The sequence below is a fragment of the Rhinoderma darwinii genome, chromosome 5 (genome assembly GCF_050947455.1).
Source record: "Rhinoderma darwinii isolate aRhiDar2 chromosome 5, aRhiDar2.hap1, whole genome shotgun sequence".
Lineage (NCBI taxonomy): Eukaryota > Metazoa > Chordata > Amphibia > Anura > Rhinodermatidae > Rhinoderma > Rhinoderma darwinii.
The window spans coordinates 269383835-269528013 of NC_134691.1; the positions used below are offsets into that span (position 1 = coordinate 269383835).

General features: G+C 39.8%; 1 protein-coding gene across 1 annotated transcript; it reads right to left on the reverse strand.

Annotated features, from left to right (window-relative positions):
- Positions 1-9913: 9913 nt before the first annotated feature.
- On the reverse strand, positions 9914-111438 carry LOC142652589 (collagen alpha-6(VI) chain-like). The gene is made up of 37 exons (XM_075828244.1): positions 111372-111438; positions 110696-111283; positions 108203-108265; positions 104519-105139; positions 103335-103895; positions 99781-100338; positions 95079-95648; positions 84615-85187; positions 83655-83995; positions 83491-83569; positions 81125-81270; positions 80837-80929; positions 78777-78830; positions 76657-76728; positions 73214-73240; positions 65127-65171; positions 64984-65037; positions 63581-63643; positions 63047-63112; positions 60871-60924; positions 60511-60546; positions 59789-59851; positions 45896-45958; positions 45729-45791; positions 42320-42382; positions 41935-41985; positions 39414-39449; positions 38026-38088; positions 37462-37521; positions 36670-36705; positions 30380-30416; positions 29273-29284; positions 23261-23754; positions 20737-20833; positions 19298-19948; positions 16973-17051; positions 9914-10076 (listed from the first exon to the last, which is right to left on the reverse strand). Exons 1-37 carry the CDS (start codon positions 111436-111438, stop codon positions 9914-9916), a joined length of 6762 nt encoding a protein of 2253 aa, XP_075684359.1.
- Between the last annotated feature and the right edge of the window lie 32741 nt (positions 111439-144179).

Here is a 144179-nt window from a genome sequence, read left to right on the forward strand (position 1 = left end):
TGCACTGATAGAGAGAAGGGAAGTACTCTTCACCTGAATACGCAACGGCTGGTCCGCATCAATTTACTGCACATTTTCGGCAAAGCCGCAACAGAATCTGCAACCCAGATTATGTGCGGCATTAATGCGGACAGTGTCTGCAGAACTACGCCACGTCTGGTCATACCCTAACTGTGAGAACCTCAAATTCAATTTAATAGCCTTAATATTTTAGAAATATTTACTACAAATATTAGTTTAAATCATACCTTCAGTTATAGAAAACATTTGCTATATCAGAGACTTGTCAGAAGTTGATAGTGGTGGCTCTGAGAGCCCCACTGCTTGCTGGAGTGAAGCAGCCAAAGCTCTGGTTAGAGCACATATCAGCTTCTGCTCTTTCAGCTTTTTCTTGCTTTACTCAGAATAGCTAAAGACTCATTATGGTCTATGAACTGTTTCCCCTTTTGACAAATGAATGGTCTCAGAGCCACGATTAATGAAAACTTCAGATACTGTACACCTCTATGGCATACTCCTACTGTTTGCAGATTAGCAAGACGGTCAGGTGACAAGTAACACTTAATTGGTGGATCAAACAATGCGGGTTTGTTTCTCGTCTATAACCATGTACACACACAGTTCTACTGTACTGTTTAAGAATGATAGGAGAGCCATGCTGGGGACTAGGAATGAGAGGGGAGCCATACTGTAGACCAAGAATGAGAGGGGGGAGCAATCCTGAGGACCAAGAATTAAAAGGGAACTATGCTGTGGACTAGGAATGATGAGGGGCCATGCTGGGGACCAGGAATAGAACGGGACCATGCTGGGGTCTAGGAATAAGAGGGGAGCCATGCTGGGAACTAGAAATGAGACGGGAGCTATGCTGGCACCAGGAATGGGAAGAACACCATGCTGGGAAGCAGAAAGGAAATAGGAGCCATGCTGGGCACCAGTAATGAGAGGGGAGCCATGCTGTGGACCTGTAATGAGAAGGGTGTCATGCTGGGGAACAGGAATGAGAGGGTTGCCATGCTGGAGACCAATAATTATGTAGCCATCTTGAACTGGGAAATGTAGGTGTCACAAATGGGGACTAAAGAAGAGTGGGGGCCACCTGAGGTGATGCCAAGCACTGCTGCTATCAAAACCCTCAACACCTACACTTGTCCACAACAGGTTGCGATGTAGGAGAACTTGAGTGCTCTACAACCAGATAACTTGTCTTTAAAGATAGAAAACATCATTTGGGTCTGTTTCGTAATTATTTGTTATGTCGAATAGTTCCATCCATTGATTATCAGTATAGGGGTACCACATTTAATCCCCATTTTTCACGTATTACCAAAGGATAATGCTGCAGAAATGCTGACAAGTGCTCAAAAATATAGAAAATAGCTCTATTTGTTGTCCTTGAGACAGAGACAAAATCTAAAAGTCAGTGTGATGAAATCAGTAAGGAAGTAATTAAACTTTTTGTCAAAAACTGGTAAAAGCATCCTTGTGACATATCATAATCTTTTTTTAATTTGGTCAAAAGTTTTAAATTGCCCACTGGAGGGGACCTGATCCAAATACACTATTGCTTTTCTCTCCCAGGGTGAGAAACTCTCCAGTCTAAAGACTGATGTCAATTTAGGATCACGCCATAAAGGTGTGTAAGATGTAAAACCAGAGATCTTCAGCAGCTCCTTTGTTTTATAATTTTTTGCATCAGGAACTATAACCTTCATTCTGTGTACTTTTTCTTTGAGAGGAACACCCCATAAAAGACCATCTTTACTTTCAATTTTGGGCAATCAGCTCAAAGGGGTTTCACTATATATATATATATATATATATATATATATATATATATATATATATATATACACACACAGTGGGTATAAAAAGTCTACACACCCCTATTAAAATGCCAGCTTTTGTCATGTTACAAAATCAGTGCAAGATGAATAATTTCAGAACTTTTTCCACCTTTATTGTGACCCATAATCTGTACAATTCCATTGAAAAACAAACTGAAATCTTTTAGGGTGTAAAAATAAAAATCTAAAATAATGTAGTTGCATAAATACTATATAAAATAATACTTTGTTGAATTACCCTTTAACTTTATGCCATTATTCAGTCTTTTTGGGTAAAAGTCTATCAGCATGGCACATCTTAACTTGGCAATTGTTGCCCACTCTTCCTTGTAAAAGCACTCCAAATCGGTCAGATTGCGAGGGCATCTACTGTGTACAGCCCTCTTCAGGTCACCCAACAGATTTTCAATGGGATTAAGGTCTGGGCTCTGTTTGGGCCATTCCAAAACGTTAATCTTCTTCTGATGAAGCCATTCTTTTGTTGATTTGGTGGTATGCTTTGGGTCATTGTCGTGCTGAAAATCTTCAGCTTTTTAGCAGAGGCCTGCAGGTTTTGTGTAAATATTGACTGATATTTGGAACTGTTCATATTTCCCTTTACCTTGACTAAAGCCCCAGTTCCAGCTACAGAAAAACCGCCCCAAAGCATAATGCTGCCTCCACCATGCTTCACTGTGGGTATGGTGTTCTTTTGGTCATGTGCAGTGTTGGCTTTCCGACAAACATACCTTTTGGAATTATGGCCAAAAAATTCAACCTTGGTCTTATCAGACCATAACACATTTTCCCACACGCTTTAGGCAGACTTGATGTAGGTCTTTGCAAAACATAGCCGGGCTTGGATGTTTTTCTTTGTTAGAAAAGGCTTCCGTCTTGCCACCCTACCCCACAGCCCAGACATATGAAGAAAACGTTTTGCGATTGTTATCACATGCACTACACAACCAGTACTTGCCAGAAAGTCCTACAGCTCCTTTACTATTGCTGTAGGTCTCTTGGTAGCCTCCAAGACCAATTTTCGTCTTGTCTTTTCATCAAGTTTTGAGGGACGTCCAGTTCTTGGTAATGTCACTGTTGTGCCAAATGTAAGCCACTTCTTGATAACTGTCTTCACTGTGTTCCATGGTATATCTAACGCCTTGGAAATTCTTTGGTACCCTTCTCCTGACTGATGCCTTTCAACAATCAGATCCCTTTGATGTGTTGCAAGCTATTTACGGACCATGGCTTTTGCTGTCACATGCAACAAACAAAATATCTGGAAAATCCTAATAGAACAGCTGAACTTTATATGGGGTTAGTGAGAATCACTTTAAATAATGGCAGCTGTGTTCTATCTACTATTTAACATGAGTTTAAATGTGATTGGCTAATTCTGAACACAACCACATCCCCAATTAAAAGAGGGTGTTCACACTTATGCAACCACATTATTTTTGTTGTTGGGTTTTTTTCCCACTCTAAATGCTTTCAGTTTGTTTTTCAATGGAATTGTACAGATTATGGGTCACATTAAAGGTGGAAAAAGTTCTGAAATGATTCATTTTCTACTGATTTTGTAACATGACAAAAACTGTTTTTTTAACAGGGGCGTGTAGACTTTTTATATCCACTGTATGTATATATATATATATATATATATATATATATACATATATATATATATATATATATATATATATATATATATAAAATGTATATGTTGATTTCTTACTTTCAAATTCAAGTAAGATGAACACAATGATGTCATGATATTTTATTTAAAATTGCACATTCACATTACGAAGTATTGCAAAGCTTTTTTCAAAACAAATATTTTTGTCAATTTAAATCCTAAAAATTTCAAGCATTCCATACATTCTACTGATAATTCTCATAGAAGTCAACTTCAATACATATTTTTCTTGTAATATGTGTAATCTTTAATTAGCAAGATTTTATTCAGAAATTACAGATAAAACAGATATGAGTTTTTAAGGTTTTTTATACAATTGAAATGTTTTTTGAAACTATTCTAACATAAGAGTAGCACACATAGTAAATCAGGTAAAAAAGGGTGAGTTCAGTAATTACCAGCACATTTAGAGTTGTCCACATATATGTGTGCACCCCATGCATACGTAATTGCACAGGAGAAAATTCCTGATACTAATGATTGTATACATACAAACAGTTGCTGTTTTCAGACACTTTATTAATTGTACTATTGTGTTATCAAAACATTGTTACATATTGTCCTAGTACCACATGTCATGTAAACCGAGTCTGGATGCTGTTAAACACTTTTAATCAGTAATGATGAACTCTGGCTACATACCACCACCTTTAATATTTTATTTCATTAATGCATCAGTCTGTTAACCAATATTTGAGATAAAGGGGCTATCTGAGAACCCATTTTCAAATACCCAATTATGGAATTCTAAGTTAATGCAGGTGGGTCCCTAATTTAGGGCCCTCTTCTTATAGCCAGAGCAGGGAGGGTTTACAAAAAGTATTTCTCACTCTAGAGGACCCAGCCTGCCTGTGGATAACATGGACAGCCATATTATTTCAAAAGGACATGTGCAAAGCTTCATTTTCCCGTGTCGGGCACTGCAGCGAATTTCAACCTTTACTGCAGCGTTCTTCCACAGATGATATCTGCTCACTCGGGGTTCCAGTCGCAGGTACCCTGTTATCAGCTTAACTTTGCAGAAATCTTTTAAGAAAAAAGCATTGTCGAAAGCGGCAATCCTTTAAAGGGGGTTTATGTAAAACCCACAATCTAAAACACGTTCCATCAATTTACTAGTAGGCTGTTTATTTGTTCTTTGGCTCAAAACAAAGGTACTTTGAAATTAGGGGAATTATTCCAGGTTTCTTTTATAAAAATTAAAGAACACTCACTTGGTTGTCCCTGCAGTAAGCCCTTAAAATGAAAAATATATTTGGATTTTCAGTGAAAAATGGGGCAATCCATGTTCTTATATTACAGCAAACTAGTAAATACAATATAACATTAACAATATTAAAATGCCTAAAGCCTTATAAGAATATAGTAAAACAATATGCTTTACCAGAAACAACTGATTAGATATTAGCTTTCATCAGTCTGGTGCAAATTCTGTTAATATAAACCATCGTCTGGTTGTTACTGGTTATTTCATGTAGCTAAGAACACATAGCATGTTGTCAAGTGTTTATATATATATTATTATTATTATTATTATTATTTATTTATATATATTTAACAATTTACTCAACTAAAAGCATGTACAGATGTAACAGAACTGAGTTTGTCATTTAATACAACTTGTCGTGAACCAGAGATATCTCACCTTAGTTAGTCATCAATTCTGTGACAAATTCAGCTGTTACATCTCCACCAAATAATGTTAGTATGCTTTCAAACTGTATTGCTTGTTTTTGGTTTTCTTTAGAATAGATAATGGACTTGAATAAAAAAGTCAATACCAATAAAACAAAAATAGGTTGATTGATTCTAAAATGGTCAGGTTGTGGATAATATAGTGCTGGTTGGATAATAGTGCTTTAAGTAATTTATCTGTAGTACGCTTCACATCTTACATCTAATAAAGTCCCTTTTACATCTATGGTAGCTTGATACTGTGGGTTAAACACAAAATCTATAATTTTGTCATAGATATCTATGCAACAACTAATGATACTATTTAGAAATATACAATCCCAATTTTCAGAGTTGCTGTCTATGAATATGGCTATTGCACCTATTTGTCACAGATGATAAATGAGTAAAAACTATGTAAAAGATGACAAGTTGCTATGTGTTTTTCCATCTGTTGTTACATAAATTGTAATGGAAAGTGAAATGTAAATTTCTTTCACTATTGAAGTCATTAGGTTAACATCAGTTTTAACATCCAGAAACTTTTAACACTGAAATGTTTAAAAAAATAGTTGGGGGGGGGGGGATTCAATTGATCAATAGCAAGGATGATGGTGCATTACATTTTTCAGATGTGAAACGGCATAGTGTGTTGAAATCAAATAATTATTTTGTTTACTGCAAGACTTGCAAATGTACAAGTCACAACTGCAGACTGGTATAAACTAGCAAACTTTGCATATGTTTATGAATCATCTAAAAACTTGGCGATTCACAGGTCCAAAGTTCTGAAGAACTGGGGAAAATTATTTATTTACATTTATTTATTTATTTTTTCCTCTCTCTCACCTTTTTTCTTTTTGATCGGGGGATATTGGGATGGGGGTATTGGTTTAATATTAATGTATTTTATATACTGCTTTATGGTGAATTGTTAGTTGGAAATTTAATAATAAAGACAAAAGTATAATAAATAAAGGAGGGCGTTCCATGAAATGTTTGCCTATGTTTTATAAATGATGTCAGGGACGCACAAGGAAAAGTTCCCACTTGTTCGTTCATGAGTTAAATGATAAAATTATTTCTGCGACTAGTAAAATCTCAATGCATATTAAGTTATTATAGAGTTCAGTGTGTAAATCCCTGTGCAGTGAACTCCCCCAAGTGGTAGCTGCAGGCATACAGAATTTTATCAAGTCTATGGCTGTATAAAGGAAAGCAGTGGAAAACAGAGTCCTGAAGCCTATATAGATTATTTTACCTACTTAGATTAAATATAATTAAATTATAGATATATTTACCTGCTGTAAGCCACGTAAATGAACCACATACACCATTCCCAAACTACCTGGAATATCAGATTATAACCAGCGTTACCAATCATCTGTAAATTCATGGATTGTCTATATAACAGGCACCAATTCCATTGGAAACCCCCCTTTAAAATCATGTGTTTGCCCATTAATGTCTATTGCAAAGGAAGACGATAACTGAAATATTTTTGATTAAAACAGAATCCCACGAAAAGGGATTAATGGTCCCTTTTTTTTATTTCCATTTGGTATGAACAAACAAGGAAATTATTTTTAAGGGAATCTATAATGAACACACTCAGGTACACTTGCATTCACACATTAATAAATCATTCTTCAATATCATGTTGCATATTGTAGTACTAAAGAACATTAAACACAACTGAATTTAAAAATTTTGCTTAGGATTTTACAATGTAATGAAGGATGTAGTATTAAATCCGGACATGATTATGAAACAATTGGTTGATATTGGGTGAGAAGAAGATCTTACAGAAGATTGCATATTCAGCATTTTCAGGTCAGAACATTCATTATTATTTTAGAAATACAGGTAATTCAGCCTTTTCCTCTGTTACCTGGAAAGAAAATAAAGTTTGTTAATCAACAAATGTTAAAAATATGTTTTCTGTTGTGGCTGTGATTATGTAAAATTCCAAGGAATACAGGAGATTTTGTAAATGTGCAGGGTACTATGACCTCAGGGTACCTGAGTTATCAAATGACCACCTTATGCCCTATTCAGACGAGCATTGTTCACGTCCGTGTGCTGTTTGTTTCAATGTAGAACGGACAGCACAGTGACTGAACACTGGTACATTAAAGTCAATGGGCCAATTCACTTGATTTTCTGCAGACAGTTGGTAGTGCAGAGAAAATCGCAGCATACACTGGTTTGGTCCAATTTTCATGCTAGACTCACCATTCAAGTCAATGTCTGGAAAACTGGTGATAACTGATGCTTTATAGACCTAAAATACTGACAAATGGAATGCACTCGGACACGAAACTTATTAGACTCGGATGGAAAATTGTTGGTTTTTTCCTGATGAAATACCGAGGAGTATTACAACGCTTGTCTGAAAGGGGCCTTAGTGTGTGTGCTTATTTGTTCTGTGAAGTAGTAATTGGTAATTGCGTGAATGTATTATAATTTCTTACCAGCAAGAGTGGATCGATCATCTTCATTGTAGAGCTTCACAGAGTCTGTTGGCATTGTAACATTCTTAGGAGTATCAGCTAGCTTCTGCGTAATGATGCTGCTTCTATGTTTTGGCTTCACATTTGATTCCTTAGGAGAAAGCGGCTTGATATTCATTTTCTCTTGCTTTAATCTAAATTGCAGAAAAATTCAAAAACGTGAGGAATCTTGCATATTAGTTATATAAGACAAAACTTATGTGTCTTAAAGGAATAGTGTCGCCCCAAAAAATGTTTTTATATCAGTTTGAGGTTAGTGTATTATAAAAAACTTTTGTATTTATTTGTGTGTTTGTGTGTTACTTTTTTTTATTTTTTCACTTTTTCTTCCCTATGGGGGCTGCCATTTTTTACTCCATTTCTGTATGTGTCGATTAACGACACATACAGACATGGAGTACGGCAGCCCCAGTCCCATAGTGAATGCGAACGGGGCCTGTTCCATCCACTATGGTGTACGCCGTCTGTGTGGGAACGGCGCATGCGCCGCTCCCACACAGTGCAAGTTGAACTGAGCGCCGTCCGGCGCCATTTTCCTGTAGACCGGAAGTCGCGACCGGACAGTAAGATTACTACTTCCGGTCACGGCTTCCGGACTTGTGCACTTGGAGCAGCGGCAGCAGATGGAGCGGACGGGCCGGAGGGAGCGGCGGCGACAGGAGCAGGTAAGTGATTTCTATGTATGTTCGTGTTTCAGTGTGTTTACTACTGTATGTTAACCTTCTACACTGTGTGTTAGCTCAAAAAATGGCGACACACAGTGTAGGAGGTTAGACCATTCAATCCCCTCGTTTCTCCCGGCACTAGCCAGGATAAAGGAGGGGGGGGGGATTCTGAGAGCTCACTAGAGCGAGGGATTTTTTCCCAATTTTGCAGCATAAAGCAATGTGGTTGCTTTACCACATGCAATGCTGCAATTTTGGGAATTGCTCCATCTAGTGACCAGTGCTGGGAAATATTATAAATTAGAATCTAATTTATAATATTTCCTGACTCGTGAAAAAAATAAAAAAAATTAGAACAATGTTTAATCACCTACAGACTAATTGTTTAACTAAAAAAAAAAATACATTTTTTGCTAACAACACATTCCCTTTAAGCTTGTTCTATAGGAAACATAAATTAGCAGCATGACCTATTTTAAGCCATTCTTAAACTACTATTTAAAAATAATGTAAGGCTAGGTTTACACTTTTTACTCCCTAGATATCTGCACACAAGTAAAAATATTTGTTGAACTGGTATCTAGTGATATTAATAAACTGGGTGATGTACCTTCTATTCAAAATATCCCGGTTGATGAGCACGTTGCCCTAGAAGAATTTAAGACCTGGACTGATGTAGTCCTTAAGCAGTCAGACAAAGGGGGCAACGTGGTCGTCTGGCCTAAAGACATGTATATAAAAGAGGCTAGAAAACAACTCAACAATAGGGACTGTTATAAGACCCTGTGGGGTGATCCCACAGTACAGTTCCTAAAAGAATATGAAACCCTAATTGATTTTGGTCCTAATGAAAAGGCAATTACACAGACTGAAGCTAAGTATCTCTCAGTCAGACACCCCAAGGTTGCAACATTCTATATGCTGCCAAAGGTACACAAAAACCTTGAGCAACCTCCAAGCAGACCTATTGTGTCTGGCTTTTGGTGTCTGACTAAGAGCTGCAGCCAGTGGCTGGACCATGACCTAAGTAAACTAGTGTATAGACTCCCATCTTATGTTCGTGATACCATACAGATTCTGAAAGAGCTAGACAGTGTGAACCTAGATATGGAAGAACTCTTGGTCACATGTGACTTCGAAAGCCTGTACACATGGATTGGGCATGTTCTGGGATGTAAAGCATTCAACTTCTTCTTACAGCGAGAGCCAAATTACAACCCTATGAGGAGAGAATTTGTAATATGGGCACTCAACTTTATATTAACTAGAAATTATTCGGTAAATTCTATTTGCTGGTCGCTTTTTCCTACAGACACAGGGAACAGCGATGAGCGCAGCTTGTGTGCCCACCTTTGCCAACCTGTTCCTTGGGTGGTGGGAGGAAGAATTCAACTTTTGTGATCAGTTATCACAATATATACGAAAAGCATCACAATATGGCGTCGTTATATTGACGACATCATATTCATTTGGCACGGATCAGAAAGAGAATTAATTGAGTTCATGAATCTTATCAATGATAATAGACTGAATATCAAATTAACACTTAATTACAGTAAGATCGAAATTCCCTTTCTGGATATCAAAATCGGTAATAACCACAAACGTTAGATTGAGACTGATCTTTACAGCAAGGAGACTGCTACAAATAGCTTGCTTGAGGCAAGAAGTGCCCACTTGCGGAGAACAATTAAGAGAATTCCTAAGGGTGAGTTTTTAAGGTTGAGAAGAAACTGCTTAAGATTTAAAAAAACCGCTTGAGAGAAAGAAACTACTCAGGACGCCATATTAACTATGCTTACAACCAAGCCCTCCGTACAGATCGGAACATACTATTGGAAATTAAAATTGAAAAAAAAAAGAGGGCAACAATGACAAGAAGGTGAGATTTATCCCAACATTACATGCAAAATGGAATGAGATGAATGATATCATCAATAGCCATTGGAAGATACTACTCTTAGACCCAGATTTACAAAAGCATCTGGGCCCCAGAGCCTCAATAGGCTACAGGAAGAACAACATGATTGGTTCCGCACATAGTCAAAAAACACTTTTCAGGGGAATGTATCTGCAAGAGAATCCAAAAATTCCCAGGGTTCTTCCAATGTGGAACGTGTACAGCTTGTCAAATCCTTGTCAAAATAGAGGTATTTGCAGATGATTTAGGGAAAGTGTACAACCTCAAAGAACATATTTCCTGTTCCACAAAAGGTGTAATCTACATATTACACTGTAAATGCAATCTATACTATGTGGGAAAAACCAAGATAGAGCTAAAAATAAGGATACGTGAACACATCAATAGCATCAAAAATTTATAAGTTGGCAAAAGAAGCAGAAATAAGAAACAAGCCCTTCCAACCTACCCCAGTAGCGCGCCATATTAAACTTAAACATAATTTGAATCTCAAGGACTTAACCGGTCGGGCTATATGCCATCTGTCCATGGAGATTAGAGGAGGAGATGTAGACAATCTCTTATTAAGAGAAGAGAGCAAATGTATCTACAAAATGAGCTCTGTGAGTCCAAATGGACTCAACAAATCATTTAATTTTGGCATAGGCAATGAGAGGAATATTATAGAAACGTCAACTCACTATGTCAGACATTTTGCACATCCCCTGACATCGTTATAGTCATAAGGACATATTTGGAATAGTTATCAGTCACACTGTTATTATGTATATTTTACTCCGAATATAAATTATACTCATAATAAAATTCAAACAAAATAAAAATATTAATAATAATAAGCTGTCCAAAGGGCACATACTATTTGGATACATTATCAAAATAAATATGACAGATATCCAATACACAATATAATACAACTTAGAATATCAGTCTTCGATATAGGGCTTAAAATTTCAATTAAAAGTAATTGAAGAATTATAACAAATAGGAACTCAGTTCGAGAATAGGAGGACAACAAAATAGTAATAGACATTGATAAATACTAAAATAAAAACGAATTACAATAAAAATAATAGAACCGAAATAAAAACAAATAAAATATTAAATCTATGATACCTGTAAAAGAATAGGAACTGAAAAATAGGCAAATATAAAAATAAAAACTAAAAGAAGTATACTGTATATAGAAACAATTCTTAAAAATGATAACAGGGCACATAAGTCATCTATAAGTGATGTAATTTCATCACTTTTAATTTCATTGATTGACCTAACTACTATATAAACAAATAGGTAATAAGTTAAAATGCCCTTATTTTTATAAACAAATCAATAATCTTCTACATTAAGTCCCTATATTCTGTAACGTCTATGGCCGTGGACCGTCGTCCTGACTTACCCTCTGACGGCTGCGGCCATGGACGTGTGAGTTCTCTGCGGCATTTCCCTCGTTAGAGACGCCGGCACTTACTTCCTGGTCCGGACACTGTCTCCCGCAGAGCGTGCGCACGGCCTTAAAGGGTCAGTGCGCTCACAGTTGCAGAAAATCTGTAATTAGCCCAGAATGCTGCTGGACTATAAAAAGGGCTCTGCCCTCTTGATCATTGCCTGAGCGTTATTGTGTTACCTAAAGTTTGTCATTGCAAATGGTCTCCTAGTGTTTTCCAGTTCAACGTGTTACCCGTTCCTGCTGCCTGTATCCCGTGCCTCCGTGCCGTCAAGAGTTGGAGTCGTGTTGTGTCTTCTGCTGCTTCTATTGTGTCGCACCCCGCCGGGTGTCTATCTGCTGTCAGAGCCTCATTTTAGACTGAATTGACCGCTACTGTCTGCATTGCCTCAGGTACCCTTTCTGGACTATAGTCATTGTATTGTACCTGATTGGCCAGCTGCTATCCCGCTCCGCGGTATTGACTAGTGGGTCACACCCCGCGCCGTGACATATTCATTCTCATGAACAATATAACAACACTTCCCACAGTGCTTTTACTCTCAGAGCAATGCCCTGTATTTATAACAATATATCCACTATGTTTGTGCAATTGAAGAAGTATATTTTATAAAGAAAGCTTGTTACAATGTTCACTGATTTGTGATTGGCCACAATGACTGTCAATCACAATCAGCCTTTAAAGAGGCTCTGTCACTACATTATAAATGCCCTATCTTGTACATAATGTGATTGGCGCTGTAATGTAGATTACAGCAGTGTTTTTTATTTAGAAAAACGATCATTTTTGACGGAGTTATGACCTATTTTAGCTTTATGCTAATGAGTTTCTTAATGGACAACTGGGCGTGTTTTACTTTTTAACCAAGTGGGTGTTGTGGAGAGAAGTGTATGATGCTGACCAATCAGTGACCAATCAGCGTCATACACTTCTCCCCATTCATTTACACAGTATATGGTGATCTTATTACATCACTATGTGCAGCCACATAAACATACTATAACATTATTCAAATGTCCTGACAGTGAATATACATTACCTCCAGCCAGGACGTGATGTCTATTTAGAATCCTGACACTCCTGTAGCGTTTGTTTGAGATTTACAGCAAGGCAAGCGTAATCTCGCGAAAATTACTATGCACCTGGCATTTAAAACGAGATTACGTTTGCCTTGCTGTAAATCTCAAGCAAACGCTACAGGAGGCGATGTCTGTTGACTCTTCCATGGCTCTGGTGAAGGACCTGTGGGAGGAAGTCCCATCACAGCGTGATCTCGCGAGATCACGCTGTGCAGTAAAACAAGCTGGGCTGGAATGAAGAGAAGTGTTTGACACTGATTGGTCAGGGCAATTATCGGCAATGAGCGTTATACGAATGCTTGTCTGCACGATAATCTGCCAGTGTAAAACCCCCTTTACTTGTACAGTGACAGCATTACATTATGTAGTACAGACGTAGCCATCTGTTGTAATGTCCGTGGTTGCGGGTCGTCAGCTCCAACCTCCTCCTGACAGCCGCAGCCACGAGTCGGCATGCACTAGCCCAAGTCTCCTCCTCAGGAGACGCCAGCGCTCGCGTCCACTTACCTCAGCCGGATCCCGTAGGGTGCGCGTGCACACACGCTTGTGCCCGCTCTTAAAGGGGCAGCGCGTGCACCGGACTTCTGATGACTTGAACCCGTGAGTACCCTGGACTATAAGAGGGGTCCAGCCCCCTGCTTCTATGCCTGAGCGTTGTTGATGTTTCCTACGTTTGTCTATGTGATGGCCTCCTAGTGTGTTCCTGTTTCCTGTTCCTTTTCCTGTTCCTGGACCTGTTCCTGGACCTGTTCCTGGACCTGTTCCAGTTTCTGTTCCTTCCATTCCATACCATCCTGGTCTAGTACTGTGCTGTGCCAAAGTCGTGTCGTGCTGTATCCCACGTCTGACCTGCTTCACCTCGCCTGACGTCTACCTGCTGCCTAGTCCCAGCCGAGCCTGCCTTACTGCTGTCCGAGCTGCCACAGGTACCTATACAAACTATAGACATTGTCCTGCGCCCTGTTGGCCAGCTGCCATACCGCCAAGGCGGTACGTCCCAGTGGGTCCACAGACCATTTGTGACATCTGTAGCTTAACTTTTAACGCAATAAATACACACTGGGAATAAACTTTAACTTGACATTTTCAATGGCTTTTCAGCTGCTTTTGTTGTGTGATATCACGCTGCAGCAAGTTATCAGAGACCATATAAACTTGGCTACATCTGTATGTAAGGCCATATAGTTTGGGCTGTTTGGCCAGTAAACCAAGTACAACTTGTTCACTAGGTCACAGTACCTTCAAGCTAAACCTTTTCTTTAAATGCATGAAAGAGATAAACTGACCTAAATAACCAAGATATATCATAGGTGACTTCAACATCCCCATTGATAACCCAATCTCTCCATCTGCCTCCCAGTTTCTATCTTTAACCTCCTCCCTAGGTCTGTCACAACTTACTAACTCTCCTACACATGAAGGCGGGCATTCGCTTGACCTGGTCTTCTTCCGTCTATGCTCAGTTTCTGACTTTATTAACTCTCCTCTCCCGCTCTCTGACCACAACCGTCTCTCCTTTACTATCAAATATTCTCTGCCTCCTCAGGTAATGACTACCTGTCAGACATAAAGAAACTTACATGCCATTAACACTCAGCAACTCATAGACAGTCTACAGTCCTCATTGTCCCCTATCTCTTCCCTCTCCTGTCCTAATCTGGCTGCCAAACTTTCCAATAACACTCTCAAAAATGCATTGGATGAAGCAGCCCCCCCCTACACTCCGAACCACCCGACAAAGACGAGGACAACCCTGGCACACGCCTCAATCCCGCTTTCTTCAGCGGTGCTTGAGATGTGCCGAACGACTGTGGAGAAAATCGCATTTGGCTGCAGACTTCCTCCATTACAAATTTATGCTCAAAACTTACAACTCTGCCCTTAACCGCGCCAAACAAGTTTATTTCACTTCTCTCATCTCCACACTATCCAATAATGCAAAACGCCTCTTTGATCGTTTTCATTCCCTAAAGTTCAGACGCCAATCACAGATCTCAGTGCTAAAGACCTGGCCACTTCTTTTTAAGTTAAAATTAACAACATCTGGCATGATATTATCTCCCAGTCCCGTAGTAACATTGACCCCCTTCCCTCCCGCACTCCCTCTTCTTCACTTTCAGCATTTGACCCAATAACAGAAGAAGTCTCCAGGCTCCTCTCTTCTTCTCATCCTACTACCTGCCGCAGTGACCCTATCCCCTCACACCTCCTTCAGGCCCTCTCCCCGGCTCTCACTAGTCACCTGACTAAAATATTTAACCTCTCTCGTTCCTCTGGTATCTTTCCCTCCTCTTTTAATCATGCCATTATAAACCCATTACTGAAAAAAACAACTCTTGACCCATCGAGCGCTACTAACTACCGACCAGTCTTTAATCTCCCCTTCATCTCCAAACTCCTGGAACGCTTGGTCTACTCTCGCCTTTTTCACTATTTCTCTGCCAACTCCATTCTAGACCCCTTACAATCTGGTTTCCGCACTCTACACTCCACAGAAACTGCCCTTAGTAAAGTCTCAACTGATCTCTTGGCGGCTAAATCGAATGGTAAATACTCCCTCCTGATTCTTCTGGATCTCTCTTGCAGCCTTTGACACTATAGACCACAAACTCCTACTTAACATACTCCACTCTATTGGCCTCAAGGATGCTGCTCTCTCTTGGTTTTCCTCCTATCTCTCTGACCGCTCGTTCAGTGTGTCATTTGCTGGTTCTACTTCTTCTCCTTATCCACTTGCTATCGGGGTTCCTCAGGGATCAGTCCTAGGTCTACTCCTTTTTTCTCTCTACACAGCCCCTATTGGACAAACCATCAGCAGATTTGGCTTCCAGTACCCTCTCTACTCGGATGACACCCAATTATATGCCTCTTCCCATAACATCACCCCTGCTCTAATACAAAATACCAGTGATTGTCTGTCCGCTGTCTCTAACATCATGTCCTCTCTCTATCTGAAACTGAATCTTTCTAAAACTGAGCTCCTTGTGTTCCCACCATCTACTAACCTCCCTAAACCTGATGTCTCCATCTCAGTATGTGGCACTATCATAACTCCTAAGCAGCACGCCCGCTGTCTCGGGGTTATTTTTGACTCAGATCTTTCCTTTAGTCCTCACATACAATCACTTTCACGCTCCTGTCATTTTCACCTCAAAAACATCTCCAGAATCCGCCCTTTTCTTACTGAGGAAACAGCCAAAACTCTCATTGTCACTCTGATTCACTCTCGTCTTGACTACTGTAACTCATTACTAGTCGGTCTTCCCCTCACTAAACTCTCACCTCTCCAATCTATCCTTAATTCAGCAGCCAGGCTCATCTTTATGACCAACAGCTACACCAATGCCTCTACCCTGTGCCACTCACTGCACTGGTTGCCCATCCCCTTCAGAATTAAAATTCAAACTTATTACTCTTACCCACAAAGCTCTCCACAGTGCTGCACCTCCTTACATCTCCTCCCTCATCTCTGTCTACCACCCTACTCGGGCTCTACGTTCTGCCAATGACCTTAGATTAAAATCCTCCATAATCCGAACCTCCCACTCCCGTCTCCAAGATTTTTCTCGTGCTGCACCAGTCTTCTGGAATGTGCTACGCCGGACAATCAGATTAATTCCCAATGTCCACAGTTTTAAACGTGCCCTGAAAACACATCTTTTTAGACACACCTATAACATTCCCAAATCTGACTCCTTCCCAGGGCCCCCCTTTTAGATTAGCCATCAGAATAAGATTCCCTCACACTCCTTCTCTTCATGCCCGTCATACACGGATACTGGCTGGTGACCAGCTCATGCAGCTTTATGTGTACCACCTCATGTGTATATGAAAAAAAATAAAAAAAAAATTGCTTGACCATTGTACAGAATAAAGACTGTTACACTTTGTGTTTCCCTTATTTCCTCATAGATTGTAAGCTCTTGCGAGCAGGGTCCCCACTCTTCTGTTTGAATTGTAAATTAGCTTTATCACTATGTAGTGTCTGACATTGTTTGTTTCATGTTCCATCTAAGTTGAAAAGTGCTGCGTAATATGTTGGCGCTATATAAAGACTATTATTATTATTATATCAAAATCATATTTTCATGTTGCTATTCACTATTTAGACATATTTTTTCAAAGTAGTAAAGAAGTTGTAAAAACTACTCACGTCAGTCTTTTTTTTCTGCCACTGTTCACAGCTGGACAATTTGCCTTAAACTCTGGTGGTGGATATTTATTTATTGACACTGTTGAGAAACCAACATTTATACATGTAAGAATTGTGGGGGGGGGGGGGGGAAGCAGATAATAAGGCTTGCAATAAATAGGCAATGACATTCCCAAAAATGCTTCATTGTGCAATTGCTTTTATTCTGAGAGCCACCAAAAAAAGTTTCTGTCAACTGAGCGTTGTGAGGGCTTGTTTGTTTTTGGGGTGTAATCTGTAGTTTATTGGTACCATTTTGGAGTACATAACACTTTTTGATCACTTTTTATCAAAATTCTGGCATTTCAATTTTTTTTTTACTACATCTACCGTAATGGTTAAATAATGTTATATTGTAATAGTTCTGACTTTTACAGATGCGGCGATACTAGTTTTGCTATAGCCATATTCGAGTCAAATAAATTTGTTGCGAATCGAAAGTGCCCCAGTTGCCCTAAAAAGTCATGCATGGCACTGAACCAATATTATTGAAAAAAATTGTGAATGATGTTGTGAAGATTAATGATTCACAAATTCATGTAAGAATTGTATAGACGCAGCAGCACTCACTCACAGCAATGGCTGCCAGTGTCTGCCTAACTAACACTGACTGATTTCTATCTGTCTCTAAAATATATCTCTCTATCAAATTATTGTAACTATCTAATCTTCTCACTATAAAAACACACTCACTGACACTAATCCACTATTTATCTGCAGCCTTTCCTGGTTGGGCTGTTTATAGTGGCTATGACTTATATGATTGTCTTCCATCGAGTCATTAATGACTCATACCTACAGATGTAGCCATCTTTGTCTTGACTTTTAATGCATTAAATGCACAGTGTCAAGAGACTTTAATTGACTTTTTTAACGGCTTTTCAATGGCTTTTGTTGTGTCAACGCTGCAACAAGTTATCAGAGCAGGGGCACAGACATCTGAGGGCCCCTGTGCAAGAACAGTATATGGGCCCCTTGCTCTCCAATATCTCATCATAAATTACCCCTAATGTCTCTCTAATAATCAACCTGTAAGTGTGAGCCATAAAATTCATCATCTCAGTCATTTACATGCAATATAACAGATAGAAGAAGGTTGCTGTAAGGTGACTGTGGGCCCTTTTACCTACTGGGCCCCTGTGCAGCAGCACAGGGTGCACCAATGGTATGTCCACCTCTGTATCAGAGTCAAGATAAAGATGGCTACATGTATCCCTCATGATTGGCTGTACTAGAGGGAGGGCTGCCTGCAAGGCATTATTAGCAAGTCTGCTGGGCCACTGTGATCCTTTTAATCTTCTTGTCTTCTTCTTGCGGGACAAAATCCCAAAAGTTTCCGATTGCTAAAATCCAAGATCTTTTTGGAAATTCATAACAAATTTGATTTATGTAGAATTGATTCGCTCATCTCTATTAAGAATATTTTCTAGCAAAAAAAATAATAATTTAATCAATGTAATAAGAAAATAAGGTTAAAAGAGGGCAAAACATTCTTGGTTAATAGAAATTTTATAGAGTATAATGAGCAGGTCAACACTCTATAGTTGTTGATTTCTGTCTGTTTGCAAACCGGAAACAAAAATTAGATATGTTAAAGAAATACTAGATTTTGCATGGCTCAGTATAAGTTTAACTAACTGAAACAAATGTTATTTCATTTTTTTTGGTCTTCCATTTTAAAAATATGTTTAAGTTAAAAAGATTGACCTCTTTGGACAAACACTTTTTGGTATAAGGGTCCCCTGGCGATAAACTGATCACATGTTGGCCACTTCTGGGACCCCCAGAGATAATCTATAATCTTTAGGGGAAACTAGCAGCAAGTAATTTGTTTCCCTGCAGCACCACCAGAGGGGAAATAAAGAATTACACAGTTCCCATACTGTAGATAATAATGGTCTGTCTGTGTTATGAACTGATGTTTCAGGTCCTCCACAGTGGAAGATTCTCTGTTTAGCCGCTTTCCATAGATGTGAGTCCTATACGAGAAAACTTCAAAAAAATTTGTTAACTCAGACTTCCCTAATAGGGTAGTTGGAAATGAGCTGGAAATGTCTAGCCCAGACAACCCCATTAATGAAAGGGAAAATGTTATACAGAAATTTCAGGTCATCACTACACAATATATTTTTACTTTAGCTGTCTGTCTTAAAGTTATAGCTTAAAATCTAGAGTCAACTAATAAAAATATTGTATCTAGAATTATAGTTGCCCATAAACTTTTTGTCTTAAAAAGCAATTGAGGAAACAATAGTATTATACCCATAATTTTTTCTTAACACTTACATTTCACAGAGTTCAGAAATGTCCGAATAAATCTGGTGGCATAACCAAAATTTGGTTTGTGAACCTGACCAAGCTGTAGCAGGTGATGTTCTGTGGGAAAGCTTGGAAGTTCCATCAGTTCAGTATTATTATACTTTCTACCAATGAAAAGTAAAAATAAAGCAAAACCTTTACACTTGGCTTCCAAAGAAACTTCTTTCAGAGTTTGTTTGTCCCACTGGCTTGTCTCTCCTGACAATATCATGATGATGGCCTTATTTTTCTTTAGGTCTGATGTTTTAGACATGATATTTTCAAGCATCCATTTCAATGAAAGCCCGAAGGTAGGTGGATCTCTTAGTCGATGGGTGTTTTCCTGGAGGTGTCTCTTCATAAGCTCTGTACTGCTATATGTTGAGAAATCAAACTCAAGATAAGGCTTCCCTTCATTACCTGGACTAAAGCCAGGGGGCGCACTACTAACCACAGCCACTCGGGCACCAGTGTTCGGAATATCAAGTCCATCAATCACTGTACTGATGAAGTTTCTTGCTGCTTCATATTCATCACGTTTCATGTGATAGGAGCTATCCAGAAGAAACCCTACATCCATAGGTGCCTTTTTTAGTGCAGAATTACTTTCCACACAGAATACGTCTGGTTTACATGTATCTGAAAGCAGAAGAAAACAGAACACATAACAATTTAGGATGGGTAGATAAAACAACAATTGCAATTGCATATGAGCAAATAGGGCAAACTCATTAAAATCAATAAGCAATTCTGGGGGTCCAAAAATGAGATTTTGTGGAAGGCCCGGGAGGAATTCTTGGCCGTCTCTTAAAATGTATCTGTTATTTTCAAGGATGGTACAGACTTTTAAACTATGTAGAACATTATTTTAGTACACAAACTGACAACTACTATGAATGTTCTTTTGAATCTGCTTGACCTTTCAAAGAAAATTAAAATTGCTTCAATATTTTGGCCAAATATTGTTGAATATTATTGCAATTTATGTTGTCATCTGAGCAGGGTTTTAGACCCATTGTGAAAATGGATTGTGCACAAAGCCTGTACGGTAGCACACAGTGTCCTTACAGCTCTGTACTACGGAGGTCCAGGTACTTTGTGTCTCCTCATTTGTTGGACAGGTGGGGATGATAAAGTGTTATCAAAGCATTGCCTGTTGCTGATGCAACAAAAACCTTCACTAAGACCACATGTGCACAGAACCTGTAAGGAGCCACAAAGCCGTAGGCACTCCATGTTTCTCTGCATGGTGCCTTGATGGTACACCGTATTACAGAGATATTCTGTCCTAGAAGCCATACTTCCAGGTGAGAGTATCTCCATAATAAAAAAAAAAAAAGTATCACTTCAATCTAGGAGTTGATGCAATGTTTCATTGCCAAAATTCTGTTCTGAAGAATCAATTCTGACTTTTTATCATTTCTTACCATAACAGAGGGTACACTTCAGTAAGTTTTGTACTTGAGATTTATAATCCCCATTTGCAGAAATCTCAATCAACCGAAATTGCCCTGAGTCATCAATCTGTTAAATAACCAAAAAACTGTTAAAAAACAAAACAAAAAAAAAACATTTTATATTTATTTTATATTTAAACAAAAATGGATCCAAACTGGTTGGGTCAGTTTTTCAATTTGCTTTTTTGGACCAGGTTGTATTTATATGACCTAAGGATATAATGTGGCTCTTTCCACACTGGTGTTTATGTTTTGTGTTTTAAGTTAGCTGGGATTTCATTTTATTTAGCCCTCTTATTTATGAAGAATAAGAAGGATTTTCAATAACTTGCTTTAAACAAAACTCCCTCCAGCATCTGGTGACCCGAGCACCACTGCATGTAAAACATTGCAGCAGCATTCAGGTCAAAACACGTCCCCTCTCTCTCACTGTCTGTTCAATGCTTGGGACACCCATACATTGTGCATCAAGGGTGTCCCCACTGCGGAAGTTTTACATACTGACAGTTTGTGACATTGCCAAAGCAGGGACACACTCCATGTGCAATGTCCCTGTGTCCAATACAGGGCACAGGCAGTGAGAGAGTGGGGGGCATGTACGGACCTGAATGCCGATGGAATGTTTTAATGCAGCAGCAAACAGGTCAGCAGCAATGTATGGAGAGGGTAAGTTAGGTTAGTTGAGTCCACTAGTCTCCGCCTGGAATCTGCAGACAGTGGCCGCCTCACTAGGCGACATGGGGGTTGTATCAATATAGGGGGGTCCCAGAGCTGGGACCCACATCATTCTGACTTTTATCGCATATCCTGTGGATGTGCTATAAATGTCTAAGTTGGGGAAAATCCCTTTAAGGATTAAGGGTAGCATTACATTTATATTATTTGTATTTGTTTTTAAATGGTTGAATGCATACAAATGCAATTCCGCTATTGTTTTTTTAGGGGTGGGTCGGTGTTCACCATCAATATCAATGTAGAGCATAATTTTATTTTGTGGGTCAAGACAAGTGGGAATATCTAACGTGTATATGCTTAAACTGTTTTTGTAACTATTTTTAAGATAAAACTGATTTATTTTTTTAAAAATTGCGTTTATTATATTTTTTCTTGTTGTGGTGTAAGTATTTTAAATTGTGTATTTTATTTCATTATTTTTTTTAATCACTATGTAGTGTCATATACAGTATTTATATGATAGTACATTACTGCCTGTAAATGTAAAAATGCACAGGCATTAGTTAGGGCATACTAATGACCTAATAGAGACTAATATTCGAAAGCCCTGGGTGCCTTTATTAGGCCCAGGGCTGTCAGTATTCCTCAGTCAGCCCCGACGACCGCTATTCCGGGACTTACAGGGACAGGACAAAGGGTTAACTGGACGAGATCAATGTTTTTCCGATCTTGGCCATTACTGTGGCTCTTGACCAACAGCTGTGCCTGCGTGTTCAACAATGACATACATGTACACTAAATTTTCAGTTTAAGGGTTAATGGGGTTGTCCCACAGAAAACAATTATCCCCTATCCCCAGGATAGTGTACAAAAAAGAAGATTGGACAGATTCTGAAACCAAGATGATGGTATGCGGGGTGCAAACCTAAAAAGGCCTCCATCCATTGGGCCTTATATAGCAATAAAAAAAAGTTCTGGACAGCACGTCTTAATGCACAAAAGTTTACTTTTTAATTCGGTCATGCCCTATCTGCGGGATAGGTGATAAATGTTTGATCGTTGGGGGTCCTACCTCTGGGAACCCCACCAATTACGAGAATGAGTGTCCCATGTCCCCCGTTTGAATGGCGCTTAATTCAATGTCCATGGGACTGACATAGATTGCCGAATACAGCTCGGCCCTGGACATTGGGTCAAGCTTTCTCATAGATATTGAATGATAAATTGAAAATCTGGGAACATTATTACATCTGTTGTGAAGGCAGTCAACGAGACATGTTTTCTTTTTGAACAAAATGCTACATTTAAAACTAATTTGTGTGAAAAACGAAATTTTTGCAGTTGAAAGAAAAAATGTATATAGAAAAAACATTCAGATCATTTAATGTTGCATGTTTGGCAGATTTGAAAAACGGATTCTCCTGCTCCCACTGCTCAAGAATGTCTCTGCACAAGACGACATTGATGGGAGAGGGATTGGGCTTTCACTGTGATTTAGTGCCAGGGAGAACCGAGAGAGGGAGGAAGGAATTGTAGACAGAAAGTCAAGAGAACATCACAAAAACTGAGCTTAGTAGAGACAAACTGCACAAAATTAGTTTACAAAATGCTATGCCGCAACACAACTAATATATAATTCAGGCCACTACTAAACATTATATATATAGATATATAGATATATATATAGCTATATATACATATATATATATATATATATATGTATATATAGCTATATATATATTTATATACTGTATATATATATATATATACATATTTCAGTTTTCACAAAATTGCTGATAATTCTCAAATATATTCTTACTGAAAAGGCCCGTTTCAATGCAGGTGCAGGAGTGAATGTAATAACCGCAGGTATAATCCCAAGAGCGTTGTATTCCATGACGGCTGTGCTGATTGAAGCAGGGTCTTCAGTACGACCATTACTGAAGTACAATGCAATTTTTCTTACAGTGGCTCCTTGTAGAGATCTTTTGAAGACATTTCTGGCTACAAATCTCATGCTGCTTCCAATATTGTGACCTTTATTTGAATTTTCCAGAGATATGTTCTTCACTGCATTTATCAATTTCTCTTTGCTTTGGAAGTCCGAAAATCTGACTAGATACCTGGGATATTCGTTATAGGACATCACAGCTACTCTTGCCCCAACAGGACAGTTGTTTCCTCTAATAGTAACATTATTCATTATATATGTAACAATTTCTATCATTTTATTGTAGATATTTGGTTTCACATCACTTGACATATCCAATGCAAACACCAGTTCTGTTGGATACACAGGGCAGGTGGTTTGTCCTAAGAAGGCAAAAAGGCAAAGGGTTATGCAAGTTAATGATACGAAATGGATGTTTGCCTTAATTTGTTCCTAATTTATATAGTTAAATTCCAACAATCTAATAATCCAGGACCACTGAGATGCCAGATAATTCAACTATTTGAGTGTAAGCTACCTACTGCATGATTGGGCACCCGGGAAGGAGGAGGTCTTATAATAAAATGTTGTCAAATTTATTTAACTGTATTTAATCCTCAAGCATGGGCCTCACATAAACTACAATGAGCCTCTGATGGGGCACGGAAGAAAAAATAAACATATTGTCAGAGTATAAAAACAAGAAAGCGCTCCTTGGTGCAATAAATAGCATTAAAACCAATAAGGTTATGCTTCTGCGGAGGTGGTTGAGCAACGGCCAAGCACAACACTGTGAAGCATATGAAAATGAAGTAGAATGGATCCAGATGGTGAAATAGCTGCTCCAGCCTGCGGGCCCCTGGTCTCAGGGCCACCAAACAAATGATTCAGGAAGAGAGAAAAAAAAGCAGGAATACAACGGGCTGCCACTATCATATGGAAGAATAAAAAGGCTAACATTTATTGGATATATAACGATTTTCGAGACCACTCCGGTCTCTTCATCAAGTGCATACGAGTTTAGCAGTGTGCCATGGTATTTAAAGCATATGTTAGTCATTCAAAACGGAAATCACATATTCTCATTTTCACCAATTACACATACATCAATATTCACTGTGTGCAACAATATATAAAAATGCATATAAAAACTTCCCAGCAATTTAAAAACAATCTTACCAATAATAATAATAATAATAATAATAATAATAATAATAATAATAATAAATTGAAGACGTTATACTGTATACTCTGACTGATTTAACACCAGACGATATTACAGCTCTACGCACTACATTAGAACTGATGCACCGCTGAACTCAGATGCAAAGAATAATACGTATCACTCTATCTTTTCACAAATTCTACAAGTAGCATATATAAAATAAAGAACAACTAGATTTAAAATAGAGATAAATCATTGACCAGATAAGAACTACTAACCCTCTCAGTTGTATAGTATTATCTAATATTATCTAATATTTTCAATACTACCGTTTAAGGCTTCATGGTAAAATGCGATCTATTCGTTTAACTGCTTGACCATTGTTGTATAGTATTATATAATATTTTTAATTATCTCGTTTTTTTCTATAGTTTCGTTTAACACTTCTGGGGGCAATGTGCATAACTTGAAAATCCAAAACGATTCTCTCTTGATGAGTCGTTGGTGACGATTTCAAATATGGTCTAAGATATGTTCCAATATGGATAACCTGAGGTCAGAACGGTCTTTATTATGCATAAGAAAGAAGTGCCTCGATAAACTATGGTCCATCACAGCATTTCTAACATTGCAACAATGTGTTTTTCATCCTAGCTAGCACAGATTGTACTGTGCGACCTACGTATTGCAGATTAAAGCAAATAAACTACAAATCAGGTAGAACAGTTGAAAAATCCCTTAGGCATCATGCACACGACAATTTCCATTTTGTGGACCACAAAACACGGATCCTAGTTGCTTGTGTGTGCTGTTCCTTTTTTTTTTGCAGGCCCATACATTAGAATGGGTGAGACAAACCGTAAACAAGGACAAGAATAGGACATGTTCTATAATTTTGCGGAACGGACACATGGATTCACAAAGAAATAACCCGATGTCTTCATGGCCCCATCAAAATTAATTGTTCAGTATGCTATCTGAAAAAAAAAACGCTTAGTGAAGAAAACAACAGTCATGTGCATGATCCCCTAGGCCTGCTTCAGACGACCGTGTATGGTCATAGCCTCCAGGTGGGACTACTGTCCCGTACTGAAAACATCATTACAGTATGGGACAGTATTCCCGCAGGGTGGCAGGGACCCCTAGCATTGTTCATAACTATGACGCTAGGAGCCCGGCTCTGTGAACTGTGTTCAGTCCGGGATATACGGCCGACCTGTGGTCCTTATCTCACGGACCAAAAATTACAATGCTAGAAATACTGTGATGAACCATAGTTTAGATAATTTATTACATAATAGTTTAATCGATAATACTATACTATAATGGTAAAACAATTAATTGAATAGATTGCGTTTTATCCTGAAGAGTTAAAAAGAAGTATAGAAAATATTGGGTAACACTATATAATAATATGCAAAGAAATGGGTTGGTACTTCTAATCTGGTCAATGATTTATACTTATCTCTATTTTTAATGTAGTTATTTTTATTTTACTTTAGTTATGCTACTTGTAGAATTAGTGTAAACAGAGATCGATACGTTATATCCTTTGTATCTGGGCTCAGCGCTTCATTAGTACCGATGTAGTGGGTAGAGCTGTAATATCTTCAGGTGTTAAATAAGTCAAAGTATAAACGTACTTAATTTCCTATTATTAATATAAGATTGTTTTTTAATTTTGTAGAAGTTTTTATATGAATTTTTATACATTGTTGCACACAGTGATTACTGAAAATAAGAATATGTAATTTCCAATTTGAATGCCAAACATATGCTTTAAATAAAATGCCACACTGATAAAACTCTTATGTACATGATGAAGAGGCCGGAGTGGTCTCGAAAATCATTGTATGTCCAATAAATGTTCACCTTTTTATTCTTTCATATGATGGTGGCCGTGCCTATTGTATTCCTGCTTTTTTCTTTCCCCAGGATGTTATATACTCAGTGGCGTAGCTATAGGGGTCGCAGCGGTCACACTTGCGACTGGGCCCCTAAGCCTGGGGGGCCCACGGGCCCCCGTTGACATACAGCATGCTTCCTAAAGAAATCTTCTGTGCCAAGCCGGCACTTCCTGGTTACGGTCACATGGTACACTTAGTGTACCATGTGACCGTGTTGTCACGTGACACGACTTCCAGACAGTGGAATGGAAGAGTCGGTGCGGAGGACTCCAGGTAAGCTGCAGTCTGTAATGTATTGTATTGTGATGTAATGTCTTGTGTTGTAATGTAATGTCATGTGTTGTATTGGGCTGTTTGCCGTGGAGAGGGGGGGGGGCGTTAAATCACAGCCCCCCTCCTCTCTCCACCGCAAACTGCACAATCCAACACAATACAGTATAGTACACATGAGTGTATGAGAGCGGGGCTGCGGCTGTGTTATACAGTCACTGCCCCACTCCTGAGTCCTGTCATGTGCGCACCGTCAGGATGATGCGATGCGGCCGGCGCTGCACTAATGATCTGCGGCACTGAAGACAGAACATGGCGGGCACGCTACAAAACACCCCCATGTTCTGTCTTCAGTGCCTGAACCACCGCTCATTAGTGCAGCGCCGGCCGCATCTCCTCAGGCTGACCGTGCGCGAACTTCCTGTCAGGAGCGGGGCAATGGCTGTATTACACACCCACAGCCCCACTCTATAACGGCGGAGATCAGAGAAACCTCTCATCTCCGCCGCTATTCCCCTGAATGCTGCGATCACAGTGGACTGCAGCATTCAGGAGAAAATGAGAAGGGGAGATGCCCCTAGATCGTGTCACAAGGAATTCCTGTGACGCGATTGAGGGACATACCATATATGGGCAGACAGCCCAGGGTCCATTGAAGGACCCCAGGGCTGTCTTACCATATTTCCTGTTGTTAGGGCATACTTAGGTATGTCCTAACAACTGCCTGTGTGCTATCCGTCCACAGGCTAATGTACTGGCATATATCGGATATATGTTAGTACATTAAAGTTTAAAAATAAAGTAAAAACAAAGTAATGTTAAATAAAAAAAATGCACATTCACCTTTTTTACAATAAACATTAAAATAAGTCTCAATACATAAAACATACACATAATCCGTATTGGCGCGGCCGTAATAACCTGCACAACTTTTGTTTTGCATCATTTATGATGTGTGCGCTGTAAAAAAAATAAAATAAAAACTGCTTTCTATCACTTATTGTGGGGCACGAAGTGCGATGATAAATTTAACCTCCATGTTCCTCACATTCAGGGCTCATTTACACGAGCGTGTTATACGTCCGTGCGACGCGGGTGATTTTCACGTGCGTCACAGGGACCTATATTAGTCTATGGGGCCGTGCAGAGAGGTGCGTGATTTTCACGCAGCGTATGTCCGCTGCGTGAAACGCACGACATGTCCTATATTTGTGCGCTGTTCGCGCATCACGCACCCATTGAAGTCAATGGGTGCGTGAAAACCACGCATTTCACACGGAAGCACTTCCGTGGGACAAGCGTGATTCGCGCTACAGCACTGTAAAGGATGAATGAAAACAGAAAAGCACCACGTGCTTTTCTGTTTACAAACATCCAAACAGAGTGTCATAATGGCGGCTGCGCGGAAATCTCGCAGCCACGCATCATACGCTGATAACACACAGAGCTGTTAAGTGCCTTTTGCGCACGCAAAACGCACACACTCGTGTAAACCCGGCCTAATAGTGATTAACCCCATCATGTACCTCACACATTAACCCATTATGACTGAGAAAAATGATGGGGTTAATTACTATTAATGTGAGGCACATTCAAAATTCAGCATCACACCTCGCGCCTCACATTAGAAAACTAAAGAACTTTTTTTTTTTATTACTGTTCACAAAGTAAACGAAGTATCGGTATCGAAGTCCAAATTTTGGTATCGTGACATCCCTACACTGTGAGTCGCGTCCCCCTGGGGGTTCGTGTGAAGACCTCCGGGAGGTTGCGAGTCACTCACCGAGGTCCCGGTTCCATTCAATCCTGGAGAAAAGAGCTGACATCTCCTTGATCCAGCATTCCCTGTGCCCTGAGCGGCTCGACGTAGGCTGGCGGCATGTAGCGACATCATCGCGCCTGTCTGCGCCGAGTCACTCATAGTACACACCGGAGGAGGCGAAGGATCCTCCACCCGACGTGGGAACGGGGATAGGTAAGTAATTATGCTATTTTTCTATTATGCACATATTGGGGCATTATACTATATGGGGGCTAATAAGATGGGGGGCATTATACTGTATGGGGAGCATTATACGTTATGGGGCTGTTATGGGGGGGCATTATACGTTATGGGGCATTATACTGTGTGGGGGCATTATACGGTATGGGGCTGTTATGGGGGCATTATACTGTATGGGGTAGTTATGGGGCATTATACTGTGTGGGGGCATTATACTATGGGGGCTGTTGGGCAAGGCGTCTGGGCATAGGTGCGCGCAGGGGTCTGATGATGATGGTGGTGGTGTTGGGGAGGGGGGGCCCAAGCTGAATTCTTGCACCTGGGCCCATGAGCCTTTAGCTACGCCCCTGTATATACTAGTATAGTACAGGTATCTGACAAAGATGCTGGAGATCAGAAGTCAGCTATATTGCTCTATTTGTTCCAGTCAGTGCTTTGCTGAGTACTGCATGGTGGAAATTGGAAGTTGACATTATACAGCAATCTATATACATGCTGCATCTGTATAATACACATCAGTTTACTTGCTGAAGAGTGTGCTAAAAAAATCTTCTTACCTTGACAACAAGCTGTAAGAGAAGACATAAATAGTATCAATGTCACAGAAAAAAATATAAACATGTTCAAATACTAGAAATATTGGACTGGGTACACAATGGACTACAAAATCATATCACATAAACAAGTATAATATACATAGAATCGTCCTGATTTCATGCAGTTGGATGGAAAATGGTTTCCACTGAAGGATGCTATTTTATAATAATAAAAAAAAGAAATACAGCGTTTCATTTGTGTTATTAGTTAACAGAATTCTATGTTCTATATTCGCGTAAATCAATTGCATCCACCCTGTCCCTCACTGAAGATCTGTCAGCAGACATAGTGGGAGCGATTCTGATAAAGGCAAAATATTAAGGCATTTCTATTTATAAAATGCTCTTACCAAGGATTTAAAGTGGCTCCTCAATTGAGCTTCCATTTAAAGAGATTCTACAACTAAATTTATTTCTACTAAAATATGGTTAATTTTAGTCTGAGATCCAAAAAGTTGTAAAGGGATTTCTAATAATGGGAAACAGCGCGGCTCTTATCCATGGGTTGTGTCAAGTATGGGCTCGAGAAAGGCCATTGTATGGCCAAAACGTCACCTCGACTGTATTTGCGAATTGTAATGGAATAAAGGATAAAGTGGTTTGATCTACTGGTGCAGTGGCAATATATTCTGTTGGACTTTGATTTCTGGGAGTTGGTGGAGTCATTTGATGCACAGTTAAGTCCACAAGTGGTGTTAAGGACTATCCTTACTTTTTCCTTCTTTTCCAGCTCAGCCACATTCAAATAAGGCTGATCTTCAATACAAGACACAGCCCATAGATAAGAGTGGCGCTGTTTCTGGAAAAACACAGACCTTTTTTTCTCCCTTGAAGTCCTACCAGAAACAGACAAGTTGCTATGCACATGCCGCCTGACGATCTATTGGACAGATTGTGTTTGTTTTTTAGAGTGTCCCAAGCAACTAGACTGTCAGACATGAGACCCGGCTGATCAGTTCAATGCTGATCTGGCACGGTGCGGACAGTAGAGGAAAAGCGTTTAGCAGCTCAACCACATTTGGAATTTAGAAGCAATTTGATATACATAATAAATAGGATCATACTTACGACAGGTCTTACGGATATAGTCAATTAGCTCACATGGCTGTACAGAAAATAAAAGAAGAAGTATTTATTGACGGGTCAAGTTTTCAGTCCACAGATTTTGCAGAATTGAACCTTACAATTACACGTTATAGGCCTAGAATCTGAAGTTGCATTACTATGGGCTACAGATGATATGTGTGGATTCAAATCACCATCCACATCAATATTTACTTCCTGGCTTGAATACTTGAAATTTGTGTGTGTGTATATATATATATATATATATATATATATATATATATATATATATATATATATATATATATATATATATATATATATATATATATATATATATATATGTCTGTGTGTCCAACCTTTCTTTCTCTCTAAATTCAACACAACCTGAGATGTATGGAGCAAGATGTTAAATAACCTTATAAAAATAAACATATACAGATCGAGTAATTCTTATCTTGACTAATAACTTGAGCCATTGAAAACCATTGAAAAAGTCAAATAAGTTAAACGAATAAATTTTTTTGTAAATGGGAGTCTATAGAACACAAATGTCATCCATCAGAGCCATCTGCCAGTCATCCAATGTCCAATGTCCATAGACCCTATAATTCCTATTCCATATGATAACGTCCTTCTGAAGGTCTGATTTAGTATTGAAGTGTGCCACCAGCTATGGACATTATTATATTTTCAGAACTGCTGAATTATTTTATAATATATGTTTCTAGGGGTTAGAGCTCCATTTTTCTATTACAGAGTTCCAAATATATAAATGGACAATTTTCCATTGAGCAAGACTTTGCTTTGTTCCAAAATCACACTATTAGAAAGCCCTATACCACAGTTTAGTTTCTCTTTTTTCTGGACATTGGCATAGCACATACCACCCCCCCCCCCAAATATAGAATAAAAAGTGACCAAAAAGTTGCATGCACCCCAAAATAGTACCAATAAAAACGACAACACGTCCCGCAAAAAACAAGCCCTTACACCGCTGTTTTGACTAAAAAATAAAAAGTTATGGCTCTCAGAATATGGTGACACAAAAAAATAATTATTTTAATAAAAAAGTGGTGCAAACGCTGCAAAACATCAAAAAAGCTATATACATCTGGCATCGCCGTAATCGTATCGACCCGCAGAATAAAGTAAAATTGTCATTTATAGCCCAGGGTGAACAACGTAAAAAAAAAAGAATAAAAATCATTGTCAGAAATTATGGTTTTTGGTCACCTTGCTTGCCAAAAAATGGAACAAAAATTGATAAAAAAATCAAATTTACCCCAAAATGGTATCAATAATGAACTACAGATTTTCCCGCAACAAATAAGCCCTAACACAGCTACGTTGGAGAAAAAATAGAAAACAGAACTATTACCAAGCAAAATCTACGCTCCAAAAGCAAAATGACACTCCCTTTCTTCTGAGCCCTGCAGGGTGCCCAAACAGCAGTTTACGTCCACATATATGGCACAACATATTGTGCACTAAAATGACATATCAGTGGAAAATTGTAATTTTTACTCTGCACCATCTTCTGCGCATTAACCCCTTCGTGCACTACTACTTAACAGCATGTCGTGGTGCGTGGGTGATGTATGGAGCAGGCTCACGCGCTGAGCCCGCGCCATATTCAGCGGGTGTCAGCTGTGTATTACAGCTGACACAGACAGGAACAGCGATCGCGCTGTTACAGGATCCTATAAAAATGAAAATATATATATATATAATGATCGCTGGTTCAAGTCCCATAGGGGGACTAATAAAATGTGTAGAAAAAAAAAGAGAAAATAAAGCTAATATTAGTGAAAAAAAATTAATAAATATTTAAAGTCCAAAAAAACACCTTTCCCCATTTTTTTCTCTAAAGTAATTTAAAAAATAAAAAAAATACACAAAATTGTTATTGCTGCGTCCGTAAAAGTCTGAACTAGAACAATATACTATTATTTAACATGAACGCCGTAAAAAATAATGAATTTAAAATGCTAAAAATTGCTGTTTTTCGGTCACCTTAGCTCATGACATTTTTTTTACAAAAACTGCTCAAAAAGTAGTGTGTACCAAACAATGGTACCAATAAAAACTACAGCTCATCCTGCAAAAAATAAGCCCTCACACCTCTCAATCGACCAAAAAATAAAAAAGTTATGCCTCTCGGAGGCATGGTCAAACAAAATATTTTTTTTAACTGCTATTTTTCACTTTGTAAAAGTAGTCAAATATAAAGAAAAACTATATCAATTTGGTATCACCGTAATCATATTGAGTTGCAGAAAAAATTTAAGTTACTGCATGGTGAAAGCCGTAAAAACGAAATCCAAAAAACAATGGAGGAATTGCAGTTTTTTCCAATTTCAGCCTGCAAAGAATTTTATTTTCAGTATATTAAATGGTACTTTAAATGATGTCAATAGAAACTACAACTCCTCCCGCAAGAAATAAGCCCCCACACCACTCTACTAACGGAAAAATAAAAAAGTTATGGCTCTTGGAAAGTGGGGAAGGAAAAACGAAAAAAAAATAAAAAAAAATGGATCAGTCCGGAAAGGGTTAATTAATTTCTAATAAAAAACATTTATGGGGGGTACTGCCGTACTCGGGAGAAATTGCTTTACAAACGTTGGGGTGCTTTTTATCCTTTGTGAAAATGAAAAAATGCAACATTTTAGAGGAAATAATGTTGATATTCATTTTTGCGGCCTAATTCTAATAAATTCTGCCAAAGACCTGTGGGGTCTAAATGCTCACTATACCCCTAGATAGATTACATAAGTGGTGTAGTTTCCCAAATGGGGTCATTTTTGGGGTGTTTCCACTGTTTTGGTCTCAGGGACTTTGCAAATGCGACATGACACGCAAAAACCATTCCAGCTAAATTTGAGCTCCAAAAACCAAATAGCGCTCCGTCCCTTCTGAGTCCTACTGTGGGTCCAAACAGAAGTTTATTACCACATATGGCATATTGCCGTAATTGGGAGAAATTGCTTTACAAATGTTGGGGTATTTTTCTCCTTTATTTCTTGTAAAAATGAAAAATGTCTACGTTTTTTTCAGAAAAAAAGTAGATTTTCAACTTCACAAAGTAATTCCAATTGGTTTCCACGGTTTTGGTCCCTCCAGTACATTGCAAATGCAACATGGCACTGAAAACTATTCCAGCAAAATAAACGCACCAAAATCCAAATAGTGCTACTTCCCTTCTGAGCCCTGTAGTTCATTACCACATATGGGGTATTTCCGTAATCGGGAGAAATTGTTTTACAAAGGTTGCATTGTTTTTTATCATTTATTCCTAGTAAAAATGTAAAATGTCTTTGTTTTTTCCCCCCCAAAAAAGTAGATTTTCATCTTCACAGACTAATTCCAATGAATCAAATCAAAATGCTAACTATACCCCTAGATAAACTCCTTGAGGGGTGAAGTTTCCAAAATGGGCTCACTTTTGGGGGGTTTCCACTGTTTTGGCCCCACAAGTCATGGTGCCTAAAATATATTCTAATAAAAAGGAGGCCCCAAAATCCACAAGGTGCTCCTTTGATTCTGAGGCCTGTGCTTCAGTCTATTAGCACACTAGGGCCAGATGTGGGATATTTCTAAAAACTGTAGAGTCTGGACAATAAAAATTGAGTTGCATTTCTCAGGTAAAACCTTTCGTGTTACAGAAAAAAAAATGTATTACAAATTAATTTTGGCAAAAATAAATAAAACAAAAAATTAAATTTGTACATTTTACCACTACTTTGTTTTAATTCCTGTGAAACGCATAAAGGGTTACAACACTTTCTGAATGCTGTTTTAAATACTTTGAGCAGTGCAGTTTTCAAAATTTGGTGATTTATGGGGACTTTCTAATGTATAAGGCCCTCAAAGCCACTTCAGAACTGAACTGGTCCCTGAAAAAATAGCCTTTGGAAATTCTCTTGAAAATGTGAGAAATTGCTGCTAAAGTTTTAAGCCTTGTAAAGTCCTAGAAAAATAAAAGGACGTTGAAAAAAACAAGCAGATACATTTAAATTTCGAAAAATGCTAGTTTTTGCAAATTTTCTCTAAATTTTTGTCTTTCACAAATAAATATTGAATTTATCCACCAAATTTTTTCTCTAACATAAAGTACAATATGTCATGAGAAAACAATGTCAGAATCACTTGGATAGGTAAAAGCATTCCAAAGTTATTACCACATAAAGTGACACGTCAGATTTGAAAAAATCAGCTTCGTCCTCCAGGCCAGAACAGTCTCAGTCCTGAAGTGGTTAAACCAGCACATAGTAAAGAGTACTTTATTTTACTTCGTCATTTAACCCCTTAGTGACCACTAATACGCCTTTTCACGTGAGTCACTAATGGGCTTTAGGCTAGGCTGACGCCTTTTCACGTCAGCCTAGTCTAAGTCCTGCACGGGTCTCCCGTGCAGGCAGGAGCCGGGCCTCTGCTGTCTAATGACAGCTGAGCTCCTGCTCCAACGCCCGCGATCGAAGTTTACTTCGATCGCGGCCGTTTAACCCGTTAAATGCCGCCGTCAATAGTGACCGCGGAATTTAACTTTGTTTACAAAGGGAGTGAGCTCCCTCTGTCACCCATCGGCGGCCCGCGAATGCAATCGCGGGTCTCCGATGGGGTGTCATGGCAGCCGGGGGCCTGATAAAAGCCCCCAGGTCTGCCCTTGACATATGCCTGTTAGGACGCGCCGGAGGCACGTCCTAACAGATTGCCTGTCAGATTTACACTGACAGGCAATAATGCTCTGGTATACGAAGTATACCAAAGCATTATAGCAGCGATCGGAATATCGCACAGTAAAGTCCCCTAGTGGGACTAATAAAATAAGTCATCAAAGTGAAATAAAGATTATTAATAAAAAGTACAGTAAAAAAATAAATAAAACCATTTTTTTCCATAAAAAGTGGTTTTATTTAGTAAAAGTGTAAAAAAAAAAAAAAAAGTACACATATGTGGTATCGCCGCGACCGTAATGACTCGATTAATAAAGTTAATATGTAATTTAAACCGCAAAGTGAACACCGTAAAAAAAAAACGCAAAAAACCATGGCGAAATTGCAATTTTTTTCCATTGCCCCCCAAAAAAGTCATAATAAAAATGAATCAATAAGTCCCATGCACCCCAAAACAGTACCATTCAAAACTACGCCTTGTCTCACAGAAAACAAGCCCAAAAAATCACTACATTGATGGAAAAATAAAAAAATTACAGCTCTTGGAAAGCGACGATGCAAAAGCAAATAATTTTAGATCAAAAGTGTTTTTATTGTGCAAAAGTCGTAAAACATAAAAAAACCTCTACATATGTGGTATCGCCGTAATCGTACCGACCCATAGAATAAAGGTAACATGTTATTTACGTCGTACAGTGAACGGCGTCAATTTAAAAACGCATAGAACAATGGCGGAATTTCAGTTTTTTTAATAATCCCCCCCAAAAAGGTTAATAAAAGTTAATATAAAAATTATATGTACCCAAAAATGGTGCTATTAAAAAGCACAACTAATCCCGCAAAAAACAAGTCCTCATACAGCTATGTAGACGAAAAAATAAAAAGGTTATAGCTCTTTGAATGCGACTATAGAAAAACGAATAAAATAGCTTGGTCATTAGGGCCTAAAATGGGCTGGTCACTAAGGGGTTAAAGGAGTTGTGCAGGATTAAATAACAAAAATACTGCATTCTTCCAAAAACAGTACCACACCTGTCAACAGGTTGTGTGTGGTATTGCAGCACAGCTCTACTTATGTCAATGGAGCTGAGCTGCAATACCAAATGCAACCCATGGACAGATGTTGTACTGTATTTGAAAGAAAGCAGCCATATTTTTTCTAGACCTGTAAAATTCCTTTTAGTTTAAAATACCATTTCTTAATAGGGGTTTCCACAGAATATGGTATACATTTTTGATGGGTGGTGGCCCCACCAATGACCCCTATTCTGCAAGCCAAGGTGACCAGTGGCGTTCGCATCCAGGTGAAGGCTGAATTAAGAGGTTGCCACACATACGTGCATCTCTCCATTGAAGTCTATGGGATTTGTGAAACTGGCACTGGTGCTTAACTACAGTACAATAGCAGTACACTTGTTTTTGCTCCACTGTTCATCAATTAAGTACAGAAGATCCTCTGTTCTTGGCTGCATCCTCAAACACATCTAGAATAATCTGCACATTCTTATTTTATATATATATATATATATATATATATATATATATATATATATATATATATATATATATATATATCTTTATATAAAAAACATGATTAAATTAAATAGTACATACAGACTGATCACTTTGGCCTTTAATTCCTTTTCGTCCCTGGAAGTGAAAGAAAAAACTTTGAGGTATATGATTAGCTGAAGGTTATACAAAGTACAAAAAACTATTCAGTGTTCCTTCCTCATTCTGGACCTTGTTAAAAATGTATGATATAGTCAGATTCAGTTGACTTGTCCTTATCTTAAAGGGTAACTAAACTTTCAAAAAACTGATATGTCTTAGTGACATGTTGGAAGTTTTGATTGGTGGAGGTCTGAGCACTGAGACCCCCACCGATCGTTAATATGAAGCAGCAGAAGCGCTCGGGTAAGCACTGAGCCGCTTCATTTCTGATCGTTTTTTCTCGGAAAGCCGATCAGTTGGTGTACGGGCCCATAGTCTTTCTATTGAGACTGCACACCAATTACTCTGCTTTCCTAGAAAAGCTGATCAGAAACAATGAAGCTCAGTGCTCACCCGAGTGCTTCGGTCGATTTGTTTTAGCGATCGGTGGAGGTCTCATTGCTCAGACCCCCACCGATCAAAACATCTGACATGTCACTAATGCATGTCAGAAATTTTTTAAAAGTTGACTTACCCTGTAATAGGCGGCTACCGTAGATATGGGACCTGTACACATTAACGTATGGTTTTGGTGGTACTCCACTCTATACAGTAATGTACCAATCATTTATACAGCTTTGCACTGTGTTAGATAATAATATATAGTCGAGGTAATGTCTGTCTGCCCCATTGAAACATGTTTGATAATGGTTGCCACAAAGACAGACATACGTAATATAATGTTAGTCTCACCCTCCTGCCGGGACCCCCTGGTGAACCTGGATCTCCTGCATCACCTGGTTCAGCAAACATCTATAGCAAAAATATGTTACAAAATGTTTACATTTTGATCATTGGAAACCGTTTATAGACAAGCTTTAAATTGTAACATTTTTATGGATAGATAGAAACCACACCACTGTTGTCCATGGGATATGATTGGAAATGTGACTCTGCCTCATTCATTTGAATGTAATTAAGCTGCAATACCATATACAGCCCAAAAAAAAAAAGTGCCACCATTTCTGGAAAAAAGCAGACCCTAATCTCAGTCAACCCCCTAAATTTAACAAGCATGGTAATTGGCATCATTTACAAAATGACATCACTTGCAACAACATTCTAGTCAATTCCAATGTAAACCTGAATACATGATAGCAAATATACTGTACGATATTCAAACAGCTATTACTTACAAGAAGAACAAAAGGGATTTATTACATACACATGCCGAGAATAATTTTTTGCAATATATTATTTTATTGCCACATTTATTCCAGTCATCTATAAATGGAGCAATAAATTCTTGATACTTACGGTTTTTCCTGATACTCCTTTTTGTCCATGTCCTCCTTCTACACCGAAGTCTCCTTGCTCTCCCTGGAAAGATGATCCAAAAATAAAATATACTTCCTTTTCGTTTCATTTCAAGGTAAATATGTAAATGAAAGGAAACTCCGCTTTTTACTCAATATATTTACAATATTCCACAGTTTAACGTGCCACTGTCATGGCACAGCCTCTCTAATATGACTATAATGAGTTTACCAAACCTGGGTACGAGGTGCAGTGCTAGTGAAAAATAAGATCTGCGGATGGACCTTGAGAATAACAGCCCTGTCAGTCATTGGCTCTCCAGTCAGTGGTGAACAACGTTCTGGTGGCACTGATTGGAGGAGAGCTGCTGACTGACAAGGCTCTCCTCTTCTTCAAGGCTACCTGCAGGTCCTCCTAAAAAGGACTGGTGGATGAGCAAGCCGTAACACTTAATACCCCTGAAAAACGAATTTTTAAAAAAAGCCAGCCTGTCTTTTTGAGCATTTCTCCGCTCTGGATTATGGAGAAAGGTAACCAAGCCCCCTCTATTATGAACATATGGCCTAAGAGGGCATTTGAAAAAGGGTTGTCTTCATGGGATAACCCCTTTTAAGCACCACTGTCTTTAAATCTACAAAAAATGATTAATATTGTACTGTTAAGCCACATGCACATGACCGTAAAAATCGTCCGTAATTGCGGATCGTAATTACGGTCCACAATTACGGACCTATTCACTTCTATTGACCACGGACACCTTCCCGTTTATAGAAGTGTACCGCAAAAGATAGGACATGTCCGTTCATTTGCTTTTTACAGGCCGTGCTGCCATACTTTGTATGGGAGTACGACCCACAAATGTGGGTGGCCGTCCGCGGCCATCAGTGGCCGGCCGTGCCCACAATCGCGGGCCGTGATTACGGGCATGGCCTTATGCATGAGGCCTTATATTGTAATATTGTATTGTACTACACAAAAAGGTTTAATATGTTGTAATGCTTATTAATCATAATTATTATATATTAAATATGCAAATAAATCTTATAGTCTGGAACCTAGTGTGACCTGAGTTTGAATTTGAGCGACCCCCATATTGCTAAACACCATCTGTATAAAGAATATTTATGGAGATGACTAAGCTTCAAATAAAACACTGCTTATATGTTTAAGGCTTCGTTCACATCTGGGGAGATCTCAGACGGAGCGCCAGAACGGAGCCCTGACGCAGATGTGAACGAAGCCTAATATAGGCAAATTAATTATGTCAAATTTCTACACCATATATTAAACTATGTATTTAATCTCTAGAATATTATTTGGCTGAAAGACTGTGTATGATATGAAATTATCTAGTGTCATTAGAAAGACAATAAACGTGTATCAAGTACCTTTATACCAATGTGTCCATGACATCCTTGCTGCCCCTATGGATAAAGCATAACAGTTTTATATAGTAACATTTACCTGTTAGGGCATGACCACACGTGGCGGATTTCCTCCGCAACTGTCCGCATCAATGCCGCACAGAATCTGCGTTGCAGATTCTGCTGCGGATCTGCACAAAATGTGCAGTAAATTGATGCGGACTAGCTGCTGCGGACTGCGGTAAAAGTACTTCCCTTCTCCCTATCAGTGCAGGATAGAGAGAAGGGACAGAACTTTCCCTTGTGAAAGTCAAAGAAATTCATACTTACCGCCCGTTGTCTTGGTGACGCGTCCCTCCTTCGGCATCCAGCCCGACCTCCCTGGATGACGCGGCAGTCCATGTGACCGCTGCAGCCTGTTATTAGCCTGTGATTGGCTGCAGCCGTCACTTAGACTGAAACGTCATCCTGGGAGGCCGGACTGGAGACAGAAGCAGGGAGTTCTCGGTAAGTATGAACTTCATTTTTTTTTACAGATAGATGTATATTGGGATCGGTAGTCACTGTCCCGGGTGCAGAAACAGTTACTGCCGATCGCTTAACTCTTTCAGCACCCTGGACAGTGACTATTTACTGACGTCTCCTAGCAACGCTCCCGTCATTACGGGAGCCCCATTGACTTCCTCAGTCTGGCTGTAGACCTAGAAATACATAGGTCCAGCCAGAATGAAGAAATGTCAAGTTAAAAAAGCAAGACGGATCCGCAGCACACATAACATGTGCATGACAGCTGCGGACTTCATTGCGGAAATTAGAATCTCCATTGAAGTCAATGGAGAAATTCCGCCATGAGTCCGCCACTGCTCCGCAACAGACAGAGCATGCTGCGGACACCAAATTCCGCTCCGCAGCCTATGCTCCGCAGTGGAATTTTACGCCTCGTCTAAACGAACACTGCTAAATTAAAGTGTAAGTCAATGGACAAACGGCTCTGCTGCGGATTAACGCTGCGGAGTGTCCGCAGCGGAATTTAAGTGAAATTCCGCCACGTGTGAACCCAGCCTTACACTTTACAAGTCATTTTTATTACAGTTTTGAGTGCACGTTTGGCAAAACCGTGGTGGTTTTTACAAAAATGGCACAGTTTTAGGACGATTATTAAAAACACTGCAAAAACAATGACTAAAATAACTCATGTTTTATTTGTTTTTAAAATCAGAATACAGGATAAAGATCATAAACAGATTCAGTGCATAATAACTGATTAGAATGGATGAAAACTTATGACAATTGATATAAACAAATGCAAATTCATCATGTTATCATTCACTTCAATCAGTTTATTTTAGTGTTATTAAATTTAGGTATGTAGAAGAAAAATAAAGTTTACATTTTTAAATGTTGAAGTTATATAATTTTTTTAAATATACATTTTTAAAAGTGTCCCTGGAGGCTTCCATATTAAAGTCATACACATCCCTTCGGTATTGTTTGCATAGACCATGCAGCAAGGTGTGTATGCTTTATGGCAACGGTAATGAATGGAAGTTAATTGTTAAAAAGTATCAAAAGATTATTACAGTCTCCAGAAAGTGATAAAGTACAGCCCTTCCAGTCTTATTTGTGTGTATGTGGTGCTGTTATCCTGCATTATCTAGGCTTCCAGTACAATAGGGCTGTTAACTGTCATAAAATCTTCTACGCTCTAATGATAAGGAAATGACTCACGGACTCTATCCCAGCCTACACAGCAAAGCTGTAAAGTAAGCTGCAGAAAACAGGAACAATAGCAAGTTTTTTGGGATAGATCAATTAAAGGTTGCTGGAATCAAAGTGTAGCTGCAAAGCCACTAAGCAGTTTAAACATTTGCAGGAAAACCAACACCCTCCACTGACAAGAACTGATGTTGGTTTTAGCATTAACTACACATTCTATACAAAATGCACAAGTCACAAATGCAATATAATAAATGTAAACATTAAAAAAATACTAAAAACGTTTAAAATAGAGTCCCAGATAAAAATCGTGCTCCAAATACTGTTTTTACACAGGCTTTAGATAGACTCATAGTCAAACACATCAGTTATTGGAACTTCTAAGCAACCGTTAACCTCCTCTTAGAGTTCAGCTACCCCAGAGTACTATCCATGACTCTTTGTTGGATCCATCACCTATTGGTTCCAAACAGTCACCCACCCCATTGACTTTAATTGCGAACATCACGGTTTTGTCAATTTTGACGGCAAGAATAGAACTGTATGCTAATCAGTTTTTAACAAAAAATAAACAGCAAAAATGCTCTCTGTAATAAATATATATGCTGTCAAGATATATGACAAGTCTTCTATGTATTAAATTCTGTTGTACTGTAAGGTAGGTTAAAAAACAATAAACAATTGTGCCTAAGCATGGCTACAGATCACACAACCATGGCAGAAACTAACCCAATTAATCTAGGAAAAGTTGCTGGAAGACAAATCCCTTGGGTTAAATCTCATATATTACAGGTATAGGTATATTTTTTTGTATTTCATATAAACTTACCTTCTTTCCTTCTATGCCTGGTGCTCCATAGTCATCCAGACCTTTTTCACCCTAATGAAATATAGTTAAATAAATTAAGAATAAAGTAGTAGTCCACTGTCAGAAATCCATAAAAATAGTCCCTCTTCCACGGAGATAATTATGATTGCTTGTCTGGGGGTGGTCGTCCAAATGAATGCATTTCTTTATAAAAGTTTATTATATATTTGAAACTGAAAATGTAGACAGCATAACAAACAGGAAAGTACTCATGTTAGAACTAATATATATATATATATATATATATATATATATATATATATATATATACATATATATATATATATATATATATATATATATATATATATATTTTAATAGTTGTATTCTATATCAACTGTTTTACCTCGAGCCCTCTCAGTCCTTCTTCCCCAATGTCTCCTTTTTCTCCAGTATCTCCAGGCTCCCCCTGCCAAAGAACAGTACAAAATGTTTCCTTATTTACAGGTTACGCACATTGCGATCATTCACGTGGCAATATTAGTTGTTGATGAGGCTTACAATGTGACACAACATACAAGACTAATAACATTTCTATAAAAATAAGAAAATCGGGGTATATAATGATTTTGGATATTAATATGTAATATAAAAGACACTAGCTTTTTTACCAAAAATTTCCTTTTAACCTTTAGTTTAAATGTTTTTTGTGGTACCTCTTCTAATTTAACTTTTTTTATTCTATTTTTTTTTGCTGAAAGGGAGGAGCATTTGTCTGCATGTTTGTGTTTTACATATCTTTTGTTAAAAAAAATATTTTCTTGGGATGCAAACTGATCCAAAACTAGGAAACAGGGAAAAAAGAGACAGGATCCAGCGCTGAGATGCGTTTAAAATGGAACTCGAGGTTTCCAAGTTTAATGTCTTTGTTTAAAAGGAAGTCCAGTGGTTGGGTCCAGGGTATGCATGAAGTGGGAAGAGGGTATCCTCTGTGGCCTACGCGTTTCGGACGTCGCTGCGTCCTTAGACTTGGCTGTTCAATTACAGCCAAGTCTAAGGACGCAGCGACGTCCGAAACGCGTAGGCCACAGAGGATACCCTCTTCCCACTTCATGCATACCCTGGACCCAACCACTGGACTTCCTTTTAAACAAAGACATTAAACTTGGAAACCTCGAGTTCCATTTTAAACGCATCTCAGCGCTGGATCCTGTCTCTTTTTTCCCTGTTTCCTATTTGCAACCCGTGTGCCGACACGAGGAACCGGGCGCTTTCAACGACACACAGGAGTGTGTCAGGTGAGCTGGAGGATTCCTCCACATCCTTTTCTTTGAATATGATCCAAAACTACTTATCATTGACCCCTTAACCACCCTAGACAACAAGGATTGTTAGCATTAACCCTAGACCAAACTGGTTGATGGCAGTAACTCCCTCACTATCCTAAAACACTTGCGATATTATCATTAAAGGGGCTTTCCCCTCTTGGACATTTATGGTATATCCACTGGATATGCCATAAATGTCAGATAGATGCGGGACCTATGCTGTTTTCGAAACTTGGGAACTACGGAAATAGTGTAGGTCGCCGTGCTGAATTGTATCCATAACTCCACTTCTATGGGTGTTGTTTCCATAACTCCCGAGCACCTCATCAAGAAATGGACGGGAAGCAACAGGAGTCGAGCAGGGTAGAATGGGGTTGAGAGGACCTAGTTCTAAAGATAGGTATGGGGCCCAGAGGTGGGACCCGCATCTATCAGACATTTATGGCATATCCTATGGATATGCCATAAATGTCCAAGATGGGAATACCCTTTAACCTCTTGACTATCTTAGCCCTCCAAAGATGTTACCATTAACCCATTTCCTACTCTATTTCACCAGAGTTGTAACCATTAATCACTTCAGCATCGTAGACCACCAGACTTGTTTGGCTACTCTAGACCACATTGAATATTTCCGATAACCACTTGACCAGCCTAGACAACCGGGAATTTTAGATATTAACCCTTAATCAATCCTAGACCATCGGGATATTACAAACTAACCATTACACAACCCTTCACCAGAGACATATTTGGGATTAAACCCTAATAAACACCAGGCCACCACAGAAAATATTATTAATCTCTAAATCACAATAGATCATCACGGATATTAGACACCCACCTCTTTTACCCAGAGCAGAAAACCACTGCAAATAGTGGATCTTCCTCTGATAGGACCAGTTTGTCTGTGCATTATTTAGGACACTTATTGATTTCAATGGATTTGTGCATTGCTTGAGCAATCTATTGATTTCAGTACTTTATTTCTCCTGCAGTGTAGCTTCAGGGAAAATGAGGGCTCACCAGACACTTTCTCTGGCATACCAACAGCATTGAATATTATATTGAAGGTCCGGAAATGCAATGCTTGTCCTGCTGTATGATATTAGGACATTTCTTCTATTATTATTATTATTATTATTGTTATTATTAACCCCTTAATGACCGCCGATACGCCTTTTCATGGCGGTCATTAATGGGCTTTATTCTAGGTCACCGCTCTTTCACGGCGCCCTAATCAACATCCTGCACGTTTAACCCCTCAAACGCCACGGTCATTAGCGAACGCTGCATTTGAGCTGTTTACAGAGGGAGTGAGCTCCCTCTGTCACCCATCGGCGGCCCGCAAATGCAATTGCGAGCATCTGATGGGATGCCATGGCAGCCGGGGGCCTAACAAAGGCCCCAGGTCTGCCCTGGCTATATACCTATTAGGAACGTGCCAGAGGCATGTCCTAATAGATGCCTGTCCGTTCTATACTGACAGGCAATAATGCTCTGGTATACGAAGTATACCAAAGCATTATATCTGCGATGTAAAGATCGCATAGTGAAGTCTCCTAGTGAGACTGAAAAAATAATTTATGTGAAATAAAAATTTATAAGGTACACATTAAAAAAAATAAAACCATTCTTTTCCCATAAAAAAATGGTTTTATTTAGTAAAAGTGTAAAAAATAAAATAATAACTACACATATATGGTATCCCCACAATCGTAATGACCCAACAAATAAAGTTATTATATTATTTAAACTTCAAGATGAACCCCGTAAAAAAACGCAAAAAACCACGGCAAAATTGCTATTTTTTTCCCATTCCCCCCCAAAAAAATAATAATAAAAGGTTAATCAATAAGTCCCATGTACCTCAAAATGGTAGCAATGAAGTTCCGCCAAAAACAAGCCCTCATATGGCGACATTGATGGAAAAATAAAAAAGTTATGGCTCTTGGAAAGCGGTGATGCAAATTAAAATTATTTTAGTTCGAAAGTGCTTTTATTCTGCAAAAGTAGTAAAACATAAAAAAAACTATGCATATTTGGTATCGTCGTAATGGTACCAACACATAGAATAAAGGCAACATGTTATTTACGCTGCACAGTAATCGGCGTAAATGTAAAACACATAGAACAATGGCTAAATTGCTGGGGGGGGGGGTTTTATATCCCCCCAAAAAATGTAATAAAAGTTAATAAAAAAAATTCTACATACCCCAAAATGGTGCCATTGAAAAATACAACTCATCCCGCAAAAAACAAATCCTTATACAGCTATGTCCACGTAAAAATTAAAAAGTTATAGCTCTTCGAATGTGATGATGGAAAAACTAAAAAAATTGCTTGGTCATTAGGGCTCAGAATGCAAGCAGGGGGAAGGGGTTAATATTATTATTATTATTATTATTATTATTATTATTATTATTGTGATACACTATTTGCCCATTAGTTATATTCAGTGTTTTCCTAAAATGATATTCAACAAACCTTTTTCCCTTTTTGTCCAGCATTGCCTGTGTCTCCTTCGCTGCCTGTAATACCAAAGGGACCCTGTGTGAAAGAGGATATATGCAAATTATTAAGTATATATATCTATGCACATTTTTTTCTGAAAGTAAAAGAAATTACTTAATGTGCATTATATCTGACTATACCGGAAAGCCATCTGGTCCATCTCTTCCTTTTTCTCCATTAATTCCTGGGATCCCTTTATCTCCCTGTAAGAACAGTGGACTAAGTTTACTAGAATACGTAAGTACATCAATCTATACACACACAGACGCACGCACGCACAGATCTTGTAAGTATCTTTTGAACTGGGAAATTTGCTGCATAATCAGGCAATGCGGATGTAAAAATATCATTAATTATATATATATATATATATATATATATATATATATATATATATATATAAAAGAATATATATATATATATATATATATATATATACTTTTTTCTTTTAATGCACAAATATTAAAATGCATATACAATATTAGAAAAAGCGCCACTCTTGTCCATAGGTTGTATGTGGTAATGCAGCTCAGCTACATTTGAATGGAGATAAACTTCAATACCAAACACACAACTAATAGACGTGGGGCTCTGTTTCTGGAGAAAAAAAAAAAAAACCAGCTATATTCCTCTAATACTGGACAACCCCTTTAAATGTCACATATTAGTTACGACTAAATATTTTGTGTAAATACATGGCAGAAATGGAAATGCATTGTGGCCAAAATGATCAAATTATTATATTTGGCAGACATAAAGCATTTTCTGAGCACTAATTAAAAATAAAGAATACGGGTCCTGGCTGGCCTTCACCAAGCTAGAATTTAGGCTAATTATAATTCTATAAATTTGATGAGCTAATTTACAAAGTTACAAGCTGGACAAAAAAAACTGTTACTGTATCAAGCTAAGGCTCGCTTATAAAGGTAATCTCATTATTCTATTTATTTTCATTATTTTCCTGTTGTCGAGATAACTACTCTTGAATATTTACCAAACTGTTAGGCTAAGTTCACACCTTGTACTTGTGCTATATATGGCGGGAATGCTTCTGCTGTATATGTTGAACGCATACAAAGTCTATAATAGCTCAAGAGTATCCCTTTGGCGATTGTTCAGACAGTAAACGTCAATATATACCTTTTTTTTCCTCAGGCCTTTCTTATAGCATTAAAATGGATCTACAGGGTGGGCCATTTATATGGATACACCTAAATAAAATGGGAATGGTTGGTGATATTAACTTCCTGTTTGTGGCACATTAGTATATGGGAGGGGGGAAACTTTTCAAGCTGGGTGTTGACCATGGCGGCCATTTTGAAGTCGGCCATTTTGTATCCAACTTTACTTTTTTCAATGGGAAGAGGGTCATGTGACACATCAAACTTATCGAGAATTTCACAAGAAAAACAATGGTGTGCTTGGTTTTAACGTTACTTTATTCTTTCATGAGTTATTTACAAGTTTCTGACCACTTATAAAATGTGTTCAAAGTGCTGCCCATTGTGTTGGATTGTCAATGCAACCCTCTTCTCCCACTCTTCACACACTGATAGCAACACCGCAGAAGAAATGCCTCCCGATCTGACCCCCTTAGACTTTTATCTTTGGGGTCATCTGAAGGCAATTGTCTATGCTGTGAAGATACGAGATGTGCAGCAACTGAAACTACGGATACTGGAAGCCTGTGCTAGCATTTCTTCTGCGGTGTTGATATCAGTGTGTGAAGAGTGGGAGAAGAGGGTTGCATTGACCAGCAGATGGTGAATAAAGATTATATATTATATCGGCACAGTAAGGCATGGAACCCTGGCATTCTATAAAGGGCATATATTTTATCCAGGATGCATGATGAAAGTGTGCCTGGACTGGATAGTGAAGAAGCTTTTGATATTTTATGATTTTTATAGGAAGTAGAAACATGTTTACTTTTACAGATTGTATACAAGTTATAGACTTAAAGGGGGTAAAAATATTAAAACTGTGGGAAAAATGGCAAAATACATTAATGAAAATGTAAAAAATTAAATTACCTCATGCTGTATGATTTTTTTTTTTACTTTTATTTGTGAAGTATATGATCCTAGTATGAATAATATTCAGATTAAATAAACCCCGTTTTTGTATTACAATAACGCCATTAGATGGTTGCCAACAATTTTGTTCTGTCATCAGACCTTTTCACAAACTTTACCCGGACACCACTTTTGCTAATGACCTAATGCTGTAGAGAGTGCAATTATGTTTGCAGTGGTGTGCTGCTACGGTAATATGAGGATTATGGATATTAAAAAGTTAAATAAGTTAATAAAGAAGGCAAGTAGCGTAATTGGACACAAACTGGATCCTGTAGATGTGGTGGCAGATAAACGGATTTTGAAAAAGTTTAAGTGTCCGAAACATCTTCTGTTTGACTACGTGAATGCTCAGCGGAGTACATTCAGTAAAAGATACATTCAATTGAAATGTACTAAAGACAGATATAGAAAGTCTTTCTTGCCAACTGCTATATTTTCTTTTAATGGTTTGGAATAAGTGGTTGGGTCAGTGATGTGAAATTAATTGTATTTTTAGGGATCTTAAATGTACTGTAATTTATGTGTTATTTGTATAGGATATGTTTTAATGTTATTGTTTTTAATGTTACCTTGGAGCAATGAAATGACTGTTATTAATTTCCCTCCGGGGATCAATAAAGTCTTATCTTATCTTATCAGTTGCCAACTAATGCGTAATTCAGCCAAAAAAAAACACCAACATATTTGCACTGTTTTGTGAAGAGCATACTAATCTGTAATGATGTAAGTTTATTTTAAAAGTTTATTTAAATGATGATTTTTAAGTTTGTGTTTTATTTTTTTAATTTATTGCCGATTTAGGGTGAGGCCACATGTAGCAGCCACAATTTGACTGTGCGTGCAAATTCTGTAACAGGGCCCTGAAACCTACTATTTGCCATTTATAATACTTGTGTGTTCTGTGGCAGAATGCTCTTTGGACCACCTTAGGCAGTGGGGAATTTGTGTGACTGTTACCTCTGCACCCCCTATAGCAATGCCTCTGGTTTAGGAAAAAGAGACTGTATTATCTAAGTAAACAAGATTGTACTCATTTTACGACCAATAATTTTAGAAGTAATGACAAAACCACGCTGTCAAATTTTGATTGAAATCATTATGAAACAAAAATTTTTATTTTAAAGCCATTGAAATTAGGATGAAACCGAGTGGATGAAACAATACTTATAGAGTAGAACAAAAAACACTAAAAGAACAGCCCAAAACGAGACAAGCTGAATCCTGCACTCAGCTATGATACAATCTCAAATAAACATGTAGTATATATATATATATATATATATATATATATATACTGGCAGTCTCTGATCTAGACTGTTCACTTTAAATGTGCTTCTAGCTCAGAGACTGCCAGTATATATATATACTACACGTTTATTTTAGGGTGAACCCGAAACAATGATTATTTCTGCCAAGCTACTTTGAAATGGCATTATGAGATGTTTTCTGCACAAGAAGTACAAATCAAAGTACAAATCAAAGTTCCAGCACAGGCGTATTGTTCTAAACGGAAAACGAATTCTTGAACTTGGATCTGAGACTTCGTTATAATCCAAGGGTAACATCATAGATGTAACCGTATTTCATTTTAAAGACTTGCTGAGATGGAATAAATAGCATTCTTATGACCCCCAGGGGCATTTAAATTTGTATGTTTCATCCCAGTAGAAATGTTTTAGCAAAATAGTATCATTGATAATTTATTTTAATTTAGAAAAACTGTTATTGGCTTTTTATGTACTTAAGTGCAATATATGGAAAGAAACCACTTTGATCATTAGTCTGGGAAAGGCAGTTGCGCTATACAAATTTCCCTTTCTCTAGGGGTCGCACATCAAGCTCATAAGGGCCGCACTGTTCTGTTCAGACAAATAAAATGCTAAGCAGATTTTTATCTTTTCTGCTTAATAATATTCTATAATTCTATTATTTGTCTTTCAATACTCTCAGTTTCATCCCTGCTAAAGATGTTTTTGTCTTTTAGTTCTTTTTATATTCTGCATAGATTGCACTTTGGATTCATTGGTGAAACTACATCTTATCAGTCGAAGTAGTTTAATTTGACAGACCACAAGAAATGAATCAACACACATTCTTCTGAAACATTTGCCTGTGGATAATGCTCATGGGAAATTCTTAAATAGAAATGTGATCGACAGATAAACATTGGTCTTCTTTTCTTGCTGAAGTTACAACTGAATAAAACACAATAAATTCAAATATCTCTACAGGAAATGTGTGTATATTAGATAAAATGAAATCTCCTATATGAGTAATGCAGACACGTCGCCAGAAAATTATTAATTGGAGAGGAGGGTTGGTTAGTTGAAAAGTTCAAACTTTTCAGCGATTCAATTCAGCAGAGAGCCAAATGAAGATGTAGTAATAATTCAGCTGTTGCGGGGGTCACCGTCCTCTTTTCTTACATTCTTTGGCAGTAAACATTTGAATGAATATCTGATTATATTCAATGAGGGGGTTAAAGGGTCAAACCTCGTGTTAAAATGTCGATATATAATCCCTATGTGGTTGTAGAGTGTCCTATCTACATATTATTTAGAAGCTCTTTATATGATGTAATAACCATCTGTATATATTTCATGCACTTTTTATAATCCATTACATAAAGACTCATGTATTAAATGTATCATCTATAAGTGTTAGCAACAGGGGCGTTGCTAGGGTCTTAAAAGATCAGGGGCACAAGCCCAGAGACATATATTTATATATATATTTTTTTACATATACATCGGAGATAGCATATCTATAAGACTAAGGCTCCTATAGCTACACCGCTGGATAGTATTGGATGCATTGCCTCAGGAAACAGTATCACACATGATAGGCTTAGATACAGGGCCCCAACAGACAGTATCACGCATGATAGACTTAGGGCTCATTCAGACGAGCGTGAATCTCGTCCGTGTGCTGTGCGTTGAAATAACGCACAGCACACGGACCCGTTGATTTCAATGGGGCTATTCACACATGCGTGAATTTTCACACGGCGAGTGTCTGTTGCGTGAAACTCACTGCTTGCCCTATATAGGTACATTATAATTTAATGTATATAAATAATAATTTAGATTAAAATGCAGGAAAAAAAAGCAGTTCTGCTGCAGTTTTCTTCTTTTTTATTTTTTTACAGCACACACTGATCATAATAAATGACAGTTGTTTTTAATTTAACTTTACTTTTTTTGTAATTTTCCTTTTTTTTTTTTTTTTTAATTATTATTATTATTTTTTTTTAAATCCTATAGGGGATTTTTAATTTTGATTTTAACTTTAACTTTAATGTACTGGCATATATCTCTGATAGTACACAGGCAGTTGTTAGGGCATACCTAAATATGCCCTAACAGGAAATATGGTCAGAACCTTGGGGTCCTTCAATGGACTCTGAACTGTCTCCCATAAAATTCCCACGATCACGTCACAGGGATTTCCCGTGATGCATTCAAAAGGGGTCCCCATTTCTCATTTTCTTTTTGAAAACCGCGATCGGCATTGATCATTGCATTTAAGGAGTTAACGGGGAAGATCAGAGGTTTTTCTGATCTCTGCTGTTAGAGCAGGTCTGTAGCTGTATATTACAAACATTGCAACCTGATCGCACGGGCACACTTGCTGCAAGGATAATAGAAAGGAGGTTGGAGCAAACATGCATTAATTCCCCCTGTCTAACGTTGTTAGGGGTGTGGCAGTGTTGACTAGCACCAGAAGGGGGCAGCATTTTAATGTTTTCTATAAGGCACCTCTATACATGCATTGGAAACTGCACAACATTGCCCTGTGTGGGCCTGGTCTTGAAGCCTCAACATATTGAATAGAGACACATAAGGCTGGGGCTACACATCGTTTTTTTGGGGTGTTGTTTTTTTTTAACAGATTTGGAAAGTATGAAGGAATTAGTCATAGAAGATTTTCAGTTTTAGCAATTCTATCTATTTAGTTATTACTATGTTTATGCCCAGTAATGTCTTTTGGCATTTTGTACTTTGTATAATCATTTAAGGATTATGTTTATTTACAGTAAAGTAATTTATTCCTCATTACATGGTTATTCTGTCCAGTATTGCCAATAAATCTCTAGATGTTTTTCATCTTTTTGTTTAATTCTCTTAGATTATTAATGTACTTTCAATGATAAATTTCAGCTTTAATGCTCCTCATTATACATACTTACGTTCTCAGAAAATATCGCTAACAAATAACTATTAATTGATGTTAAAAAACATGTGACACAAATTGTTGTCCAAAATGTTTTGGGGGAGGGGGTGTGGACTTAATCCATACGTTATAAGATATGGCTTCTGTCAATAATTCCCACTAATTGCCTATGGAAACCGCAAGTAGACGAATTAAGAAATAATTTCATCTATTATTGTTTTAATATTTTTCATTTTATTTTTCTTTGCTCCACTCCTTCTCTCCCTAGCTCCATGGTAGGGGTTGAGTGGGGATAGGGTGGCGGTTTGGGTGGGGTTTATTAATTGTACATGATTGTATTTAATTACTATCTACAAATAAATTCTTTAAAAAAACAACATGTTCCTCTTTGTCAAAACTGCTGTATATACTAAAATAAGAAATACCTATTTGGAGCTATTCCTGGATTTTGCTTAAGAAAAAAACATCCTGTAACTGCTTTGTGTGAACCCAACCAGTAAGTTTAATTCCAACTAAAACAATGTATCACTAAATTGTAAAAAATAAACAAAAAAAAACTAACAGTGACCATAACATCCTCTTCTTTTTTGATCATGTCCCATATCACAGTCAAAAAGAAGAGAGAAAAAATGACGTCTTCTACATGTGTCCCAAGAGGAATCCAATTTATCTCCCTCTTCTTCTCACTGACCACATTTCTGGCAGGAGCAAAAACTCCTCCACTTCAATGGGATACAAGTCAACAAACCACATCCTTTGGCCTCTTGGTCTCCTATACTATTTATAGCCAAGTAGCGGGGTTTCGAATAATATGGATGCCTGTTTTCTTTGTTAAATTTGAAGAACTTGGGGAAAGTCTTGGAGATTGTCAAATACCAAACATTAAAAGTGTTGGTGGGAAGAAAGAGGGTACTATGTTGTATGTTTCTTTCTCTTTGCTATGTTAAAATCTAATGTTGTATTATCTTTACATTAAATACTAAAAGAGAGTTATTTTATTATGTTAATTCCATTAGGTTGTACATATCTTCTTCCCACTGACCGAAAATGTAGATAAGAAAGCTACTTCAGAGGCTAAGCAAATTGTTGAACTTTACTTTAATCTTGAATTTTGTGATTAATTATAGTACTTAGATAATATGCATTCCCGAAACAAATCACATATACATTGTGTCTCCGACATCATTAGAATTTACTTGCCAAGGTCAAACAACCAACCAATCTACTTTAATATACTTTCAGGATATTGTGTTAAATCAACTCACTACAAAAAAGTTTAAGTCAGCAGCCTCGAAAAGAAGCTAGCCTACGCATCTCTTTTTTCTAACCTCATAGCATCTAAGAGGAATTAGTATATTTATTGAAATCCCTGCTTTGTTTCTTTGCTGCCATTGACCTCTAACCAGTATTTTCTGAATATCAGTCCTCTTGGAAAGGTCCACCCACTTGTCTCCATTTGGTCCTGGTACACCTAGTCTGCGGGACACACAAAGCTCTTTGCTGCTATGAGCGCTCCATCTGGAGTTAGCTCACAATGTATGGTCAGAGGCCTTTTTCAACCCTGTCTTTTGGATACACTCCAGCTCTATATACTGCAGCTTAACAATATCACACCAAATATTGAATTGTATTTACTGGAATTGTTTATTTTCACAAATATACTATAACGAACTATGAATAAATGACCCTTCTATGCTATGCTATAAGCATCAACAATGAACGTGCAGAAGCTAATGTTCATTAAGAATGCCTACATTCACAACCTGCATAGTCACTGTAGATTGTGTACTTTGGCACATGGAGTCCTTACAAGTCCGTATTATGCGTGCCGCTAGTGTATTAACCATTAAATATATGTAGAAATATATGTATTACGCTTGCCTCCATCACCGTATATCGAATTTTTTTATTCTATATTTCTGAGTGTGAGGAAGATAACTCATACTCGAGTACAAATTAAAAATATGTAGGCTAGAATGTGCCAAGTTACATAATAGTGTGTTACCTATTATAACCAAGCTTAACAATAGTGCTATCACTAGACAAGACATTACTTTCATTGTAAACCTCTCAGAGAGACTGTAAAGTTCTAGAACGTTAATTTAATAATAGGTCACCTGAATGGCTTTATTTTATTTTATTTTTTTGGTTAAATGCACACAGGTTTTGGGAGTGGTGTAGCTAAAAGTAGGGGACCTGCTACACTTCTCTTATTATTCATTAGCAGAGGCCTCTGTTTGACAGCTTGCCGCCCATACACATTTCCAGCCACAAACCCACATTTATTTAGCGCTCCTCACTCCGGAGTTGGGTCCTCTTTAGTTCCAGGTTCAGGACAGGGTCGTGGCAGCGGCAGGACGCTATGTGTGCCCCACATACAACATTCTGACACTGAACGGCGTCAGGACCCAGTGCTGTGCCCGGTGCCGAAGAGTACCGGACTCAGGAGCATAGAAGGTACAATGACTTGTCATCATTTCTTAGTGAGGGTCAACTACTGTCCTTAGAAAGCTACATCCTGCTATTTATAGTAAACTGTATGGGATAATTGGAGTATACGGCTAGAATAGTGAAAGGTAGGCGCAGTGTCACAATTAGATAAAACTGGATCCCTGTGGAAATGTGGAACCTCTGAAAATGCATGCTGGGATTTACAGTTCCAAAGCCACGCAGTTTCCCCCTATGGAGATGCATTTGCAGCTCATACATCTTTAGCCATAAACCTACATTTGTTTACTGCTCCTCACTATTGAGTCAGATCCTCTTCAGCTCAGGACGCAGCACGACATCCTAAAGAAATTCAGCGTCAGGATGTTGTGTGTGCCCTGCACTAAATGGCAACTGTTACTGCAGTTACTTCAGGGTCCAGTCACATCTGCAAACCACTGCAACCCCTGTAGTTACGCCACTGGTTTTCGCTATTATTAACCCTTTCATGACCAAGGGTCATTGATACCCCTGTGTCCAGATCAAATTTTCCATTTCTGATCTGCACTTCTTTAAACGATAATATCTTTGCAACCGCTTTGAATATCACAACTATTTTTACTTAGTTTTTTTTTTTTACAAGACTTATGAGGCTTTAATTTTCTAGATTCGTTTAATGAATGGCATGTTTTACATTTTTATTATGAGCAGACAAATCACAAAAAAATGTGAAAAAAAACACCTTTGTAATTTTTTTAATATATTTATCTGTGTGTGTGTGTGTATACATATATATATATATATAAATATATATATACACACACACACACACACACACACACACACACACACAAACACATACACACCCACACACACACTGTTTCAGCTCTGTAACAGTTAGGTTGGATTCACGTGAGCATGTTCGGTCCGTGAAGGACGGAACGTATTTCGGCCGCAAGTCCCGGACCGAACACACTGCAGGGAGCCGGGCTCCTAGCATCATAGTTATGTACGACGCTAGGAGTCCCTGCCTCGCTGCGGGACAACTGTCCCGTACTGTAATCATGTTTTCAGTACGGGACAGTAGTTCCACGGAGAGGCAGGGACTCCTAGCGTCGTACATAACTATGATGCTAAGAGCCCGGCTCACTGCAGTGTGTTCGGTCCTGGACTTGCGGACGAAATACGTTCCGTTCTTTATGGACCGAACATGCTCGTGTGAATCCAGCCTAACTGTTAGGGTATGTTCACATGCACTATTTACGGACGTAATTCAGGCGTTTTATGCTTGGAATTACGGCCGAAAATACTGCTTGAAAGCGTCAGTAAACATCTGCCCATTCATTTGAATGGGTTTTACGATGTACTGTGCAGAAGGTAATTTTTTTTACGCGCCGCTGTCAAAAGACGGCGTAAAAAAGATGCCCGCGTCAAAGAAGTGCATGTCACTTCTTGGGACATAATTGGAGCCGTTTTCCATTGACTCCATAGAAAAACAGCTCCAATTACGTCCGTAATGGACGCTGCGAAAAACGCCTGCACATGCCATTACGTCTGAAATTCAGGAGCTGTTTTCTCCTGAAAACAGCTCCGTAAATTCAGCCGTATTGGACGTGCACGTGTGAACATACCCTTACTCTCCCCTCACAGGGGATCCAGGAGAGAGAAGACTAAAGAGTTAAAACAAACTATCAGTACCTTATCTGGCCAGATAACGAGCACACTGGCTCCGTCATCTTTAGGCAGAAGCTGACGGAGGGAGAAGGAGGGGGGAGGTGCCGACACACAGGGAAAGAGAAAAGTGCAGACTGCTTCATTGTGAGCAGAGCTAGATTTGTAAGTTCAGTTTCATAAAAAAACACATGTTTGTTTTATGAAACTAAGTCAAAGAGGTGTCGGCACTTGTAGAGAGAGTCGACATAGATTAGTGCAGGGCTGCTTCTTTAAACCCCTGATGCACGCTGCAAACGTCTATATACGTGCTAACTGCACGGGGCATTGGCAGTAAGAACGTATATAGCCATATGGCAGTCGTGAAGGGGTTAGTATTCATATATAGATGCAGTTTGACTGACCTAGATATGGGAAACATTCAAATTTCAGCTGCTGTTCATCAACACTGTTTACTTAGGCCACTGACTATAGGCCACTTATTCTGCACTACGCAGGAGATGGGAATCTCTGGCAATTTGCAAATCTGGCAGAAAAGCAGTAAATACAGTCAGATAGCTCTGTTTCTGAAACAAGGCATTAGTATACAGTAGTTCACACTTTAAAGTGGTTGTTCAAGATTAGAAAAAATTGTCTGCATCTTTCCAGAAACAGCGCCACACTTGCCCATGGGATGTTTCTCGTACTGCAGTACAGCCCTCATTTAAGTGAGTGGGCCTAAACTGCAGCTAGGTTGTCATTTTATGCCCAGCTAGGTTGTCTATTTTATTTAAATCAAGTATATCAGTATGGAGAACATCCTAGCTGTCGTCTCTGTCTTTCTACCGCTTTGTGCCCATTTTCATTGAATCATAAAAATGATGGATAATGAACTTGTGAATGCAGCTTTTCTTTGTCCAGGGGCTTAAATGTGACCATTGTAGAGCACTCTGTATAATATTATTTACAATTGATTGCACATATTGTATGGCTGTGCATCTGCATTCTCGATAGAAATAAATGGTATAAACAGAAACACCCAAGTGAGTATGTTCAGATGTTTCCATAATGTCCATTCATTTCTATGAACATTGTCCATGCATGAGCTGCTAGCTTTCTACCAAGAACAGGGTCCTAGGATCCCTCATTCTTCCAGTGGTTAGACCGCCCCACCGCTCACACTTATATGTATATAATATGACATCACATTTCATAACTAGAACTTCTCATCTAAATACAGAAATATAAGTAAGGCTAGGTTCACATTGCGCGTTATTGTTGCATTGTTGTTGCGTTTTCAAATGCAACCTAACGAAACACATCTAAAAGACGAGTTTTCGTAAAAATGCATGAGTTTTTTAAATATCCATGCATTTTACAAAGTCTTTCAGCTGTAAGCCTATAACCAGTAACCCCTTCCCGACCGTCTTTTGACAGAGGGCGGTGCTGGTACAGACTACAGCAACGTCTTTTGGCGTTGCTGTAGAAAAAGATTATGCTCTAAGCAGGAGCTTTTACATACAGCTCATGTAGTAAGAACAGCCTCCTGAATACAGCTGGAATTGGGGGAATCTCCAAATCCCAGTGGTTTTACCCTTTGATCGCCACGTGGTCCACGACTGCGGCATAATCAAAGGGGACTCCCCTGTTCCATCGGAGTCTAAGGGAACCCTCTGCAGTCAGCCCTAGGGACCTAGAAAGGACCCCAGGACTGTATGTTCTGTAAGCCTGCGGTTAGGAGCACACTATGTGTAACCCTAACAGCAGCCTGTGTCATAGTGACACAGTGTAAGGTATTAGTATACAGGATAATGCTAATATAAGTATAAAATAAAGTTGTAAATAAAATTATCCCTTTATGGGATTTAAAAAAATTTTTAATAATAAAGAAATGTCCACAAAAAAGTCATTATGTAGGATAAAATATATTTTATTGCCCATACATTACATAAAAATAAAATAAATACACATATTAGGTATCTACAGGACCGTAAGCTGAAGAATTCATCTAACGGGTTATTCAGCCTAAAACTTTGACGTATATAAAAAAAATGCTGCTTCTTTCTATATTTATGCCGCAAAAATTATTTAGATAACCCCAAACTGTGCAGGAAAAAAAATCCTATTTTTCCCGCATAAAACAAGACCTTTTCATAGCCTAGTCAATGAAAAAATAAAAAAACGTTATGGCTGCTGAAAAGCAGAGAGGCAAAAACGAAAACATTTAGCTGTTCATTAAGGTCTTTTCAGGCCTGGTCATTAAGGGGTTAAGTTAGAAATCGCATGCGTTTTTTTTAGATGCATTAATGTAGGCTGCATTTTTTATAAATCTGAAGACAGCCTAAGTATTAGGGTATGTTCACACGGCAGCCTCCGTTACGGCTGAAATTACGGTGCTGTTTTCAGGAGAAAACAGCACCGTAATTTCAGCCGTAATGGCATGTGCAGGTGTCTTTCGCTGCGTCCACTACGGACGTAATTGGAGCTGTTTTTCCATGGAGTCCATGGAAAACGGCTCCATTTACGTCTGAAGAAGTGACAGGCACTTCTTTGACGCGGGCGTCTTTTTTACGCGCTGCCTTTTGACAGCGGCGCGTAAAAAAAATGACCGTCGGCACAGAACATCGTAAGACCCATTCTAATGAATGGGCAGATGTTTGCCGACGCTTATGAGCCACATTTTCGGACATAATTCGGGGCTAAAACGCCCGAATTACGTCCGTAAATAGTGTGTGTGAACCCAGCCTTAGTATACATGGCAGGAATTTATCAGACTTCAAAGTTGTTCATTCCAATATTTATGTTGATTTGGCTGGAATTGCTACATTTATTAAGTAATTATTCCATATATTCTTATCTTTATTGCTCAGGGAGCTGAGACTTTTGTGTCATGCACACGACCATGTGTGCCGTCCGAGTCCTGTCAGTGAACCGAGGAAAGATAGGACCTGTTCTATCTTTCCTCAAATCGGAGACTTGGACCATTTTTCACGGACCTGATTCACCCGCTAAAGTGAATGGGTCCGTGAAGACTATCGGGTGCCACTCGGATGCCGTCAAAAACGCCCCGAGTGGCACAACGGTCGTGTGCGTTAGACCTTTGTGTCTGTTTCTAACTTATCTTGTGAGATTATTCCCCAAGTAATAAGTGCAATTGTGCTTGAATTTACTATGTTTTCTGACCAAGCTATGTTGTCATGCATATACTTTACCTTCCAGATCTCATAATAACAAAAGGCAAGACTGTTAAAAAGCTTAATATTTCGATAATATTGGTTTGAATCTATAAAGTGTAAATTGGTTTCCAGGAACTAATATTCCCAATTCATTCACAGATATGCAGCCAAGGGATGATGGTAAATGGTGATTCCTTTATAATAACATATAGAATAATGTACATAGATATTGTCTGTATACAGCCAAGGGTCATAATTGTGCAATATGGAATTATAACAGTAAAATATGCCCTAAATTAGAAATATAGTTTACCTTCAAGTATCTCACCCAAATTAAAGGGTAACTAACGTTTCATAAAACTTTTGACATGTCAAAGTGATATGTCAGAAGTTTTGATTGGTGGGGGTCTGAGCACTGAGACCCCATCGATCACTAAAACAAAGCGGCAGAATCGCTCGGGTGAGTGTTGAGAACATTATTTTTTATATTTTGTTTGTATACAGAACAGTAAGAAATTAAGTTATTTACCTGAGGACCTCTTAAGCCTAGTTCTCCATCGATACCTGGCCCACCAGCATCACCATTAGCTCCCTGCAAATATTGATGTTGTTTACACATTATTAACACATTTATTAATTCATGTAATTACGATATTAATGTGCTTAGAGAGTAATGCATGCAGCATGTTAGGCAATGGTCACGTTCACAAAATTGTCCTTTTTTTCATCTGTTTTTATAGATCTGTTCTGAAAAAATGTGCATTGTCACCATGGTCATCACTCATCAGTTGTCATTTGTTGTCATCCATTGTTTTTACTGATGTGTTCAAGTGACTTTGTGAAGCCAATGCTAACATGGTTTAACAGACATTCATTTCGTTCACCGTCATTTCATATCCTTTCAATATGTCTTAAAATCAAAACTTTTTTTCACACCAAAAGTGACAACAAAATTCCACTGGGATCCATTGTGACATCTATACCTTTTAGGTCACAAAAATTATATGGGAATTGTGGAGTGTTTTGTACACCAATACTACTAAATATTAATACATTGTTTTCATGCTCCTGAAAAAATGTTTTTACTGACAATCCAAAAGCTTTAATGTAATAGTGCTCTGAATGTAATGTCTATGTTTATTACCCAAAGGTGATTACAATACACAGCAATGACACAGGGGCCTCCTGGACCTACAGTACCTTAGAATATTGTCAAATTAATTCTGACTAAGAAACCTTTTATAAGCATACCAGTGGGCCCATAGCGCCTCTTCTTCCAGGAAGACTCTAAAAAATAGAAAACAGACTTTTATTATGAAATTTATATTTATTTTATTTCCCATTATTTCCCATTGCTTATGTAGCGCTAAAATATTCCACAGCGCAGTACAGAGAATGTCATCAGTCCCTGTCCATAATGGGGCCCACAATCAAACGAGATTTTATTCTCTGCTCTTTTCTGTGCAATATGTCAGCACCATACAAATAACCAGTAATTGTAATAATAATAAAAATACACTTTATTTATAGAAATATCACCTTTTTAAATATAAGGAAAATGTATTATCAAACTTTGTATGTTTTTAGGAGCAAACACTGTTTAATTCTTACATCAAGTCCATCGGCACCAGGTTTTCCAGGTTCTCCTTCCTCTCCAGGTTCACCCTAGAAAGATGTTAAAAATATAAATGAAATGGGTACATTGTATAGTTGAATACAAGTTTCTAGTTAATGAGTTTTTCTAATGGTTGCAGATTAACATCCAAATTAAAATGGCTCCCCCAGAGTATGAATGGAACTGCTCCATTCAAAATTATCTTCACTGTGGTCAAGGGGGTGAGGAGGAACGGGAGACCACATTCTGGTAATCCTGGGGGTTCCAGTGGTTTGCCTCCCAGAAGTCAATTACCTATCCGGTAGATAAGGGTACAGGCATTCACTGAAAGCAATATTTTTATTGGGAGGTGTGGGACTCCCCATACTTAACACCTGGTACAGGGCCCTGCAAGTTGAGCAAACCAAACAAACGGTTTAACTTGAAGTTTCTAGGATCCAATGCAAAACCTGTAACAGGGCCCCTAAATTTTACATACAATTTATAGTACTGGTATCCTCTTATGTAGCAGAGGAACTGCTAGAACCTCAGGCTCCAGTTTACAGACGAATGTAGCCAACCCGTGCGGGACGCATTATCACGCATTCCCCATAGACTGGAGTCTATGGAGGGATGCGTGAAGTGCAAAAAAATAGGACATGTCCTATTTTTTCACTGACCCTTCACACTCTCCGTTGAAACAAAGGTCGTGTGAATGGCCCTATTGAAGTACATGAGTCTGTGTGACGCCTGTTGTTTTAACGGCCGTCACACGGACTACATATATGCTCATCTGAATGAGCCCCTTTAAATGCACACTGTAATGCCATCACACAATAATAATTTTTACAGTAATGTCACAGAACATGGTTAATGCACACAATGATATCCTACCCCATGGATAATAACAGTGATGTGACAGTACAGATACAATAAACACTGTGATGTGACAGTGCAGTGAAAATAAATACAGTGATGTCAGAGTACAAAAATAACGAAAACAGTGATGTCACAGTACAGGATTAACAAACACAGTGTTATCAAACCACAGGGATAAAAAACACAAAGTGATGTCACAGTACAGCAATAAACACAGAGATGTGACACTGCAGGTAAAATAAATCAAGGATGTCATAGAACATGGGTAATGACCATAGTGAAGTAATAGTGCAGGAATAATAGTCTAAGTGATGCCCCTAGGGGCACTAATAAAATAAGTAAAAAAACGGAAATTATTTTTTTTAATGTATACAAAAAAACATTTAAAAGTAAAAAAGTTATTCCCCATTATTCCTAAAAAATAATGTAAAAAAATAAATAAACATAATTGGCATCTAAAAAGTCTGAACTCTTACAATATAACATTATTCAACCTGCACAGTGAACACCGTAAAAAAACAAAACTGGCAGAATTGCTGTTGTTTGGTCACCTCGTATCCCATAAAATTTTTTATAAAAAGTGATCAAAAAGTTGCATGTACCTGAAAATTATACCAAAAAAAACAACAACCCTACAGCTCGAGAAGCAAAAAAGTCCTCACATAGCTCAATTGACTGAAAAATAATTGTGATTTTTTTTTTTAACAATTCGTTTTTCTTCATAAATGTAGTAAAATATAACAAAAACTATTAACATTTGGTATCGCCGTAATCACATTGATACGCAGATTAAAGTTATTATGTTGTTTTTGCCGCATGGTGATGAAATCCAAAAAACTATGGGTTTTTTCCCAATCCACACCAAATAATTTTTTACCAGTTTCCCAGTGCATTATATGGTGCAATAAATGGTGCCGAGGAAAAACGTCAACTCGTCCCACAAATAAAAAATTCCCCATATGGCTATATCAATGGGAAAAATAAAAAGTTATGGCTTTTGGAAGGTGGGGAGAAAAAAATAAAAAAAATAAAAATTGCCTTAGCGGCAAGGGATTAAATTTCTCAATAGTTAAACAGTTGTGTTATTTTAGTAAATTTATTTTCTACTTGTTTCCAAATATTCCCATCCACACTGTCTGCATCCTACAGATAAATCAAAAGGTTTAAGACACTGCAGGGAATGGGAAATCTTATGTTCCTCCTCATTGCTGATACTGTTATCTACAAGCTGAAAGCTGCACTGTTTGTGTAACCCAAATTTTGTGAGGGCGTAAAGGGAATTAAAAATGTGTTGATAGTTAAGTGGATAATAACCTCCATCCCTGTCTCTCCTTTAAGACCCTGGGGTCCGGTAATAGTGCTTTCAGTTCCAGGATTTCCCTAAAAGCAAAGAAAAGTTTATACAGGAGTTAAATAAGCTGAATTTATATTATGTACATTTGGAAATTTTATTATTTTTTTCAAATATGCATCATTATACAATATCATTATACATAATTATACAATATGTCCTAAATACTGAGAAATTTTCACTGGAGAGATTTTATATATATATATATATATATATATATATATATATATATATATATACGATATACATATATACATACGATTAAATAGTGGTGGGTTAATATATTCATAGACACTTATGGTATGTATTTTTTATTTAATATAACCTAATCTAAATGGAGGTGCATTAATGCTATATATCGATCAATTTATTTGTATGCTCAATGATACAATTGTTATGACTTTAAGAATCATATTGAATAAATGGTTATTAAAGAATAATCGTTTGTATATAGCGAGGCAAGTATATGGATGATCATTAATGACATGTACACTTACCAGGTCACCCCTATGGCCTTTAAATCCTTTATTTCCTTTAGGTCCATTTAATCCAGATCTGCCCTGTTAAAGAAAATCAGTAGAATTCAGAGTTACATTATATTCTGTACTGGTTGTTCAGCAGTTCTGATTCAATATCATGGTCCCAGCCTTCTGTATAATGTTGTAATGATGTGTTCAATTGAAACGCATAACCAGACATATATATAAAACTGTAGTTTGAGCATTACAAAACAAAAAGAGATTTATACGCTATGCTGAAGAGCCAGACTGGACCACCAAAGTACCAAAGGATCATCCAGTGGGCCCAGGCTGTGACACAAAAATGGACCCCAAAGGTCCAGCAGAAAGCAACTCCATTTGGATCTAATTTGGGATCCAATCGTTTACCACTAGTGTATATTTCTTATTGAGTTTATTTGAAAATAAACTATTAGACCTGATATATTTCATGCACCACAATAAAGATTATGATGAAATGAAAAGTGGATGTGCACAGGTTCTGTAATGATGAAGGGTGGGTGCTTAGAATTATCTTTCTTCTGGTGGCCCCAAGAAACCCCAGTCGGACACTGCTATGCTGCATCAGCAAGTTTGTCTGGTTATAAATACTTTAATACATTCTGAGATCAAATTTTTCTCGCACAATCAAGGTGACCACTGCACATGACTGAAGTCTGAAGAATCAATATATTGTATTCAGGTATCTATTATATACAGCAGAATGCTGATAGTCCTGCTTGTGATAATCCAAAAATGGCACTAATACCACATGTGCCAGAATCAGAATCCTGTATCTATTCCCAAAATCAATCTTTGTTCAGAATTACACAGCTTGCCATAAATAAAATAGCACGGAGCTGTAGCTAGGCTTTCCTTTACCCGGGGAAAAAAATGAAGTGTGGCACCGCCCCACCTACAGTACACGCACACCTCAAACCTAATCCAATAGATAGTCCAATTGATTAATCCAATTTCCACGGGCAATTTTTTAAATTTAGTTCTTTTAAATCTACATTTTTGTGCAGGGCTAGTGCTCCGGTAGCCTCCAACTACGCCCCTGAAATAACTTTGTTGTTACTGTGTCAAGGGTTTCCAATTGACTTTTTTTTTTTCTGGACAATTTAGCAACAAATCAACACCTAAAATTTTGATGGACAAATTGAAAAAAATGATTATCATAAAGACTAAAAATGATGTATGTCTATAGCTCGGGTAATATAATATGAACACACTAGCAACATTTACTGTGAAGTGTAAAACAATGGTAATTACACCATAATCTGTAAAAGCTTCTCCTGCCTAAAAATCAATCACAGACACAGCTATTTTTAATGATTGGCAAACTTCAATATGGCTATACTGTAGGTGTACTATACTGAAACAAATTAAAGGCATCTTACTGATTCTCCTCCTTCACCTTTCTCTCCTTTTATTCCTGGTGGTCCATACTTTCCCTGAAAAAAGTTGGATGAAAGAAAAATGACAATTTAAACTTCTATAGAAATAAATAGGAGGTCATATACATGTATAATAAACAGTATACCTCTTCTCCATTAAGTCCATCAAGCGCCTGCTCTCCATCTTCATTCTACAATATAAAAAAGAGGACACAAAATACATTTCTGAGAACATTATTTTAAGAAGCTGTACATTACCATATTGAAATGTCTGTACAATTGTGAGCTTTGTAGCAGTGGTGTATATTTGGTTATTTCTTACATACGTTTGGGTCCAGAAATATTTGGACAGGGACACAATTTTTATCATTTATCGTCACAATGGATTTGAAACAATCAAAGATTGTGATTGAAATGTAGACATTCAGCTTCAATTTAAGTTGGTAACAAAAATATTACATTAACCGTTTCGGAATGACAGACTTTTTTTTTTTTACATAGCCTCTCCATTTGCACAGGCTCAAAAGCAATTGAACAATTGACTGATAAGCAGTTTCATGGGCAGTTAAGGCCTATTCCCACATTTCATGACAATTTAAGGAAATAAATGGTCTGGAGTTGATTCCAAGATCGAATTATCATTTGGTAGATGTTCATGGGAACTCTCAATATGCGGTCCAAAGAGGCATCAATGCAAGTAGCGAAGGACATCATTAGGCTAAAAAACAAAAAGAGAGGTACAGTAGCAGAAACTTTAGGAGTGGCTAAGTACACAAATTGGTTAATTCTTGAAAATAAGAAATACATTGCTAACTTAGCTACAATAAAAGGCTTGGAAGACCATGGAAAACAACTAAAGTGGATAATGGCAGAATTATTTCCTTGGTTAATAAAAATCCCCTTCACAACATCTAGCCAAGTCACTCACACTCTCGAGGAGGTAGACGTATCCATGTCAAAGTCTACAATAAAGAGACGCATCATGAATGTAGATACAGAGGGTATATATCAGGATGCAAACCATTGGTAAAGGGGGTTTTACACGGGACGATTATCGGGCAGACGAGCGTTCATAGGACGATTATCGGGCAGACGAGCGTTCATAGAATGCTCGTTGCCGATAAGTGCCCTGTGTAAATAGGGCAGCGAACAGCAGATGAACGAGCAAACGTCTCATTCATCTGCTGATCGTATCGTTTTAAAAAAGTCAAATATTATCGTAGTCGGCAGCACATACCTGCCAACATGATAATAATGTATGAGGACGAGCGATCGGAATAATGACCGCTCATCTCCATCCATAGCTCCTTGTGACAGGAGCAACCGAGTGCCGATCAACGAGCTGTGTCATTGTTAGGCGCTCGCTGCACCAGCCAAAGAACAGAAAGGCCAGATTAGACTATGCTAAAAAAAAAAATCTACGCAAGCCACCCAATTCTGGAATAAGATTCTTTGGAAAGATAAAACCAAGATGTAAAGGCAGGAAGGAGGTGAAGGGAAAGTGAGCCCTAATCTACCCACCGCCCTGCCTACTTGCAACGACCCGCCCTAGGCGACGGGGTACAACTGGGCAGCGGTCCCTACGCTGTCTAAGTGCACGGGAGAACAAACAGGGAACACGCAAGGGAAGGGGCAGTAGCCCACGGAACGCCGCGAGGAAATGGAGCGGTGAACGAATAGTCAGGACCAGGATGAAGTGGAGTATACCAACGTGAGCACGGAGAAGGAAGCAAGCCAGGGGCAAAGCGAAGCAGGTTAAGCGGAACTGCAGCAAGGCAGAAGCACGGCAGAAGCAGGCTGGAGCAAGGAGCAGTGGGGCCAGGAATCCAGAAGAATTACAAGCACTGAGGAAGAGAACACGGCAGGTAATAAAGGACAGGGGGCGGAGCTAACTCCGACTGACCAGGCCGCGATAGGCTCTCCCACTCCTGAGCCTGTCACCCAGGTTGGTGGGAGACGGTGTCAGTCTAACAGGTCTGGCCTCAGGTGTGGATTGATTAATCCCAGGAGTATACCTAGACGTAGTACCTGGCAGATCCCTAACAGTACTCCCCCTTTTATGAGGGGCCACCGGACCCTTACTAAGAGGACCCGGTTTAGTAGGGAAGAGAAGGTGGAACCTCCTGATCAATACCCCAGCGTGAACATCACGGGCAGGTACCCAAGTCCTCTCCTCCGGCCCGTATCCTCTCCAATGGACCAGGTACTGGAGGGAGCCCTGGACCATCCTACTGTCCATAATCTTGGCCACCTCGAATTCCACCCCCTCAGGGGTGAGAACGGGAACAGGAGGTTTCCTCGAGGGGGACCAGGACGGGGAGCAGCGTTTGAGGAGGGAGGCATGGAAGACGTCATGTATGCGAAAGGATGGGGGCAGCTCCAGACGGAAGGATACAGGGTTGAGGACTTCAATGATCTTATAAGGTCCAATAAATCGGGGAGCAAACTTCCTGGACGGGACCTTAAGGCGCAAGTTCCTGGACGACAACCAGACCAAATCCCCAACGACAAACCGGGGGTTAGCAGAACGTCTACTATCAGCCTGAATCTTTTGTGCGCTCTGGGACGCCTCTAGGTTCTTCTGAACCTGGGCCCAGACTGTGCACAGTTCCCGATGAACATCCTCTACCTCAGGATTATTGGAACAACCAGGGGAAACGGAGGAGAACCTTGGGTTAAACCCGAAATTACAGAAAAACGGGGAGACCCCTGACGAGTTACTGACCCGGTTATTCAGGGAAAATTCAGCAAGGGGAAGGAATGAGACCCAATCGAATTGACAGTGAGAGATGAAACACCTTAAATATTGTTCCAGGGATTGGTTAGTCATTTCCGTTTGGCCATTAGTTTCGGGATGGAAGGCGGAGGAGAAGGACAGATCAATCTCCAACTTTTTACAAAAAGCTCTCCAAAATAAGGAAACAAATTGTACCCCTCTGTCAGAAACGATATTGACTGGGGCCCCATGGAGACGCAGGATGTGTTTCACAAACAAAGAAGCTAACGTCTTGGCGTTAGGTAGCTTCTTAAGGGGCACAAAGTGGCACATCTTGCTGAAGCGGTCTACTACCACCCACACCACCGACTTGCCCTGAGATGGGGGCAAATCGGTGATAAAATCCATGGAGATATGGGTCCAAGGTCTCTGGGGAATGGGCAAGGAACGTAGTAGGCCCGCAGGTCGAGACCTAGGGGTTTTGGACCTAGTGCAAACCCCACAAGCGGCGACGTAAGCCCTAAAGTCTTTAGGCAACCCAGGCCACCAATAGTTTCTGGTAATGAGGTGTTTGGTGCCCAAGATGCCAGGATGACCAGATAGAGCGGAGTCATGGTTTTCCCTGAGTACCCTTAGCCGGTATTGCAGGGGAACAAACAGTTTGTCCCCAGGGACGTTCCCGGGAGCTGAACCCTGATCAGCCGCAATATCAGAAGCTAAGTCAGAATCCGTGGCAGAAACGATTATACCAGGGGGTAAAATACAAGAAGGATCCTTCTCGGAAGGAGGATTGGCCATGAAACTACGTGACAGGGCATCAGCCTTAATATTCTTGGACCCAGCCCTATAGGTAACCAAGAAATTAAATCTGGTAAAGAATAGTGCCCACCGAGCTTGTCTAGGATTAAGCCTCCGGGCCGATTCTAGGAAAACCAGATTCTTGTGATCCGTAAGGACCGTTACCTGGTGTCTGGCCTCCTCCAGGAAGTGCCGCCACTCTTCAAAAGCCCATTTAATGGCTAGAAGTTCGCGGTTGCCAATATCATAGTTACTCTCCGTGGGAGAAAACTTCCTAGAGAAGTAAGCACAGGGGCGGAGATGGGTGAGGGAGCTGGTACCCTGGGACAAGACGGCCCCCACTCCCACCTCGGATGCGTCAACCTCCACAATAAATGGCTCCTCTTGGTTGGGCTGAATCAGCACGGGGGCCGAGATAAAGCACTTCTTGAGGGTCTCAAAGGCCTGGACGGCCTCAGGGGGCCAATGGAGGACATCAGCACCCTTGCGAGTAAGGTCCGTAAGAGGCTTAGCGACGACCGAGAAGTTGGCAATAAATCTCCTGTAATAGTTGGCGAACCCTAAAAAACACTGTAACGGCTTAAGGGAGGCAGGTTGGACCCATTCCGCCACAGCCTGAACCTTGGCAGGGTCCATGCGGAATTCATGAGGAGTGAGGATTTGCCCTAAAAATGGTATCTCCTGTACCCCAAAGACACATTTTTCAGTCTTAGCAAACAGATTATTCTCCCGAAGGACCTGGAGCACCTTCCTGACATGCTCCACGTGGGAGGACCAGTCCTTGGAAAACACCAGTATGTCATCAAGGTACACAACAAGAAAATTACCCAGGTAATCTCTCAGGATTTCATTAATAAAATTCTGGAAGACAGCAGGGGCATTACACAACCCAAAGGGCATGACCAGGTATTCGAAATGACCCTCAGGTGTGTTGAACGCCGTTTTCCACTCATCCCCCTCTTTGATGCGGATAAGGTTATATGCCCCCCGTAGATCGAACTTAGAAAACCATTGGGCTCCCTGAACCTGATTAAAAAGATCAGGAAATCAAAGGAAGTGGGTACTGGTTCCTTACGGTGACCTTATTCAGGTTACGATAATCAATGCACGGCCTAAGACCACCATCCTTCTTCCCCACGAAGAAGAAGCCAGCACCTACAGGAGAAGTCGAGGGGCGAATGAAACCCTTGGCCAGGCATTCTTGGATATACACCCTCATAGCTTCACGTTCAGGACATGAAAGGTTAAATATCCTACCCTTAGGAAGCTTGGCACCAGGCACCAAATCGATGGCGCAATCGTAATCTCTATGGGGGGGCAACACCTCGGAGGCCTCCTTAGAAAACACATCGGCGAAGTCCTGAACAAACTCAGGAAGCGTGTTTACCTCCTCCCGGGGAGAAATAGAGTTAACAGAAAGACATGACATACGACATTCATTACCCCATTTGGTAAACTCCCCAGTATTCCAATCAAACGTGGGATTATGCAACTGCAACCAGGGAAGACCTAATACCAGATCAGACGATAATCCCTGCATCACCAGTACAGAGCACTGCTCCAAATACATGGAGCCAACCAGGAGTTCAAAAACAGGAGTATGCTGAGTAAAATAACCATTAGCAAGGGGAGTTGAGTCGATACCTACTACAGGGATAGGATAAGGTAAATCAATAAAAGGCATCTTTAGAGACATAGCAAATTCCACAGACATGATATTAGCAGATGAGCCAGAATCCACGAAAGCACTGCCCGTGGCAGACCGGCCAGCAAACGAGACCTGAAAGGGAAGCAAAATTTTATTGCGTTTCACATTAACGGGAAATACCTGTGCGCCCAAGTGACCTCCCCGATGATCACTTAGGCGCGGAAGTTTTCCGGCTTTTTATTCTTGCGCCTGGGACAGGTGTTCAGTAGATGCTTGTCGTCCCCACAGTAGAAGCAGAGACCATTCATTCTGCGAAACTCCCTACGTTGTCGAGGGGACATGGAGGCCCCGAGTTGCATAGGTACCTCCGAGTCCTCCGTGGAGGGGCGAGGGGACGGGACCTCAGGGGGGATCGCAGAAAAGTCAGAGGGGAGCACATTGAAACGTTCAAGCTGACGTTCCCTGAGACGTCGGTCAAGTCGTACTGCTAGGGCCATAACCTGGTCAAGGGAGTCAGAAGAGGGGTAGCTAACCAGCAGATCCTTCAGGGCGTCAGATAATCCTAACCTAAACTGGCACCTTAGGGCCGGATCTTTCCACCGAGAAGCTACGCACCACTTTCTAAAATCAGAACAGTATTCCTCAACCGGTCTCCTACCCTGACGTAAGGTCACCAGCTGACTCTCGGCTAAAGCAGTCCTATCAGTCTCGTCGTAAATGCGTCCGAGGGCAGAGAAAAAACGATCAACAGAGGAAAGTTCAGGGGCGTCAGGAGCCAAGGAGAAGGCCCACTCTTGGGGCCCTTCCTGGAGTCGGGATATGATGATACCCACCCGCTGGTTCTCGGAACCTGAGGAGTGGGGTTTTAGGCGGAAATACAGTCTGCAACTCTCCCGGAAGGAGAGAAACGTCTTACGGTCCCCTGAGAACCGGTCAGGTAACTTGAGGTCGGGTTCTAGAGGTGAGGTGAGGGGTACTACTAAGGCAGCGTCACCCTGGTTGACCCTCTGGGCTAGGGCCTGGACCTGTAGGGAGAGGCCCTGCATCTGCTGGGTCAGGGTCTCAAGGGGGTCCATGATAGCGTCAGCGTAGGAGAATGGTAGACTAGGTATGGGCTTGTAATTATGTAATGGCAGGAAGGAGGTTAAGGGAAAGTGAGCCCTAATCTACCCACCGCCCTGTCCCTGCCTACTTGCAACGACCCGCCCTAGGCGACGGGGTACAACTGGGCGGCGGTCCCTACGCTGTCTAAGTGCACGGGAGAACAAACAGGGAACACGCAAGGGAAGGGGCAGTAGCCCACGGAACGCCGCGAGGAAACGGAGCGGTGAACGAATAGTCAGGACCAGGATGAAGTGGAGTATACCAAGGTGAGCACGGAGAAGGAAGCAAGCCAGGGGCAAAGAGAAGCAGGTTAAGCGGAACTGCAGCAAGGCAGAAGCACGGCAGAAGCCGGCTGGAGCAAGCAGCAGTGGGGCCAGGAATCCAGAAGAATTACAAGCACTGAGGAAGAGAACACGGCAGGTAATAAAGGACAGGGGGCGGAGCTAACTCCGACTGACCAGGCCGCGATAGCCTCTCCCACTCCTGAGCCTGTCACCCTGGTTGGTGGGAGACGGTGTCAGTCTAACAGGTCTGGCCTCAGGTGTGGATTGATTAATCCCAGGAGTATACCTAGACGTAGTACCTGGCAGATCCCTAACACAAGATGCACCAGAATAATGGGAAGTTACCATTATGGAGAAGGAAAGGAAAGGTTCATGATCCAAAGAATACCACATCATCTGTTAACTATGGTGGAGGCAGTGGTATGTCATGTGCATGTATGGATGCCAATGAAACTGTGTCACTGGCGTTTATTGATGTGACTGTAGAAAGAAGTAGAAATTCTGAAGTGTTGAAAACTATACTTTCTGCTCAGAATTCGCGAAAATGTTTGCAAACCTTTTAGGGTGGCACTTCAGAGTACAGATGAATAATGACCAAAATATACATGTGAAAGCAACCCAAGAGCTTCTTAAGGCAAAGAAATGGAATGCTCTTTAATGGCCGCAGTGAAGACCTGGCAAAGCATCTAATGGGAGGAAACTCAGCATGGGTTCCAGACTTCAGGACGTAATTGACAGCAATGGATTTGCATCCAAGTATTACAAATATTCCTTATATTTATAATGATGTTACTTTGTCCAATTACTCTTGAGCCTGTGAAAATGATGGGACTATGTGAAAATGGCTGTGATTCCTAAACGATGGATTCAATCGTTTTGTTAAACACCTTAAATTAAAGCTGAAAGTCTACATCTTCATTGCTTTGTTTCTAATTCATTGTGGTATACAGATGCAAAATGATGAAGATTGTGTCAATGTCCAAATACTTATGGACCCAACTGTACATTAATCTACAGTGTTTGTAAATAATGAAAAAAATGACACACAGCAAAGATTTATGCTTTCATATTATTATACCTGTGTAAGTAGGCCTTCCTCAATCTCAATCAGTGTGTGCTTTTCACGCCATTACACACACAAGTTTGGCCAGATAGGGTATCGAATTACCACTTTTCATTATGAAACAACAATTTTAAGAAAACCTTTCCAGACTGATTTAATATTTGATAACAATAAATGTTTATTTGGTATCATGTTTAATTTTCTAGAAAGCTGCGTCACATCCGGTACTTGGCCAATAACATGATCACTTCTCATTAAGAAACCATTTGGAGAATAAGAAAATTAATTTAAAGAATATAATCTAAGTATTCCTAAACCATATGTGCTCAAACTTCAACAAAACATTCTAGCAGTAATTTTTTTGTCCAATTCATGTTAAGCAGACTTGAATGATTCGCCCGCAATTAGAATGTTTTGACGAATCGATTCGCCTGGTATGAAATTTGGTTAGGTTGAATTTTTGAGAATAATAGGTGAATAGATTATCTCTTCTAAATTAGGTGAAATAACAATATGGTCGAACATGCAAATTGATTCGCTCTTCTTTACACAGCACTATAAAAACTTTCAGGCTACAAAGTAACATACAGACATAGAAATACAGACATAGAAATACAGACCTCGTTTCCAGAAAAACCTCTGACCCCCTGAGGAAAAAAATAAGTAAATATATATACATAAATGCATAGGAAAAGGGTCTTTTCAAAAGCTTTTTAGAAAAATAAAGAAAACTTCTTAGCCCCGATTATTTTTCTGTTCTTACTTAAAAGGGTAGTCCCGTTTCAACAAATTAATGTTATCTTTATGTATAATTAAAAGCTATACAATTTTCCAAAATGCTTCATTGTTAATTCCTCATGGTTTTTAAGGTCTCCGCTTGTTGTTATTCGGTAGGAACATTCATGGTTTGCTTCCAGCGGAATAAAATTCTGTCCACGGTCATGTGATGGACACACAGGTACACAGCTCGTTACAGTGAGGGTATGTGCACACGGTAGCAGGCTTTTACGGCTGAAATGACAGACTGTTTTCAGGAGAAAACAGCTGCCTCGTTTCAGCCGTAATTTCTCCTCCTCGCATTTTGCGAGGCTTCTCTGACAGCCGTAAATTTTGAACTGTGCTTCATTGAGTTCAATGAAGTACGGCTCAAATTACGTCTGAAAGAAGTGTCCTGCACTTCTTTTGACGAGGCTGTATTTTTACGGGTCGTCGTTTGACAGCTGTCAAACGACGACGCGTAAATGACAGGTTGTCTGCACAGTACGTCGGCAAACCCATTCAAATGAATGGGCAGATGTTTGCCGACCTATTTTCAGACGTAAAACGAGGCATAATACGCCTCGTTTACGTCTGAAAATAGGTCGTGTGAACCCAGCCTTACAGTATGTGTACGTGTATCAGAGTTGTGTCTTCTAACGATCCCAGCACCTGTGTGGCCATCACATGACCATAGACAGAATTTTATCACTGGTAAACAATAAAGGTTCCTGCTGAATAACAGCAAGCAGAGATCTTGAAAACCATGAGGAATTAATAGAGAACATTTATTGCAAAATGTTATAACTTTTCATTAGACAAAAAATAATATTAAGGCGGGATTCACACGACAGGCTTGCATTAGGAATAATAGACCCCTAATGGGAAAACCGGCCGTCAAAAAATGGGACATGCCCTATTTTCGGCCGAGTGCCCGGCCGCCCGGCTCCCATAGAAGTCTATGGGGCCGGGTAATACACGGCCATCACCGGAGTGTGTCCCGAGTGATGGCCGGGTCTACCGTCGCTCGCGCACTCTCTCTCCTCCTCCTCACAGTGCAGAGTGCATGTGAGGAGGAGGAGGAGGGTCTTTTTTTGCTCCCTGTAGGAGTCGGAATCCCCAATCCCCGGCCGAGGATTGGGGATTCCGCTACAGGAGAAGTGAGTGACTACACTGTCCATATATGGACACAGCGATGTCACTCACTTCTGCAGCGGAATCCCCGACTCTATGGCCGGGGATTCCGCTACAGGAGAAGTGAGTGACTACACTGTCCATATATGGACACAGCGATGTCACTCACTTCTGCAGCGGAATCCCGGACTCTATGGCCGGGAATTCCGCTACAGGAGAAGTGAGTGACTACACTGTCCATATATGGACGCAGTGACGTTACTCACTTCTGAAGCGGAATTCCCGACCTGTGGCAGGAAATTCCTCTCCAGGAGAAGTCAGTGACTACACTGTCCATATATGGACATTGAAGTCAGTGACTTCTCCTGGAAGGGGGGGGGATGGGTGCAACCTACAGGGGGCTGTGTGGCATCACCTACAGGGGACTTGGTGGCATCACGTACAGGGGGCTGGATGGCATCACCTACAGGGGGCAGGGTGGCATCGCCTACAGGGGGCAGGGTGGCATCGCCTATAGGGGGCAGGGTGGCATCACCTACAGGGGGCAGGGTGGCATCACCTACAGGGGGCTTGGTGGCATCACCTACAGGGGGCTTGGTGGCATCACCTACAGGGGGCTTGGTGGCATTACCTACAGGGGACTTGGTGGCATTACCTACAGGGGACTTGGTGGCATTACCTACAGGGGGCTGGGTGGCATTACCTACAGGGGGATGGGTGGCATTACCTACAGGGAGCTGGGTGGCATTACCTACAGGGGACAGGTTTTGTATTCCTACAGGAGGCTGGGTGGCATCGCCTACAGGGGGCAGTGTGGCATTGCCTACAGGGGGCAGGGTGGCATCGCCTACAGGGGGCAGGGTGGCATCACCTACAGGGGGCAGGGTGGCATCGCCTGCAGGGGGCAGGGTGGCATGGCCTGCAGGGGGCTGTGTGGCATCGCCTACAGGGGGCTGTGTGGCATCACCTACAGGGGGCTGTGTGGCATCACCTACAGGGGGCTGTGTGGCATCACCTACAGGGGGCTGTGTGGCATCACCAACAGGGGGCTGGGTGGCATTACCTACAGTGGGCTGGGTGGCATTACCTACCAGGGGGGCTGTGGCATTATCTACAAAGGGCTGTGTGTGGCAACAAATTTAAATGAAATTCATCCGATTTTAAAATGGACAGGGAAAAAAACGGATGCAAATCGGGTCCAAATCGGCCGGTAAAAACGGCAACTCGGCCCGGAACGGAATCGGAACGGATGCAAACCGGATGCAAACCGGCTGGGAAATCGTCCAAAAACGGCCGATTTTCCCAGTCGACACTCGGACCCTGTCGTGTGAATGAGGCCTAATTTGTGGAACTCCTTTAATCCTTTCTCCCGGCTGCTTCCAGTTTCCTGTAGATGATGTAAGACGTTTTAGAGCCAATCATCTCTTCTCCTCCTTTGAGTGGGCTAGGGTTTGCACACTGCTTGTGACATGCATGCTGCTGCACTCTTTGCAACCTCTCCTGTGCCTCTCTTGTTCCTTCAACCCACATCTGTAGCTCTCCAGCATCCTGCTTACAGTTTGGAATGATCTACATAACTGTCTGCTAGATGTGATCTGGCCACACATCCCTATGCGATACGTGAGAAAGGCATCAAGAGATATTAAGTTATTGAAACTATTGCCTTTAGGCAGCGATTTTCCAAGATGAGGGATAGAAGCTAGACTATACTCTTTTAAAAAGAAAAAAAACCACTGCTATAACTTGGGAGGCTTGCAATTTGTTCCTTTTGGCTCTTGTTTTTCTATCTACATTTAATAGGACCTCCAAGCACTACTTGAATATAGCTATAGTTTCCGTATTTAGCACTGCTGAAGGCTAATAAACTCTACAATGGATAACATTTCAGAGCGACCGTCACATCACAAAAGTCACATCATAACAGTTTTAGAAATATTTCAAATATGAGCTATTTTCACCTATGACCACAAACAGAAAACTTACCAGTCAAGTGTTAAAAGGGGAAAAGGTGATTTCTATATGCTATTTAAATATGGTACATGTGTGAGCCATTTTCTGCACCACTACTACCTTAAAATATTCTCTATCCCATTTTATATAAATAATCCCTATATCGTATCTAAAACCTCTGTAACCTCATTTATCTTTTACAATTTTCCAAAATTTAACTTACCTTGGTGCCTTTGACTCCCTCACATCCTCTGTCACCACTCTCACCCAGTGGACCAGGCAATCCTCTATCACCCTTAAGAAGATGAAATTCAAAGTATACTTAAAATGAACAAAATACACTACATAATTTACTTACTTACTTACTTTATTTATCATATAGTTAAAGCAAAATACAGATATTCATTACTTGCAGTTGTAAACATGTTCAGCTAACCAACTTTTCTGATTTTATATAAATAAAGTTATGCAACTTTTGAATACCTGCCCATTTTACAAGATGTCTGCTTGAATTTTTTGAAAGAAAACATTCTTATTTACATCCGTAGGCTAAAAAACGTATTTTAATCAAGTAATCAAGTCCAACTGGTACATGTGCACAATTTGCTACAGTGTATCAGCGGTCGCTCTTCTAAAAAGTTGGGCACCTGTTTCAGCAGGACATGATCTGGAAAGGTTTTCAACTTCTGTACGCAAATATTGCTCTCATTCACTGACAAGCAGAAATCTTGAAAATGGCGAACAATTAAAACATAAAGTATATTAGAAAGTTGTAGAACTTTGCAGTATACAGTTATTAATTAAGCTTTACATATATAAAAATGAAATTTGGCATATGCAAGATGTCCTACTAATGGTAAACCAGTGAGCACAGTTGAATTCATTAAATGCTTATCACATACGCGAATAAACATGTGTAGTGTCTAGCGCCAATGAGTCTGCTCGGCCAGTAAAAATTACACATGGCTCGTGTAACATGTTGCTAGACTCATTACCTTTACTATGTGCTTCAGTTAGGCTGCTTTTATGGCACATCTCGAAATTGACTAGATAATTCTACCATATATTGCTAAAGCCTGGCTGTAAACAGACACGAGTACTCTAATACTTATTATGTGGACCCTCATACACTCAAGTGATTATAATGTAAGTGGGAAAGCTTGGAAAAAGCATGAAAGAATGGACTTGATTGTATGTTATCTCTCAGGTCTGTCCTACCAGGGATAGCTACTGAAGATGCGAACTGAATGGAGCTAGAAAACCAAAGTTCAAGTTAGGAACAGAAAAGAATAAGGGTCCTACTACATGGCCCGATATGGGCCGTAAAAATGAGCGCCGATCGACAAGACAGCTCGTTGATCGGTGCTCGTTTGCTCCTTTTACAAGGAGCTATGATCAGTAATGTATAATTCCCATGTGGAATGGCATAAAAGGTGCAATCAAGTCCCTCTAGCTGAAATACTGACCACATAATGTGGCAGATTTACTAGGGCGTCTAGAAAATGTCCAAAAATTTGCAAAACATATGGCCAAATTGGCACATTTTGGCTCAATTTTGATGCTTGCACTAGACACTTTTTAAAAGTATCCTGAAAAGGGGGCATGGCTTAGTGGGATAATGGCGTCGCTTAAAATGCACCAATGTGTAACAAAAATGTGCCAAAAAACTACCACAAATTTCTGGTGCTAAATAAGCCAAATCAAAAGTGGTATAAGGAAAAATGGCTAACAGGTATTGCAAGATGTGCGAAAATTATCATGCCGCATGCACCACTGTAATAAATTTGGCCCATTTTGTTCCTGCCTGGTCTAAGTTTACTCTGTCAAACTATTAGACAGCAATAGTAATTGCGGGCCAATATATTCACACATTCAGCGGCCTCCATCTTAGACCCCTAGCTCGCTGTGCTTCCGTAACTCCTGTTCACTTCTATGGGGGTTATGAAAACAGCGTAGCACAGCAAACAGCTGTTTCCGTAATCTCTGGCCTCCTCTCCATCTATTTTCCACCTGAGTGCGGTGGCTGTTATATATAATATATAATAATTCCTGGCCACCACTCCACTAATTCATTGACCGGACGTGGCGGCCAGCAGCTTCCTCACCAGACGGGACCGTGTTGGGAACGGCATCTATCAGACACTTGTGACACATTCACAGGATATGCCATAAATGTCTTAGATGGGAATACCCCTTTAAGGTTATAGAAAATGTATGATTACTATATATTTTCTGGTTAATCAATAAACATCTTTTTAGCTTTCAGCAATGGTGTTGTTATTGCATGTATTTGTATATCAAGCAATGAATGATATATTTAAAAAAAACACTCAGAAGACTCACATCTGTCCCCTGCTCTCCGGCATGTCCTGAATCTCCTTTTGGTCCAGTCAGTCCCTGTGTAATTGAGAAGTACAACATGAGGTTAGATAGTAACGGTATTCTGCTTTTTAGTATATCGTTTAGCATTGAAATAATAAAAGTGCATTAACATATCTCACACTCCGGTAGAAAGTGATACAGTGTAGCATGAGCTATGATGCAGCTACTGAGCTAGTCCAGGTTGTCACCACCCTGTTTCTCTGCTATAAAGTGGTGGAAGGATATGTGACACAGATAACACATTAAAATCATCTCATCAATAGCATATAGAGCACACTGGGACAGGTTTATTAATACTGTCTAAAATAGAAAATACATAAATTTAGAGAAGACATGCAGAAGGTGCGCCACATTTAGTACTGTGTCCCACGCTGTGTGATAGATTTGGCGCATCTATCTAGAGATGAGACACTTTTCTATTTCTTACGCCACTTTTGATTGGCTTACTTTATACCATAAGTTTGCTATAAAACGATCACGCAGGCCATTACTAGATTAGGTGCATTTTACAAATCCACGTAGCCACGCCCCTTTTCTAGAGACTTTACAAAGTGTCTAATGAGGAGAAAAAAGTGTCTAAAACACATAATTAAGCCCTGTTCACATCTGCATCATGGCATTCTGTTGATCTGCTCTGTCAGAGGAGCAGAAGAAGGTAATGCAGGATGCAATGCTTCCTTTGCAACACGTACAACACCGGTGGCTGACAGAATCCATTGACTTTAATGCTGCGCTATTGTTTCCGGTAATGTCCGTCGGATCTGCGAAAGAGGCCCCTAATGAAGTCTCCAAGACAGATGTGAACAGCCCCTAAATATAGTGGAATATTTGGGCTCAATTTGACCGGCACATTTTGTTTCGTAAATCTGCTCCAATATGTACTGACCATTATATCTATAATCACTGCATGTGCACACAGGGTAAGAAGAATTATTTAACATGTCTTTCTGCTTTGTATTTGAGCTTCCACAAGTGCCACGTGGGTATTCTATGTTTGACCCTCAATACAAGTATGGAGACATAGTGACTTTAAAGGGAACCTGTCACCAGCATTTCACCTATTGAACTTTACTTATCCCTCACTGGCCGCTGCTATCAAAAGTTCATTGTCGTTATCCCCTCTCCTAAACTCCTCCTCCAACTGTAAATAACGGTCTGCAAACATTTTGCGCCTATTATCGTAATAATCCGGTGTCCCTTTGTGTGCACACCCCAGAAGAGGACATCAATGCACAGGCGGGGTTAACTCGGAAAGACTTGAGGAATGAAGATATGACTCTTTTCAAACGAAGATTTGACTCTTTTATGCTCATTAGCATACGGCGTGGGAACACTAAAAAGCTGAATACTAAAGCTACAGAGCCGACTAAGAAGACAATTATAGGTTATATAGAAATGATTTTTCACCCACTACCACCAGTTATTGCTGGTTTAATAGGTGAAATGCTGGTGACAGGTTCCCTTTAATGCAGGAATATTAAAGTGTTTAACTACCAAGGACAAGCATACAAAAAAAAAGGAGACAATGCAAGTGATATTGGGCCCTTAAAGAAAGGGGCTTGGCCCTGTTTAGTCTCGTCCCCTTTGCTTCTGGGTGGCAACAACCTGTGCAATACTCCCCTCTCCCAAAAAAACAACATTGGTAGAAAACAATAGGATAGGGAATTGCACAAGAGTTACGAAAAGGGCTAGGAGGGGAAAACAAACCTGTCCTGGGTAGCAAAACTAGGGGGGGGGGGCAATTTGATATGTACATGGGTTCCCCTCTCTTCTATGTATATTACTGTTAGCTACATTGAGTTGTTTTCCCTTGTAAGATATTTTTTATGAATGCAGGATTTCCTTACAGAAGGATTGATATTATAAAATAATGCATCCCATTGATTTCCAATTACTTCAGTTGTGGCCCAGGTAAGGAAAGCCCTGAAAATAACATCTTTACGGCACTATATGTACATCGCAGATAAACATAACTGTACAATCAATATTTACTAATTATAAATGATATACGATAAACATACTGGTTTTCCTTTAACTCCAAGTATTCCAGGTTCTCCACTTTGTCCAATGCATTTACAGAATACACAGCAACATGTCTTCTCATTAACATGGGACTAAAAGAGAAATACATAATCATTCATTATGGTGTTTTTGCCTGAAAATCCAAAGCCATGAAAGATAAGTCTGGAAATAACACTAATAATATGATCACCAGGAGTTAAACTCTACATGACTGATAACAATAGTATGTTATGCCAAAGTGATTAGTAAACTGACACTTTATAGCAGAAACAATGAGATAAACTTACAGTTTGCCTGGCTAGTCTAACTCCAATATCTGGCATCCCGATGTGCATCTGATTGTTGTATTCAAAGCCTTTGCCAAATTCTATATGTTTGATAGCATCATATCCCTTAGCTCCTTCCAAAGCAACAGTAACTAAGGCAGTTAGTCCTAAAATACATAGAAATATTACATAATTAATATTGGCAACATACTTACAGTATACTGTATTATTAAAGAGGCTCTGTCACCAGATTTTGCAACCCCTATCTCCTATTGCAGCAGATCGGCGCTGCAATGGAGATAAGAGTAACGTTTTTGTTTTTTTTAAACGAGCATTTTTGGCCTAGTTATGACCATTTTTATATTTATGTAAATGAGGCTTTCTAAAGTACAACTGGGCGTGTTTACAGTAAAAGTACAACTGGGCGTGTATTGTGTTCGTTACATCGGGGCGTTTTTACTTATTTTATTAGCTGGGCGTTGTGTATAGAAGTATCATCCACTTCTCTAAATAACGCCCAGCTTCTGGCAGTGCAGACACAGCGTGTTCTCGAGAGATCACGCTGTGACGTGACTCACTTCCTGCCCCAGGTCCTGCATCGTGTCGGGCGAGCGAGGACACATCGGCACCAGAGGCTACAGTTGATTCTGCAGCAGCATCAGCGTTTGCAGGTAAGTAGCTACATCGACCTGGGCCAGGAAGTGAGTGACGTCACAGCGTGATCTCTCGAGAACACGCTGTGTCTGCACTGCCAGAAGCTGGGCGTTGTTTAGAGAAGTGGATGATACTTCTATACACAACGCCCAGCTAGTAAAATAAGTAAAAACGCCCAGATGTAACGAACACAATACACGCCCAGTTGTACTTTAACTTTAAACATGCCCAGTTGTACTTTAGAAAGCCTCATTTACATAAATATAAAAATGGTCATAACTTGGCCAAAAATGCTCGTTTTTTAAAAATAAAAACGTTACTGTAATCTACATTGCAGCGCCGATCTGCTGCAATAGGAGATAGGGCTTGCAAAATCTGGTGACAGAGCCTCTTTAAGCTTGGACAGAGCTTCTCAATAATAATCTGTAGGGAATAAATATTGAAAAAACTAAGCAAGGTATACACAATAAATGGTGTTCTAGCATCTGTATAGTAACAATACATACGGAATAGAAATAACAGCCTTCAGAGATGTTCCAGATCGCACACGAGCAGAGATGATCAAACAGTTTGATGAATCCATGACCAAGGGAACTAGCAATACATTTTCAAATTCACTTTCATCGAATTGTAAAACTAAACAGCCAATCAGGAGTGTTGTGTCAATTTATGTGACACATGACTCAACCACACTATATAAGTAGGTACAGTGCCCTCCTTGCACTATAATTCCCCCAATAATTGTTAAAACTTTAGAGAGTTTTTTCCATCTGTAAGTGCCTAATTCCAGATTTTCCAGAGCGCTATGCCAAGTAAATTATTAGCATAATTTAATTTCTGTGTGTTTTCTATCACTGAAACTGGCAGCGCACACTGGCAAATAAATAATTTCAGTTCTTTGTACCCACAGCATTCCCCCCTTTTTTTTAAATCTTTGATATTAACAATAAGTACATTGCCACATACAGTAAATAATTTATGTAATTGGGATGCCCTGTTCATCCGGCATTCCAGTTATTTCTTTTTATTTATCTTTGTTACGTACAGAGTGCACTGTTCTGCCGAATAAATTACTCACATGCAATAAACGTTTAGATAAGCCAATGGGGCAATATATGCATTAGTGTTGCTCATCTTTGTAGTCACTGTAGGGATTGGCTTAAATAATGTTGTTATGTAAAAGTACAATCACAATCAGAACTACAGATTTACTTAAGGTTCTTTTAGATGGCCGATACTGGCTGTGAAAGTGAGCACCGGTCGGTGATAGACCAAGTTTATCGGCGCTCGTTAGCTCCATTCACAAAGAGCAATCGTCAGTAATGTATGGGGTCGAACTATAGTTAATATGATCGTTCTCCCCATGCATTTGCATCATGTTCACACAGGAAGATGTGCTGCCGTCTTTCAACCATTTTTTGGGTCGCATAAAAGATGCTATCACTCGCATCGGCTGATCGTTGCCCTGTTTACACAGAGCAATGAACGGGATCTAGCATTCACATGAGCGCTCGTTCAATCGATCATTGGCCCGTGTTAAAGGGCCTTTAGTAGTGACTTCTTTATCATTTCACTTATATAGTTTCAAATAATGACTTTACAGAATTTAAATAATCAACGATAAAAATAAAATGGTAAATAATATTCAATGGTTGGACCTCTCCAAAGAACAGCACTTATATTTCTGTCAAAATAATAATACAGATATCTCTGTTGAATATATAGCACTATACCATGCTTTTGAAGCTCTTCAACTGTTTGCTCAAGTTCTTCAACCTTTTCATCTAGGCCATCCGTAAAGACTAGCATCATCTACATAGCACAAACAATATATGAATTAGAAAACTGGAATTCAGGTAAAATAGATTATAAGTAATGTAAGAATGATTGCACATGCCTTTGCTTTTCCAGTATCTGTGTTTTGAAATTTCTTCCACATGGACAGTAGAACAGGTGATGTTATATAGGAAGAACCATTGACAATACTGTTTTTGAGGTTCTGGGCTAAATCTGGACTATAGGTTTGAAAGAGAGAAGAAGATGTATTGGCATTAGGCAAATAAAAGGCTACACTGATTTGAGGTTTAACACCAGCCTTGCAGCTTGGACTTCTCAAGTTCATCATGCTGTTTAAGATATCAGCAATATTGGCTTCCAGAAGGTTTTGACCATTGAATAATTTGGCATAATTGGGATAAGTTGAAATGTCAAAACCAACAACGACATCGACTGAACAATCTAAAAGGAGAGAAACAGGATAAAAAATGGGTAAGAACATATCAAAAAGTATTATGAACAATTACAGCAATGAAAACACGGATCAATGGTGCATTATAACATATTCAGGGAACACAGGTTGTAGCTCAAATGTATATTTACTTACAAATAAATATTGCTTATAAATTTTAGACTTGCACAATACTTTTGGTAAATTATCCATCCATGTTGACTCTAACGCCTCATGCACACGACCGAGTGTGCTGTCCGAGTCCCGTCAGTAATCCGAGGAAAGATAGGACCTGTTCTATCTTTCCTCGGATCGGAGACTCGGACCATTTTTCACGGACCCGATTCACCCGCTAAAGTGAATGGGTCCGTGATGACTATCGGGTGTCACTCGGATGCTGTCAAAAATGGCTCGAGTGGAACAACGGTCGTGTGCCTAAGGGCATATGTCTTACTATCATACAGCCATAGATACTATTTTTCGTTGTGTGCAAGCTAGCCTAATATTCTGGTAAGTCCATTTAAACATCAGCATACACATTTTCAAAAAAATCAAATGACAACATAATTATAAATTTCATAATTTCAAACAAATTATTCAAAACTATATAAAAGATGAGATCATACTCACTGTTAGACGTTCGATGTTTGCATATATCTCTGACAACTCTTTTTTTTATGTTTTTTAATTCATTAAATTTGTGAACAGAAAACTTTGAGCTTGAAGATCCTGCAATCTGAAGAAGTTGGGTCTCAGACACCTGTCCCACTCCCACAGCATATGTATAAACACCTTTACTTCTGAGAGCTTCTGCAGGTTTTGCAACTTCATCTTGTGAGTTGCCATCTGTTATTACAAGCAATATCTGCTGTACGCCTTCATTAATACGACTATTGGCTGAAGGACTTATTAGTTCTGAATCTGTTCGGGTGAGAGCCATTCCAATTAAGGTGTTTCCATGAATCTGGATTATCCCGTTAACCTTTTCCTTTAGAATTTCCTTATCCAAGTATTTTGCGAGTGGAAACTCTATTTTGTACAAATGACTGTATTGAGCAACACCCACACGAACCTTGCCGGAACCAATGTCAAAGTCCTCAATGACAGATACCATAAAACTTTTCATTTCTATGAAATCTGATGTTGAAATACTAGTAGAACCATCAATCAGAAAAGTTATGTCTGCCTCTTCTCTTTCACATTCTGCAAAAATATCAAAATCACAGAAAAATGAATGAATGAAAAATGAAACAAAATCAAACACCCATTATCATACATGGGAAAAAAATAATCTTGTCTTATACACTCCCTATACTTTCATTTCTGTCCTTTGCATTACTGCTCTTTCTAGAAATAATATACAGTAACTCAACTTAACTTATTTGCCAACTTTATTAAAGGCTATGTTCACTTTCTCAACCAAATGTTTAATTTTTTTATTTTATTTTATTGTCCCAATGAATCTATTATTTTCTTTCTACAGCTGCTATGCAGACTATGCATCTCCATGGTAACAGACAACAAATAAACCCTGAATTGTTTTATTCTTTAGTCACCCTTCCTTCCATTTGTCCCCAACATTATGCTAACATATGTTTGGTAGGTTAACAAAAAGTAAAGGTTGGTCTGGATACAAGAAAATGTGATTGCAAGATAAGACTATCAGAGGTTTTTGTCATGGAGATGCAAGTAGCTCTAGAAACAAAACGGTAGGAAATTTATAAGGAAAGGCATTTTGTTTCTCTTCAATGTTTTGAAAGTAGATTTGCCTTTTTTTTTTTATAACCCATCTTCGCTGTGACTTCATCTTATAGATACATGACTGGACATATACAATATTTTTGATTCCTTAATTGTGCTTGGTCCTTACATCAGAATTTTGGTCCTTACATCAGACATCACAAAACCTGTGTTGTCCAAAGTCATTACTCCACAAACCATCACCTACATGGCTTGGTGTTTTTTTTTTCTTTTTGCAAAAGTCAAATGTATATTATGGTTACTTTTGCATAATGGTTTCCATCTTGTTACTCTCTCAATCAATCACCTTTTTGCCCATGCCAGAGAGTTCTGTACTTATTTGGATGTTCATATGGAAGTATTTTTGTCTTCCTCTATCAGGAATTTAGTTATTAAATGTCTATTATAGAAACTTTGCAAACTCTTTACCCTCATTATAAGGATCAATATATACTAAAGTTTAGAATCAACATGTGAAATGATAGGAAACTTTTGGTAGCTATTATCATCACAAAAGGTGGTGCAATAAGTTATTTGGAGAGTAATTACTTTTTAACATGAGCAGTGGCATACCTACCGCTGTAGCAGCCGCAGTGGCTGCTACGGGGCCTGTGGCTTGAGGGGGCCCAGCCTGCCCACCGACATGGCCCCCCATGTCTGGTGGCACCGCTAGCAGCCCACTATGGGGCCCACGCCACAAAGTCTCTAATATTTTTTGGCCCGGGTGGGAGGGCCCGGATGCTGGCGACAGCCACATTTGGACGCAGATACAAATTAATATTATAGGCTGCTGCTGCCTCTCTGAGGGGGCGGCGGCGCCACTGAAACCAGCTGCCCCACCCCCTCTTGCACTAATTGTACCTGCGTCTATAACACGCAGATACAATTACAAGCATTAGCGTTGAATGGCGGGGCACGTTCCGTGCCCGACCATTCAGCGCCTTACAATGGCGCTGATTGTCAGGGCAAAATTACTTGCCACGCCAATCAGCGCCTTTTTAACAAAGCTAGCGGCGCGATTACGTCTTTGTGCCGCTTGAGTCATTCAGCCCCTAGAGACCTGCTCAGAAGAGAGCAGGCTTGCATTACCACCAGGCGGTGCGGGAATGGGATCATGTGAGTATGTAAAGTCTTTTTGTTTTCCTAATAAAACTGTGAGTGGCATTATCTAGAGGGGGTGTCTATATATGGGGGTGTGGAGCACTATATACAGGGTGAGCTATATGTAGGGCACTATCTACAAGGGTGGGCTATATGTGGGACACTATATACAAGGGTGGGCTATATGTGGAGCACTATCTATAGGGGGAGCTATTTGTAGGGCACTATCTACAGGGGTGGGCTATATGTGGGACACTATATACTGGGTTAGGTTACCTGTGGGGCACTATCTACAGGGGACTATATGTAGGGTACTGTCTACAGGGATGGGCTATATGTGGGACACCATATACAGGGGGCTATTTGTGAGGCACTATCTACAGAAGTGGGCTATTTGTGGAGCACTATCTATAGGGGAGCTATATGTAGGGCAGCACAGTGGCTGAGTGGTTAGCACTATTACCTTGCAGGTCTGGAGTCTATATGTGGGCACTATCTACAGGGGGCTGTATATGGGGAACTATCTACAGGGGCTTCTATGTAGGGCACTATCTACAGAGGTTATTTGGGAGTCACTATCTACAGGAAGGCTATGGGGGCACTATCTACAGGGGGCACGACGTGTGTGGGACACAGTGAATGATACTATTATAATCAAGGACACAGTGTATGGCGCTATTATAATTAGAGGTGCATTGTATGGCGCTATTATATTAAAGGGGTATTGAGAATTTTATCTTCGTTTATAGGTGCAGAAATGTTTTAAAAGTGAGAAGCTGAAGACATCTGAGCGGTAAACTGCAGAAATGGGTTGTGGACGGGAGAAGTAATCATAGAGATCTGGACCGGATGGAGAAGAAAAGAGAAATAGAACTAGAATCTGAGACGTCACCGGTGAGTCACTTAATGTAAAAGTTTATTCTTCCTCTAATCAGTAATGTAGTCACTGTATGATCTGCAGCGAGATGATGGGTGGTAGGATTATGATAGGATTTTTTGTGTGAAATAGCATCTCCCAGCATATCCTTACCATTGTTCGGCCATGCTGGGAGCTTTAGTTTTACACCGTACAAACCTATAAGGCAGGGGTTGCACTAAATTGAGCTGTATGTGTTCTGGTGCTGTATATATGTACTGAGCTTGGTTCTGGTGTTGTATATATGTACTGAGCTTGGTTCTGGTACTGTATATATGTACTGAGCTTGGTTCTGGGGCTGTATATATGTACTGAGCTTTGTACTGGTGTATATATGTATGAGCTTGGTTCTGGTATTGTAAATATGTATTCAGCTTGGTTCTGGTGCTCTATTTATATACTGAGCTTGTTTCTGGTATTGTACATATATATTGAGCTTGGTTCTGGTATTATATATGTCAGAGCTTGGTTCTAGTGCTGTATTTATGTACTGAGCTTGGTTCTGGTGCTGTATTTATGTACTGAACTTGGTTCTGATGCTGTAGATATGTATTGAGCTTGGCTCTCGTGCCATATATATGTATGAGCTTGGTTCTGGAGCTTCAACTATATAGGATATATTTCTAATAACCAAATTGCAGGGAAGATGGAATTGTATTCAATTCATTGTATATTTAATGGGAACCTGACTGGTAGTTTTAACCTCTTGAACCACCGCCATGCAGTAATACATGACCTGACAATATTTCAAAATGTATGTTTTTTTCAGATGCAGCAAAATCAATAAAATCAACTTTTAAAACGGCGCACACTACATGCTAATTACTCATTAAAGGGACATGGGGCGGTGCCGCTATCCTGAAGAGTCGCATGGTCCTGCCTCCAACCCAACTTTCCATGTTTGATTGACATCTCCCTAGCTGATACAACCTTCTCGGCCATTGACTTGTAGTACTTGGGCACGCACCATGCAGTGAGGTGTACTCTGCCTGGCTTCATCGCTGCACTGCGCATGCCAGGGGAGTACAAGGCAACGGCGCATCCACAAGAGTTTGAGGAGGCTGGTAGTGATTTAGAACAGCCAGGGGGATGTCAATCAAAATCTGGGGGCGCAATTTGAATTTTCGCCTCAGGCAGCAGAAATCGGCCCTGAGGCTGCTATCTACTAGGTGGGCTGTATGGCACTATTTACTAGTGGGAGGGTGGGGTGCTATTTACAGGGGGCTGTGTGTGGCACTATCTACTAAGGGGGGATGACTGTGTGGCATTATATCCAGGGGGAGCTGTATGGCACTATATACAGGGGGGGCTTTATGGCGATATCTACAGGGGGGGTTGTATGCCACTATCTACAAGGGGAAGGTGGGGGTGCTATCTACAAGTGGCGTGTGACACTGTCTACAGGTGAGCTGTATAGCACTGTCTACAGGGGGGCTGTATAGCACAATCTACAGGGGCACTGTCTATAAGGGGGCTGCGTGTGGCACTTAGGGGGGCCCCTGTCAAAAGTTTGCTATGGGGCCCAGTCTTTCCTAGTTATGCCACCTGAACACGAGTTATGTCTATGTTGGGATTCCTTTACAGTTTTTATTAAATGAATGCAGTAATATCTCAAACTGTGCTATGTATTTGCTCACATCTAATATAGTATCTTTAACCCCTTCGCGCTCAGGTCAGTAATAGTACGTCCTGCTAAGTAGAACGTTCGCGCTCAGGTCAGTACTATTACTGACCTGAGTAAACACGGCGCCATCTTTCCCCGGCGCGTGTCTGAGCTGTGATACCTGCTGTTTCCGACAGCAGGCTATCACAGCTTAGTGTGCAGGGACCGATCGCGGTGGTCCCCGCCGATTAACCCCTTAGAAGCCGCGTTCAATAGCGATCGCGGCTTCTTAGGGGTTAAGCTGCCATCGCCGGCCTGCTACACGATAGCGGGCCGTGATGGCTACTATGGCAACCAGAATCCTAACAATGGACTCTGGCTACGCCATCGACGGAAGCCTAGTGGGTCCCGACAAAATCAGGACCCACTATGCTTGCTGTCAGCGAACAGCTGACAGCTCTAATACACTGCACTACGCATGTAGTGCAGTGTATTAGAATAGCGATCAGAGCCTCCTGCCCTCATGTCCCCTAGTGGGACAAAGTAAAAAAAGTGTGAAAAAGTAAAAAAAAGTTGTGTAAAAATAAGAAAATAAAAGATTTAAAAGTAATAAAAGTAAAAGTCCCCCTTTTTCCCTTATCAGTTCTTTATTATTAATAAAAATATATAAATAAACAAATAAACTATACATAATTGGTATCGCCGCGTCCGTAACGTCCTGAACTACAAAACGATGTCGTTATTTATCCCGCGCGGTGAACGCCGTAAGAGAAAATAATAATAAACCGTACCACAATCACAATTGTTTGGTCACTTCACCTCCCAAAAAATGGAATAAAAAGAGATCAAAAAGTCGCATGTACCTAAAAATGGTACTGATTGAAACTACAGTTCGTTACGCAAAAAATAAGTCCTCGCACGGCTTTCCTGATGGAAAAATAAAACAGTTATGGCTCTTAGAATAAGGTAACACAAAAAATAAATTATATTTTACAAAATGTATTTTATTGTGCAAACGCCATAAGACATAAAAAAAAACTATAAACATCTGGTATCGCCGTAATCGTATCGCCCCGCAGAATAAAGTGAATATGTCATTTATAGCGCACGGTGAACGCTGTAAAAAAAATTGAATAAAAAACAATAGTAGAATTGCTGTTTTTTAGTCACCACGCCACCTAAAAATAGAATAAAAACTGATCAAAAAGCTGCATGCACCCCAAGAAAACTACAATGGATTCCTCAAGGGGTCTAGTTTCCAAAAAGGGGTCACTTTTGGGGGGTTTCCACTGTTTTAGCACCACAAGACCTCTTCAAACCGGACATGGTGCCTAATAAATTAAATTAAATTAATTAAATGTCACCTCTACTTTGCTCTAAATTCCTGTGAAACGCCTAAATGGTTAATAAACTTTTTAAATGCTGTTGTGAATACTTTGAGGGGTCTAGTTTCTGAAATGGGGTGTTTGATAAGGGTGTCTAATATATGGGCCCCTCAAAGCAACTTCAGAACTGAGCTGGAAACTAAAAAATAAAATAAAAATGAGGCAATACTTCGCTTCTTACATTATACTGATAATGAGCCGTGCCCACCCCGAGATGACCCCAGTTTTGACCGTTTGTATAAACGGAGACCCCTATTAGACCGTTTCAGTGCCCGGTTTGCCCAAGCATACACCCCCGAGAAGTGTATTTCTAATGATGAGTCCTTGGTACATTTTAAAGGGAGGCTTCAATTCCGCCAGTACCTGCCGGGTAAGAGGGCAAGGTATGGCGTGAAGATGTATAAGCTGTGCGAGAGTGCATCAGGGTATACCTACAAATTTAGGATATATGAAGGGAAGGACACCAGTTCTCAGCCCCCAGAATGTCCCCCCTTACTGGGAGTTAATACAAAAATTGTGTGGCATTTGGTGCACCCACTGCTGGACCAGGGTTACCACCTCTACCTGGATAATTTTTATACCAGCGTCCCACTCTTCAACTGCCTCGCTTCCAGAAGTCCTGCGGCATGCGGCACTGCTAGAAGAAACCTGAGAGGCCTCCCTACGACTCTGCTTGGGCAAACACTCAGAAGGGGTGAGAGCAGGGCACAATCTAGCAGCAACATATTGTGTGTCAAGTACAAGACCAGGGAGATGCCACACCAGTACCCATGTACCTGTACGAGGTACCAGTACAGGGACCCCCAAACTAGACTGCATCCTGGACTACAATAGGTACATGGGAGGGGTGGACTTGTCAGATCAAGTCCTGAAGCCTTACAGTACTTCTGGAAGCGGGGCCACAGGCATCATACCAGGGCAACACTTTTTAGGAGAAGTTCCCCAAACTGGCAAGAAGGGAAAAAGTCAAAAGAGGTGCAGAGTCTGCTATAAGAGGGGGATAAGGAAGGACACAATATATCAATGTGACGCGTGTCCCGAAAAACCAGAGCTCTGTATGAAAGAGTGTTTTCAAATTTATCATACATCCCTTTATTTTTAATTTACCCCAGTTTTACTCGCTCTGATCCACTTCGCACAGCTTACCCCTCCTCATCTTTCCCCTCTGAGCCCTGCTGTGTGCCCAGGCAGCTGATAACAGCCACATGTAGGGTATTGCCGTACCCGGGAGAGCCAACATTACAGTTTATGGGGTGTAGGTCTCCGGTGGCACATGCTGGGCACAATATATCGGACACTGACATGGCATATATATAGAAAATTTCAAATCTCACTCTGCACCATCTGCTGCACATTATCTTTTACACAATACCTGTGGGGTCAAAATGCTCACTACACCTCTAGATGAATTCCTTAAGGGGTGTCGTTTTTAAAACGGGGTCACTTCTCGGGGGTTTCAACTGTACTGATACCTCAGGGGCTTCTGCACACACGACTTAGCACCAGAAAATTCCCAGTAGGCCACATGGTGGTCCTTTCCTTCTGAGCCCTCCCATGGGCCCAAACGGCAGTTTATCACCACAAATAGGGTATTGCCACACTCAGGACAAATTGGGCAACAAAATGCGGTATTTTATTCCTTGTGAAAATAAGAAATTTTGAGCCAAAACTACCTCTTATTGGAAAAAATATTTTTTTTTTTAATTCACAGCCCAATTCAAATAAATTCTGTGAAAAAACTGTGGGGTCTAAATGGTCACAACACCCATAAATAAATTCTTTGAGGGGTGTAGTTTCCAAAATGGGGTGACTTCTGGTGGGTTTCCATTGCTTTGATACCTTTGGGGCTCTGCAAATGCGACATGGCACCCGAAAACCAATCCAGCAAAATCTGGGCTCCAAAGAACACATAGCGCTCCTTTCCTTCTGAGGCCTCCCATGGGCCCAAACGGCAGTTTATCACCACAAATGGCGTATTGCCGCACTCAGGACAAATTGGGCAACAAATTGGGGTATTTTATTCCTTGTGAAAATAAGAAATTTTGAGCCAAAACTACCTCTTATTGGAAAAAATTTCATTTTTTTGAATTCACAGCCCAATTCAAATAAATTCTGTGAAAAAACTGTGGAGTCTAAATGGTCACAACACCCATAAATGAATTCCTTGAGGGGTGTAGTTTCCAAAATGGGGTCACTTCTGGTGGGTTTCCATTGCTTTGATACCTTTGGGGCTCTGCAAATGCGACATGGCACCCGAAAACCAATCCAGCAAAATCTCTGCTCCAAAGAACACATAGCGCTCCTTTCCTTCTAATACCTCCCATGGGCCCAAACGGCAGTTTATGGCCACAAATAGGGTATTGCCGCACTCAGGACAAATTTGGCAACAAAATGGGGTATTTTATTCGTTGTGAAAATAAGACATTTTGAGCCAAAACTACATCTTATTGGAAAAAAGTTTTTCTTTTTAAATTCACAGCCCAATTCAAATAAGTTCTGTGAAAAAACTGTGGGGTCTAAATGGTCACAACACCCATAAATAAATTCCTTGAGGGGTTTTGTTTCCAAAATGGGGTCACTTTTGGTGGGTTTCCATTGCTTTGATACCTCTGAGGCTCTGCAAATGCGACATGGCACCGGAAAACCAATACAGCAAAATCTGGACTCCAACAAACACATAGCGCTCCTTTCCTTCTGAGCCCTCCCATGGGCCCAAACGGCAGTTTATCACCACAAATGGGGTATTGCCGCACTCAGGACAAATTGGGCAACAAAATGGGGCATTTTGTTCCCTGTGAAAATAAGAAATTCTGATCAAAAATGACATCTTATTGGAAAAATTGTCATTCTTTTAATTTCACAGCCCAATTCAAATACGCGCTGTGAAAAAACTACGGGGTCAAAATGGTAACAATAACCATAAATTAATTCCTTGAGGGGTGCAGTTTCCAAAATGGGGTCAGTTTTGGGGGATTCCTACTGTTTTGGCACCTCAACACCTCTCCAAACCTGGCATGCTGCCTAAAATATATGCTAATAAAAAAGCACCACCAAAATGCACTAGGTGCTTCTTTGCTTCTGGGGCTTGTGTTTTATTCCACGAGCGCACTAGAGCCACATGTGGGACATTTCTAAAAACTGAAGAATCTGGACAATACATATTTAGTAGTGTTTCTCTGGTAAAACCTTCTTTGTTACAGAAAAAAAATAGAATAAAATTGAAATTCAGAAATAAAAACGAAATTTGCAAATTTCACCTCCACTTTGCTTTAATTCCTGTGAAATGCCTGAAGGGTTAAAAAACTTTCTAAATGCTGTTTTGAATACTTTGAGGGGTCTAGTTTTTAAAATGGGGTGCTTTATGGGGGTTTCTAATACATAGGCCCCTCAAAGCCACTTCAGAACTGAACAGGTACCTTAAAAAAAAGGCTTTTGAAATTTTCTTAAAAATATGAGAAATTGCTGTTTATGTTCTAAGCCTTGTAACGTCCAAGAAAAATAAAACAATGTTCAAAAAACGATGCTAATCTAAAGTAGACATATGGGAAATGTGAACTAGTAACTATTTTGGGTGGTATAACCGTCTGTTTTTCAAGCAGATGCATTTAAATTCTGAAAAATGCTATTTTTTCTAAATTTTCTCTAAATTTTGCAATTTTTCTCAAATAAAGACTGAATATATCGACCAAATTTTACCACGAACATGAAGCCCAAAGTGTCACGAGAAAACAATCTCGGAATCGCTTGCATAGGTTTAAGCATTCCGACGTTATTACCACATAAAGTGAAATATGTCAGATTTGAAAAATGGGCTCTGAGCCTTAAGGCCCAAACTAGGCTGCGTCCTTAAGGGGTTAAAAATCACAGACCATTCAAAATTACACATACATTAAAGCAGGGGGTATACATTTTCACATATTATATATTAATCATATACTAATGATAATCACATTTTATTGAACATTATAAGAAGCAAATATATTTCTAGCGTTATTTTTGGGTTTTTTCTGTATCTTTTATCTTAGAAAAGGCTTAACATCGAACTCATTATATATAGTACTATATATAAATATTTGTGGTCTTGTCTGATTTATGCCATATGTTATTACATTAAATCTCTTAATTTTCTTCAGATCATGATGTTTTCTTGAAATAATCAATAATAATGTATCTAACTTAAAAATAATCAGTTTAAAATAGCAGTAGATTAAACATTTAAATTAGAATTTGCTCAATTTAATATAAAATATTGTATATGATTGTAAGGACTGTGATCAGCTTTATCTACTGATACTAAAAAATTCCCTTTAGGATTTTTTTTGAAAGAGATAGCTAAGAATTTGACTTACCTGTTCTTCCACAGGCATCATCTGATATATTCTTAAAAATATCACCCAATCCATCAAAATTCTCAACATAGAACCATTTGCCCTTGGTTCCTGCCATTGTCTGTAGCTCTTCAGTGTTTGCCTTAGCTACTCCAATGGCATATATGGTGACCCCAGAATCTTGTAGGTATATTGAGGTTTCATTAAGTTTATTTCGATCATGAGAGTCACCATCAGTTATAACAATAAGATATTGAGGGACCCCTTTAAGTTGACGGCTGCCTTGTTTTTCTGTAAAGAATCTTTTTGAAAATTCTAAGGCCTTAGCAGTATATGTGCCTCCTCCAATTGTTGGATCATTTTGAATAAACTTGATCATTTCCTGTTTATTGTGTTGCTCATTAAGGTAGAATAGCTTCTGAGGATTATCTGAATACTTAAGAGCACCAAACTGAACATTATTTGGTCCAACTTCTGATTTTTCCACAAATGATATAATAAAGTTTTTCATTGTGTTATATTGCTCTATACTTATACTCCCTGACGAATCCATCACAAAAACAATATCAGCGACTTGTATTCTTGCACACTCTGTAAAAAAACGAAAGCAAAAATGTAATGTAAATCAGCAAAACTTTTCTATTGAAATATTATACAAAATAATATTAATTATACAAACGTTTTCATATGATTATCAAATAATGTATCTATTAAACAAAAATCTCATTTTTTTATGTTATTAAGTACATGCTGTAGCTAAAGACTGTTTAGTCAATTTCCTTATTTGTTTTAAATTAATCTAAAAGTCCCCTTGCATATGAATGTATCCTTTCTATAAAATGGAAATGATAGCCTACAGGGCTGCCACAGTAAGGTCACTGTGGCAGATTCACCACTGTGTCTGGTTTTAGAATGTGTTTAAAAATGTGCCAAATTTTGGCACTATTTTGCGCATTTTGATGTTTGCACCTCACTAGACACTATTTAAAAGTGTCTCAAAAAGGGTGATTGGCTTAGCGTTAAAGGGGTGTGGCTTCCATGAAAGATGGCATGTCTTAAAATGTGCCACAGAGCACCTTAAATGTGCCAAAATAATAGCACAAAATTGTGGGGCAATAAGCAAAATTAAAGGATGTATAAGGAAAATAAAAGGGTCTAACAGGTCATGGAAGATGCTCTAAAATGATCATAAAGTAAGTGCCACTGTGATAAATTTGGCACATTTTGTGACTGCCTGGTTTAAGCTTACACTGTCTAACTATTAGACACCACTAGTAAAAGTGGGCAACTGTGTTTTTGGATCAATGCTCCTTGGGTCGCAAGAGCAAGGATTCTCGGCCATGAGAATCCCCAGAACTGAATGGTTGTTAAAATTAGTATTTCATAGTCATGTTTGGTATGCCAAAGTTGGTAAATATATGCCCGGGAACTTGTCGGACATTGTATCTCACTAGGAGATTCATATAAGGATTTATGACAGATTAGAATTGTGTCCGGCAACTTTCCCTGTTTTGCATGTAATTAGCCATCCTCCTCCCACCTGACCAGGAGGAGGGATGAGGGGTCTTGTTTGGACCCTTTATAATGGCATACCAAGAAATACACAGTGTCAGACCACAGGAGAGTCGACTGCATTGCAGTTCTATCCACCTTCAAGCTGTTCTCCTCATCGGGATCTCTAACCTATCAAACATGTAAGAGGTCTGTTATTCTTTGCTTTATTCCCTTTGATTTTGTAACTGTTTTGCTTATATGTATGTCATTTTTATTACATCATTTTTGTAACTGTTTTTGTAAGCATTGTACTTTCGTATATTAAACCTTAAAATTAATAAGTTTGTATTAGTGCAAAAACCACCGAGTAGGTTCCAGAGAGGGGACCAGGGGCGTAGCTAGGGGGGGGGGCAGGCGGGGCATGTGCCCCGGGTGCAAGGGAAGGGGGGGCGCCGAAGAGCAGCTGATTGCTGCTGACAGGCGCCCCGTATGTCGGACACCTGCAGCAGCTTAGGAAGAGCCAGGAAATTAGGGCGTTCTGACTGGGGTCTGTGACGGCCAGGGAGTGGACCAGTCCAGTCACCTTACCTCACGTCAGTGACATGAGGTCAGATGACTCAGGTCAAGGGACAGGTCCACTCCCGTGCTGCAGCCTCCCTGCATCTGCCTCTACTCTGTGCTTTGCGAGAAGCAGAGAGGAAGCTCCGCCCACAGCCCGTCCTGACCTGTCAGCAAGGAGACATGGTGAGTGTCTGTGAGTGTCTGTGTGTAGTGTAGTGTGAATACAGTGTGTGTCTCTGTGTTTGTATGTGTATATGTTACAGTGTGTGTGTGTGTGTGTGTGTGTGTGGTGTGTGTGTGTGTGTGTGTGTCTCTGTCTGTCTGTGTCTCTGCATGTGTTTGTCTCATATATCTACTACATTATCTGTACTCTCAGAGAGTTATCAGTGTGCTATCTGTGGTGTTACATAGGACAGCAGGTAACATCTACTGCATTATCTGTACTGTGTAGCAGAGCTGAGATTGTAATTTAGCACAATGTGTTATCTGTGGTGTTATATAGGACTGCAGGGGACACAACTACGTTATCTGTCCCCAGAGAGTTATCACTATGTGTTATCTGTGGTGTTACATAGGACTGCAGGTAACATCTACTGCATTATCTGTACTCAGAGAGTTATCACTGTGTGATCTGTGGTGTTACATAGGACTGCAGTGGACACAACTACATTATCAGTACTCAGAGAGTTATCACTATGTGTTATCTGTGGTGTTACATAGGACTGCAGGCAGCAGTTACTACATTATCTGTACTCAGAGTTATCACTGTGTTATCTGTGGTGTTACATAGGACTGCAGGTAACACTACTACATTATTTGTGCTGTGTAACATATGTGCCTGTGTGTGTATATATGGGTCTGTTTGTGAATGTGTCTTTGTGCTTGTATATTTGTGCCTTTTATGTATTTCTATATGTTCCTGCCTGTGTATTTATCTGCCGGTGTGTGTGTGTGTGTCTGTGTGTGTGTGTGTGCGCGTGTGTGTGTGTGTGTATATGTGTTTGTACGTCTATATATTTACCTGTATGTATATATTCCAGAATGTGTGTATGTATATTTGCCTGTATGTCTAAGTATCTGTCTCTATGTATGTACAGTATATATGTTCCAGCGTGTCCATATATGTGGTTCATTTTTGGTTTGTGTAGGGGGCGGCAATAGAGAGTCCCGCACAGGGTGCCATCCAAGCTAAGGCCGGCCCTGGCTGTCACCAACTCTAGTCAGAAGGAACTCTACCGCTGCCTGCGCCGCATGACCTCCTCGGCTTCTCCGGTAAGTCACACCAGGCAGAGCGGAGAGTGGTAGTGGTAGGCTACCGCTCACCGGTCTGTTCACAGTGTGGCATTAAGTACAAGGGGTGGGAGTGTGGCGCTATTTAAAACGGGGGAATGTGGCGCTATTTATAAGGGGGGGAGTGTGGCGCTATTTACAAAGGGGCAGCGGGCTGTGTGTGGCACTATCTACAAGGGGGGGAATGTGCCGCTATCTACTAGGGGGGAAGCGGGCTGCGTGTGGCACTATCTACAAGGGGGGCTGTGTGTGGCCTCTTTCATTTATTTTATTTTAATTTATTTTTATGTTAATTACATTAAAGAACTATATCGCTTGTAAAATGTAGAAATGCTTTTATACTCGCGTTACATTAAAAAAATTGTGAAAAAAACTTACACCTCATTGATTGGTAGGGTAAGAAAACATGGCGAGGGGGAAGGAGATGTCGGGAAATAAGTTGGGGGGGGGCGCCAATCTGAATCTTTGCCCCGGGTGCAGGAGAACCTAGCTACGCCTCTGGAGGGGACTACAACACTCAACTGTGAGATTAGGAGGCCCATAGCAGACAGTAAGACTATTGTGACTCTGTTGCTATTGGCAATCACTGAAATGTTGTTGTTGGGAAACATTATCTAAAGAGTCTTTGTTTACAGTTCGCAACTCAAGCCTTGTGCCCTCATCTTGAAAATACATTGTAACCATACACCAGTTGGGCACCAGAGACTGTTAGCAATCATTTAGACTGTTGCCCAACAAGAGTTTGCCTGCAACCACTATGCCTGTTGCATACTCGTGAGTTATCAACTTTTTCTACCTGCTTCTTTGCAACATCTTTAAATGGGAAAACCAGAAAGACCACTTAGAGGTCAAAGAGACACTGGTAAAGTCTAACACCTTTACAAGTTGAGTGCAATTTTGAAGGGATCAGCCATGCAGGAATCACTAGAACCCGATGAGTGGCCAATTGAGCTATATGGTAAATTTCAGGGAGCGTTAATACCCGAGTTTAAAAAAAACGAAAACAATTTAGATGCTTCATTTGACACTGGGAACTTGCCTCTTTCAATGTCTGAGACTACTATAACATTATTACCCAAGAAGGGAAAGGACGTTCTGTTACCGGACTCTAATTATCCTAAATCCGTTATGAATTGCGATGCAAAATTTTTGACAGAGCTACGTGCAAACAGGCTAGCTACAATAATTAGAAATAACGAATTAGAAAAATAATTATATATATATATATATTCAGTTTACAGGTTTTATTTTACAAATGAGTAATACAAGCTTCATTAAAAGATAGGAGAACTAAAGTCTTATCTAGCATTATGACTTGTAGTCTGTTTTGTATGATACTTCGAAGGGGCAACTTTACATTTGGTGGATGTATACGGACCTTCAGGAGGATTGCAGATTCCAAAAATTAATTCATCTTCTATTGTCTTCAATGTTTCAAAAGATTCCAGATAGTGCACTCGCTCTGTCTTCCCACTTATTTCCTCCAGTTGAGTTTTATTTGCGTTGAAAATACCCACAGAAATAATGTTCACACCGCTATCCCTCAGAGACTGGGACTGAAGTGCAACTTTATCTTGTGAATTTCCATCTGTTATAAGAATAAGGAATTTTTTCACCTTGGGTCTTGCACCTTTTATTTCCGTGAAGTACTGTGACACAAATTCCAAGGCTTTCCCAGTGTATGTACCCTTGTTCAGGTAACCCATTTTGTCAATAGCTTCCCAGATAATAGCTTTGGTTCCATTCTTATTTAACTGTAATACCTCCATGCTGATGTCACTGAATTGAACAATGCCGAACTGTACTGTACTCGGCCCAACCTCTGTTTTGTTAACCAAACTTTTCATAAACTCCTTCATTTTATTAAAGTTATCTTTGCCTATACTTCCAGAACTGTCAACCAGGAACATTACATCAGCAACTACATGTTGGCAAACTGTAAAGACAAAAATGTAATACTTTAGACTATGCTTGCTCCAAATCTGTCAAGGTAAAAACATTTTACAAAGTTACTACAAAAAAAAAAGATGGTTTTACTGAAATTAGCCCAAAAAGAGTTCAAATAGAATACATTTTAGGACTATTTGACTCTATAGATAGATCAGCAAAGACTGTAGACTTTACAGTTGGTGCTAGAATTTGTTATTGGGCATCGCCCATGATCCCTAGCATCTTGCCACCAAATTGATCTGTGAGGTATTCTGATTTAACATGTAAGAACACTTAAAGGGTAACTCAACTTTCAGAAAACTTCTGACATGTCATAGTGACATGTCAGAAGTTTTGATTGGGGGGGTTCTGAGCACTGAGACCCCCACCGATCGCTAAAACGAAGCAGCAGAAATGCTCGGGGGAGCGCAGAGCTGCTTGGTTTCTGAATGGCTTTTCTCGGAAAGCAGAGGTAACGGCGTACGGACTCAATAGAAAGTCTATGAGCCAGTATACAAAAAATTCAGAGAAACCCCCGAACAGAAACGAAGCGGCACAGAGCTCACCCGAGCGCTTCTGCTGATTAGTTTTAATGATCGGTGGGGGTCTCAGTGCTCAGACCCCCACCGATCAAAACTTCTGATCTGTCACTATGACGTAGTCAAAATATTCAAAGACAGCATTCATTATGGCAAAATTAAAAATCGTAGGTGTTTAATCACACAAATACCAAAAATACAAAGGCTACGTTTTGACCCCGTTAGAGTCATTCTCATGCATGCCTATTGAGAAATATCCCGATGGGATTTCCGGATAAATAATTTGTATCCAGCTACATTTGAAGTGGGAAGTTCCTGTGCAAGTGAGTTCTGTGGACACTCTTTTTTTATTTTTATTTTTTTTACAATTTCTTTTTACAATGTCACTATGACATGTCTGAAGTTTTCTAAATGTTTAGTTACCCTTTAACATGGCGGCCCCCTAGGCAACCATACGTTTTTGGAAAACTATGTTCAGACCTGCAGAATTAATATGCCTAACATAAAAGCAAGGTACAAAAAGGGTATTGCAAAAACATGTTGTTGACTAAATTATGTAAATTTGTTGAGTGATATTTCACACTTAAAAGTGTGAAATATTTCCATATGATAGGCAATCAATATATAATATGTTGGGTTTAACTTTTGGTACCACCACAATCAGCAGAAAAACTGGGCCAAGCCTCTTTATGGCTGCCCTGTGTCTCGTGATGCAGCTCAGCTCAGAAACATTCACTCAAAGGGGTGCATTGAGACCGCAGTGCACCATGCTCTGCTGATCATTGGGGTTCCAAAGAAGCCATAGCCAAACTGAAGGAGTATCGCTGTTTCCATATCTTCCTTACACTGTAATGATGCAAGTGGATAAGTTGATATGCCATAAAAGTGATTCATTTGAAAACCTTCTGAATAATTAATCAGACAATTGTACTTTGTTACTCTGTTACCCATGAAGTAACCTTTCAGCTGAAAGAAAGTCAAAACATTACTTAATAGGTGGATACAAAAGTAATTCTGTCACTTTATTTCTGTGACCCCCAACATAAGCTGCCACGCTGTGTTTATTAGCCTAGCTCTACCATAACCATAAAAAGTTTGATTTTGTTTTTGTGTTTTGTGACACCTCTCATATAATTGACTTCTATTCTGTTGGTGTTCGTGGGTTATATTCTAATTTAGGGAGTAATAACACCCGGCAGATTTGTTGCAGAAATTTCTAAGACTGGAAATCTGTTCCATTTATCTGAATGTGTTTGAAATTTCTTCAACAGATCTGCTGCGTGTGAACTTACCCTTAAGCCGGGTTCCCATGTAGCGTAAATACTGCAGAATTTTCGTAACGGAATTGAATTCCGCAGTATTTACAGTAGCAAAATGAGATGAGATTTAGAAAATCTCATGCCCACGCAGCAGAAAAAAATGCAGCGCAAACGTTAATAAATTGACCTGCGGTGCGGAATATAATTCATGCATGTCATTTTATGCTGCGTTTTTGTTGATTTTCTGTTGCAAGTTTTTCCCATTGAATCCAATGGGGATGCAAAACTCGCAATAGAAAGCAGGTCATTCCGCAGGTAAAATCTGCACTTCATATTGTGTTTTTTTTTTGCATTTCTAGGTGCCTTATTTTACTTTTTGATGCGGAAACAGGGCAAATTTTATGCATGATTTTATAAACTTGATATATGCAGTTCTGAGACGGAAACACAAGATAAATTGACATTCTGCAGATTTTAAAATCTGCAACGCAGGTCAATTTTGCTGTGGAAAAAATTCTGCAACGTGTATATGAGATGACATAAAATCTAATTTACTTTGCTGAAAGAAAATCTGTTTGGCAAATCCACATGTAATACGCATTGTGTGCACGTGACCTAACAGTGGAGGAGCAACCAGAAAACAAATGTGCAGGTGTTTCCTGTTTTGTTGAATTTCTAACAACCACTTTTTTGTTTCGGTTGATGAAGCCCCCATGAGAGAATAAAGTAACGTTAAAACCAAGCACACCATTGTTTTTCTTGTGAAATTCTCGATAAGTTTGATGTGTCACATGACCCTCTTCCCATTGAAAAAAACTAAAGTTGGATAAAAAATGGCCGACTTCAAAATGGCCACCATGGTCAATACCCAGCTTGAAAAGTTTCCCCCTCCCATATACTAATGTGCCACAAACAGGAAGTTAATATCACCAACCATTCCGATTTTATTTAGGTGTATCCATATAAATGGCCCACCCTGTACAATTTGATCAAAATGTTAACAAAGAACCTCATGTTCAAGTTTATAAATTTTGTTTATATATTGTAAATGTGCGGTTCATGTCTAGTCTCTCAATACTGATAAAAGCAGTTTTCCCCATTGAATTCAATGGGCAGATGTTTGTAGGCGTTACTATTTAATGAAATTGACATGTATTGATTACATATTACTCAGTATCAATTTGGTTTAGTACGTTTTATTTTACCTTTGGTAGAACAGATTTGCTGGGCTATCACATTTTTTATGTCTTTTAAAGAATCAAAGTTGTGCACAAAATGGACCCTTTTGGGATCTCCAGTAATTTCTAGTAACTGCGTCTGGTTGGCTGCTTTAACTCCAATTGCATACATATTGACATTGAGTTCTCTGAGGATTTTTGAAGCCTCCTTCACGCTATCTTGAGATTCTCCATCTGTAAGAACAATAAAATACACAGGCACATTCCCTGCCCTGACATTGTTGGGATCTACTATCAATTTTTGAGTGAAATTTATAGCGGCTCCTGTTTCAGTTCCTCCACCGCGCTGCCTGATGTTCTGAATGGCCAGTTTTAGGTCGGTTTTGCTGTAATCAGTACCAATACCAAACTCCAGTTGACTGCCATCAGAGTACTGTACAGCCCCAACACGAACCTTCTGAGGCCCTATCTCAAACATTTCTACCAGCTCCTCCAGAAACATCTTCATGGATATAAAATCTGAGTATTCAATACTTCCAGAACCATCGATGAGCAGATGAATATCAGCAAGCTCGGTATTCAGACATCCTGCAGAGAAACACATTTGCAATTGACAATTATTATAATATTATTTTTACTGTTAATTTCAAAGTGGTTCCAATAATATATAAAAATGTATATCTCCAAAAATATTGTAGCATAAAAATATATAATGCAGGTGAGTTTGACTTGAAGTTAGGACACTGTCTTGTAGTTAGAGCTCACGCACATGGCACATGGAGTCCCTACAGCTCTTTACTACGGAGCCTTAGGCACTCCATGTGGAGGTGCCTCTGTATGGCACTGTATTATAGAGGAGTTATTTCCTAGAAGCAATGCTTCTAGGGCAGAATACCAACATAATATAGCATCTGATTATGGCATGTTTTTTTAATACAGAATATGACAAGAAAAAAATTGGACTCCATATTGAATGAGAGGCATATGATGGTAAAGTACAGACCAATATAACTCTTTATTACTGCTCTGTACAGCTAGTAGCCATATGTCTGGGATGTACCAATTTTGGGATTTACTGGATAGAAAAATATGTATCCATGCAGATCTTTGGATTCATCATGCCAGCTGAAGATGTGCGGGTGCTGGTGTAAGAAATAGTTGTATCAGCACACTTTAATAACTACTGTATGTAACAAATATGAGAACCCTACCTTGTCTGATCAGATCTGTTTGTTCTGGCAAGACAACAATATCTTGATCAACAACGTTCACTATCTTCTTTAGTAAAACAGCTGCATTTGTTGAAAGATCAGAAAAAGTTTTCACCTTAATTTGATAATTGAAAGTTGGATGTGATGCAATTTGGTCCATTTGTGTTTCATTAGCTTTAGAAATGCCCACAGTAAAAAGTCTGACATTTTCTTGTCGAAGTAAATGAGCAGCCTCAATTACACTATCTACAGAAGACTTATGCGTGACCAAGATTGTTATTTGTTGTATTCCCTGGTTCTTTCTGCTTGCCAAGGCATCACCAAACACTTGGCTTCTTGTATAATTAATAGCATTTCCAATATTTGCAATTTTTTCTCTTGAAACTGTGAGTTTTCCTATAAATTCCTCCACAATAGATTTGCTGATTCCTGTATTAAGTGAAGAAATTAATTGTGCTTGGCTGTTAAATGCCACCAGGCCAACGTGAACACAATATTCACTTATCTCCAGGTTGGATAGGACATTAGTTAAGAATTTTTTCAGGTCTGTGCTTTCTGCGATTGTATGCTCTGAAGTATCCACAATTAGCACCAGATCTGTCGCTATACCTTTGTTGCAAACTGCAAAGAGAAAATGTGTAAATATAAAGTTATAGAAACAGACAACTCAAATGTCAATGTTAAACCTATAAAGCAATACAATAATAATAATAATTATTTGAATCATTTGATCATTTACAGTCTGTCAATTTTAAGCCGGTAAATTTCGATATATGTGCATGGCTGGAATGTTTAGATCCGTGACTAAGACATATTTTAGAATAAGTGAACACAGTGAAATCTTTAGATCTGTATTATCTTTATTAAAAGACCCAGCCTTCCTGAACATAAAAGGAAACCTGGTGATCGCATCGCCAGGGTCACCCCACCTTTGTGTACACATACAGTCAGGGTCAGCCTTAGGGTGCTGCCCCCTCCAAGCATGTAGAGGGTACCACTGGGCTGTGCCTCTACTCTGTGCTCTTCACTTAGCTACACACACTGAGTAAATAAGAGCCGAAGAACAAGAGAAGGGGAGGAAGCCCCGCCCACAGCCCGTCCTGCTCGAAGCCTGTGATCCTGTCAGCAAGGAGAGATGTGAGTATCTATGTGTGTCTGTGTGTCTCCGTGTGTATATGTGTGTGTATACAGTATGTGTTTCTGTGTGTATACAGTATGTGTCTCCGTGTTTGTATGTGTATATGTTACAGTGTGTGTGTGTGTGTGTGTGTGTGTGTGTTTGTGTGTGTCTCTGCATGTGTTTATGTCTCTTTGTAAAAGTGTGTGTTCAATATTTAAGTAGAACAGATAAAACAAAGATATCTGTGCTGCCTCCTATATATCCTACTGCCCCTATATACCCTGCTTCCCCTATATATCCTGCTGCCACTTATATAACCAGCTGCCTCCTATATACCCTGCTGCCCTTTTATACCCTGCTGCCCCTATATAGCCTGCTTCCCCTATATATCCTGATGCCCCTATATATCCTGCTGCCCCTATATATCCTGCTGCCCCTATATACACTGTTGTCCCCTATATATCCTGCTGCCCTTATATACTCTGCTGCCTCCTATATACCCTTCTGCCCCTATATACCCTGCTCCCTTATATATTTTGCTGCCCCTATATATCCTGCTGCCCCTTATATACTCTGCTGCCTCCTATATACCCTGCTGCCCCCTGTATACCCTGATGCCCCTATATACCCTGCTGTCCGCTATATATCCTACTGCCCCCTATATATCCTTCTGCCCCTATATACCCTGCTGCCCCTTATATACCCTGCTGCCCCTTATATATCATGATACCCCTATATAACCTGCTGCCTCTTATATACCCCGCTGCCCCTTATATACCCTGCTGCCCCTATATACCCTGCTGCCCCTTATATACCAAGCAGCCCCTTATATACCCTGCTGCCCCGTATATACACTGCTGTCCCTTATTCACCCTGCTGCCCCCTATATACCCTGCTACCCCTATATACCCTGCTGCCTCTTATATATCCTGCTGCCCCTTATACACTCTGCTGCCCTTAAGCATATGCCTGTGTGTGTGTGTGTGTGTGTGTGTGTGTGTGTGCGTGCGTGCGTGTGTGTGTGTTTATATATATGTCTGTGGGTATAGTTATCATCTACGACATTAGCTGTACTCAGAGCGTTATCACTGTGTTATCAGCGGTGTTAAATAGGACTGCTGGTAACATTTACGACATTATTAGTACTCAGAGAGTTACCACTGTGTTATCAGCGGTGTTACATAGGACTGCAGGTAACATCTATGACATTATCTGTACTCAAAGAGTTATCACTGTGTGATCTGTGGTATTACATAGGACTGCAAATAATGTCTACTACATTATCTGTACTCAGTTATTACTACGTGTTATCTGTGGTGTTACATAGGGCTGCACGTGAAATCTATGACATTATTTGTACACAGAGCGTTATCACTGTGAGTTATCTGTGGTGTTGCATAGGACTGCATGTGAAATCTACTACATTATCTGTACTGGCTATATATGGGTCTGTTTGTGAATGTGTCTTTGTGCTTGTATATATGTGCCTTTTATGTATTTGTATATGTTCCTGTCTGTATATTTATTTGCCGGTGTGTGTGTGTGTGTGTGTGTGTGTGTGTATGTGTCTGTACATCTATATATTTACCTGTATGTATATATTCCTGATGTGTATTCATGATGTATATTTGCCTGTATGTCCAAATATCTGTCTTTATGTATGTACAGTATATATGTTCCAGTATGTGCGTGTCTATATATGTGGTTAATTTTTGGTTTGTGCAGGGGGCGGAAATAGAGAGTCCCGCACAGGGCGCCATCCAACCTAAGGCCGGCTCTGCATACAGTATGTAACATTACATTGTGGCCAATAGCCTTGGACAATGGCAAATGTGCACTGTACACAGGGCAAAGGGGGTTCAAATAACTATTGCATTTATAATGTAAAGATTTTTCAGATAAAAGGAAATTTCTACCTTGCAATTATTGCTTTCTAAAGGTGGTCTTTTTTTAAAAAGCATATTTAATTAATATTTACTATTGTGGACCTAATATTATTGTGAATTCCTATAAAGGTGTTGTTTCATGAAGACTGCCCCTGTCCATTTGCCCTATTTATTAATATAGATGTCACAATACCAGAATGGAAAGTTGTTCTGGCGGACTTTAACTATCCATGTATTACACGGATGGCTATTCATCTCAATGGCTGCCGTGTAAAGATATATTTTCCCGCAGTGGCCGCTGTAGAAAAAATGTCTGGCTGGCCACAGCTTTTCCCGGCAAAATCAGGTAGTTGCCACAGTTGTCAGGGGGCAGCTACCACATGAAAGGGCTTATATGTGGTGAGACAACCTCTTTAGGTTAAAGGGTGGACAGAATCCAAAGAAAAAAAAAATTGTTTGGTCGGTGGCAAGTTTTGCACAACCAGAATAAAATTCACAATCTTTTTGCATGAAGATGTAAACGCTATCTACTTTTTCCCTTTATATTGAGATAACAGCTGTAATAAATTTTTATTTACAGTGCAAACTTTCTTAAGAAGAATAAATAAATATAAGAACAACTAGGCAAAAAAAATCACAGAATAATAATACAATAATTAGGCCATCAGAAAACATTACCTGCACTTATGTTATTCACAAAACTTAACGTGTCCACAGTTGCTGGGATGGATGTTATGGTTCCTAAGGAAAGAGTAGAATGAAAGGAAATGTTAGTGACTAAGTCAATATTTTTTGTTAAGGGTTTTTAAAAACCATTACCATTTGTGTGAATATGAAAAGCCTTGTAGTTAAAAACGTTTTGGCTGAAACAACAAAATTTTAACCTCTATCTTATGTAATATAGAAAACTGTTTATTCATTGAGGCACTAATTATAAAAGTTGAGAGAAAGTATTTGGCTTGGAAAGCTGAAGAATGTGTATTTTGTATATTTAGTTTATTACTGACAGTAAGAATTTGTTTGAATTTTATAAATGATTCATTTTATTTTTATTTTTCTGCAAAAACTACATTAGGTTGGGTTCACATGTTTAGGTTCACAATATTGAGGCGGATTTGCATCAGACTACAGTACAGTGCCACTGAATAGGGTTTTACAAAGCAAATCATGCTATATATGTGACCTGCAGTCCTTAACATTGAAATAGCAACACCGAGAAGGACGAGATTTGGAATTGTGGAAATCACAGGATAGACATGTTAATGATATTCAAATAATAATAAGCAGAAATAAAATATTCCTAAGAGAATGAGCGCCACGCGCAGAAATACACACACTGACGCGCCTTGGCATTCTATCAATGAGGTTATTAATGGTTGTCTGAGGGATGTTATGCCACACTGAATGCAGTTGGGCGTGCAAATCATCAAGAGTGGCTGCTGCCAGCTCCCCTTGCAATTGCCGACCAATGGTGTCCCAGATGTGATCGATGTGAGACAAATCCAGAGATGCTGCATGCCATGGTAGCACATTTAGGCCACGCAGGCTGCCCATAGTAGCGCAAGCAACATGCGGCCTGGGGTTGTCCTGTTGAAAAACGGCTTCTGGGACACTTTGGAGAAATGACCTTACCACTGCTTGCACGACCAAATCAATATAACGCCGAGCTGTTAGTGTACCTCAAAAAAAGACGGGGTCCAGCTATTGTTCATTATGCCATCCCACACCATAATCCACAGAGTTGGACTGCTGTGATGTTCCCTTGTGAAGGCCTCTTCATGGCGTTGCCCACATGGTCTCCAGACTAATCTGCGGCTATCATTGCATCCGAGACAAAAACGGGACTCATCGCTGAAGAGGACAGACCTCCATTCCAGCCTCCATTACTGTCTTGCTGAGCACGATGATAGCCTTTGAGAGTGGTGGTCGTGTGGTCAATAGAACACCCGTAGCTGTACTTCTGTCTCGTAGCCCTATGTCGTGCAAACGCCTTGTGATGGTTTGTATCAACACTGGTTGCTGCTCTAGACTTGGGATGTAATGTCCAATTTTACTTGCAGTACAGAAAGGATCACTACGCGCCATTCTTCCAATTAGACGATCCGTCCGTTCAGAGGTTCGCCTCTGTGCACCTCTTGCTGTCATTCCCGTAGCGTGTAGCGACTTGCTGGAGTGATAAACCAAGGTTTCTCAATTCAAGGATTATGTCCCTCTCAGTTTGTGACAAGTGGTGATAACTGGCACGTCAATGAACAGTAGGCATCGCACAATCATCCCACACCACTTGATCCAATTTTTGAGGTTTCATTGGGCTAAAAAAAACTTTGCTTTCAATCTGGCTTTTATGTCGCCCACATGCCACAGATTGGAGCTAGGTGCTTGAAAATTTGATAATTTGCAGATCTTAGCGACACCTGCTATTTCCTCGATTTGCATAACCTTACAGCTTGTCCTTCTTGGTGTTGCAATTTCAATGCTGAGGTGTGTATTTGCTCCAAATTTTTGCTGCAAATGTAACATTTTGCAATGCAAAGGATGAAATCTGTGTCGAGTCTACAACAAAATCTGCAGCAAAATCTACTTCGGTATCTACTGTGGACTTTCCCCTGATATACGGACAAACCTGCTGCAGAAATTTTCTTCTACATTTAATAAACCCAACCTAAAGAAGCTTTCCAAAATAACACATTTTAGTCTACATTATAGTAATAATAAAAGTAATCATAATAACATCATTAGGAATATCATCATTAACTTGATATATTTAAAAAAAGATTTAATTTTTCTTTACTAGTGCACGTGTCAATCAGAAATGTTAGTTTTTAGATTATTACTTTATTTTGATTCCTGAAAAAAGAATGTTGTTGCTTTTTACATGCAGTGGTAAAGTGAAGTCTGAAAAGATCTTTTTGTGTTTTGTTATATTGAAGGCCAAGTTTAAAATCTAGTTAAGACAAGTTAATAATTTAATTCTGTTAGATTATAGTTAATAAGTTATGGTTAAGAAGTTGTGAATTAAAGGTACATGCTTTAGTTTTTATGCATTTGTTAATGTTCTAGTGATTATTATAAAGTGCTCTAGTTTAAATCCTTCAGTTGTCCTTTCCAGTAGGATGCCATTCCGTCAAAGATGAAGGAACAAATAAAGGAAAATAGTTGATGTGATCTCACCTTGTGTGCTTGGCAAATAATAATTATTTCTAACCACATCTTGGATTGCGGTGACCAAATCCTTTGAAAATGTAGTTAGGTTTTGGATATTGTTTATCATAAAAGCAAGCCTGGGAGATGATGCCATAGCTTCCAGATGATTTTTAGAGGCGTTCTTTAGTCCCATTGCAATAATCCTGACACTGTCCTGTTTTAGAGCATCAGCTGATAATTGAACATCATCAAGAGAAGTCCCAGAAGTGATCACAACTAGAACTGATGGATACTTTGATTTGTCTCTTCCATTTATTTCATTAAATAAGGATTCCTTTATTTTTCCAAGGGCATTACCGGTCATCAAAGACCCACCTTGAAAATAAAACTTATTTTTTATATAATTTATTATTGGGTTTTTTGCTTTGAAGGTAGATAGAGAGAAATCAACTTTTAGATCATCATTGTAATGTGCTAAACCAATTCGATACTGGTTAACACCTATTTGCATTTGAGAAATTGTTCTTGATATAAAGGATTTCACTTGGTTGAAGATGTTTTTTCCCATATTATTTGAATTGTCCACCAGAAATACTAGATCTGCATATTCCGGGACTGAAATCACAAAGAACAAATTACAATCAAATAAATCGAGGTGAAACCCTTGCGTTTAATGAACAGGATTTTGCATTGTTAGGCTTACCAGTATCTTGACCAGATGATAGCTCCAGCCAGCTAACCATCACAAGTAAACCAAACACAAATTTCATTTTCAGAGCACCACAATGTAGCTATTGAAGGATTCTAAAGATAAAAAAGTGCAGTAAGCAAGACAGTTAAGCATAACGTATCAAAATTGATAGCAAAATAAAAAAAATAATTCTACGACAATTGTCATAATCATGTACAAGCTGCCCCCTAAACTCCCCTAGTAGTGGCTGCAGACTGCCAGCATTTTATTTTTCAATTATATGGCTATCCGGGTGATTTGGTGCTCCGCATAAGAAAATCTAAGTTCTGACCATTATAAAGATTCATGAAGAAAATTATCAGTGCAGAATTTTGGATTTAAAAAAATACATGATAATAAACGATGGAAATTCACTTTAAAGTGCCACTGCCATGACCAGACTAATTTTTGTTTTTATGCTTTTGTTTTTTCCTCCCCACCTTCAAAAGGTCATAACATTTTTCGATTTTGTCATTGACACAGCCATATGAGGGCTTCATTTTTATGGGAGAAGTTGTACTTTCTAATGGTACTATTTAATATTATGTATGATGTGCTGGGAAACTGGAAAAAAATTCAGAATGGAATTGGAAAAAAACAGCAGTTCTTCCATTTTCTTATGGGTTTCATTTTTACAGTGTTCACTGTATGGTGAAGATAACACATTAGCTTTATTCTGCGGGTCAGTACGATCACAGTGATAACCAATTTATATAGTTTTTGTTATGTTTTAGTACCTTTAAAAAAATGAAAAAGTTTGAAAGAAACAAAAAATGTTTTGCATCACCGTATCATGACCCCCATAACTTTTTTTTATATTTTTATGTACAGAGCTGTGTAAGGCGTCTTTTTGTACGTGGAAACATGTCGTTTTTATTAAGACCATTTGGGGGAATCTCGGGCATTTCAATCACTTTTTATTCATTTTTTTGAGGGAGTTGAAGTGGTAAAAAAAACTGGGATTCGGACATTTTCATCTTTTTTCCCTCTACGGCGTTCACCATATTGGATAATTTGTAAAATATTTTATAGGTTGTGCATTTTCGGATGCGAGGATACCTAATGTGTTTATGTTTATTTTTGTTTATTTATTTGTATGTGTGATCTAGGGAAACGGGGGCGATTTAAATTTTTATATTTTTTAAAAAAAAATGAAAAACTTTTTTTTACATATTTTTAAAACTTTTATTTAGCCCCCCTAGGGGGCTTGAACCTGCGATCATTAGATCACTAATAAAATAGACTGCATTATCACAATATTGCAGTCTATGGCAAAATTAGTGCATTGCTATTGAAACCTGCCACTCTACCTGTGAGTGGGCGCCATATTTAAATACTCTTTCACGACCTGAATCTTGAGATTAGCGACGTGAAAGGGCTAATTATCAGCATTTTATTAGCATTTAAGTCAACTATATTATTCCTACAAGGAGTTGAAGCAATGGGAGCAGAGTGCCCAATGTACAAGCCATGAGCTGGAGTTTAGGGGTACAGTTCACTACTCCTATAGTCCTTCTGAATTCAATATGTAAGCAGTGCTGCAGAAGACGAGATTTGTCAGTTAACGTATCTCCTCCAAACAGTGGTGTTGAGCGTTCTTGCTTGGATATTATTTCTAACTGCTAAGAGTAGTGGGGGAAGAGGCGTGACTTTTGTAGTGGCCATATTTTTGGCTTAGAAAAGTTGTTTATAAGATGTACTGAGAAAACATCTTTCTACAGTTGCATATTGCACATTATTGAAAAGAAAATGAATCCAAACAGGTGGAGAGTTAACATGTATCTTCCTATTCCACACAAGTGAGCATAACAGCAGTCAGGATACATACAAGACTATTGTCCAGTATTTCTGTTCTTGTAGCTCGGTATCGGATTTATGAGAACATTGCTCTGGGTGATGATGGTTGTTCAATTCTACAATAAAAGAATGTTTAGATTTAAGCAGAAAAATAAAAACATCTTACTTAGTTTACTCTCTTGTGTTTATCATTAAAAAGTATTAGCCAAATACAATTTCTTATTTTATGGACTATTAGGCTATGTTCATACCAGCATAATGACGTCCATTTACAATAGAGTCATCTTACCTAGAATTTCAGGCAGCACACCCTTATTATGAAGCATTCAAGTGTGCAGGTGCACGTTCCATGGTGGGTTCACCCCTTTTCACCAGAAATATTCAAAACGTAGAAGACAGGGACAGCACTCCAGAACAGGTGATATGCTTTAAGTTATTCTTTATTCAAGCTCCAAGTCGCAAGTACACCACTGGTACAGATTGTTACATTAATGCATGGTTACATTCAGGGACGTAACTGGGAAAGACTGGGCCCCATAGCTAACTTTGGACTGGCAGGTAGATCATGTACCACTTCTCCCCTGTAGAAAGTGCCACACGCAGTGCCCCCTGTATATGGTGTCATATACCCTGTATGGTACCACACACAGTCTCCCTGTAGATAGTGCCACATGCAGTCCCCCTGTAGATAGTGCCACACACACAGCCCCCTGTAGATAGTTCCACACACAGTCCCCCTGTAGATAGTGCCACCCGCCTGTAGATAGTGCCACACAAAGTAGGAGGGGTGCAGACTGGGTCACAGGAGTCGGACCACACACTGGATACAGTCACATGGGCAGAGTCCCTTGACCCAGGCTGGACATAAAGAAACCTATGTAGCTTCAGTTAATTGTTCAAACCAGATGGTTGGAGATATTTCAAAGGATATATCCACGTACTCTCCTTTCGGAGCAGCAGTCGATTGCAACTAAAAGCCTCTTTTATCCTTGGGAAGTTCATAGATAGTGATAAACGAAAGGCCCTCAGGTGACCATGGAATTCCCTAACGTGCATAGCTAGTGGACTCCTCTCATCCTTATTCTTAATATCACGGATATGTTCAGAGATCCGTAGTTGCAGTTCCCTGATAGTTTTCGCTACATAAAATGTATTGCAGGGACAGGAAGTCAAATAAACAACCATAGAGAAATGGCAATTCAAAAAACTACGTACAAAAAAATTCCTACTAGTAGTAGAGTCAAAGAATACATTGGATTTTCTGGCATATTTAAATGGTGAACACGTACCGCATTTGAACATTCCCTAAGGTTGATGAGTGGGCCATCTCATCACCTCCAATCTCCTAAATTCAGATCTAACAAGTAAATCACATAGATTTGGTCATACTGAGTCTTGAGGTCATACTGGAATAATAACCTATCATATCCCATATTGCGCCATAAAGTGTCAGATTCGGACAAATCTTTCTAAGACTCCTCTTACTGTCTCCCAATGCTGGACAAAACAATAAATTAATCTTACTTTACGTGTCCAAAGTTGTGGTGGAATTTTTTTTATCATTTGTATTTACATTTTTGTTTTTGTTTTGAATTAGAGATTCCCCATTGGTATGTAGAGCTATATTCTACCCCCGTTTGATACATTTACCCAAATATCTGCTTTGTTTAAATTGTGTAGTTAAGTCCCGTACTTCTTTTTTTAAATTCAGAAAGATTTAAGAAGTTTCTGGAGAGCCGTAAGAACTGACCAACTGGGATACCACATATTATAGAATTGAGATGGTGACTATGCACCAACAATAAAGTGTTGCCGGCAGTGAGTTATCTAAATGTACGAGTATCAACTTTAGTATAACTTTTTTGTATCATGAGATCCAAAAAGCTGATCTCTAGATCACTGACTGCATAAGCATGATGAATGTTAAATTCATTTTTACAAAGTGAACATACAAGAGGTATCTAGGTGCTATTCCACACCATTAAGACGTCATCACTGTAACGGAGACAGCAAGAGACGTACCTCTGAAATAATTCACAATGATAAATGGCCCAGGCAGATATGCGCTATCCCAGATAGAGACATGCATAAGATGGGGCACATGATTATGCCATAGCAGTTATCCACAGACAAAATAGAGACGAGGCAGCACTTCCAAAATACATAGGGATTTATTCACCCACCAGTGTGACGTTTCAGTCCAATCGGACTGAAACGTCGCACTCGTGGGTGAATAAATCCCTATGCATTTTGGAAGTGCTGCCTCGTCTCTATTTTGTCTGTGGATACCTGCTGTGGGACTTTGGATTGGGTCCCTCTGAGGCAAGTATTTTTATATCTTTTTCCGGTGCTGTGACAACCCCATTTTTGTATCCCATAGTAGTGCCCTCCACCTGCAGATAAAACTTGCCATCAAATCAAAAGCAGCTCTGAGTTAATTCAAATTCAAGCATGTCAACAATAAACAAATTTTGGTGAGCAAGATCAGACTGCTGAATAAAAAGGTAAGTTGCTAAAGCTCTCAAACCAGTCCAGTGAGGGATGGAAGTGTAAAGAGACTCCACATCCTTTCCTATCAGTAAACAATTAGAAGGAATCGTTAAGTTAGGCCCCATGCACACGGCCGTTCCCATAATCACGGCCCGCGATTACAGGCACGGCCGGTCACCGGCGGCCGCATTTTTAGGCCGTGCTCCCATAAAAAGTATGGGAGCACGGCCAATGAAATGCAAAAGAATGAACATGTTCCATAATTTTTGGAACATTGCTATGGCACGGACACCCATGCATAGCAATACAGAAAGGTTTCTGCGGCCAATAGAACTGAATGGGTTCGTAATTGTGGACAGCATTATGGTCCGCAATTACGGAGAGTTTTTACGGTCGTGTGCATGGGGCCTTATGTAGTGTGGACAACAGACAAGATTGGTCCAAAGTAAGTCAACCAAAAAAAATGTCTTATGCCCTGTTTACATCTGCATCGGAGGCTCTGTTAGGGGCCTACATTGCAGATTAAATATTTTTGCTGGACCAAATAGCGCAGCATTTAGTGCTATTTTGTCCTTCAAAATCACGGAAAGCAAGAAGGAATCGCGTGCTGTTGGTTTCCGTAACGCAATGGATCTGGTGCTTCCGGAATTCTCATTGTTCTGCTCCTATGATAGAGAAAAACAAGGGAACCTGGAATACAGATGTGAGCACAGACTAACATGTCTAGCAAGATACATTTAATTTATCATACAGTGTGCACAACTGTGATACATTTGTCACATCTGCTGCCTGCCTGGTCTAGTTTTACGACATAAATATTTTCCAATGCATTTTTAGTCATATAAAGGGCATCATGTATGAGTACATGAATTGGAGGTGTTGCATATAGCAATCAATCTTACCACTGCTTTCATTTTCAAACCTCTCTTAAAAAAAATGAAAAGATTAATTCTGTTTGGCTTTTATATGCTTCACCTTCCGTTCTTGTCGGCATTAGTTATAAAGATGGTGTACCTCATGTATGTATATGTTGCTAGTTAAAATTTTTTTAACTAATTTGCATTTGTAACTTCTGATGTGGATAATATGCAAAACCAGAACAAGAAACAAGTCACGACCAGGTGTTTGAAAAAATACAAATAATCTTTATTAAAGTCAATTAGACACATGGAGACAACATATAACACTTAGACATAATAAAATGCCATGGACCCTCGAACACAAACGGAATCCGAACGTAAAAGCAGAGTAGCCCCCCAGATGTAAAAATGGTCTGACACAACCTATATATGGCTAAAGTGCATAAGTACATATTGATAAGCAGGTACTAGGCATGGTACGCTTTGCACAGATGAACACATAAATAAGTATAGAGAATATATATAAGGTACAATCTAAGTAAAAACGACATGTAAAGTAGTATACCCACACCTGCTTCATCAACCCCTGACGAAGCACCAGCGAAACGCGCGTTGGGTTAAGCAGAGGTCCCCCTCCTGGTCTTGATCTCCTATTTATTCTCTTATACGCAGGTGTGGGTATACTACTTTACATGTCGTTTTTACTTAGATTGTACCTTATATATATTCTCTATACTTATTTATGTGTTCATCTGTGCAAAGCGTACCATGCCTAGTACCTGCTTATCAATATGTACTTATGCACTTTAGCCATATATAGGTTGTGTCAGACCATTTTTACATCTGGGGGGCTACTCTGCTTTTACGTTCGGATTCCGTTTGTGTTCGAGGGTCCATGGCATTTTATTATGTCTAAGTGTTATATGTTGTCTCCATGTGTCTAATTGACTTTAATAAAGATTATTTGTATTTTTTCAAACACCTGGTCGTGACTTGTTTCTTGTTCTGGTTTAGTTTTAATTAGTCACTAGGACCACTAGTATCATTCGGGGCATTATTCGGTTTGTTAAAATGTGTGGATAATATGCAGCTCACTCTATTTTTTTGACTACTCTACAAACCGTCACCCAAAGATTCCCTTTTAGAATTCACACGAACATGTCCATTTTGCACGTGTAAAGAACGCACCATTTTTCATGCATTACCTTTCAGTGTTTGTTCCGTGTGGCATCTGTTTTTTATGTCAGTATTGGTGCCCCTTTTTCTTTATTTTTTTCTCAGCCTGTCTTTAGCAACTGTTGCGTGAAACACAGACAGCACACGGATGATGTCCGTGTGCTGTCCGTGATTTCCTCGCTCCTATATACTTCAATGGGCACATGGTCCACAAAAACGGAGTAGAATAGGAACAGCACACAGACAGCACACGGACGTATACAACGTTTGTGTGCATCAGACCTTACTGTAATATAATCCCTATCAAGAATTGTAGCCCCATAAAGTTTTAGTTGGTTGCACATTCCTTTTAATGATTTAAGTATTGACACAATTAGTTTCCTAAGAAATTGACCAACATGTCTGTATGTTTCTGTTAGCATGAAATTAGAGCCCTTTTGGAACAGGGACTGATGTAAGTGAATAGAATCCGTGTACAGTGTTGTGGAACATGTTGGTGCTGTATAAGAATTGGGATAGTATAAATAATGCAAACTAACTATTGTTACTATAAACAGGGCTGGCCTTAGGGGTGTGCGACCCGTGCCATTGCACAGGGCGCATCACTCCAGCAGATGGAAGGGGGCTCTGCGCTGGCACCCTTCCCCTGCTTGTGTTTCAGAAGCGCCCGGGCCCGGCGACTCAGCAAAGGCCTTTCTGCCCGGGAGCTTCGTCTCTCAGTGGCGTCGCTATCGCTGCTAATGGCGACTCATCGGGATGAGCCCCCCATGCAGCTGCTGAGGCTGCTACAGCAGTAGCGACGCCACATTCAGTAGTATCTGCATCCTTAGGATGGAAATACTAATGAACACTATAGTAGAGCAGGGAGGTATCTCCATGCTCTGATATCTACTTGCGCCACTGCAGCTCCCTGAAGGAGCGTAATCCCCGGCCGCACGGGTGGTTCATTCCGTTCCTTCAGGATGCTACAGTGGTGCTATCTACAGGATGGGGTTGTGCTAACTACAGAGGGTCTGTGTGGCATTACCTACAAGGGGTCTGTGTGGCACTACCTACAAGGAGTCTGTGTGGCAGTACCTACAAGGGAGGTGTGTGGCAATACCTACAATGGGGCTGTGTGGCACTACCTACACGGGCCTGTGTGGCATACCTACAAGGGGACTGTGTGGCACTACCTATAAGGGGGCTGTGTGGCACTGCGTACAAGAGATTGTGTGGCACTATCTACAGGGGGCTGTATGTCACTACCTACAAGAGGCTGTGTGGCACTACCTACAAGAGGCTTTGTGGCACTATCTACAGGGGGCATCTGTGAGTGGCGGGTAGTTTGGTAGTTTTAGTGAGAGTGGCGGAGCTGATGGTCATTTTACTTTGAGTGGGGGGCTGATGGTCATTTTACTGTGAGTGGTGGGCTGATGGTTATTATAGTGAGAGTAGCGGGCTGATGATCATTTTACTGTGAGTGGGGGGCTGATGGTCATTTTACTGTGAGGGAGGGCTGATGGTCATTTTACTGTGAGGGAGGGCTGATGGTCATTTTACTGTGAGGGGGGCTGATGGTCATTTTACTGTGAGGGAGGGCTGATGGTCATTTTACTGTGAGGGGGGCTGATGGTCATTTTACTGTGAGGGGGCTGATGGTAATTTTACTGTGAGGGGGCTGATGGTCATTTTACTGTGAGGGGGCTGATGGTCATTTTACTGTGAGTGGCGGGCTGAGGTCATTTTACTGTGAGTGGGGGGATGATGGTCATTTTACTGTGAGTGGGGGCTGATTTTTTTTTCATGGGGTACCTTGAGTCCAAAAAGGTTGGCAAACTCTGTATTAGGCTGCAGGAACACACCGGCCTATGCAAGGATCCCGTCATCGGAGTTGTGGAGCAGCTCAGTTCGTCGTGGGAATGGGGCCTAGGTGAGTAAAACATTTTTGGGGGGGCACTGTCTACAAGGGGGAGGTGGTGGGCTATATGGCACTATCTACATTGGGGATGTGGGAGGCTGTATGGTACTGTCTACATGGGGACAGTGGGGTATTATGGCATTGTCTACTGGGTGGAAGTGGGGTCATTATGGCACTGTCCACAGGGAGGCTGTATGGCACAATCTACGGGGGGGGGGAACACTAACAAGTAGGGCCTGTGTGTGGCAGCCAGGAAAGGAGGGCATTATACTATGTGGAGTCCGCTAAGCGGACATTATACTGTGTAGGGCACTGCAGGGGCCAATATACTGTGTGTGGCACTTAGGTGGCATAATACTGTGAGGGTACAATAAAATACTGTGTCCTTGTAGGCGTTAGAATATATTATATTATTAAATATTATTATTATACTGTATGGGGGGCACTAAAGAGGCATTATACTGTGGGGGCATTATATTTTTTTATGGACCATTTTTTTTATGATGGCGGTGGGGCGCAGATAGATAATTTTCACACGGGGCACCATCTATCCTAAGGCCTGCCCTGACTATAAATCATAAATCTACTGTCAAACTATATTCTGGAAAGCTTATCTGTTTATCACTTGGTAAAATTAGGCAAGCATTTCAGGACCATGGAGAGCAGCACAGTCTCCAGGAGGAATATTTCTACATGGTGCTAATAAAGCAAGTCATTTAATCCCTTAATGACCAGCCTATTTTAAACCTTAATGACCAAGGTATTTTTTACGGTTTTTTACGTTTTTCCAAGAGCTATAACTTTTTTATTTTTATGTCGACATAGCTGTATTAGGTCTTGTTTTTTGTGGGACAAGTTGTATTTTTTAATAGCACTATTTTGGGGTACATATTTATTGATTAACTTTTATTAACTTTTTTTTGGGGGGAATAGAAAAAAACCTGAAATTTCGCCACTCTTTTTTTGTATCCTAAATCTACGCCGTTTACCGTGTGGTATAAACAACACAATAACTTATCAGCGGGTTGTTAAGATTGCAACAATACCAAATTTGTATAGTTTTTGTATGTTTTACTACTTTTACACAGTAAAAACACTTTTTTTTCAAAATTATTTGTTTTTGTGTATCCATATTTGAAAAGCCATAACTTTTTTATTGTTCCGCCGATGCAGTTGTATGAGGGCTCTTTTTTTGTGGGACGACTTGTAGTTTTTATTGGTACCATTTTGGAGTATTTGCGACTTTTTGATAACTTTTTATAAAAACATTTTTCATTTCAGGATTCACAGAAAACAGCAATTTTTCCATGGTTTTTATTTTATTTTTGATGGCGTTCACCATACAGGTTAAATAATGTAATAGCTTTATAGTCGGGGTCGTTACGGATGCAGCGATACCAAATGTGTGTAACTTTTTTGCTTTATTTGTTGTTTTTTTTTTAATAGTAATGCAGTTTGTAAAGGGAAAAAGTGGGTTTTTCATTTTTTAAACGAACAGGATCTGCTAGGACATGCCTCTGGCATAGCCTAGCAGGCATTCACTACAGGCAGACCTGGGGGCCTTTATTAGGCCCACGGCTGCCATCGGAGACACAGACACTCAGTGATTTTATCGCCGGATGACAGTGGGATGAGAGGGAGCTCCCTCCCTCTCTCCAAAATCACTCAGATGCGGCGCTCGCTATTGAGCGCCGCATATGAGGGGTTAAACGGGTACCTATCATTACAGCAAGAACAAAAAAAAAGAACACAACCCCTCCTTAGTCCGCTATAGATATATATAGAGATGCATACAAACTATCAGCAGATCTGGCTTCCAGTACCATATCTACGCTGATGACACCCAATTATATACCTCTTCCCGTGACATCATTCCTGCTCTAGCACAAAACACCAGTGATTGTTTATCAGCTCTCTAACATCATGTCCTATCTCTATCTGAAAATGAATATTTCAAAAACTGAGCTCCTTGTGTTCCCACCATCTACTAACCTTCCTAAATATGATGTCTCTATCTCAGTGTGTGGTTCTATCATATCTCCCAGGCAGCACGTTAGCTGTCTCGGGGTTATGTTGGACTCATATCTTTCCTTTACTCCTTATATTCAATCACTTGCACGCTTCTGTCACATTCAACTCAAAAACATCTCCAGAATCCGCAGATTTCGTACTGTGAAAACAGCCGGTTGCTCTGACTCATTCTGGCCTTGACTATTGTAACTCATTACTGATCATTCTTGCCCTCACTAAACTCCCCCCTCTCCAATCTATCCTGAATGCAGCAGCCAGGCTCATCTTTCTGACCAATCGCTACACCAACAACTCTACCCTGTGCCAGTCACTGCACTGCAACACTACGCCAATGCCTCTACCCTGTGCCAGACGCTGCACTGGATGCGCATTTACTTTAGAACATAATTTAAACGTATTTAAGTCTCACCCACAAAGTTCTGTACAGTGCTGCACCTTATTACATCTCCTCCCTGCTCTCTGTCTACCATTTTAAACGTGCTCTACGTTCTGCCAATAATCTAAGATTAAAATCCTTCATAATCCAAAACCTTCCACTCCCATCTCTAAAACGTTTCTCGTGCTGCACCAGTCCTGGAATGTGCTACCCCGGATAATCAAATTAATTTCAATTATTCAGTTTTAAGTTTGCCTGTAAACACATATTATTAGACAGGCCTATCACATTCCCTAATCTGACTCCTTTCCTTGGCCCTACTATTACATTAGTCGTCAGAACCTAACCCCTTCATTTAACAGTATCCCCCACACTCCTTGCACCCTATTGCACTTCATGTCTGTATCTAGGTATTTAGCACAGGTTGGAAAAAACACATCAGAGTGGGCCCTAACCCAGTGGGCCCACGCACAGTATAATGACCCCTTAGTGTTCTCCACATAGGATAATGCCCCTATGGTTGCCCCCACACAGAATAATGCCCCATATAGTATAATGCCCTCATAACTGCCCCATACATTATAATGCCCCCATAGCTGCCCCATACAGTATAATACCCCCATAGCTGCCCTCATACAGTATACTTCCCTATTGCATCTCCCCCATACCCAGTATAATGACTCCTTAGCTGCCACCACACAGTATCATGCCCCATAGTGCCTAATAAAACAAAAAATATATATTTACCTGTCCCTGTTCCCACGACGAGTAGAGGAGATCCCTCTGCTCCTCCACTATGTGCAATGTGTGGCTCTGCACAGATAGACGTCACTAAATCGCGCCTATCTGCGTCAAGCCGCCCACAGCTGGAGCTGGCATTACACAGTTAATGCTGGAGCAAGGAGCTGTCAGCTCCCTGCTCCAGCATTGGATTTAACTGCATGTGCGTCCTGAGGACGCAGATAGAGTTTAAACCGGGACACACCACCGCTGGGGGAACGGCCCTGGGCCCCACTATCTCAGTGGGCTTGGGGCCACCGCCCCCCTGCTCCCCCGCTAGCTAAGCTACTGTGTCTGTCATACATACATACTGTCTGGTAACTGGCTCATGCAGCTTTATGTGTATGACCCCATTTTGGTAAAATATGTCTGGACCATTTAAAAAAACAAGCACTTTTTTCACTTTGTGTCACCCCTATTTCCTAATAGATAGTAAGCTCTTGCGAGCAGGCCCTTGTCCCTCTTGTTTGAATTGTTAATTTATTTTTTTGTCACTATGTAATGTCCGATATTGTCTGTACATGTTCCCTCTGAATTGTAAAGTGCTGCAGGGCATGTTGGCGCTATATATATATAAATATATATAAGATTATTATTAATATTATTATTATGATATAAGATATAAAACAGCTAGAAATGTTATGTCTACTTGGATATTTTGACTCTTTCCCCTTCCCTTTGCTAGATTGGCACATTTACCTATTCTCTCCGTTTTGTAACGATACTGACAGAATACCAGTCCATCAAAAAGCACACCCACAACCAGACTAGGCAAGCTGTCAGACTAGGCAAGTGGCGGCAAACTTACCTTGCGACATTCCTCACAACTGGGGCCCTGCCTGCAGCGGAACTACCACCCTGATAAAGGCAATCACATTATCTGGAACCTGCTAACAGACCCTGAGTGCTCCTGCAGGTGAAAGGGAAACTTGCTTTCGCCTGGCAGCTGACAGGCAGGGGAGACAGGTGGAGTAGTCAGACAAGCAGAGGTAATAACAGAGACAAGGAAACAACAAACAGCTCTCATAGCAGCCACAGAACAAATGAGCCACAGGAAGCTAATCCCTGGCAAAGAGGTCTAGCACTAAGGGTGTTATATATGTGGCTAAATTGGATGATTGAGAGTGACAGCAAGCAAACCACTCAAGATTTTAACCCTCGCCTACCTCTCAGACCAGCTCTGAGAACAGGGAATGTGACACATTTGCTCTAAAGCAATCAGATATCTTCCCCCTGCTGTTCATCCTCCCAACTCCCAGCAGACCAGTGAAGTGATATTGCAGTTGCATCCCCCTCCTCTCCTCTCCGAAGTTTGTAGTATTAACTGTCTTTCACTAGACTAAGTTTTTGCTGACTGAACATTTACAGAGAAAGCTGCACTTCAGGCTGCTAGAAAGTAAGGAAATACTACATTATCCTAATAACATATATGAGGAAGTATCATTTATTCTCATAGGCTACTTATTTTTGCGAACATAATAATGATCAGTACATTTTAAATAAAAAATCAGCATATGAGTCTATTAATAGCATGAACCACACTTACATACTGGTATGAGCCACAGATTTAGGTTTAAATGGCAAGGAATAATAATTTAAAACAGACTAAAAAACATATGTACATTTTTTTAAACTAATCACAACAGAATTTTGGACCTAAAAATAGGTTATTGGTCAAAGTTGAAAGTTATCTAGAAGATGTCACCATCATCATCTCTAAACGACCCTTCAGAAACAATAAATACATATAAATAAATGTCGGTGTATCCCACTGAAATGGGTGGGATTCACAGACAATCTAAACAAGAATAGGGTGTAAGATTTCTACGTACTTAATCCTTTTATTCTGCTTAGCTCTCTGAACACATGAGAAAAACTATGCTCGCTTGGCCGAGTCAGGTGAACATGCTTATTGGGAGGTTGGGAGGTTGAAAGAGAAAGCTATCGGCTGAACAAGCATTTAGCAAAGCTCTTATATGTATTGCTAGGTTAAGAGAATACCTCCATAATACGGCATACAATGGAGCATTCTACAATTCTTTTGCCGCTGGTTTTGACGAGGAAACCGCATCGGAATCATCACCAAAACATGGCCTAAATAGTCCCCCATTGAATTCACTGGGAGGCAGAGACATTTTTTTTCTGGGCGGAATATGGCTTCTACATTCATTTTACTATTACACCTATATGGAATAAATACACATGAGGGCAATTTAAAGAGGCTCTGTCACCACATTATAAGTGCCCTATCTCCTACATAAGGAGATTGGCGCTATAATGTAGGTGACAGCAGTGATTTTTATTTTCTAAAACGATCTATTTTCACCACTTTATTAGATTTATGCTAATGAGTTGCTTAATGCCGAAGTGGGCGTACTTTCACTTTCGACCAAGTGGGCGTTGTACAGAGGAGTGTATGACGCTGACCAATCAGCGTCATGCACTCCTCTCCATTTATTTAGGCAGCACATAGGGATACTTTTAGATCGCTATGTGCTGTCTTATACTAACACATTAACGATACTGAAGTATTTAGACAGTGAATAGACATTCCACGGGATGTCTATTCACAATCTCTGCACTTCGTTACTCTGTCTGTGGTAGTTACAGCAGAAGAAGCGTAATCTCGCGAGATTACGCGGTAAATGACAGGTTACAGCGAGATTACGCTTTGCTCTGCTGTAACTACCACAAAAGCAGTAACGAAGTACAGAGATTGTGAATAGACATCCTGTGGAATGTCTATTCACTGTCTAAACACTTCAGTATTGTTAATGTGTTAGTATAAGACAGCACATAGTGATCTAAAAGGATCCCTATGTGCTGACTAAATGAATGGAGAGGAGTGGATGACGCTGATTGGTCATTGTCATACACTCCTCTGTACAACGCCCACTTGGTCTAAAGTAAAAATTCGCCCACTTGGGCATTAAGCAACTCATTAGCATAAATCTAAAATCGCTAATAAAGTGGTGAAAACAGATAGTTTTATTAAATAAAAAGCATTACTGTCACCTACATTATAGCGCCGATCTCCTTATGTAGGAGATAAGGCACTTATAATGTGGTGACAGAGCCTCTTTAACAACGTTTCTATGCCAGAAAGGGCATAGAAATGTTGCAAATGGCACAAAAGTCACAAAAATGTCAACCTTTGGGCTGTTTCCACTGCTCTTGCCACTTTTGGATGGAGTTTAGCTCAAGGGGTGTGGCCACCTGCAACCTGACTCTTCGACTTTAATTTACGCCAGCTCCTGGCTGCCGTAAATTTTATTCAGTTTCTCATGGACAGCCGAAGATGCAACAAATGTATTAGGCCTGTTCCTCAGTACATTTGTTGCATCTTACTCCAGCCTAATTCTTATTAAGACTGGCGCAGTCGTAATACATCTCACTCATAGAGTTTTGTCTATTTTGGCACATCTGATAACTAGTTGATCCAGCATGTATTTTGCCATTCAGTTAATCTACATTCTGTCTATCCCCTATCACATAAAACAAATACTGTCTGAGGGGAATGTTATTGATTTCATTCCAAAAATAGTACTATGTAATTACATTTATAATTCCAACGTAAAGTAGACGTGATCATCATTTTTGTTTATTTACATTTTGTTTCATTTTGTGAGAATCTTAGTGGCACGGCCAACTGACTTTTATCACACCAGTTCATTTGGCCTAAATTCAACAAACTCTCCTTCTTTCTGCCTGCAAAAGTTGTGTGAGAAATATGATACGTGAGATGTTTGGAGGGGGCTATGTTTTTGCTCTCATTAGTAATTTTGTTTATATAAACTTGAAGTCGTAACCCTAGTAGAGTTTATAAAGCAACATTTCTGCAAAAGTAACTTGTGAATCTACTTCTACATCTACTTCTGTGAATAACAGTTTGCAAGAGATATTGGCAACTTAAGAATTTATGGTATATCCACAGTGGATAGGCTATGAATTCCTTATAGGTTTGGGTACCTCACCTATCGGTAAAAACAGGTATCTCACAAATCCTATTTGCAGTTCCAAAGCTGCCGTCTACTGCCTCTTTTTCCCATTGAAATCAATAAAGAGGTGGCTTTCGACTTTCTCTATTGCAGACTATGGGAATTACAGATACAGCCAAACAAGAAAATGGAACCCCAATTTCTCCGATAGATGAGGTCCCAGAGGTGGGACCCAAAACTATCAAGCATTGATAAATGCTCAAGTATGAAATACCTTACTCCTCTAATGGAAGCACAGCATCCATTAAACTGTATGCAACATATCATTATAGACTTCATTCAGCATCTGCATGTGTAAATGAAAACAGCATTTTACAGTGGGGGTCACTGAGATGTGCGCAAAACTTTTATTCTTTCAAGCAAGTAATTTGAAAATATGTTTTCAATGTGGGAGAATAATAATATTAAATGAGTATTACAATTTCAGCATATAAATCTTATTCTTTGTATAATGAAAAGTTAAAAAATTTAATGTACTTTCTGTTACAACTCCTGACATTTTCAAGATCCCTGCTTGCTGTCATTTAATGGGAATCTTGTTTTATTGCCAGTGGATAAAAATCTCTCCTGGTCATATGATGGATAAACAGGTGCAGGCCAACCCAGATTAACGTTTGGTGAGGCCCCATGTAAAAAAAAAATAAAGAAATTTACATATCTTATTCTATTGCCTGGCCACATGAAATAGAAATTCTTGGAAGAAAAATATAGTTTACTTTAATTTTCTTACTGAGATTCAAAAGAATTTTAACACAGACTAGTCCCTATAGAACAGGCACATAATATAGCTTTTTTTTTATAGAGGTTAATCTGTGAATTTTATATTACATAGAGGTCAGCACATGTACCAGTTTCTCGAGAAAATGCAGGATAGGGGCAGGAAAGGCATCAAACTCCAGACCAGACCTAAAAATGAATCCAGACCCCAAAATAATTCAGACACCAGGCCAGATCCCAAAATTAATCCAGACCCCAGACGAGGCTCCAAAACGAATCCAGGTCCCAGGACAGACCCCTAAATCAATTCAGACACCAGACTATAACCCAAAATGAATTAAGATCGCAGATCAGGCCCCAAAATAAATTGAGACCTCAAACCACATGCCAAAATTAATTCAGATCTCAGACCAGACACAACATGAATTGAGATATCTGAGCACAACAGAGCAGGAGCCACTCTCCGCTATGACTAATAGAAACGGGTCCTGAATGTGGGCTTCCCGCCTCATTACATCTATATGCCTCAATAGGAAATATGTGGACTCTCCCCTATGATGTCCATATGCCCTGATAGAGCATATAGAACAGGGTAGTTTTTATGAATAATCCCCTTCAACCATAAAAAAAAAAATTACAGAAAAACCTATTAATAAAAATATCATGCACTGTGAAAACTTTGGAAAGCAGAAATGTTACAGTATTTATTATTTATTTTGGAACACAAAACACTGGGTTTTAGGCAATCTTTACTATATTGCCTGTGTCTCTTTTTCACACATGTTTTTTAATACTTTCTAATACCCAAAAATTCATAACTGTCCCATAGTGTTTTGTCTTTGTTACATTGGCAATCATGTAGCAGTCTAGACAGCAGACATATGGTATATTGTAATTGTATCCTGTCTGTTTAGTATAATTGCTAGTACTTTGATACGTTTATTTACATATTGGACAAGTGTTCATTCACTTATACTCTGGACAATACAACATTTGTTCTCCATTATATTTAACTAGAATTTTGTGCCAAAGTCTCCCCTCCAGTTCAGGGTTTAACACTTGTAGCACGTGTTTGGGTTCTTGCCTGGATTCTATAATCTAGTCAGCACAGATACCAAGTTATTCCAAAAGATTTCTTGTTCCGGAAAGGAAAGCACATTGCAATGAGGCCATACTTGTGTCTTAGTCTCCATGTGCTTTACAGTTTTTGTCATTTACTATGCAAAGGAATGGAGGATTGAAAAGCTTTATTTGTGATTTGGGTGCAAACCTGAATATCTTGTTTCTTCAACTTGAAGAACTCTTCTGTATTATACCAAGTAGAGAAAGCAAACTCCACACTCAAATATCGATTCTAATACTGATAAACTGATAGGTGCATACAAATCATTATTAATAATAATAATAATTAAAAAAAAAGTCTGAATGACTATAAATTTATTGGTTAAAATTAGACCTTGGTTGTAAAGATAAGCAAAACAAATTTTTGGACATTTGGTTTTGAATAAATATAAATGAAAAAGTATACTACAGTTTTTTAAGATATTAGACAAATGGAACCTGAGTAGATGGGGATGTTATAAACTGATATCAACTTATAGGTTTGGTCGCCCTTTTTCGTACGGTGCACCTAGTTATTAAAAAGGTTATTCCCATTGTAGACATTTATGGAATATCCAAGAAAAAAAAAACTCTTATAGAAGTGAATTAACTCCCGCACAGACTAGCAGCACCTAGGTCTAGCACAGGGGTCTCAAACTCGGCCGCACATAGAAAAAATGTGAAGTTGACGGGCCGCATTACTTTCACATTTTATACAATACAAAATTATTATTAATCAATTCCTTATTTGAACTACTATAATAATACTCCATTACTATAATACTACATTACTATAACAATAATACTACATTACTATAACAATAATACTACATTACTATAATAATACTACATTACTATAACAATAATACTACATTACTATAATAATACTACTGCATTACTATAACAATACTACATTACTATAATAATACTACATTACTATAACAATACTACACTACTATAACAATACTACATTACTCTAAGGGTATGTTCATACGCTTACTAAAAATCGTCTGAAAATACGGAGCTGTTTTCAAGGGAAAACAGCTCCTGATTTTCAGCCGTTTTTTACGACTGTTTTTGGAGCGTTTTTTCTATAGAGTCAATGAAAAATGGCTCGAAAAATGGCACAAGAAGTGACATGCACTTTTTTTTCGCGGCCGTTTTTTTACGCGCCCGTTTTTCATGGGCAGATGTTTGGAGGCGTTCTGCTTCTGAAAATAAGCCGTGTGAACATACCCTAATACTACATTACTATAATACTGCATTACTATAACACTACATTACTATAAGGCTGGGTTCACACGAGCACATTAACGTCCGTATTTCGGCCGGAAGTCCCGGACCGAACTCAGTGCAGGGAGCCGGGCTCCTAGCATCATATTTATGTACGACGCTAGGAGTCCCTGCCTCGCTGCAGGACAACTGTCCCGTACTGTAATCATGTTTTCAGTACGGGACAGTAGTTCCACGGAGAGGCAGGGACTCATAGCATCGTACATAACTATGACGCTAGGAGCCCGGCTCCCTGCACTGAGTTCGGTCCGGGACTTCCGGCCGAAATACGTCCATCCATTACGGACGTTAATGTGCTCGTGTGAACCCAGCCTAACACTAAATTACTATAATAATACTACATTACTATAATTATACTACATTACTACAACACTACATTACTATAACAATACTACATTACTATAGTAATAGCGCTAGGTTTAAACTTAATGGAAATTTGTGAGTTTACTCCACGTGCTTATTTTAGCAATCCAGTTTTCCAGTTAAGTGTCGCTAAATGCAGTCTGGCTGCTCAGTTGTCAGCATTTGGCAGACACAAGAATATGAAGATTGGGCAGCCCCTTTTTATATAGTTCCACATTGCTCTGTGTAGATAATGGCACAGTGCCCTCTGTAGATAATGCCACAGTGCCCCCTGTAGATGGTGCCACAGCGCCCTCCGTAAAAAATTACACAGTGCCTTCTGTAGATAATGCCACAGTGCCCTCTGTAGATTATGCCACAGTTCCCTCTGTAGATAATTCCACACACACACACACACACACACACACACCCTATAGATAGTGCCACAGTGCCCTTTGTAGATAATGCCACAGTGCCCTCCGTAAAAAATTACAGTGCCCTCTGTAGATAATGCCACAGTGCCCTCTGTAGATTATGCCACAGTGCCCTCTGTAGATAATGTCACACACACACACACACACACACACACACACCCTATAGATAGTGCCACACACACACAAACCCCTGCCGACGCTTAGGCCGGGGTTCCCCTGCTGAAGGAGCCCCTGATGTCACTGTCCATAGACAGTGACATCAGGGGATCCTTCTGTCAGGGGCGTAGCTAGAGGGGGCAGGCAGGGCATGTGCCCCAGGCGCAACTTAGAGGGGGCGCCAGCGCCACCCCCTCCTGCACTATAATTATCATGGTACATTGTAGTTTTGTCGCGATTTTGCCGCTAATCGCGGCAAAAAATGCGAAGAAACTGCAATGTACTGTACATAAAAATAAATGTGGAAAAGAAATGACACGTCGATTGATAGAGAAAACAAACATGGCGAGGGGGAAGGAGATGTCGGGAAAGAGGTTGGGGGAGGCGCCAAACTGAATCTTTGCCCCGTGTGCTGGAGAACCTAGCTACGCCTCTGCTTCTGGAGTGGGATATGATGTCAGGGGCAATCCCAGAGCCGGAGTCCCAGAGCAGAGCACTAGTATAGGCTCTGCTCCGAACTCTGAGGAAGCCCCGTACAATACTGTACATATATGGACAGTGACATCAGGGAAATCAGTGGCTTCTAGCGCTTTGCCTGGGACTCCTGCTCTGATTCTGACATCACTGTCCATATATGGACAGTGATGTCAGGGGCTTCCTCAGTGCAGGAGTCTCAGAGCAGGAGTCCCGGAGTAGAGCAAAAGTATAGGCTCTGCTCTGGGACTCCGGCTCTGTGGAAGCCCGACATCACTGTCTATATATGGACAGTGATGTCAGGGACTCCTCCAACAGAGGAAACCACGGCCAAAGTGCCAATAGGATAGGTTGTGTGGGGCGCTACAGGGGGCTGCACTATCTACAGGGGGCTGTGTGGCCAGTGCTCAACTACCACCAACAATCCAGTGCGGGAAAGGGACTGTCCTCCTTCATGATGTCATGAAGGAGGGCCGGCGCACTCCTCATTTGGCCTGCTCTCTTCTCTCCCGAGGGAGCTACAGTGCCCCGCGTGCCCCTGGTCTAGCACCTCAATTGGTTTAACTGCTCTCTCAAATGACACCAAACCATGTCCTTATATGGACTATCCTCTGCCACCTTGCTATCAGTGTAGTGGCGCGTCATGCTCCATCCTCTGCCAGCCCCATATAATGCTCTTCTGGGGTATAGCCAGTCCTCCATATCTCCCTGTCACTGTCCCCAGAATTCTCTCATTACTTTGTATAGTGACAACATCACATACAATATGACAGCACAGCAGGGCACTGTGGCCTGTCCCCCCATCAAACTGCAAAACAACATAAAAACAGTGTAGCATAACATGTGTATATGGTATGAACCAATAAAGATCCGAGCAGTCTATCAGCAAATTTGGCAGTCTTCTTAAATTGACAGGCAACTATTTATAAAAAGGATAAATAGGCTGTAGATATGGGTACTCAGTTTGCACATCACAAAAATAAAGTATTAATTAAAAAGCTGGTGGGACAAATATGATATAACAGGGGACATCTTGAATAAGGCAAATACAGTGCTCACAGTGCTGTACATCTTATTACTAATTAAATTATGATAAGGTAAATAAATAAAAATAAATAGTAATAAGATTGTTGTCAGTTAAAATATCCAGAATAAGTTGCGATTTCAGCCAAATTCAGTAATGCAGATAACTAATGGACATTTTCAGAAAACGAAAGAACATTAATGTGAATTATTTTATTCAGATGAGGCTAGAGACTTTCAATGACATTGGGACAGATTTATTCATACCTTTATGCTAGGTTTCTGGAGTAAATCTATTGAAGAATATGGTGTTTAGGCTAATCACAATATTTATAAATATTGAATAATATTTTTAACCACTTTTTTGGGCATTATTTTTACCCTATGGCAAATTAATCTCCTTCTTTGTGCTAATCATGTGCAGTTTCACCAATGATCATGTGGGCTGTATATATTTATATTCTATTCATTATTTGTTTTGAATATTATATTCATGGCCCATGAACTGTTTTAAATTGAGACCTTACTGACAGTTTCCAAATTCTAAGCAAATAATTTTCCTATTTCACATTTGAAAATTCTTTGACCACCAAGATACTCTTAAATACTTGTATTTCAATTTAACATCAGCCAAGATTACATTGATTTTTGAATTTGGAAAAGAACATTTAAAGCTAATAGCCAATTTATGTTCCAAAGTTTCCAGTATCCTCAGAACTCAATGGAAAGCTCCACGTTTTAATGTTTTGTTTTTTTTATTTTTTTTTTCAAAATGTTTTTTGTCTTTAGGAACAGATTAGTATCCATGTGTCCTAAAAATATTATCCAACATGACACTCTCTACACACTCTGACATGCTGACAGCTCCTCTAGGCTGGATAACTCCTTTAATACAAGTTTAAGGCACAAATGGCAAAAACTGTCGCTACTATTGTGTTCCTTATTTGGATATAATATTAGATGGTCCATTTTATGTATGCTAAAAAGTTTGGTATTTAGGAGTTATTCCCATCTCAAACAAAGTTAAGGGAAAGTTAAAAGGGTATTCTCATCTCAAATATTTATGGCATATCCACAGGATAAGCCATAAATATTCTATAAATGCATGTCCCACCTCTGGGACCCGCACCTATCTCTAGAACAGGGTCCTTTGACCCCTGTCCTACGTTGTCCCGCTGTCACTACTCTCCACCATTGGGTTAGGATATGGCCGGGAATACGTAAACAGCTTAGCTCACTGAGCTACACTGTTTACGTAATTCCGATAGAAGTGAATGGGCGTTCTGTAAACAGCATAGCACAGCAAGCTACGCTGTTTACAGAGCCTACGAGTTCTGGAAACAGCATAGCTTGCTGTGCTATGCTATTTCTGAAACAATTATTTACTTTTATGGGAGTTACGAAACAGTGCAGCTCAGAAAGCTGAACTGTTTACGTACTCCCGGCCATCTCGTAACTCAGTGGCCAGAGAGCAGTGACAGTGAGAGAAGATGGAACAGGGGGCCCTATTCTAGAGATAGGTACCCAGAGGTAGGACCCACATCTATTGAACATATATTGAACATTTATGGCATATGCTGTGGATGAGAATGTCCCTATAAATGTTATTTTTTTTATCTGTTTTTACCATGTTTTTAAATGTTATCAATTGATGCCTGGGTGCATATACACTATATGGACAAAAGTATTGGGACACCTACACATAACACCTAAAGGAGCTTAAATCAAACTCCATTCTAAATCCATTGGCCTTAATATGGCATTGGTACCCCTTTTGCATTTAAAACAGCTTCAACTATTCTGGGGACAAATTCTACATGATTTTGGATTGGGTCTGTGGAAATTTTTCATTGGACACTGATGTTGGACAAGAGGGCCTGACTTGCAATCTCCGTTCTAGTTCATCCCAAAAGGTGCTTGCTGAGGTTGAGGGCAGGGCTTTGTGTGGGCTAATCCAGTTTTTTCACACCAAACTCACACAACCATTCCTTTATGGACCTTGCTTTGTGCCCTAGGGCACAGTCATGTGGGAACATAAAAAGGCCTCCTCCAAACTGTTCCAACAAAGTTGGAAGAATACAATTGTCCAAAATGTCTTTGTATGGTGAAGCATTAAGATTTTCCCTCACTGGAACTAAGGGGCCTAGGCCAACCCCTGAAAAACAACTCCATACCAGTATCCATATTCCACCATACTTTACAGTTGGCAAAAAGCAGTCAGGCACATAGTTTTTTTTCTGGCATTTGCCAAACCCAGACTCATCTATCAGACTGCCAGATAAAGAAGCATAATTCGTCACACCACAGAACACGTTTCCACTGTTCCAGAGTTGCTCGGGTGGCATCCTTTTACAGTACCATACTTGAATTCAGTGAACTTTTTAGGACCCATTCTTTCACTAATGTTTATAAAGGCAGCCTGCACGGCTATGTGCTTGATTTCATACACCTGCAGCAATGAGACTGAATGAAACCACTGAATTCAAGGTGTGGCCCAATACATTTGTCCATATAGTGCATTCGAAGCTGGGTGGAGGCTTAAAGAGACCCTCGGTCTGAAGACAAAATTATAAATGTGATGGGATATATGGAGGAATATTACCTAATGCCTTCCAGTTGTGCCCCTCTGCTGTGGATTCGCCATTTTACGGTACCCTCTGTGTTATCTTAGAATGGCCACAGCGCTTCTCAGACTACGGGTCTAAGACACTCTCTCTGTTCACGGATTGGACAGAACTGCTCACGTGAGTCTAAGATAGTCTAAGAAGCACTGTAGCCATTTTAGGACAGCACAGAGGGGACAACTGGTGGGCACTAGGTAATATTACTCCACATATTCCATCATATTTAAAATGTTATCCTGGGAACGGAGGGTCGCTTTAATGTAACGTTCCTTAATGAGTAGTCAAGAAAAATTTATTCTCCTATGACCACTACTTTATTGCAAATATATATCCAGTTCTAAACACCTCCAGAAAAAATTTACTTCCAAGTGTGTAAATGATATTAGCTGCTCTTTCTATAAGCTGCACTTTTATTAGCTGCTAGCCTTACACTTTGTGTTCCTGGCAAATTACATTATTTCAATTATTAGGTTTGTATTATCAACATATTTTAAATTTCAAATCATGGAACATTCCAGTTTTCATACTGGGCACTAAAACACACTTAGTAAGCTGCCACTTTCTGTGTTCTGCAGCTCACTTGTCAGATTTGCTGTGTAGACTGGGATGGAATCAGCAGAGGATGGGAGATTTAATTATAGCTCTATTGTACTGCTAGTTGACGATCCCACATGTGAAATCCTCCTCTCCTACACCTGAAGAAAATGTATCTGTCAGATTCTAACACAAGCACGTGATGAAGTGTTTCCTTTTGACAGCGGGATAAAGTGATTGGTATGGAAACTTTTAAAACTGACAATAACCAAAGCCAAATATAGTGTGATTCTGCAAGAAACACCTCTTAATAAAAGGTAGGTTTATTTATGATACACTCAAACTTCATATAAAATAAATGCTTCGAGATATACAACTGTCCGATTCTGGGTTTCGCCTTGTCGGCTTGTTATAGGACTAGGACTACTGCACTAGGAAAAGCGATACCAGCGTGTTTTCTTCCGGTGAAGGAGAGGAGGATTTCACATGTAGGAATCGTTCAAAAGACTGAGGATCGAGACCAACGTACAGCGGTGCGGTCTCATAATATTGTATTGTTTCCCTGAGAAATGTATATAATGGACTCCCACTTCTCTACTTTCACCTGATCTGTTTTAGAAATACCTAGTAGTGCTGGTCATCAATTTGACTTGTTTTACATTTTGTCAATGGTACTGCTGGAGGCTTAGGTAAGGCAGGATAGCAACACTATACACACAGATAAGGCTCTGTATGCATCTATGTACCCTGTCACTGCCTGGTCTCTGGGGGAGGGGCTGTACTTTATCACTTTCTGGAGACTAGGTACATTAGTCTATTCAGCTGCCATAAAGCACATACTCCCTGCTGCACTGTCTATAAATGTAATAAAGGAAGGAAGTGTGTATCTCCAATATGGTTGCGCTAGTGAAGATTTTAGAAATAAAAAATAATTGGTTACAACATTTAATTTAAAAAAAAAGAACAAACACATTAATTCTCACCCACACACTTATCTAATTAATGAACCTAAAATTAAATACATAAGGCATTCCCTTTCAGAAGTATAGCAGACAATATAGGATTTGAGAATTTTCTCTGCCATTTGTGTATTCCGGTGGAACCATAGAGAGTAAGGAGCACAGGATATTTATATATATATATGTATATATATATATATATATATATATATATATATATATATATATATATATATATACATATATATATATATATATATATATATATATATATACATATATATATATATATATATACATACAGTATACATGTAATTGCTAATACCTGAAAAACCATGTCCAAGCAGGGCACTTCACCACCAAAGTATTTTATGTATGGTAAAGAGGTCAAATAACTGTACGTTTTAACAGGGCCAAAATAAGAGGTAGGTGAAGTAGGTGATCGCCTAGTGTGCAACTTTGCAACAGACAGGGGGGGCACATTTTTATTGAAAAATAAATGTTTACTGTGCTGTCCAATGAGTACCTCCCTCCTCAGACTGATGGAAGCACTCATCATCCAATGTGTGCTTCCATCAGTCTGAGTAGGGAAAGAAGTCCTAATTGGTACAAGGGTACTATAGAGCGGTAAACAAGGCTGACATAACTCACCACTTCTCGCCACATGGTCCTCTACTGGTCCAGGTGCCACTACACTGGGCCCTGATGCCACCCAGTGTCAGAATGTTGTGTTCTGGCTGACGTCAGGACCATGTGCGAAAGAAACAAGGAATGGTGGGTATAGAGTCGTCCGGTCTGGGGTCTAAATCTTTTTTTTTTCCTGGTCAGGGCTATGTTAAAATTTTGAGGTCAGATCTGCGGTTTGCTTACATTTTGACGTCTGTTCTGGGATCTAATAAAGTGTTGGGGTCTGTTCTGGGGTATGATTAATTTAGGTGGTCTAGTGTCTGATAAAATTTAGTTGTCTGGTTTGGGGTCTAAATTAATTTAGGGGGTCTGTTCTGGGGTCTGATTAAAGGGGTATTCCCATCTTATAAAGTGATCCCATTTTCGCTAGGACATACTTTGAACCCCGACTTGTCTTGAGAGTAAAGGGGCCGCAAAGCTGATTTAACCACTTGGTAGGGGCTGTGCTACAGTTCTCTGCAAAGCAGGTCGCTGGGGCGCCGCCATGCAAGGAAAAACAGTGAAGGGGATGCATTGCTAAACCAGCGCTGCCTCCTCTCAGGATCGGTGGGTCCCATAGGTGGGACCCTCACTGATCATAAAGTAATGGTATATCCTAAGGCTATATCTGGTGTCTGATTAATTTTGGGTCTAATCTGGGGTATAAATACATTTTGGGGTTTGGTCGGGGTCTGATTAATGTTGAGATCTGATCTGGGGTCTGAAATAATTTAGGGGGTCTGGTCTAGGGTTTGTATTAAGCTAGGGATCTGGAGTATAAATTAATTTAAAGGGAAGGTGTCACGAAAACATTTTTTTTTATATGTTATCGCTTTTAGTATGTCATTAAAATAAATTTTATTTATTTGTGTTTTTGTGTTGTACTTTTTTCTTTTTTCCTTCTTTTACTTCTCTATGGGGCTGCCATTTTTTTTTTCATCTCTGTATGTGTCGATTAACGACGCATACAGAGATGGAATACGGCACATACATCCCCATAGAGAATGCGAACGGGAGCCGTTCCATTCACTATACCGTACGCCGTCTGTGTGGGATCGGCGCATGCGCCGCTCCCACACAGTCCAAAAGGAAGGTCTTCGGCAGAGCGACATCCGGTGCCATTTTCATGTGGACCGGAAGCCGCGGCCGGACAGTAAGATGACTACTTCCTGTCACGGCTTCCGTCCATATGTTCAGAAGCAAGGACTAGGAGAGGAGGGAGCGGAGGGAGTAGACGCAGCGGCGGCGGCGGCAGCGGCAGGAGCAGGTAAGTTATGTTTGTGTATGTGATGTGTGTGTATGTTCGTGTTATACTGTGTGATTACCACTGTATCTAATCCTCCTACACTGTGCATTCACTCAAAAAATGGTGGCACACAGTGTAGGAGGTTTGAACATTCAACCCCCTCCTTTCTCCTGGCACTAGCCAGGAGAAAGGAGGGGGGATTGTTTGAGCACACTAGAGCGAGTGTGTCTTCTCCAATTTTGCAGCATAAAGCAATGAGGTTGCTTTACCACATGCCAATACTGCAATTTTTGGAATTGCTCCCTCTAGTGACCAGCACATGGAAATGTTCTAAATTAGAATCTAATTTATAATATTTCCTGACTTGTGAAAAAATTAAAAAAAATTAGAACAATGTGTACTCATTTATATACTAACAGTTTAACAAAAAAAATATATATATATTTTTCTAGCGACACATTCCCTTTCTGGGGTCTGATTAATTTTATTGTCTGATTTGGCATCTGAATTTATTTAAGTAGTTTTGTTCTGGGCTCTTAATTAATTTAGTGGACTGGTCTTGGGTCTGAATTGTATTAGAAATATGGTTTGGGTCTAAAATAAATTAGGTCTGGGCCAGACTGAGAAAAAAAAGGAAAGGGAACGACTCCAATCAGACAAGATGTCAACGGTGACTCACTGGATGTAATTGTTGAGTATTCTACCTCTGATTGTGTCTGATTGAACTGGTATCTCATCGCAACATGGTTACTGTCTGGCAGTGACCATTGGTTATATTGTCGTTTATATAATGGTAGCGTACACCTGTTTCTGACTGTATGATTCGTTTTGATGTAAGATAGTTTTAAATTGATTCAAGGTGGTGTTGGTGGTGGGAGCTTAATTTGCCTAATCTGCCTAGGTCACAAAAATACCTTATCACTTCCCTGCATTTTAACATTAACTTATCAAATGCTAATGAAACAAATACATGGGGAAAATGAAAAAAAGAGAAGGATCCAATAGGGCGCTGCTGCGTGGCTGGAGTAAATAGTCAATAGTGGTAGGAAATATATAAACAGATATTTATTGAACACATGAAGGGCTACGCGTTTCAACACTGAACCAGTGTCTACCACTATTAACTATTTACTCCAGCCACGCAGCAGCGCCCTATAGGATCCTTCTCTTTTTTTCATTTTCCCCATGTGTTCTAATTAGCGGTGACCGGTTGTTTCACCGGCTCGGATCCTGGCAGCAGCACTAGTGGATTTACCTATTGCCTTTACCAACCTCCACGTGGTGAGCATACTAACTACGTTCTCTACTCTTTTTTAGTCCTGCTGACCTGCACTATGTGGCGCCGTGCTTTTTGCTTCTTTATTTATTAATGAAACAAATAAACTGCATATACTACTAGACACTGTATAAGGATATTACTAGACATGTAATATAATTACCTATACCTGACCTTAGAATGATCTGAGACTAATTTCTAAAGTCACAGCATGTGAATTACAGCTATATTTTTTTAGCCGTTTAAATAATACTAAATGTATGAGATCTTCTAAATGTATTAAGACACATACATTGTAAGGCTTACTTTGCCAAGAATAATGTAGGGTATATGAAATACGTTGTCTGTTGGCACACCTCCTGGAAATCTGGGCATACAGTTGGCAATGGAATTACAGTATATAATATAACTAAGATCTAGATGTTGCCAAAAAGGTTGTGCCTTCCCGTGAAGATGGCAGCTTTACAAATGGTTACTCTGAGCCAAGCTATGATCTAGTGTGACTAAAGAGAAGGTAGTGTGTATTACCAGATTTTTTCCACTGTTTCTCCATAGTGTGGGTTATGTCTACAGACCAGTTCAGTAATATGTAGCCGACATGTGAATGCACAATGTCATGTAATTCAGGATGTCGGGATATTTATAACAGAATTCTCCTGAAGTTTAGTATCAAATGGCACCAGTATTGGCATTTCCAAAAGCTTTATATAGTTATGTGGAACAGATATTGACAGAAATACATATTGGGAACATTTTATGGTTAACTATGCAGCTATGTACATATTCCAATTCTTGGCTGCAGGTCATAGACCCTTATGCTTTCCGAAGTGATATACACTAATTATGGATTTCTTTCAAATAGTTTTACTATTTGATTATCAATTTTTAATGCTACCACTGTAATGATAAATCTAAACAGTTCTTTGGTGGCCAAATCTAAACAGTTCTTTGGTGGCCAGTTAGTAACTGCAGCATTCTCCTGTATTGATGGAAACTTTAGCTATGACAGCCTCATTCCCACGCTAACAACTTGTTAGAAAGGTCCCTTGACAATAAGCTGATCACAAAGAATCCCCCTACTGGAATCCTCAGCAATCAGCTGTAATCTGAAATGTGATTTCCTGCAGCGTCACCACAGGTGATATTAAACATTACACTGTGCCTATTCAAATCAATTGGTTGTCTGTGTAATGCAGGATAGGGCAGATCTTCCAGAGCAAGAAATGCTCTTTGTAACTCTTCTCCACTCTGGCCAAGAGATGAGGATCCTGAACAGAGGATTCTCCTCTATTGACTCAGAATCTCCTAATATGTTATATGAAAATGGGTTTTCTAAACCAGACGACCCCTCTAAGGGGTTAAGACGTGATGGTGTAAGTACACACCATGGCCTGTACTATCAAACCATTAATTGTATAATGGGTATAAAATGCATTGTCTAAATCTGGACTCACAGAAATTATGTATGACAAGTATATGACATCTGAACGCATAATATTCCTAGCTTCTTGTTCACTCTAGATAACCTTGCTTAGTACAATTACATATCTTCTGCCTCTGATGTAATACTAATAAACATCCACTTACGCACATATCACTCATGAGGGTTGTGGACATTGGCGTAACTACCGCTATAGCAGCCGTAGCGGCTGCTACAGGCCCGCAGCATGAGGGGGCCCGTGCCACCCGCCGGCACGGCTCCCCCCCACGGCCGGAGGCTCCGCTAGCAGTTGCTATGGCTGCTACAGCGCGACGCTACTGAAGGGGTTGTTCCTACAAAAGACATGCATCCCCTATCCACAGAATAAGGGATACACGTGGGATCGCTGGGACGCCCAACGATAAGGAGAACGGGGGACCAAAAGTCCCCGAAGTTCTCCATGACAAACCTCGGACATCCGGGGTCTGTCTGCAGCTCCATAGAAATTACTTGTGCACTGGTCGCGCTTGTGCGCATGCGTGACCAGCACTCCTTTCATTTTTATTGAACTGCGCAGACGCCGGAAGTCCGAGGTTTGCCATGGAGGACTACAGGGGACTTTCGGTCTCCCGTTCTCCTTATCGCTGCCAGCGATCACACATGTATCCCCTATCCTGTTGATAGGGGATGCATACCTTTTGTAGGACAAACTATAGGCTGTTTTTTTTTTGTTGAGGGGGGGCTATATGGCGTTATCTACAGGGGGGGTCTGTATGGCGTTTTCTACAGGGGGGTCTGTATGGCATTATCTACAGGGGGGGTTCTGTATGGTGTTATCTACAGGGGGTTCTGTATTGCATTATCTAAAGTGGGGGTCTGTATGGCGTTTTCTACAGGGGGGTCTGTATGGCGTTATCTACAGGGGGGACTCTCTATGGCGTTTATCTACAGGGGGGACTCTGTATGGCGTTATCTACAGGGGGACTCTGTATAGCGTTATCTACAGGGGGGTCTGTATGCATTATCTACAGGGGGGTCTGTATGGCATCTACAGAGGGTGTCTGTATGGCGTTATCTACAGGGGGTCTGTATGGCATTATCTACAGGGGGGCTGTATGGTGTTATCCACAGGGGCTGTATGGCGTTATCTAAAGGGGGATTTGGGGCTGTAAGACGTTATCTACAGGGGGGCTGTATGGCATTATCTACAGGGGGCTGTATGGCGTTATCTACAGGGGGGATTTGGGGCTGTAAGACGTTATCTACAGGGGGGCTGTAAGGCGTTATCTACAGGGGGGCTGTAAGGCGTTATCTACAGGGGGCTGTGTATGGCGCTATCTACAGGGGGCTGTGTATGGTGCTATCTATAGGGGGGCGCTGTGTGGAGGAATCTATAGGGAGGCACTATCTACAAGGGGGGGTTGTGTGATACCCAGCGGAGGGGGGCCCCAGTCAAAAGTTTGCTATGGGGCTCAGTCTTTCCTAGTTACGCTCCTGGTTGTGGATGCTTAGTATTCTAATTGCACACAGGTAAGGCTTCTATAAGTTGCCAGTCACAGAGTTACGTGTAGTGCAACATGCTGGCTTAGGCTACATTCAGACGAGCGTATCTGATTTTCAGCATTTTTCCTACATTTCTTGTCCGTGTGCGTTGCGTATTGACAGCAGTGGCTTGCGTTTATTACGTCCGTGCAGGCACTTCAAATTTTTTTACATTTGTTTCTCTGCTTTTTTATGTATTTGATGCGTGAAACACGGACAGCACGTGGATGTCGTCCATGTGCTGTCCATGGTTTTCACGCACCTATTGGCTTCAATGGGCGACTAGGCGCGTGAAAACACACCAATATAGGACATGCAGTGAGTTTCATGCAACAGACACACGCTGCATGAAAAAAACGCATCTGTGAATGGCCCCTTTGAATTCCATGGGTCCGTGTGTTGTGAGTGATTTTAATAACGCACAGCACACATATGAGTATTACGCTCGTCTGAATGAGCCCTTACAGGGAGGCTGCCCAGCACTTTCTAAGTGCACGACACAAAGTACAGACAACTCTTTCTCCCCCAACATCATAAGGCCAGACTGCATCCTGCAAAAATGATAAACATGAGGTACTTGTCGATATTTTTGCCAAAATATGCAAGCTCGCAACCTGCCTCTGTAGTCTGCCAAGTATATATCTTTGATTGTACACAGTTTACAGTGTTAATAAATTCAGACATAAGCTGATCTCAGGACGTGTATGCTTATCAAGTCTTCAATCTGGGGACCTAGGTGCATGACCTCAGCTTCCCCTTTCTACACAAGTGAGCATTTGCATGGTTGTACATACAGTAGTTGAATCTCCTGATATCTAGCAGTACAGAAAGTAGTGCTGGTCAGAGAATAAGATAACTTTATTTTAAATGTCATAAGGTCTCATAAAAATTATTTTCGGGGTTTGGGCAAATTATCAGTTATATTCCGTTACACCTGCACCCTGAAATAAAAAAAACACACACTTTTCTCAAATACAAACAGGGCAGAGATAAGGTATTTTTGTGCCCTAGGCAGATTAGGCAAATCTCACCCCCCCCCCCTTCCTTCCTCACCACCACTACCATCTTGAATCATTTTAAAGTTACCTTACCTCAAAACTAATTAACCCCTTAGTGACCAGCCTAATTTAGGCCTTATTGACCAAGCAATTTTGTTTGCATTTCCCTTGTCGCATTCAAGTAATGAATGATGATGAAAGATAAAGTCCACCATCCAGACTTCTTTTTAATGAATTCTCCATAATATAAATCGAAAAGAAAAAGTAGATCCGGAGAATTGTATATAAAATATAGCTTTTACTTGTTTCTCTTAAAAAATTACTTTAGAAAAAACACAATTGTACAGACAATATATAAAAGATGTACTGAAGTTTTGATGCTCATTCAAAGCCTGTATCCAGTATCGTGAGGTGATACGACATTAACAGCAGTTCATGCGTGTATATAATGAATAAAGAGTGTTCATCAATTTTTGTGTCTAGAGATCCTTTCAAGTTAGTGACCAACAGGTAATAATGAGTGACCAACAGGTACAAGAGTATGTGCCCCCCTACCCGTATGGATGTC

What these genes read in the sequence shown, in the direction of transcription:
- LOC142652589 (XM_075828244.1), bottom strand. Translation starts at nt 111,438, where the DNA reads ATGAAATTTGTGTTTGGTTTACTTGTGATGGTTAGCTGGCTGGAGCTA. An exon ending in AACAGATCTGATCAGACAAG is followed by an intron (nt 103,896 to 104,518) that starts GTAGGGTTCTCA and finishes GTTTCTCTGCAG; the next exon opens with GATGTCTGAATACCGAGCTT. An exon ending in AATCTGCAATCCTCCTGAAG is followed by an intron (nt 95,649 to 99,780) that starts GTCCGTATACAT and finishes GTTTTTTTACAG; the next exon opens with AGTGTGCAAGAATACAAGTC.